We start from the raw sequence: 144,179 nt of genomic DNA, 5'->3' as shown, positions 1-144,179 counted from the left end.
AAGCACATGAAAAGATGTTCAACATCACCAGCTATTAGGGAAATGCAAATCAAAACCACAGTGAGATACCGCCCACTAGGATAGCTATAATTAAACAATGGAAAATAACAGGTGTTGGGGAGGATGTGGAGAAATTGGAAACCTCATGCAATGCTGTTGGGAATATAAAATGGTACAGCCACTGTAGAAAGTAATATGATGGTTCCTCAAAAAGTTAAACATAAAATTACCTTATGACCCAGCAATCCCACTTCTAGGTAAATATCCAAAAGAACTTAAAATAAGGACTCAAACAGATATTTGTACACCAATGTTCATAGCAGCATTATTCACAATAGCCTAAAGGTAGAAACAACCCAAGTGCCCAAGAGTAGATAAATGGATAAACAAAATGTGATAGATAGATAGATAGATAGATAGATGATAGATAGATAGATGATATAAGTATACATACAATAGAATGTTTTTCAGTTTTAAAAAGAAATGAAGTCCTGATGAATGCTACAACGTGGATGAAACTGGAAGACATGTTGAGTGAAATAAGTCAGCCACAAAAGGACAAATGCTGTATGTTCCACTTAAATGAAGTATCTAGAATAAGCAAATTCATAGTGAGAGAAAGTAGATTACAGGTTACCAGGGTTACAGGGGGAGGAAGGGAAAAAGGAGAGTTATTGCTTAGTGGGTACAGAGTTTCTGTTTGGGGTGATGAAAAAGTTTTGATAATAGATAGTGGTACTGACAGAACAACTTCATAAATGTAATTAATGCCATTGAATTGTACACTTAAACTTGATTAAAATGGCAACATTATACACACACACACACACATATATATATAAAATTAAGAAAAAAATTCCTGTTCACCTGAACCCAGAGAGGGATTTACTATGAGCTGATATATTTAAACTTCAGCACCCCTCACTTGTGAGGGCCCATTCCAAGGCCTAGTACCTAATTTTATATTTGTAATTTTGTATTCTTTCTCTCAAATTGTAAAAGAGTCAGTCTCCACAAAACCTGGATCTACTCACTGTGTGACCCCACTGATCAGTCTTAAGATCACAAAAAGAGAGACAACTGAACATTATATGCCTCCTGATAGGATAAAATAGGAATAGCGCCGTCCGTGTCATATTTTTGACAAATGTTTCAACTCAAATTGATTAAGCCTCTAGATAAAATCACTACTATAAATAAACACTGGAGATATAGGAACACACTAAAGACTCTGTGAGGATGCAATAGCCAGATCCAAACTATGGGAAATGTTTTAGGATAAATTATTCAGCTTTTTTTTTTTCCCTCAATAAATAAATGGCAAATAAAAAAAAAATAAGCCAGAAGCAGGGGGACTGTTGTATAGATTTTAAAAGACTTAATAGATATCACCAAAAGACAGGTGTGGGCCCTGTTTAGATCCTGAGTCAGATAAAATAACCATTTATGAGATAATCAGGGAATTTTTATGCTGACTTGATATTAGATGGTCTCAAGGAATTATTGTTACTTTCTTTTAGCTGTGATAATGGTGTTGTGGACATATTTTTAAAGCGTTCTTATCTCTTAGATATGTGTGTGTTTGGGACTGTTTTAAAAATAATCTAGTAAAGGGTGGGGGAATAGAGCTTATAGATAAAGTGAGATCGGCCTTTTGTTGATAAATGGTGGAGCTGGGTGATGAGTATGTGGGGCTTCAGTATATACATATTCATTATATTCAAATATACTTTAGCATATGTTTGAAAATGTCATCATAAAAAGTTTAATAAAATAAAATAAAAGCTACCACAGGTGAGCATATTACCTGCATATTAATAATAACAGATAATAAATGAAATAAATTTCATATGGTATACTGTAGTTTACAGAGCACTTTTCATGCATAATGTAATGTAATCCTTACCTCAGGCCTACTGGGAGGTTTTAGCATCGTCATTTCACAGGGAACAACTTCAGAGTGGTTCCATCTATGGCCCAGGGACACAGAGCCAGTCAGAAGCAGGAATGGGACTCAGATCCAAGTCCTTGATTTCAGATCCCATGCCTTACCTGATGAGTGGAAGGAAAGCTGACTAGCGTTCAGAATACTGGTGTTTTCATCCTGGCTACACGTCCTACCTTGGAAAACTCGGAATAATAAAACTTAGCCTGCCATCTTCTTAGTTGTTGGGAAATTCAAGACTAGTAATTTTTAGAAAAACGCCTTAAAAATTGTAAAATGCCTTATAAATTTACATCAACATATACAGACTAGTTTTCTAGCAGGAACTCCTACAAAAATGAAGAGGATGGAGGGTCCCTGGGGGCTGATCTTGGGTGAAACGAAGTTTGTTCTTGTAACCCTCATATCTCTTTTCTGTAGACCTCCTCACATTCCAAAATTCATCCTTTACTATCAATATTAACTGATAATGCTAAAGATGCTTTTCCTTGTGGTGTATTTGAATGCCTGCCACTGTCCCTGGGGTTCTGTGTTGTTATGTAGCTGCTGGGAACAAAGTCTCCACAACAGCTGTTGTTAACTGAAAGTTTTATGGCTTGTTTTTCAGATAGTAAAATGAGTATGAAACTGCATGGCACTTTCTGCTGCTGTCCAGAATCCTCTATTAGATCATTTACACTAAGTCAGTCAGTCCCCATGAATTTTCATCAAGCAACAGTGGAAAACAAATGAGAAACTTTTGATTTTCCATGGGACAGAAATGGAGCAGTACAGTCAAAATGGCTGACATTAAACAACAATAACAAAAATACCTTTAGGAATTGGATACAGATATTTAGACAGTCATATCAAAATGGCAGCATCCAAACAATCATGTCAAAACAACTTGCTCTGAAACACACATCTGGTGATTGCAGAGTAATGTCTTATTTAAATACTAAAAAGAGCACTTAAATATAACTATATATTTTACATTTTTAAATAAAACAATTATTTTGTGTTTGTATAATTTTTTTTCTGCAATTAAATTTTATTGAGATATATTCACTACCCTACAATTATCCACAGTGTACAATCAATTGTTCACAGTACCATCATATAGTTGTGCATTCATCACCAAAATCAATTTTTGAACATTTTCCTTACTCCAAAAAGAAGAAAAATACAAGTAAAGAAAAACACCCAAAACATCCCATCCCCCCTCTCCCCCTGTTATTCATTTAATTTTTTTCCCATTTTTCTCCTCATCTGTCCATACACTGGGTAAAGGCAGTGTGAGTCACAAGGTTTTCACAATCACACAGTCACACTGTATAAGATACATAGTTATACCATCATCTTCAAGAATCAAGGCTTCTGGATTGCAGTTCAACAGTTTCAGGTATTTCCTTCTAGCTATTCCAATATACTAAAAACTAAAAAGGGATATCTATATAACGTGTAAGAATAAACTCCAGAATGAACTCTTGACTCCATTTTGAAATCTCTCAGCCACTGAAATTCTATTTTGTTTCATTTCTCTTCCCTCTTTTGGTCCTGAAGGCTTTCTCAGTCCCACAATGCTGGGTTCAGACTCATCCCCGGGAGTCCTAGTCCATGTTCCCAGGGAGATTTATACCCCTGGGAGTCATGTCCCCTGTAGTGGGGAGGGCAGTGGGTTCACCTGCAGAATCAGCAGTAACAAGTTTTATAAGGGCAAGCCCCAGGATCGAGGTAGTCCCTAATGCTTGTGAGACTATCAGTAATTCCACAGGTGGGGAAGTTTAATATTTCTGCATTTTCCCCCAGTGTATACTTTTTTTAAACTTTAAAAAAGGCAAGTCTCTTTACCTCTCTGGGTCTCGATACACTTATCTAGAAGTTAGGAACAATAATATCTAATATCTATCTCCTTGGATAAGAGTTAAATAAGATCACGTGTATAAAAATGCCTTGCTCAGGGCCTGGCACAAAACAAGTATTAAATATGAGTGCCCTCTGAATATAAGTAATTATTGGATTGTGCACTTAAATCTGTAATTGCCAGAGAAGCTCAGAGAAGGAAGAGATCATTGCAGGCCGAGGAGGGAAGGAGTTTTGTGGACACAGCAGGACCAGGGTGTGGGTGCCGAGCATCAGTGGTTCTGAAAACGGGAGGCCTGAAAGCTGGGCCCTGGACAGGTGATAAAAACAATAGAGTGAAATTTCAATTTTAGAATATTGGCAGTGAGATATATTTGGGTGTTCACCGTACAATTTTTCAACTTTTCTGAATGTTTGAAAATTGTTTTAAGAAATGTTGGGAAATTTAAAAAAAAAAAAAAATCTGGTGGTCCTCTGAGCACCGTGGCCTGATTATCCTCAACCGAGCAGACCAATAAGCCCATAAAATGGGCACCAGGGAGGGGAGAGTTAAGGAGGGGGGTCCTGGGAGGGGGCAAAGGAAGCAGCTCTTTCCTGATGGGGTGAATGCAGCACTGTCACCCCACTCACAGAAAGACTTGCTCAAGCAGCCAGGAAAGTTTGCATCACTGGGAACATCTGTGCAGGATTTCTTCTTGCCAGACAAGCCGTGATCATTTCCAGTTCTGCTTCCAGCCTGCCTAGGGGAGCAGCATTACAAACAATTACACTGCTTTCAAAATGGAAAATTTTTAGTCCCCGAATTTCAACAGGAACTTCTGGAGTCTGCGAAAGGTATCCCACTCCTCGAGAGCCGAATGAATGGTAAAATTGCAGAATTGCTGTGTAAGTCTCACATCTCCTGAAAATAATGCATCTGTAATGATTAAGTATTGTGTGGGCAATTCACTTGGACTCTAATTTCTTCTTTCAGTTTAATAGATTGCACAGGACATTGGTTAGAAGAGTATGGCGCAGTATTTATGCCAAACTCAGAGGAGGGGATTGCTATGAATAGTAGCAGTTCACAATTAATTAAGTTATGGTTCTCTTAAAAATTCAGCCCAATGAGAGTATATGTGTATCTCTTAACTTTGGACAAAGGTCTAAATTTTCAAATATTAATGAAGTCAATAAACATTTGCTGAGCTCCTATTATGTACAGTATGAATACATACAAAGTACAGTATATAGTAATTTTTCTATAATGTGTGAATTTTTGTAATTCCAGAAATGTGCCATATCCAGACCCCTTGCAAACACAGTCTCTTCACCTGGACTTCTCTGTGAGAACCATTATAGCCTTCACAGTCACTGGAGTATCAAATCAGTGCAAGTTTCTCTGTCTGATTGAGACTCATCATTACTCTCTATTTATATTATTTGAGTGCTATCCGAGAAGAAAAGTTTTTAAAGTGAAAAGTTTTAAAGTGAAAAATTAAGATGGTTTGAAAGGATATAAACCAAATATTAAAAGTCTACTTCCACCCAGTGCCCCAACTGACCCCCCTAGAAGTTACTCTGGTAACAGATTTTTGTAAGCACTTCAAGAAAATTTTTACACATACACAAGCTATATGTGACCCAGATGTTGGCTGTCCTCCTCATCTATAGGGCCGGCTCTCTTTTGGCCTCGTGCCATCCTTAACACACAACTCAGTCCCTTGATGAGCATTCACAAGAAATCCAATCACACCAAACATAGCCTGATTTTTAAAGTATAATTAAAGATTGATGGGGCCAGGGAGAAGGGTCACATTGCACAGTATCAGCATTCCTCTTTTTCTCTCTTTCCCCCTCTCGAACAAAACAAAGCAAAACCCTGTTTGACATGCCTCTCCTGGAAAGTCTTGCCAGCCCAAACCACCAAAGTGGCATGCTCCTCTCTGGTCCCTGTTCACCTCATCCTGCCAATGCACACATGCACACACACACACACACACACACACACACACACATATCTGCAGCCTGTTGCAAGTCCTCTACATCCCCTTCCCAATCCCTGCCCCCTCCTACTCACCGCAGTTAAAAGGATGCACTACATTTTATTTAGCCAATCCCTTTTTGGTGGGCATTTAGGTTGTTTCAAGTTTTCTTCTGTTGTTCTGCACAATGGTATAACGAATATCTTTAAAAATACATCTTTGCACATTTGTGAGTTTGTTATAGGGTAAATTCTTAGAAGTATAATGACTGGGTCAAGGATGTACATATTCTCTGTTTGGCTATATTTGACAAACTCCTCTTTAAAAAATAACATGACTGTACATTTCACATTGGGTATGGTAGCGTCTGCACCTTGGCCGACACTAGATATTAGTAATCTTTTCCATCTTTACCAATCTAATGGTGAAAAGTAGTACCTCATTATTATTTGAATTTGCACATCATTAATGATGGAATGAAATTAAACATATTTTCATGTTTATTTGCCACTTGTATTTCTTTTCTGTAAACTGCTCGTTCTTCATCTAAGTGTTAATGCCAGCAAAGACCATCTTCTTGAAAGGATCTTTCCCTTTCCTTGCAGGACACTACCATCTTCTGATTCTCTGGCTCCTCTTTCTTTGTCCCTTTGCTGGTTTCTTTTTCTCTGCCTTCCTCTTGAAATGTTGCTGTTCTCCAGGGTTCTAACTCCATCTTGCTTCCTTTCCACTGCACCTTCTCTTCTCCTGTGATCTATTCCACTCACTCAATAATAGTTACCTTTTATTGACCACTTATTAAGTTCTAGACATTCTACTAGGCATTCTAAATGCTTACTACTACAAACCCTATGAGGTTAGTATTGTCATCCCAGATTGTACAAATGAGGAAACTGAGGTCATAGAATAATTTGCTTAAGGTTGTACCATAAGGGTGTGGCAGATAGAACTGGAATTCAATGCCAGGCATTTCCTTTCCAATGCCCGAGCTCTTTCTAAGACTCACCCTGCCACTTTTTTATTTATAGGGAGATAATCCTAAATCTATATTGCCACTCCAGGCTTCTCTCCTATTCCACACACCCAATTCCTCAATAGAAATCTCTCTCTGGACCATCTGCAGGAGTCTCAGATCAATGTATTCACATTGAACCTGCTCTTCCAGGGATGCCTTTCATGGCTAATGGGGTCTCCCAGCTTTCTAGCCTCAACCATTCACTCACCAAGTCCTGCAGAAATAGCGCAGGCATCCAAACCCTCCTCTCCCTCTGTTGCCCCTTAGCTCAGGGCCTCAAGGTTTCTTGTCTGGAATATCCCACACTCTCTAAACTGTTCTCCCTACCTTCAGGCTCACCACGTTCTGGTTATTCCCCACTCTGCCGCCAGAGGTAGCTTCTCTAATAAACATAACCATCTATAAACAAAGATAATGGTCTTTACCTTATAAGGCTCTTACAAGGAATAAATGAAATAATCTATATAAATATACAGTGCATGCTAGTGCCTCAGGAAATGTTAGGCATTTTAACTTCCTCCTAAAAAGAAATCTGATAAAAATAAGTGTCTAAAGCTGCACCATAAAGTCTAGGGGCCCAAAGGTTTGCTAGGACCTTACCTACCTCCCCCACTCTTGCCTCACAGCTGTAGTTCTAGTCACACCAAATTCCTCACTTTCCAAGCCTCTGTGCCTTTGCATGGACTGCTCCTGCTACCTGGAATTCCTCTCCCCCGACTTACTCCACCAGCGAGCACCTTATTCTTTAAGATTTCGCTCAAATGCCACTTTTGCCAGAACGACAGCCCTGAATTTCTCAGGTCAGGTACCTGGCCCCCTTCTCTGTGCCCCTTTATTTATTCTTACAGGTTATTGTTTACCTATCTCTTTCTCATTTGCTGTCCTATCCTTTAAGACACAGGAGGAGCCTTAAAAGTGTGTGGAATTTTAACAGGTTCTAACTGCTAAGAAGCGCCCCACCCCCCTTCCAGAATGGTCACTTTGGAGGACAGGAACACCAGCAGGCAGCCCTGGGAGAGCGTGCTGCAGGCAAGAGGCCAGTCCCCAGCTTCCGCACCCCTGACCTCCCGGGTGAAGTCAGCCAAGTCTCTTAAACTCTCTGAAACCTCACTTTTAGATCTGTAAAGTTGGCCTCATCTGTCTCCTGGACAAGTAAGAAGATCAAAGGGCAGAACATATGTGAGAAGCCAAAATGCTGTCCAAGTGCAAGTAGATGTCAGAGTTGCCAGCCAAAGAAAGCCATGGGAGGATTCATCATTTTTAGGAGATGGAGTGAGATCTGGAAAGAAGGCAGGCACTGGAGTCAGACGAATTTAAATTCAAATCCCCCTTGTCAGTCAGGATACACTGCACTCTTCTGTGGTAACAAATTAATCCTGAAATATCACTGACTTTATACAACAAAGGTTGAGTTTTCACTCACAGTTCATATCCAACATGGGGGATGGGGTCTGTGTTGACGGAGTGTGGTGAGTCGAGGTCCTTGGAGAGCAGACTTTCAGAGGAAATTGGCATGCAGGATGTTTATGAGGGCGTACCCTCAGACCAACGCCTGTGGAAAAGCGGGGAAGGGGACAGGACTGGGCAGGGGGCAAAGTTGAGCTGCAATACAGGCCTAACAACAGCCTTGGCAGCCTCCACAGGGAGCCCTGGAGCTTGAAGAGCCCCTTAGAGATGACCCAAGTTGGGCCAAGATGCCTGGACCCTTGTACCTTCACGTCAGTCAGGGGGTAAACCGTGTGGAGGTGGCTCTCTGAGACAGTATAGAACATGCATCACGGCTGTCCCACTCAAAGGGAGTATTTATCACCAGATAAGGTGTGCCGTTACTCCCGGGGTAGTCACTCCCTGGACGATCCATCCTGTTTTGCCCACTTGAGCAAAGGATCACAGGTAACTGTAGTAAGAAGCTATTGGTGTGAACAAGCGCAAGGAGATGTGGGTTAAACACTAGTGTCTGCTACACCAACAAGGAGAGAGGCTGTACAATCTCTCAGGAAAGCTACGTTGCCTCAGCCCAGAAACAGCACGCTGGCTCGTCCTTGGCTACAGACAGTTGCATCGCCTGCCTCACTGTTCTAGGCTAAGACAAGGTGTCTCCTTTGCCCCCGGTTGTAAGGAGCAATGAATATTGCCGAGTCCTGATAACATCTACCACCCTACCACCCCTCCTACCTATAGGCTGTGTGAGATTGAGATGTTGCTTTATCTTTCTGAGCCTCAGTTTACTAATCCATAAAATGGGGAGAACAACACCTATCTCATAGGAGCGTGAGTAATGTAACTAATGCACATGAAAAGAAGCTACCACAATGCCACAGTACCTGGTGACGTTCTGGTTCTAATATTGAATCCGGTGATAGGTTAATGAGTATTCTTTTCATTATTATGCATTATATCAAAAATGCTACCCATATTCTTTTTATGTATCAAAAATAACATCAAGACAATAAATAAGGGATACTCATTTGACAGTATGCATTGTTGAAATCCTAAGACTGATTTCAAATAAAAAGAAATCAAAGCTAAGAAGTTTTAAAAAATAATCTATCCTAGTTCATAGAACCTAGTGAGCACTGGCAACTATTATTATTACTTGGGACTCATGGACAATCAATCTCATTAATCATGCTCCCCAAATGGATTTGGAATGTGAGTTAGCCAGAGAAATAATCACCTTAAAGGTCTGCTTGGAGAGAGGGAAAGCTGACCTGTGTCTGTTGACTCACCATGTAAACACAAGTCATGGTAATTTACTAACAACAAGACCTATTTCCTGCTGAGCTCTTGCAGTCCAGGCTCCAGAGTTAAACACAGAGGAAGAGGTCAAATATGTTCACGTGGAACCTGTTTTCCTTTCCACCAACTTCTGGACGATTAGAAGCTCACTGGTTACGATGTCATCAAAATGAGGCATGGAGATTCCTGACCTGCCATAAACTAAGCAGAGCTTTCGAGATGTAAACCATATACATTCTCAGAGGAGAGGACTGAAACAGAAGACAGAAGCCACTTTCAAAAAATCATCCCCCGTCTTCCCCCTTCTATCCACATGCTAAGCACACAGAGTTTTTGCAATCTGCTGCTAAAACAGAATTTTAAAATAAATCCTAGCCTACTCTCTCAAGGCAGAATTTAGAAGAAAATGGATTTCAGGAGGGTAAATTTATTCTCCCAAATTAGTATTCACTCACACACATGCACACACACCCCCACACATACATACATGCAAAACGCAGCATTCACTAATAGACCAAATATGGAACTAGCAAGCTCACCCCCAGTAAGAGAGAGACGTTCGATAATTACAAGGACAGGACTTGAAGCTGCATAAAAATAAAACTCACAGAAACCAGCAGATGGCACTTAATCATAATTTTTCCTATGATTTCTATTAATTGTTCAATATTCTTCATTCTGTCTTCCCAATAAGATGAACGATATGCTAATTTGGCATAGTAAGTAATGTTTTCCCTTAGAGATATAAAATAGGCTTGTTACATAAAATTTCCCCACCTACATAACCAGCCTAAGACCCATTTTTCTCGTGCATATATTTATCATATCACAGTATGCATAGGCATGGCCATATATCTGTGTGCTTCCAAGCACGCAGCACAATTGATAAATGTATAAAATAAAAGCTAACACTTTCATTTATCTCTAGAAGTGAATCCAAATCAAGGAACTGTTGTTCCTGAAACAGTCACATAAAACCATTGTCTGACAGAAATAGAAATGCAGAAATTCCTCGGGGAGGCCACTTTGGCAATTTCCTTGAAGGCTCCTATTACAAGCATTAACAAGGTGAATGACCCCTTCCAGCCAGTTCTGCCTCACCTGCCAATGCCTTCACTCCCGGACCCTCCACTGGAATTCCTCTCCTCCCTTCTTCCCCACACTTCCTTTTCTGCTTTCTAATTTCCTTTCTTTATTCTACTTCTACTGTCTTCTTTAATGTCTCCTCCTCCCTTTTAAGCACTGAACTTGGTGTCCTGCGTCTTGGAGGGACAGATGCTGTACCAGTCAGGGTTCTTGGTTTCTGACACTAGAAATTGACTCTGTTAAGGAAAAAAAAATTTCCTGGAAAGCCACCAAGTGCTTCACAGAATCGGCAGGAAGCCTGGAGAAGCTGGCTCAGAGAACAGCCAAGAACCGAAGGAGGCTGGCACCGGAGAAAACAGGCAAGGTCACGCCACAGAAAACACTGGGTTTGGGCCGTGCCCTAGTGCCACCGCCACCAGCCACTGATGGCAGCCGCTGCCAGTGGACTCTACAGCTCTGCATTCCCTCAGATTCCCAGTCCCGGCAGGCATACCCAATGCCCAGGCATCCTAAGGAGCTCTCCAAGAGCTGAGCAGTTGTTCTGACGCAGGCCCAAGGGTGCAGAGCACAAAGCAAAGCCACCGAGTAGGCCTAGTAGGGAAACAGGAGAAAGTATATCCGCTGATACATGAGCACTTGAGATTAGGAAACTCCAGGTGTCAGAGATACCCGGTCATTTTAACCCGGATGCGGGGGAGGTCTGCACTTCCCAGCTAAGCAGGAATCACTTTGGGAACAGAAAAGGTAGTGGGCAGAATACAAATCAATTCTACCATTTCTGGAAAGACAAACTACAAAGTGAAACCTGGCTGCTGATGTGGCCCTGAACAGTAGATTCAGTTATTTCCCACATCCTTTGTCCTAGACAGAGCGGGGAGCTGCAGTGTCTGATGCGGACACCCCCTGTTTTCAGGTACTATTTAGCCAATTTAAATTCCAGCTCCTAAGCACGATTCCTTTGACCGCCCACATCTTAACCCTTAATAGAGCAAAACTAGACTCTTTCTAGAGATGAAATTTGTAACATGAGTCCCAGCTCAGTGCAGAGGCCTGGTTCTCTCATCCTACCAGCTGGTCCCAATTATGGGCTGGTTTGGGTAATTTGAGAGTGTGGAGGGTGTCTGGCCAGAGGAGGGGTGTTTTCCAAGCACTCAGCTTCCCTTTGGATTCCAAGCCCAAGTGGAACTAATGGATCCTTTAATATTCTGAATTATGAGGTGACTTTTTGCTGGTTTTCCCAAAAAAGGAAATAAAATATATAAATAAAATTACTCTGTGGCATGCCTGATGCTCACTGCCAAAGCGGGGCAAAAAGTGAAGGCGGCTGTCTGTATCATTCCAGCAAAGCTCCAACTTCGCCTACGTTACTTGGGTGATTGCTTCAATTCTCCTCTGTGTTTTAACAGCGTGGGCCTGTGTTCCCCGCTGCAAAGTTCTTTCCTGGTAGGTGACATCAAGGCAAGTCTTTGGAGAGCCTCAGCACAGATTGTAGACGGTCACACTAACATCTGAGTTCAATTTTATGTTTTTTCAACTTAATGTTTACTGAACATCTCTCATATTCAAGGCACTGCAGATTCTGGGAATCCAAAAGTGGATAGAGCTCGCAATCTAGTAAGAAGCAAGCCTCCCAACCAGTAGCATCCTAATGGCCTGGAGGGGGGTGGGAGAGTCAGCCTCTGGCTGGGAACAGCATTTTATCACTGACATTGCTTAGAATTACCATGGCTCGTGGTAATAATACAAACCAGATGGCTTTTAGCTGGTTTTACTATTATTTCTAAACTCTCTGCAGAGTAATACGCCTCCTTATTGTCTGTACCTGGACTGACTTCCCCCACTGCCCACCTCTCCATGAGCCACTGCTTCCAACCCTCGCTGTTTATGCCATCACCCAGATTCTGAGTAGGTGCAGGAGCAAAAAGAAGATATTTGAAGACATAAATGTCATGGGAAGCCAAGTGCCCAAAGCTAAGTGGGCATGCTTTCCACTGGTGGGTTAATGCCAATCTAAGTGGCTTAGATTTGATCTTTTGGGGGGCCTGTCTGGGGCGCCCCTCCCCAAGGCTGCTCCTGTTAAGAGTAGGTTTACACTTCGAGGGGAATTATGGTGTCCTGGCCACACTCACAGGTGCTCAAGTCCCATTATCAGTGTTCATCACCCACTTTTTCTCTCTAAATTATTTCATGTCCTGGGGCCTAAGTTTCCTCATCTGTAAAGTGTGGATAAGAATACTCCTTCCTGGAAGGATTGTTGTAAGGATTAAATGGAATAATATGCATAAAGCACTCACACAGGGTAAGCCCTCAATAAATCCTAGCTGCTATTATTTCATTAATGCCGTTAGATCATTATATAATGATATATCACTATTCCATTAGAAAATGTTACAATTCTGTGCTTAACTCCAGAAGCAACTTTTAAAATCTTTCCATAAAATTCTGTTCAAGCTCACACATTAGAGAGATCGTGAGAAATAAAGAAAGAAGCAGAGCCTGGGAGATGACAGAGGTCTGGACCCAGGGCAGCCACGTCAACACAGGTGTGATGCTGAAGGACAGCTACGTGGGCACCACAAGCACTGCTGCCCCCACTCACCCAGGAATGCCTGAGAGATGTGGCAGGTGTACCTTAGACCCCCTGAGCTATATGATCCACGATCAGCATCTAACAACCTGTGTGCGTGACCCAGACAGAACTCCTGTCTCTGGGCCTCTGTCTTCATATCTTCTGCCAGAAATAGTTCCCTAAAATTCAAACATGATACTGTTATTCCCCTACACACAGAATGTGGCCCACGCCCCGCAGCATCTGCACCACCTGGGAGCTTGTTAGAAATTGGGCATCTCAAACTATGTTCCTCTCACATCTGAATCCGAATCTGCATTTTAACCAGCTGCCCAAGTGATTCATCTACTCTTTCTAGTTTCAGAAGCCCTGCAAGGAGCCTGAAGTGTCTCTCTCAAAGTGAGTCCACGACCCTCCTGCAGTGGGACAGGGGTGGGGGCGCTGGTGGGGGTGGGGAAGCAGTGCTGGTTGCAAATGCATATTTCTGGGTCCAGACTGCCTGAACCAGAATCTGGGGGTGGCTGGGGAATTCCCGCTTTGTGATCAATGCATATTTTGTGGGGATACATTAATTTAAGGTTTTGCAAAATCCCATTCCTCACCCCACTTTTACCTGTGTTCATCAACATCCATTAACATTTCTTGCCTGAGTTAATTATTACATTGATGAATGTCAACTGGTGATTTTCTAATACCATCATTTCTTCTACATTTATTAGACTTCCTACTGTAAGAAGTAATTTTCTTCTTATTTGTTCATTTACATAACCATGTCTGTGTGGATTCATGGACTCCTATTTTGTTCTATGCTTTATCATTATTTTGATGCTCAAATTGCCCCAGACCTGGTCAGTGGAACGCCCTTCAAGCTGGTTTCTGTGTCCTTTTGGTATGTTTTCATCATTCTTGGAGAAATTCCTTACCTTCTGGTACCATAAGATGTTTTAGGCCCATCTTGTCCTTTACCTGACCCAGCTCTGGAATCAGTCGTTTGTCCAAGGAACCCTGGCTCCTTGTAGTGGAGATGGGTGTTGGAAAGGAAGACCTGAGCACTAGGTGTACTCATTGCTACTGAGTTTTCAGTCCTCTTAGGTTCTTTCAGTGGACAGAGCTAGAAAATGCATGCATGTGTGTACACACGTATACATTTACATTCCTTTTCATGTCTATATCTATCAAATATATTTAAACCATAGTTTACACTAACTCCAGTTTCAACCCAACACCACGGGGTTTACTCCTGCTTCCCCCCTTGCCATATTTGTCCTTTCTTCTCCAGCTGTGGCTCCCACTATCTCAATCAGCCTGTGCGTAGCCAATCTCCCAGCACCACAGGGCGAGGCCCGCTGGCTCACCCCAGCTGGAGCTGGCTACCTGGTTCAGTTTTTTTGATGAAGGAAAAAAGCCGGGAAGCCAATAAATATTTTCTAAAGACACAAAGTGAAAGAAAGACAAGGGAAGGCAAGGAAAGGGAAGAGGGAAGGGGATCACATATTGATTTGCATTTTTAAGAGATCACTGTGGCAGATTTGTGGAGACAGAATTGAAGGGATACAGGTGAGCATTCTCCTCTTATTCATCTTGGCATTCCTAGCACTTGGGAACATGCTTTAAGGAAGGCACTTATAAATGTTTAGGGAAGGAAGGAAGAGGGCAGGAGCAGGGTTGAGAGAAGATAAGACAAGGGAAGGAGGGGACCAGAGGCCTCCTAGAAGGCTGCATGGTAGAGATTAAACCGGTGTTTTTCTTTTCTATAATGGGAGTTGCTTCTCTCTATAGTCAAGGACAGAAAATCACTTTTAAGTCTATCTTCCTTGTTCTATGAAGAATCTCTTAAGTGGCTTCCTGTAGTTGCTTACATAAATGCAATAATGTTAGTCGGTACCATTTTCCTGCAGAAGAGTAAATCATCCTGAAGCAGATATTCCTTGCTCACTGACAAGTCACTCGCAGTATCTTGCAGTTATATGATGTAGGGCAAGTAGGCCCTTTGTCCTGGAGAAGCTGTAATGATTTTTTTTTCTTCTGCTCTCTCTCCTCACACACACACTCACTCTCTTCCCCGTAAAAAAAACAAAAAACACACAAAAAAACAAAAAAAACAAAAAAAGCAAAAACAAAACAAACAAACAAAAAAACCTGTTTTTCCCTTAATATGCAAAACTGAAAATCTGAAAATCCCGGAAATGTAGAACCAGTCTGCATAACAGCTCAGTTCCTCATGGGGAAGCATCAATTAAGTTTCCAGTCCCTGCTCCATGAGATTCAAAGTTAGGAGCAATCCGGCAAGGTGGCATGACTCAAGAGGCTGGGAAATAAAATTCCCATGAGGCTAGAGAGTAACTAGACCAGTGGGCTGGCTCCTCATCAAGTCAGATGGGCCCACCAGGTGGCAAATGCTGGCACCAGTCCTGAACCCACCACGTTTGGCCAGCCTGAGACTAGGGAAGCGGCTCTGCATGTGGATGAAAGAGTTGGCTAATAGGAGCTGTGGTGTTCTGGAGCTGGCTCATACTGGCTTGCAAGAACGGATTGTTAAAAAAAATCCATGGAACTGCACAACGCAAACAATGAACCCTAAATTAAGCCATGGATTACAGTTGATAGTACAATTATACAAATGTGCTTTCATCAATTGTAGCAAATGTACCAGGCCAATGCAAGGTGTTAATAATAGGGTGGTATAAGAAACCCTGTATTTTATGATTTTCTGCATGATTTTTCTGTAAACCCACAATTTCTCTAAAAAAAAATAAAAGGAACTGATTGTTAAAGTCCCAGGAATTTTGCAAGCTGTTGTTAAACAGAGCCATTATTACATATTAAATTACATATAAACTTCTAATTAAATAAACTATATTAAAAATGAAGGTAAAAATACTTCAAACTCATTACTTACTAATTATTTTACTACACTTTACTGTTATCTATGCTCTTGGGGTGATTTACATCTATTGTATCTGTATGGTAAAGATTCTATATATAATAATGCGTTCCTGTACATTTCCAACTCTGCATTCAGTGATATTACATTGGTACTTGAAATTAGCCATTATGGGAATATTTACACCATGGAAATTGGAAAATGCCGCCTGTCAGAGCCATTTGCCCTGGAGAGCCAGTGTTTTTTTTTTTAAACACTTGGCAGCTTTCCACTGACTGTAACCCTCAAGACTTATTAATTCATTCAGTACTGGCTGAGACTATCTAGGGTAGGAGGTGCTTAAGACTGAGTGTATTGAGAAAGCACAACACTGGAGGACTGCCCTTCCTCAAAGAATCACCTTGAAGTAGCTGGAGCAGGGGACTCAGCCACTGCTCCTCTTCTCCAGGCTTGAATGATTCTGAAATTGCTTGGACTTCCTAAAATTCTTGCCTTCTACCAGAGAGGCTCGTCTGCTAAGAAGTTTTGGAAAAGCCTTTACTTCCACTGAGTTTCTAACTCACCTGCTGACAATATTTCTCCTTTGCTCAAATCTCTGCTTTCATATGCCCATGAAATACTTAACATATGCCCTGGAGGAGCCTAGAATCTAAGAAAGCCACAGAATGAGGTAACCCAGGAATGTTTCTCCTGAGTAGTCCTGGTAGATTGGTTGGAGGTGCCCATCACTGAGCATAATTCTAGAGTCCTGCCTTCAGAAAGATGCTGCCACCAAGGCAACGTACACTATTCTAGTACCAGTGGCTGTTACAAGAGAGGGGACTTTGCCCAGCTTCCAGGTTTTGAACATGGCCCATGTTGGCCAACTGCTATTCAGCAGCTGGCCTCTCTCTCTGTGCCCAGTCAGCAGACCTCGCTGGACTGGACACTGCACTCTGGGATCCCTAGATATAAAATGGAGAGTTAGCTATAGATTTGCAGGGAGGAAAATTGACCTTTTGTACTCCCTGCTGTTACCAACATGCGGGGTCCCGAGTGATGCTTTCAAGGCACTGACTGGGCACATTATTTGCATTTCAAACTGGGTAGAGAGACATCCCTGTTGGAAGGAAGGAAGGAAGGAAGGAAGGAAGGAAGGAAGGAGGGAAGGAGAAAATGAATTAGAAAACTAGGAAGAAGCACCATATATTCTCTCTCAGACTGTTCCTTCTAACGTATTTTCCATCTCAACTAATGACCTCTTCATTCTGCCAGCTACTCAGATATTGGTTACATCCTTGACTCATCTCTTTCTCTTCCAGCCCAAATATGGCCCGTCATCAACTACACTTCCAAAATAAACCCAGGGTTTAACCTCTTTCTCACCACTACCCACTGCTACCACCTCAATCCAAGCCAGCATCATCTTTCTCCTGCACTAACAGACTATTTCTGCCTTGCTTTCCCTTAGTCTTCTCAACATAGCAACCAGAGTGATCTTGCAAAATCATAAGCCATATGAAATCATTCCTCTGCTCAAAGTCTTCCAGTGGCTCCCATCTAACCCAGCATGACGACTAAAGTTCTTCCTCCGACCTACAAGATTCTACTGATCTGTAGCCCCCAACCTCTTTAACTTCATCACCAACCACTTCCCCCAGCTTCACTCTGCCCCAGCTACACTAGCCTCTTTGTTGTTCCTTGAATATGCCAGGTACACTCCCACTTCACAGCCTTTGCAGTTGCAATTTGCGCTCCCCAGAACACTCTTCCCCCAGAAATCCACGTGACTAACTCTTTCACTTCTCTTAGTTCTCTCCTCAAAAATCACCTTTTCAGTCACCCTTTCTCTGGCCACCCTAGCCAAAATTTCACCATCCCCACCATACTTCATATTCCCCTTCTATTTTGTTTTCTGTCCTTGGCTTTTATAACTATTGTTTATCATTTTTATTGACTGCCTCTCCCAGTGGCATGAGACTTCATGAAGGCAGCTGTTCCGGTTTGCTAATGCTGCTATTATGCAAAATACCAGAAATGGATTGGCTTTTATAAAGGGGGGCTATTTGGTTACAATGTTACAGTCTTAAGGCCATAGAAGTGTCCAAGGTAAGGCATCAACAATAGGGTACCTTCACTGGAGAAAGGCCATTGGCATCCAGAAAACCTCTGTTAGCTCTGAAGGTGCATGGCTGGCGTCTGCTGATCCTGGGTTACATTTCAAAATGGCATTCTCCAAAATGTCAGCATCAGCTTTCAACGGCCTTCTTCAAAATGACTCTCAGCTAAAGCTGCTCTGGGCCTGTGTCGCTCTTTTTAAAGTACTCCAGTAATTAAATTCAGACCCACACTGAATGGGCGGGGCCACACCTCCATAGAAATAATCCAATCAAAGGTATTACCCACAGTTGGGCAGGTCACATCTCCATGGAAACATCCAATCAAGAGGTCACACCCTAATAAAAAAAAATGGCTTTTTCTGGGGGATATAATGTATACAAACCAGCACAGCAGCTTTTTATTTGTTTTGTTCATGCTCCAGATTCTAGAACAGTGCCTGACACATGTTAAGTGCTTATTTTAATTATCTGTTGCTGCGTCATAAACTATCTCCAAACACAGTGGCTTAAAACAGTTATAATCCCTCACAATCCCATGCGTTGACTGGGTACAGCTGGGTTGTTCTTCCTTGGGGGTCTCTCATGTGGTTGGAGGCAAATGGTAGCTGAGGCCTGAATCATCCAAGGGGCATGGCACTGACTGTGGGCTAGGAATTCAGCTGGAGTTGTTGTCTGGAGCACCCACACGTGGCCTCTCCATGCTCATTGGGAGCCCTGTCTTTGAAGATTAACTACTACAAAGCTCAATAAGTATCTGTGGGAGGAAAGCAGGTAAGGAGAGAGGGGGTAGGGAATGAGGGTATTGGAGAATTTAGGAAGAAGTCATTGAGGAAGGGAAGGAGGGAGGAAGTAAGAAGGTAAAGAGGGCGAAATGGAGCTCAGCTTCCATTTCTAGTATGATGGCAGCATGGTAGCCCTGGAATAAAACCCATCCTTTTTCTGCCCAGCCCTCCTTTCCAGTCTCCCTCAAGTTTCATAATGACCTGGCTTGGAAGCAGAAACTCATCCAACACTGCACATCAGAAGTGGAGTAGTCTTGGCAAAATCTTTTACAGTTTATATCCCAAGTTCAAATTTGAGCCAAGGCATCTTTCCAAGGGAAGAACAACGCAGCACTTTATCTTGATGTAGCTCCTTCCCCTTGGTAATTTCAAAGCAATTTTATAAACAATCTGTATCATTGTACAAGAAAGGAACTGGAAAGGAACTAGTAATATTTAGTTCACCAATAACAAAATCATTGAATCAATATTATACTGAGTTGGTTGAATAATTATGTAGAATCAGAGGCAAGCTACAACTGCAGTGAATTAATGAAATATAATTTGGAAGAAATAAAATGGAAAAAGTTCCACATAAAAACTGAAATCAACGAGGATATAGGGAGCTAAAAAGTAAAGACTAGATTCATACCAAATGAGGTGGAACAAAATTTAAACAGTTGTTGGGATATGAAGATTGGATTTACTTTTAAAATAGTTTGGAATAGTTTAGTCATTTTCCAGAGCCGCAGATACCCTGAGCCAGTGGGCAGTTTTTTCTAAACCACCCTGGCAGATGATTGTCTAATAAGGAGGCTTTGCAGACCAGCTCTTTGGCTAAGACCCAGAGATGTAAATGAATTTTGGTTTCTGAATATCCAGTGTCTCAATACATACGGGGGTAGGTATTACAGTTTCGTAGAGAAATTGATGATGATATAAATTGTGATATAACAATGCAAAGTCACTGAGCATGGGGTTTTCCTCTAATGGATGTATCAGAGGACGAGTTGGCATTGCTTTAATTATGTCTCTCTGAACCATATTTGGTCTTCAGCCCCCCAAATCTGTTTACTTTGGGGAAACCAGGGTAACTTAAAAAAGCAACTTCTCATGTATTGGTTAGGATTAGGTTTGACAGCAGTTGACTGAACTTTCCTCAATCACTCTGCCCCAACTCCTACACAGTCTCTGCACAGCCTCTGTTTCCCAAATGATCTCATGGTCAAAAATGGCTGTTTTAACTCCAGCCCTTACAAATTAATTCCAGCCAAGAAAAAGAATGAAAAGGCAAAGAGAAAGGCATATCTCCTCTCTCAAAGAATGTTTGTTAGTGGTTCATACTGCTTCTACTTACATCCAATTTTCCAGACTTTAGTCATGTGACCTTACCTGACTGCAGGGAGATTGGGAAATGGAGTCCACCAGCAGCCATATGCCTGGATAAAAAGTAAGGGTCCTGTGCCAGTTTGGATTATTATGGCCCCCAAAATGCCATTATCTTTGATGCAATCTTGTGGGGCAGACATATTAATGTTGATCAGGTTGGAACCTTTGGATTAGGTTGTTTCCATGGAGATGTGATCCACCCAACTATAGATGATAACTCTGATTAGATAATTTCCATGGAGGTGTGGCCCTGCCATTCAGCGTGGGCCTTGATTAGTTTCCTAGAGCGCTATATAAGAGCTCAGTCAGAAGGAGCTTAGAGCTGCAGCTTACAGAGACATTTTTGGAAGACGGCCATTGAAAACTGACATTTCGGAGAACGCCATTTTGAAACGCAGCCTGGGAGCAAGTAGATGACAGCCACATGCCTTCCCAGCTAGCAGAGGTTTTTCAGACACCATTGGTCTTTCTCCAGTGAAGGTACCCTATTGTTGATGCCTTACCTTGGACACTTGATGGCCTTAAGACTGTAACTTTGTAACCAGATAAACCCCCTTTATAAAAGCCAATCCATTTCTGGTGTTTTTAGAAGCTGCAGGATTAGCAAACCAGAACAGGTCCTAATACTATATAATAAAGGAAAACAAATCTTTGGGGATAATTATGCAATCTCTGCCACAATTTGCCCCTGTAGCCTTCCAAATACATTTGTGTACCCTTCTTCCCTTATCTAGAGCATACTCCCTCCGCTGGGAAAAAGTCTTATCAAGGGACTACATCCAGTTCAAAATCAGGATCTTTGGGTGATCTTAAAGACAAGCTATGTTGTTCCATAGTCTTCAAACCACAAATTAAAATAAGAGTTATCTGTTCTCCATTATGCTACATATACAGTGATGGAGAAACAATAGGAAATCACAATAAAAACTACCATTCAAAAAATGGAAAATCCCCAGAAGTTGCAGTCTACTACAGATGTCAAATCTTGCTGGGCAAGAATAGATTCCTTTCTTGAACAAAAGGGGTCTTTCAACTGCCCTCTGAGAGGTTCTTCTGTATCCATTATCCTTTATGGCCATGTCCGAGGTAGGACTCAGCAAGTATAACCTTGTGGAAGGCTGCACAGATTTCATAGTCTGCTTCCTGCTGATGCAGATTTGTAGGCACAAGGATTACTTTAAAATTGAATAGTCACAGGCTTTTGCAGGTTAGAGTTGTGGTTTCTTTGGTAAAATTCAGTAGACATTTGTTCGATTTGTCTTCTGTTGGTCCCAGGCACAAGTAACCACAACAAAGATTTTATTTAAATATAGTTTTTAAACTTGAAGGCTCTGGTCTTACAGATCTTTATCCTCTGTCCATCCCTACTTCCAATTTAATGGCAGCTATTTGAGGTCATCAGAAACAATAAATTTTGGAGGGAAAGCAACATCTTTAATTAGATTCTAACAGCTAAGCTGTCACTCATTGTCTAGAACAGAGCTTTTAATGGAACTTGGTTGGGACCACAGTTTTATTTGACTGTTTCTTTTGAGAGTCAGAATATTTGTCTTTTTTACCTTTAAGTTCCCAAAACACTGCTGGTCCATTTAGATGGCAGGCCAAAGGCAGAGAGCATGTCCCTTACCACTTCCGTAATGTCTTGAAGATCAGGTAGCTCTAGCTTGAATTTCTACTCTGCTGCCACGCATGGATTTTAGGGTTTTGTATTGATAGTCCCCACTCCTGGTACCAACTTATGTTTTACCTAGAAAAGAATAAATAAATCACTACCAAAAATAGATCTAAGAATTTAGTTACTCTAATACAAAAGAAATGTATTTCTCTTTCATGTAACCCTCTAGAGATTCAGGGATCCAATCTCTTTCCATTCTTTGAGTCTTATGAATCCACCATCCTTTGAATCTTGTCATTGTTTGGGGGGTTGAAGACAAAGATTATACCAATATACAATTATGAAAAGAAACAGAAGAAATATTTGGATGATGCCTGAAACAACTCTTGTACATCACCCAGCTAAAAGGAGTATCAGAAGCTATCATGAAAAAGAAGGGAAAACTTATTTTAAGATTTTGGAATCAGGTCAATACATCCAATCTAGATATATGTTGTAACTAATTGAAGAGTCACCAACCCTGTTAAGAGGCAGGGTTGGATAGTTATAGTCACTGTTGGCCTGAGAGCTTGAAAATCTTACTGGAGAGTCAGGTGGACACTCCCTGAGGCTATGTATGTCTTCATAAGCAAAGCACCCACACCAGCAAACAGTCTGACTGAGGGCCTCCTGTCCTAGACTTTTGCCTGTTAAGAGACTTTGCTAGAGCCATTCTGGGATCTACACAGCAGGAAAATAAATTTTACTAGATAGTCACAACTCAAAATTTTTAACTAATAGAATTTTGTGTGTATGGCAATGGGGCATCTTTTAAATAGAATACCCTTTTAAGGCTTCTCTCAACCCCCTGAGGTGAACCCTCAGCCCTGGGGAGATACCATGAGCTTTATACCAACCTGGATTCAGATATCCCCCATTTCCATATTGTGACTTTGGATAAATTACTTAATCTTTCTGACCTCAGGTTTGGTTTTGGTTGTTGTTTTTTATTTCAACTGCAGAATTAAGAGTAAAAACAAAACAAACAAACAAATGAAAAGCAAGCAAACAAAAAAAAAAACCCGCAACTAGCTCTTGTGAGGATTTGATATAATATCAAAAATGGCAGCTACAGGTATTTGAGGAGACTATGGTTAGGATGTCAGAACTTGGGTTAGAATTCAGACAGATCTGTATTTGGATCCTCATTCTACCGTTTGCTAGTTGCATGACTTCAGGCAAACTCTCTCCTTGACAGTTTCCTCATCTGTCGAATGGAGCTCTTAATATCTATCTCAGAGTGAGGTTGTGAACATTATACACAAAATGTTCCTAGCATTGCAATTGACACATAGTAGCCATTCAATCCAAGACTTTTGTTTTTGCTTTTGTTTTTCATTACCTTCATTTCTGATCAAGAATGCAACGTGTGCTCAACTGAAGTTTGTAAAATACAAGAAGTTATAAAGAAGAAGAGTTCTCACTATCTGGGATGAAACTGTCGGTATTATTTATCTTGATGCCTTTCATTCCAATCTTTCTTTTCTATTAGGCTATTAAATTTAAAAGCTGCAAAACATGGGGCACCCTTTGTCTCCACACAGACTGTTCCCCACTCTGTGTTATGAAAGGGAAGCCGGATATCTCTGCCAGGGTAAAAATAACTCTCCCACCAGAATCAAAGGGTCCAGTATAATAAATACTGAGTGTCAAGAGAAAAGAAGGTAGGCTTTCCTAAATTAGTCTGGATTTGCTGCCATCTTGTGAAGAGGAACCAAACCCTGAGGGAGTAGGGGGCACTGGGCAGATGGGCAGGGAGTGTCTGGGACTGTTGAAGAGGCTTTGGCCAATTTACAATCTCGCCTTGGGCTAGTTCTGTTGGAGGGAACATCTAGTGCTGATTCCAGTCAATAGGGTTTTCTAGTCCCAGAAAGATTGGGAGCTTTGGCAGAGATCACAAAGCAAGTGATGCAGGCAGAAACACTTACAAATTGCAACTTGGAAAGATGCAGAAATAAAACCCCAAACTCTGGATTCATGTAGTCTGACATTCCCAGTCAATCTACAACAAAGATAAAAAAATTTAAATCAGGCAGCTACCAGTCGGGATTTATTTCTTTCCCAATGGGTCATGTAGCATCGGCACTCAAGGAATATTTTTATAATAATCACTAATAATCTGATAACAGAATAACAGACAAATTTGTCATTTTTAATTTCTATACCTCCTCTAACGATTATCACTGCCTAGACATTTTGCATTAGTCTTTAAAATGTGAATTCACCTACAGCTATTCATTCTGCCTATTCTAATGCCTGTCAAACAAAGATGAAAGAAAGCTGTACCAAGACAAGTCTGAGATCTTCGCCTCAATCAGTAAAATCTTCTGTGGAACCTTGCAGCACTCAAGCAAGACAGATCTGAGCTTTTGATATGGTTAGAAAATGTGACCTACTTTAAAACCCAGCAGTACGTGTGTGAGGAAATGAAAGTGAATTGTTTTGCTGAAATCTGACACTAAAAATAGGGCACCGGATCCTTCCTCTGCTGGAAAAAAAAGGGGGGGGCATTAAAATGAGTGTGTGTCTGTATGTCTGGGAATATGTCTCCATAGCAACCATTGTCCCATCTCCCCTACCAACAGCATTACCCCTCTCCACAGAAAGAGGTCATCTGAAAGCCTTTGCCAGCACCCCTCCCAATCCCTTACTCCATGAAATCTAATTAAAGAGTGAAATGGATTTTAGCGATGGTTCTAGAGGCTAGGAGAAGTCCAAGATTGGGGATGGGGGCAGGGGGTGGCAGGACAGAGTGGGGAGCACTGGAGGGTGAGGCAGGGAGACCTGCCCTTCCACACTGGAGCAGCAGCACGCAACTCTTCTCATTTTTAAAAAGAGCCACAGCTCCCACACTGAGGAGCTGCAAGGGAGTGATAAACCTACCATGCAACGTTATTACTTTAATGGCTATAGGACTGGTTGAGCACTTTATTTCCACCAGGGCATTTTATTTTACATCTTCTTCCCTCTGCACAACATCCAGCTCTCCTCAGACACACCCCCCTGTATTAATGAACGTTGTCCCCATTTTCCTCCCCGTTCCTGCGAGGGGGAAAGAAAGCATTACTTTAGGTAATAGGTCTGTCCCTAGAGTAAGGTTCCCAGAGTCAGTCACACTTGTGAAGACCAACCCCTACCCTCTAAACCTCAAACACCCTTTTTTGTGTAGATTAGAAACCAGCAAAGGAGGGGAGGTGGGGGTAGAAGGGATGGAAAATGACACTGGGGGATGCTGAAGCTGATTTGCTCAAAAGGAGCTGCAGGTCTTTTTTTAGCATCTGCTGGAGACCTCCCTTCTTCCCTTCCAGCAGCCGCCTTCCCTCTGACCTCCTTCCTCCTTCCTTCCACCTTCCGTGTCCAGTCAGCAGCCGCCTCAAGCACCTCCCTCTCTCCCCCGCTCTCCTCATCCCTGCCCTTGGCTGTCTGGGCATCTGTTCCTCCTTCCTGCACTCAAGTGTCCTTTAGTCCAGGTTGGATGTCAGTCTGGCTTTGTGTTGCGTGGCGTCCCAGCTGGAGCAGAGCCGTCCTCACATGAGGATTCAGTCAGGTCTGGGCTTATCCTACTGACGAGAGGGAGGCGGGTGGCAGAAAGGCCTGTGGGGCCTCCTGGGGGAGTCGGTTACACCCGATCTTCAACCAGCTCAATGTTTCAGCAGCGGCAAGAGTGGCTGTATGGAGAGCGTGTGTCACTCAGAGTTGCCATCTGTCCCGATGGACTCCTGTCTTAGTGTGAGTGCAGGAGAAGGCGGCAAACACATAAAAAGCGAAAGGCATGCTTTCCCCCAGGAGAGGATGGCAGGACACAGTCGATTGGCTTGGGGCATCAGGGGGCTGCTTGGTGGGACTCGGCATCTGCAGGAGACGGTGCCACTGGGGCATCAGCAGAAGCTTCCACCTGCTGAAGCTGCAGGGGCCTCCGCATCCTTGGAAGAGACGACCCACCTCTCTGGCCAGCCAGCAGAGGCAGTGTCCACCCTTGATTATTGTCAGATATCCCTGCAGCCTCTTGGAAACAATCAGAGAAGACCCACAAGAAGGGGTTGCAATCAAGCCAGAGAAATTCTTTATGAATTTATTTATTTTTTGCCCATACCCAGGTGGTTTAGGGCACATAGCTTACCCACAGTATAATTACGAAAACTGATACTTGCTTAGTGCTTGCCCTGTGCTAGGAATTTTCCTAAGCATCATACATATACTAATTCATTTAGTCTTACAGTAGCCGATGGTGAGATATGAATATGTTCAAGTTCATAGAGCTAGAAAGTGGCAAAGCTGCGGTCTAATCCAGAGCCCACAGTCCTGCCTCTCGAAATGGGACCTGTTCATTCACTGAACAATACAAATCTCCAGTCTTCATCAAATCATCTTTAATTCTTTCTAAAGTGCTTAGGAATTTTTTTAATTGTATAAGGAATAACTGTTATGAAAGTAATACATGAACTTGGTTAGAAAATGCAAAAGGTACACAATGGTATTAAATGGAAAAGCAAAAAGTTTCCTGCTTCATTCTCCAAACCTCTCTTCTTCTCCCATATCTTACCATCCAAGGGCAACCATCTTCAAGAATTTAATTTTAATTCTTTTCACAGATAACATTATAATTATAAAGGCTATGCCTACATCACTTTCTTGATTTAACTACTTTATTCCATGTCTATTAACCCTTGCTGTGAATGATGAGAAATATAGCTCATTTAGACTATCTCACCATTTCCTGTCCTCTTCACATATTTTGCTAATTATATTGTTTTCCATTCTTCTGGTTCTTTTTGGTTATCATTATAAATTTAAATACTGTTCTTAAACTTTGAATTCTTGATCCTTCAATGTGGGTAGTAACTTGATTCCCTACCAAGTAGAGTGAAAAAAATAGCACCCCATTTTACTCTTCACCTCTCTTTGCCCCTCCCCCCCACTCCAACCTCCACTCCACCTCCCAATTTCTGTTTTCTGTCTTTATCTTCACAATGCTTAGGAATTTTTTAAAAATATCACTATAATTAAATAAATAACATCATTGCAGGCATGTTTAAATGAGAAAAAAAGCACCACTAAACTCAAACCATCCCAACATAACCCATTTTATTTATGTACAGTTTTCCAGTCCTTGTCCGTGTAAGCTCATATATCACATAGTGAGCATATAATTCCGTATTTTGCCTTTTTTTCTTAGTAAAACATTATACTATAAACATATTTTTTCTTAAAGTTATTTTCTTAATTAATTACTGCATAACATTCCTTCAAGTTGATTTTCCATAACTGACTTAGCCAGTCCCCTATTTGGACATTTAGATTGCTTCCAGCTTGCCACCGTTTACAAGGAAAAAAAATCTTTATTTCCATTTTTTCCTTTTATCAAATGCTTTGACTGTGTCCAGGCAGAGGAAAGCTGCTTAACCTGCAACTGGAACTATTCTGATAACCTTTGACCTACGCTCAAGATTTACTTAAAGGGTAGAAGTATATGAACTGGAAGAGTTTCATTAAGTCCTATTTTTTTCTGAAGGACTCAGAAGGAATGAAAGGGTGAATGAAATACCACTAACAATATCACTGCCATTGAGGTAGAAATGGTATAGGTAAAAGACTCAGCTGAGCAGCAGTCTTGCAGAGGCATTTTTAACTTGGTAACAGATGGTCTGTTGGTCAGAGCTCACAAAGGCGAGGGCTTCCTAACTGACAGACACAGGCTATGACCAAGGGTCACAATGACATGTGGATGTGGATGGGATGCGAATGATTCCATCTCCCCCAGCCTCTGCTATTTCATTTCCTTAGCCTTGGAGACAGGAGTTTAAAACTCTGAATCATCACAGACTGCATTTCCAACTCCATCTGGGCTCAGACCCTCTGGACTAGTGGGAAAACCTCAGAATCAGGTGTATGCTCAAACCAGTTGGGGTTCAGCTGAATCCTGGTGGATATGATCCTTCTCCCCAAATCCTAAAAGCTCGATCCCTAAGCCAGTCTAGAGAGGGAAGTGGGTCCCTAAAGCAAGGACAGGACTAGGGTGAGGCAAGCGAGGTTGCCTTTGGCCACAAAATTTAAGGAGGCACTCATACACAAAGTGCTGAACCTGCCTTGCACGACCATGAGGAATCACTGGATAATCAGATCCATATTATGGAAGTGGGTGGCCTGGTAAGTGAAATAGTGGGAGAAGAGATCAAATAGGTAAATTGTGAATTGAAAATATGACTTGGGGGTTCATCTTCTTGCTTAGATCTGTGGCTTCCAAACATCTTGATCAGTCTATCGGTATGAAAATTTTGAGCACTTCCTGTCAAAATGACTGTTAGTCACTGCTGCACTAGTATATTCTGTATATTAAAAACATATTCAAGGAAAGAAATTGAAGCAGATGAGGTAAAAAAGGAGTTCCATCCTGGAGTCACAAGCAAGGCTTGATCTCTGCCGCCCTTATCAAGCACCCTCCTTCAGACTGAATAACTAGTTGCACCTGGGTTCCCAACGTTGGCAGGTGACACAAATGGGCCACATGCACTCTAAAAGGAAGCAGTATTGGCAGGGGATTGCACCCCATGACCAGTTTGAAAGTGTGCTCCAATCAACTGCCACGGAGGGCTTGATCAACAAACAAAAAGGCAGGACAGCCACACCAAAACTTCAGCATGGACTGACACTTGTGTTTTTAAGCCTGCCGAGAGAAGTAACTGTCAACAGCTGTGCGTATTCACACTGCTGAGTGCATATTACACAATATTATCAGACATTCTCCTACACAGACCAGCAGTATTGGTCCATCAGGTGACTCACGAGGTTCCAACACAAGCCGCCAAAGAAAGGGAGCTATCAAGATTTGGATGATGAGAGAAATTGCAGCACTTGGTAACCGAGGACGACAGACGGGATATCTTTTCAGGCTGGATCAAGAAAAAGCTTTGACAGAATGAGACGTGATTTTCTTTTCTCTGAAGTGTTGCAGGTCTACAGATCTTGGTGCAATGTGTTCAGTATATGATACAATGCAATCCGTATTCCAAACATGAACAGCTGGGAAAGGAGTAAGAGGTGAAAAACGAGGAGGGAGCCAGGTTAAGTTCACACTTGAATAATAGATTCTCTTGGTAACAGAACTACAGAGAGAGCTAGGGCCTGCCCAGTTCTGGAGGTACTAAGGAACCCTTTCTTCAGCCTCTACCAGCTTCATTTTCCTCATTTGCTACCTTGAGTTTGCATCTCCCAGGATTAAGATCCTTCAAAGCTTTCTTGTTGTCTGAGAAGTGGCCTACAACATGGGTTATGTGCACACTGATCTATGGGGGTACAGAAAAAATTATTAGAATTTTCTTTAAAAATTATTTTACCTCATCTGCTTCAATTTATTTCCTTGAATATGTTTTTAATATACGGAATATACTAGTGCAGCAGTGACTAACAGTCATTTTGACAGGAAGTGCTCAAAATTTTCATACCGATAGACCAATCAAAATGTTTGGAAGCCACAGATCTAAGCAAGAAGATGAACTCCCAAGTCATATTTTCAATTCACAATTTACCTATTTGATCTCTTCTCCCACTATTTCACTTACCAGGCCACCCATTTCCATGATATGGATCTGATTATCCAGTGATTCCTCTTTTTTCATACTTGCTTACTTCTGAGTCTTTGGTGGAACACCAGCAAATGACGTCAACCTTTAGCTGAATATATTTAGCCTCCAACCACTTTACTAGCAGAAATTCCAGTCCTCTCCAGGATACCCCTTCCTTAATAAGCTTTTCAGGGGTAACCACCATGTTTGTAATTCTCAGTGAAACACAGCCTACTACTGCTGTCTGCCAGGGAAAGATGGTGACTCAGATGCAATCAGCTCTCATGGACAAACACTACAACTATTGCCTCCCCCACTCACAGTCAGGCATCTACCACTGCAGCTGTCCCCATCCCCCACTCCACCCCCACCCCCAGCTGCCACCACTGCTTGGTAAACTAGAGTCCATCAACATCATTAGAATTATTACTAGCTGCACACCCAGCCACATCACCCTTGGTGCCATGACCTTAGCAAAGCAAGGCAAAAATGACTCCCAGGAGGTACACTATGGTAGTCCAGGAGCACTCTCTGTTTCCCAAAGCAAAACTTCTGAAATCAAGGGTGCTGCATGCCTTCCCACAGCTTGTGCACTACCCAAAGGTGCCCAGGCAGGCAGTGAATCAAGCTTTCCATCTACTGACCTTTTTCCAAGGTTATCCCAAGGCAGATTGCATTTTCCAAAGATGGCAGCCATAATATCTCCTAACCTGCATGTTCTTCTGACAATATGATGTTGACATTCTTCTCATTGAGTGATGAGGTTTCTTGTCTCTTTAAACTTGGTTGGATCTTTGACTATTTCAATCAATAGACAATGGCAGAAATTATGGTATGTGACTTCTGAGGCTAGGTCATTAAAATGTCACGCATGTCTACGAGGATCTCCCCAGAAATATCTTCCTCATCCACAGCACCCAGCACAGTATGCACCATATACCAGCTTCGTGACTATGGGCAAGCTGCCCAAACTCTCAGAGCCTCAATTTCCTCATCCAGAGAATGGGGATAATATTGATGCCTACTTCATAGAACTATGGTGAGGATTGAGTAAGGTAAGTGCTTAGTGCAATGCCTGGCACATAGTAAGCACTCAATAAATGTTAGCTACTATAATCACTACCTGTCATTGGTGGCCAATAAATATTTGCCTATTGATTAATCAAATTGTGCTTCACACAGGCTGAAAAGTAGATGAACATCCAATGTGTATCAAACTGCATAGAAATTTCTTCATATCCTGTCTCTGTAATGTCTCCAGCCTCCAGTCTTGTTTGTATCAGTTGCCCTGCACACACCGCCACGCCACCTTCCCCCACCTGCCCCCTGCCCACTGCTGCAGTCTCCTCTGAAGCTTTCCTCACATTCTGTATTGCCTCTTGACCTTTCCTTTTGCAGTTCCCTCTACCTGGAAGAGTCCCTTCAATTCTTCATTCCCCCTTTAAGTTGACTGTTACTTGTTTTTCAGTTCTTGGCCTGGAGGCCATCCCTTTGGAAGCCTTTCCTGACCTCAGGACTAGATCAAGTGTCCCTCTCTGCTTACCCTTTTATGGCAGCAGCTCCCCACAAGGCACATTGCACGCTCAATTCTCTGGAAGCTCCTGGAGAGCAGGATTTATGTACAGCTCACCATTGTATTTCTAGAGGTTACAGGTCCAACCAAAAATAATCCCCCAATAACCACTTGTCGAACAAATGATTGCAAATGAATAGTAACCCTAAAACACTAAAGAAAGTTTACAAAATGTTCAGTACCACCACTTTAAGAAAACGGAGACCTGCAAAATGCATTTTGCAAAGATTTCCGTCAAAACAGATTCCAGTAAAATCTTGGCATTCGATAGCATAAGCTTCAGTTATCTGGAAAAATAGTTCGCTTGTAATGCTTTGCAGAAGATGGTAAGCGAAGAAGAGTGTTGCTCTCTATTTTTGTCATTGGCTTCTCAAATAGATAAGCTCTTGGGGAGTGGGGGAGGGAAGGAAGAAACCATGGAACTTCCACAGTGCCAGGGATAGCGCCTTGAAATACTTAGTTGCTCAATGAATATTTGATGACTTACAGAAATTTGGAGCTGAAAGGGACCTGATGACTGACTGAAGACTGCTTGATTGAAAACGGAGCCACTGGGGACCCTGGGGAGTGGCTCACAAAGCAGCTGCCACTGGGATCCAGAAGCAGGGAATACCTCTGCTGCTGCCTGAAGGGTCTGGCCCCAGGTGTCTGCCCTGAATGGCTTTCCAGAAACCCCAGGCAGTCCCTGCCAAGAATGCACTTTCTGATTTAACTGCTAAGGATTTCTTTATGGAACAAGGAAATAGCTGCAATAGTTTTTTCCAATTGTGATTAGTACAGCATCCTATAGTATTCCTTTCTAAGGAACGCACACCCCATTTAGGCTGAGAAAACACCCCAAATTTCCATTTTGATAAGATCCACCAGGGTGAGGCTAACAGCAATTTCTAACATAAACGGGGCCGCTCTAGATTCCAACAGAAGGGTTTCTGGCACCCAAGGCTCCACCTCGATTTGCGTGGCCAGAACCTGTTGGAGCACCACATTCCATAACCTGTGCTTCTCCATGTGTTGCCTGCCTGTTATCGGAAACCCCAAGACTATGACATAATGACAATAACTTTCATAATGGTGAGTGGGTCTCCTCCCTGCCTGGGAAAGCCTTCTAGACAGGATATGACATGCTGGTCTGGGAGACTTTGGGTTAAACTTTTTATGCCACCACTCAGGGTAATGTGGAGGTTAAGGTATTTCCACTCACAGACTATGCCATAGTTTGCAAACCTTCCTTAGCCCCCTGTACCGCCCATGAGTTCCCCCATTTACAGTCCTGACCATTGCAGTCTAGTACAGGTGATTCAAACCCACAATCAAGTTTTAGCACAATATTAAGAAATTTGGACCTACAAAAAACCAGAGTTGTCATGTTGCACAACTGCAGGGGGCACCATTCACACACAGCCCTTCTAGAGGCAACTTACAGTTGGCTGTCTCACATCGTTTCTTAGCTCTTTTGCCACAGATGTAAAATCTTTAATATTAGGTTCCTAGTTATCTCTCTCCTTCTATTCTACAACCCCTTCTCCTAGGCTCTGACCTTGGGAGTTGACATTTCTCCCTTTTAATAATAATACCTTACTCTCACTTATAGTTCACAAAGCACTACCAAGTATTTTATATCACATGAAACAATACTCTCATGAGGGGGGTAGGCAGTTATTATTGCCTTGTTTTACACATGAGGAAACCAAGTCTCAGAGAGGTTTGCTGACTTGCCAAGGGTCACTCAACTTGGAAAAAGCAGAGGTCCTTCCTTGCAGTTTATTGTTCATTCCATCAGAACAAACGAGCTTTAGGATATAAACAGAATTACCCAAGTAGTGCTACTGCTGGTTCTCAGTCAGCCTCGAAGTCTCCTACGTATTTTTGGTAGCTTAGGAAGAAGATTCATGTGTACCCATGAGCAAGCTCTTTCATCTGCCACATGACATCCTTCATTCTATTCCTCTCCTTCTCTGGTCCCAGCCCTGTTCCCTGCTGCCCACTCATGTATCTAAAAAGCCTCCCTGCTGTTCTGTGGCTGGTAACTCAGGCAGTGTCAGTGGAGCTTTCCCTCACTGCCAGAGATGCTGTTCTGGGTCACGTCAGCCGTTCTATGCACAGTGAGAAGGGCCCCTCCAGCCTCACTGGGTCTTGGTTTGTTCTGTGAAATGAAGGAATTGAAGTGGAAGCTTAGCAAATATTTGTTAACTGGGTAACTTTAAAATCATATGACTCTTTGAGATTCTTCTTTAAAAGAAGTAGGCAGTAGGAATTTAGAAATCTTTGCTATGCAAAGGGATTTTGCAATAACAGTTTTGCTGTGCTGATAAGATTTGATCTGAGGAGGGAGTAATGTCCTCGATCACACCCAAGCCAGGTGGAATCCCCTCTTTTTTGCAACTCATTTTCCTCTACTTCTTACTTAAGCCCAGTTCAGCCACCATTTTGGAGGAAAGTTGTGGGTGAGACCAGAGCCACAATGAGAGTTCAGAAAGGATGTTTCCAGAGGTTGTCATTTAGACCCTCCTTTTGGGGGGTGCTCAGACTCCGTAAAATGTGCGTGTAAACATGCACCCAATCATGTATTCACCATTCATTTATGTGGGTCTCTAACCCAGGGATTCTCAAATTTAAATGTGCATGAAATCACCTGGGGATCCTGAAAGAATGCAGATTCTGATTAAATAGGTCTGGGAGGGGCCTGAGGGTCTGCACTGCTAATAAGCTCCCAGGTGATGCTGGTGCCACTGCTCCTCCTACCATTTGAGGGCGAGGCTCCATCCCACATCCTCTGCCTGGCACCCAAACATAGCATCCACTGCCATGAGATCTAGGGATAACAGTGATTCAGGGAGCTCAGAATCTAGAGGAGGAGATAAATATACACACCAGTGGTTACATTACAAGTTCATGTTAATAAAGGTACATATAAATGTCTAAAGGCACAGGAGGGAAACAGGACTAAGTAGAGGAGCTAAAGAATTAAAAAAAAAAAAAAAAGGTTAGGCAAAAATTGGTGGATTTCTATCTAGGAAGCAAATGATACTGGCTTGGTTAGATTGTGTTTAGCACTTAGAGGGGTGATCTGCCTGGAAACAGTAGTAATTTTTACTCACCTTTGTCTTCTACCTAATGTAGTGTTGGCATATAAATTCTCCATAAATGCTATTGACTGAATTAATCAATTACTTATGTTTCATTTCATTCAAAACTTTAAAAACTTAATACATACAGGAGGTAAATAATTGATGCATCTAGATTCTCCTTGTTGGGAGGAAGGGAGAGCAACCTTCCAATCTGGTGAAGTATGGAATGGTTCATCTTTTCTTTGTTCGTCCCTGCCCCAAAACAGGATATGGTAAGGGTGAAGCTGGAGGGGGCCTCTGGGTCACATCATTTCATCCACCCCAAATGGAAAATTCGGCCAGGGGACTGTTAGGTCTTCCCGTTTCTCAGCAAAGTCTCTCTGCTGACCTTGCAACTGCAGAGAAGAAAGATGGCCTCAAGCCAGTGCTGCTTGGGTTCCTCCCCACGGATGAACTCGGGTAAAGCAAAGTCAGCCAGACCCCTCATGCCAAAGGAAGGAAGGGTTTCTGCGATGGCAATGCCAGCAGTAACATTTCCCAGAGGGCCAATCTAACTCAGAGGAAGCCAAACCTCAGGAGCACAGGCAGCCCCAAAGCTGAGCGTTCGGAGGGTGTGGCTAAGGCCAGGGAGGGACTGGTCCGGCAGCTGGAGGCCATTAAAATGTGGCAAAGCCTTGCTTCTTTGTTCTCAGGATCAATTTAAAGTGCTACCAGCCCATCGGGCATGGAGTTAAATTCCAGGAAATGGCAGGACTCTATAGAATAGCAAGACAGAATCCTGACTTTCTGTGGGGAGCCGCTTTCCGGGTTAAGGCCTAGTGGACACGCCGCGACCTGCTCCAGAGTAGCCCCCGCCCATCGTTTGAGCCAGGATGGCGCCCGTATCCTGCTTCCGCATATGACGCATGAGGCAGCGGTTGCTGCTAGCCTATTGTACACGCTTGCGTACTGCCAGCACATTGGTTGTAACTATTGTATATAAGAAATTACCCGGGCTAGCCTCGGGGAGACAGCCCACAGGGAGCCGTGCCTGACGGCCGCATAGAGGTTGTTCTCCCACGGGGTATAGGGCCTCGTGTGGAATATGTAACAGAGAAAATTTTCTTCCTGGCTCCAGTAAAAGGCTTGCATTCACTGCCATTGCGTACCTCAAGTGTCAGTTTGTCTGCGTCTCTCCCTCTTTCCCTCTGTTCTCCTTGCCGGCCGAGGACAGGACGCGCGGGACCGAGCGAGAAGGCGCCGGACAACTTTCAACAACAAGATGTCATTTTAAAAGCTATTTATCAAAATAACAGACCTTTAAAATTCATCCATAATCCCACCACCCTACCAAAGTCACTGTTTTCATTTTTTCATGTTCTCATCCATATCTAATACAATTTGTGTTGCTCTTTTTACTCCATCAGTCATGCCTGGATTTCTGTCTCCTTCCCACTTCTGAAGCTGGTTCTACCCAAGTTATTGCCAGTTTTAGTTTCTGGGGTTGGTGGAGAGAAGGGTGATTCTCCTTCCCACCTTGTCTCTTTGCTCACCACAACCCCAACACATACCTGAACTCCTTCCTGGTGTCCTCTTCTTTGTTGGTGATGGGCTTTCAGTCACGCACTCACTTTTCACTTGCTCACTCACTCCAGGTTTCTTGTCCACATCCACTGGAAAGAGAGCAACCAGGAGCAGAAATACCATTTTTTAGCCTTATGCCTCCTCCTATCTTGCTCTGACTGGAGGTGATCATTGCAAAAAGGTGAATAGGTGAAGTTTACCTTCTAGAACAGGAGCGCTACACATTTTGCTTTACCTTAACATGCCCTTCTTCTTTCCCTTCTTCTGCACTCTCTCTTCTCCCTTCCACTGATAACAGGTCTCAGAAACTTCACTTTAAACCAACTGACTAAGGTAAGGGTTTGAAGGATTTATAGTGTTTGTATACCAGCATAACACATTTCCCTTTTTTACATCTCTTAAAGTCTTAACACTATGACTGTGGCTTTCCAAGCAGAGACGTATGATTTCAGGAATTGGGAGCTCTTTCCAGCACCCTTTAAAATAGCAAGACCATGACGTGGGTCTTGGAGGCTTTTCTTTAGCTCCTTTTGTTTCTCAGCCTCTGTGGCACTAACTCAGATTTGGGAACTTCTTTCAGTTCAGGTGGCCTTGGTGATGCTTCTTGGCTGCTGTTTCCACCTTGCCCCACATCGGGATCTCTTCGTTCTGGGGACCTAATTCCCAGTTGCTCACTTGCTTAGGTTTTTGGTGGAGTTATTCTTTATAATGATCAAGCTGGTGTGATGACTTAGCAGAAAGTGTGCAAACCTTTTCCCTCTGAAAGAGGGAGGGGAAGTAAGGATTCAGCACTCAGATTAGTATTTTCCCTCCTCCCAGAGACTGGGCTAACATTATGATGTCCTGAATTCCCATCTTGTCAAACCCCTCCCCTGCTTTTTTTAAATTCCTTTTAAGTGGAAAGAACTATGTTCTAGATTAAGTCCAGAGACTTGAAAACCAATATTAGGAAGGTTAAATAACAGTTTATCTTTGAAGTTAGATAGGCCTAGGATTGAATTCGCAGCGAGAATAAATTTTAGATAAAGTAGAGTAAATTTTATAGATTAAGAATACAGTAAATTTTAGTAAACTTGGAAAATGTGCTGTTCTCTCAGCCTCTAGTTCTGCAACTGTAAAATGGGGTTAATACTTGCTACCTCCTAAGTTTGCTATGATAGTAAATGAGATAATATATACAAAACTCTTAGCATGCTTTCTATGTGGCACATATGCTCTAAAATTGTGTTTTTAAATTATGAACAATTACCGAGTTACTGAAAAATTGCTAACAATTAGTATTGTTTTGGTAGACTAATTTGTATTAATTATGATGTTTTTTACTGCAAATAACAAAAATCCCCAATTCAACTGCCTTAAAAATTATATATATTATTTTCTCATAGCAATAAATTCCCAAAGAAAGGTGGCTTCGGGGTTGATTGATTCAGTGAATTAATGGTGTCCCAAAGGACCCAGCTTATTCCTTTGTTCCCTGCCATTCTGGTCATTTTAGCTTTGTCTGCAGGTCAGTTTCCCTCATGTCTATAAAATGACTCACAGACAAACAATACCACAACCGGTCACAACAGTTTAGGAGACAGAGATCAGAGTTCAGGGAGGTGGAGGTTGGAATTTGTGGAGCAGAGTACAGGAGAGGAGAAAGCAACATGGGGAAAGAACCCTCAGCAATCTGTATAAGGGGAACTTTTAAGTCTTGGAATACTAAAGTGTGTAGGCTCAGAGTAAAACTCCACAAGGCCAAGCAATAAAACAACTCTTGAAGATCTGTAAGCTGAAAAATACCCAGCATTCGCACAGGGATGAAGGTTGTTTGTGTTCCAACCAGTGAGAGTAGAGAGTCTTTAATGAATACCTGAGCCTTCAATCGTGTTTTGTTTCCTGGCTGCTAAAGCAAATACCATGCAATGTTTGGCTTAAACAAAAGGAATTTATTGGCTTATGGTTTTGAGTCTAGGAGATGTCCAAAATCAAGGTAATGCTTTCCTCCCAGAAGACCGCGGTGTTCTGGGGCTGGCTGCCGGTGACCCTTGGCCCTCGGCTCCTCTGTCACGTGGCAGTGCACATGGCAGCCTCCCTTCGCTTCTCCCTTCTCTTCCAGGGTTCAGCTTCCGGAGCTCCCTCTGGCTTTCTCTCTCTCTGTGACTGTCCCTATAAGGCCTGCAGTAACAGGATTAAGATATATCCTGATTCAGCTGGGCCACATTTTAAATGAAGTAGCCTCATCAAAAGGTCCTAATTACAAGAGTTCACACCCACAGGAATGAATTAAGTTTAAGAAGATATTTTCTGGAATAAATAGCTCCAAACCACCATAAATAGAGACCCTGGAAAGATTATGAATTAGAAGTAAGGTTAAACTAACTCTAAAGACTACCTGCTTTAACAGACTTAAAGACAATCACACACACACACACACACACACACACACACACACACAAAAACATATAAACAAAATCAAGCTTATCTGTAGGTAACTTAACTGCCTCCCATACAAAATTCATCATTCTTTAAAGAAAGATAACAAAATCCAGATACTCAACAAGGTAACATTCATAATCCCTAGAATCCAATAAAAAAAGTTATTGGACATGCAAAACAGGGAAATGTGACCCATAACCAGGAGGAGAAAAATCAGTCAATAGAAATAGTCCAAAGAGTCACCGTCATGGAGGAATTAACAAAGAGGGAACTTTAGCAGTTATTATAAATATGTTCAAGAATTTAAGGTAAAACATTTATAGATAAATGTAAACTATAAAAAATAATGAAATGGAACTTTCAGAGTTTGAAGTGAAAATTTCACTGGATGGGCTTAACAGCAGAAAACAGTATCGGTGAACTTGAAGACATAGCAATAGAAATTATCCAAATTAAAGCATATAGAAAAAAGAAGACTGAAAAACCATGAACAGAGGTGCAGTGACCTATGGGATAATATCAAGTGGACTAACATATATGTAATTAGAGTCCCAGAAAGAGAGAAAGGGTAGTTGGAGCAGAAAAATATTGATGCAATAATAGCCAAAAAGTTTCAAACTTTGATTAAAACTATATATCCTCAAGATCCATTCATCTAGTTGCATGTCTCGCAACTTCATTCTTTCTTGCAGCTGCTCAATATTCTTTTTTTTTTTTGAGTTTTTTTAAATTATAGAATATAACATATATACATAGAAGTGATAACTTTCCAAGTGAAATTTAACAAGTAGTAAGAGAACAAATTTCAAAGAATAGTATAGGTTATGGTTCCACAATTTCAGTTATTTCCTTATTGTAAAATATAACATATATACAAAAAAGGTAATACCTTTCAAAGTATGCTTTAACAAGTAGTTATAAAGGAAATTTCCAAGGTTATGAGTTACAGTACCATAGCTTCAGTTATTTCCTTATTGTGAAATACAATATATTTACAAAAAAGGTGATAGCTTTCAAATTACAATTTAACAAGTAGCTATAGAACAAATTTCAAAGGATACAATATTCTCTTGTTTGCATACACTGTTCACAATTCTATTCATCAGTGAATGCACCCTTAGGCCACCTCTATCCATTGCAAATCATGAATGCTGTCACCATAAACACCAGTGTGCAGATGTCCATTTGTGTCCCTGCTCTCAGATCTTCCACGTATATACCCAATAATGAAGTTGGAGGACCTTATGGCACCCACATACTTAGCTTCTTGTGGAACCACCCCATGTCCTCCAGATGGGCTATAACATTCTACTTCCCCACCAACAGTGATTAGGTACATCCCTCTCTCCACGTTTTCTCCAGCACTTGTATCTCTCTGTTTATTTTTTTCCCCTGCAATTTTATAGAGATATATTCACACACTATACAATCATCCATGGTGTACAATCAGCTGTTCACAGTATCATCATATAGTTGTGCATTCATCACCATAAACAACACTTGGACATATTCATTACTCCAAAATACATATATATATATATATATAAATATTAAAAAATTTAAAAAGAATAGTAAAAAAGATAAAAGAAAAAATAAAACACAACACAATACAATACAATAATAAGGTCAGACAACAATATCACTACGAAGAATCCCATACCCGTCCCTTATATCCCCTTCTCATAGACATTTAGCTTTAGTATATTGCCTTTATTGCATTTATGGAAGCATATTACAATGTTACTGTTAACCATAGAGTCTAGTTTGCATTGATTATATTTTTCCCCAATACCATCCCTTTTTCAACACCTTGCAAAGTTGACATTTATTTGTTCTCCCACATGTAAAAACATTTTTATATTTGTACATTTGGTCAACATCATTGACCACCCTAGGTTTCAGTAAGTTAAACAGTCCCAGTCTTTATCATCTATCTTTCCTTCTGGTGTCATACATGCCCCAGCCCACCTCTTTCAGCTTTACTCACGGACATCTTTGTTCAGTGTAGTTACAATATTGTACTACCATCACACAGTATTGTGCTATCCATTTCTAGATCTATACAATCAATCCTGTTGAACATTCTATACTCCTTCAGCATCAAATGCCTGATTTCTACCCTCTTTCTCTCTCCAGATAAACTGTGTTCTCAGCTTTAACTCTCAAAGTTTGCTCATTAATGTTAGTTCATATTAGTGAGACCATACAGTATTTGTCTTTTGTTTCTGGCTAACTTCGCTCAACATAACATCCTCAAGGTTCATCCATGTTGTTATATGTCCCATGACTTTGTTCTGTCTTACAGCTGTGTACTATTCCATCATAAGTATATGTCACAGTTTTTTAATCCACTCGTCCATTGGTGGACATTTGGGCTGTTTCCATCTCTTGGCAATCATGCATAATGCCTCTATAAACATCGGTTTACAAATGTCTGTTTGTGTCTTAGCTTTCAGTTCCTCTGAGTATATACCTAGTAATGGAATTGCTGGATCATATGGCAATTCTATATTTAACTTCCTGAGGAACTGCCATACTGCCTTCCAGAGTGATGGCACCACTCTACATTTCCACCAAGAGTGAATAAGTGTGCCTCTTTCTCCACATCCTCTCCAGCACTTATAATTTTGTTTGTTTGTTTGTTTTTATAATGGCAATTCTAGTAGGTGTGAGATGATATATCTTTGTGGATTTGATTTGCATTTCCCTAATGGCCAGTGAAGTTGAGCATCTTTTCATATGCTTTTGTGCCATTTATATTTCCTCTTCAGAAAAGTATCTGTCCATGTCTTTTGCCCATTTTTAAATTAGGTTGTTGGTCTTTCTGTTGTTGAGTTGTAGGATCTTTTTGTATATTAAACCCTTATCTGATCTTAAACCCTTATCTGAGATATGGTTTCCAAATATTATCTCCCATTGCATAGGCTGCCTTTTTACTTTTCTGACAAAGTCCTTTGATGCACAAAACTGTTTAATTTTGAATGAAGTATGCCAGAAAAGAAAAGACAAACATTATAATGCCTCACTAATAAGGACTAACTATAATGTGTAAACTCTGAGAATGGAATCTTAGAGCACAGGTTATCGGGGAAGGCTTATTGTAAAGGTCCCTAGATTGTAAGCTTTTATGGCAGTCACATCTATTTCTGAGTTGTAATGGTTATCTCTAAATTCTGAGATGCTGAGCTCTTTGTGTATAACCTGGTTGGTCTCTGGAACTTTGGGTATCTGGTATATAAATGTCAGTATTACCTCATACAGCAACTGTTAAAAAAGCTGAAAAAGAGTTCAGACTTCAATTAGAGATATGAATGAAGCGGATCCAATTAGGTCTAAGGCAAATCAGGCCAAAGGGTAAAGGACGATATTGTTTTAAAGCTAAAATTTCTGTGTAAGACCAAGAGAAGAGATGTTTATTTGGGGCAGGATCTATATTTTCTGTATCACACTAAAGAATTTAACTTGTACAGTCAGTTTATTCAAACACCATAATTACATGGACCTTGAAATAAGAAGTGAGATCTGGTAGGTTTGTACAGGTTAGTGTGAAATTCTGATACATCCCAAAGTAATGTGGGCAGAGAATAAAAATGTATTTGCGGCCCCCCACCCCACCCCGAGGAACTAAGGGAAAATGTAGAAATATTAAACTTCCCCACCTGGGATATTACTGATATTCTTGCAAGCATTGAGGACTGCCAGTTTGGTGAGCCGAGCCCTTGATCTTAGGGCTTCCCCTTATGAAGTCTGTCACTGCAAAGGAGAGGCCACGTTTACTTATCATTGTATCTAAGAGTCTCCCCAGAGAACCTCTTTTGTTGCTCAGATGTGGCCTCTCTCTCTAAGCTAACTTGGCAGGTAAACCCACTGCCCTCCCCTCTATGTGGGACCTGACTCCCAGGGATGAGCCTGGACCCACATCATGAGATTGAGAAAATCTTCTTGACAAAAAGGGGGAAGCAAAATGAAATGAAATAAAGCTTCAGTGGCTGAGAGATTTCAAATGGGGTTGAGAGTTCACCCTGGAGGGCATTCTTATGTGCTATATAGATATCCCTCTTTAGTTTTTAGTGTATTGGAATAGCTAGAAGGAAATACCTGAAACTGTTGAACTGCAACCACAGTAGCCTTGATTGTTGAATTTGATTGCATGACTATGTAGCCCACATTGTATGACTTTGTGATTATGAAAACCTTGTGCCTCACACTCTCGTTATCCAATGTATGGAAAAATAAGTAGAAAATTGGGGGCAAAAATTAAGTGAAAAATAGGGTGGGATGGGGGATGGAATGTTTTGGGTGTTCTTTTTTTTTTTTTAATCTTCATTTTATTGAGATATATTCACATACCACGCAGTCATACAAAACAAATCGTACATTCGATTGTTCACAGTACCATTACATAGTTGTACATTCATCACCTAAATCAATCCCTGACACCTTCATTAGCACACACACAAAAATAACAAGAATAACAATTAAAGTGAAAAAGAGCAATTGAAGTAAAAAAGATTTGGGTGTTCTTTTATACTTTTATTTTTATTCTTATTTTTATCTTTTTTTGGAGCAATGAAAATGTTTAGAAATTGGTTGTGATGCCAAATGCACAGCTATATGATGGTACTGTGAACAATTAACTGTACACTGGGGATGACTGTATGGCATGTGAATATATCTCAATAAAACTGAATTGTTTAAAAAGAAAAAAACAGAAGCTGTAGCTAAGCCTGTACAGGTTATTCTTTGACTTTCAGCCCTTCCTATTCTGATAAGTTTTCTTTATAAGTTAAATAAAAATGTTGTTTTGCTCCTGTGGGGTGGGGGGAACTATATATCCAGAGATTTAAAAATCTTACTAAATCTCAGACAAGATAAACACAGGGAAAATCACAGTAAAGCACACCATAATAAAATTGCTAAACACCTGTAATAAAGAGGATATCTTAAAAGCAGCCAGAGAAAGACACACATTGCATATAAGGCTGACAACTCATCAAAAACAATGTATGCCAAAAAATAATGAAATGATATCTTTAAAGTGCTTAAAGAAAGAATGAAAGAAAAAAACAACCTCAGAACATAGAATCTATATCTAAGGTGAATAACATCCTTCAAAAGTGAAGGCAAAATAAAGATGTTTTTAGGCAAACAAAAGCTGACATAATTTATTACCAGCAGACCTACACTATGAGAAATGTTAAAGAAATTCTTCAAGTGGAAGGAAAATAATACCAGTTGGAAATTGGGATCTAGATACACAAAAAATAAACTGTGCCAGAAATGGTAAGCATGTAGGTAAATAGAAAAGACATTTTATCTTATGTTAAAATTTCTTTAAAAGATAAGTGATTGTTTAAAGCAAAAATAACAATAATGTGTTGAGATTAATAATATACGTACAGCAAAAAATGTATGAAAACAATAGCACAAAGGAAGGGAAGGGGAAATGGAATTAGAGTGTTATAAAGCTCTTACACATGATCTGGTATAATAGGACATGAAGTAAACCATGACAAGTTAAAGATGCAGATTGTTAATACAGAGAAACCACTAAAAAAAAAGAATAGCAAAGAGGTAAAACTAAATGTCAAAAGAGGAGATAAAATGGAATAATAAAAAACAAAATAAAACAAAACTTACTTAATTAAAAAAAAAAAAAGCCAGAAAAATAACAGATGAAACAAAAGAAAAATAGGACGGTAGACTTAAATTCAATCAGATTGAAATTAAATTAAATGTAAATGTTTCCAACACCCCCAATTATGTCAGAGATAGTCAGAATGTATATTCTATAATGCTGTCTACTAAACTATATGTTGTCTACTAAAATATAAAGTTACCATTGGTAAAAGTAAAAATATGAAAAAAAATCATACAAACATTAATCATAAGGCTGGAAAAATATCTGCAAAAGATGTATCTGATAAAGGACTTGTTTTCTAAATACAAAATTGATTTTCCAATTCATTAATAAGAAGATATAGTCCAATTTAAAAATGAACAAAATATTTGAATGGAAACTTCATAAAAAAATACATATATTAATAAGGACATAAAAATATGCTCTGCATCATTAGTCATTAGGGAAATGAAAATTAAAAATACAAGATACCACTACACACCCACCAGAATGCTAAAATTTAGAAGTCTGACAACACCAAGTGTTGTCAAGGATGCAGAGGAACTAAATTCTCATGTATTTTTTGGTGGGAATACAAAATAATATATCCCAAAATATTACTTTGGAAAACAATTTGGCAGGTTCTTATAAATTTAAACATAAACCTACTATAAGATCCAACAATTCCACTCCCATGTATTTTCCCAAGAGAAATGAAAACATATGTCCATTCCAAAAAATTGATTGTTAGTGTTCATAGTTGCTTTATTCATACTAGACAACACCTGGCCATCATCTGATGAATGGGCAAACTGTGGTATACAATGGAATACGACTCAGCAATAAGAAGGAACCAACTGCTTATACACATAGCAACATGGAAGAATCTTAAAAGCATTATACTAACTGAAAGAAGCCAGATATAAAAAGTTATATGTGTATGATTCCATTTATACAAAATCTTATAAAAGATAAAATTTTCATGATAGAAAGCAGATCAGTGGTTGACAGGTATGGGTGTAGAGAGAGGGGATTGACTGCAAAGAAGCACAAGGAAATTTTGGGGGGAGACGGACATATTCTATATTTTGATTGTGCTGGTGGTTACATGACTGTATACATTTGTCAAAACTCATCAAACTGTACACTTAAAATAGGTGAATTTTATTACATGTAAATTATACTGCAAAAAAAGCTTTAAAAATTCCAAAAAATATATAAACAAACAAAAAAACACAACCACCCCACAAAACACAAAAACCAAAACCCACCATTAGTCATAAGGAAACTGTGGTAGTTATGGCAATGTAAGAAAGAGGAAACTTTTCCCAAAACTCCTCCTGGCAGACTTTCCCTCACATCTCATTGGTCAGAATGTTCTCACCTGCTCATGCTTAAAGAATCGCTGAGAAGGGAATGAAACTTGTACCGGCTGAGTTTACAGCTTTAGAGAGCTCATGCTTAAAGCAATGAGAAATCGCCCACTGGGGCTGGCTGCAGCCAGCTCCCTTGAAGCATATGGCCCTATTTCTCCCTCTCAGAACAGAATAGTGCAGATATTCCTGATCCGGCAGCTGTCCTCCACGTGGAGATTCGGGGACTCCCATTTCTTCCCTATCTTGCGGCTCTATCATCTCAGGCTTCGCCTCCAATGAGCAGATGGAGGAAGAGAGTATGAAGAACTCACACTTCTACTTAACACACACTACTTCCGGACCCATTCTCTCTCAAAGTTATGCTTGTCATTTCTGCTCACACTCACCAGCAAGAACTAGTCGTGTGGTCACATCTAGTTGGAAAGGGAGCTGAAAATACAGTGCCTGGCAGGAGAGCTGACTCCCAGCAGTAACTGCACACCATGCAATGGAAGACTCATTTTGGCTGGCCACTGACTGTGTACCATGGATGGGATGGAAGCAGGAGCATGAAATGTTGAGTGACAAAGCTTCAGCTTCCACCACATAAATGCTTTTATAATCTTTCTCAATTATCCTCAAACAATGATTTTCCCTAAATATTATTATCGTCTCCATTTTATAGAGGTGGAAACTGAGACCCAGAGAGATGAAATAATTTGCCCAAGTTCAGGTAGGTTGCAAGTTGCAGAGCTGGGATGCTCACCCTGGCAGTGTGGCTCCACATCTGGCTCTCTTAACCTTTATTCTAAACTACCTGAGGTAAAACTTGAGCCCTTCCTCATCATTTGACTTTTGAGCTTCTGGCTCAAGCGAACATCAGTGGGACAACTTTTGTGAAAGGGGCCATACTGAGGAGAAGCAGGTGTCTGCCTTACACTCACCAAGCATTGTTGTTGTTATTGTTTTTTAAAATCACTGTATCATGGTCCATGTAGATGCTATACCAGCCCCTCTTCTCCAGAGTAATGTTGACCCATGTCTGGGCAAATAAGAAAAGTTTAGTATGTCTGTTCAAATAAATCCCAACTCTCTCGTTTGGCAGGAACAACTATTTCCCACGACTCACATGACAACCCCGTCCCTCCAAAAATATAAGGTGTTTCTCTGGTTTTTCATCCTAGTATGCAGTGACGTGGGAAACTTCTTTTAGTTAGTTATTTATTTTGTTTTTGTTTTCATCATATATCTTTGACTGTCCTGGCATTCTGTGTATCAAAACTGTGCCAAAGGCTGCAGCAGGAGGATAGCATAGAGGTAGGAAGGGAGCCCAGGAAAAGGGGAGGGCTGGGAGAGGGCTTTAACAGTTTTTTAAGACAGTGGTATAATCTAGACCTCCTTTTTAAAATTAAATGCAAAAATGTCACTCTCCCTTATAGCTGCCATTATAAGCTGAACAGGTTGGGGGAAGAGGATGCCAAATGAGTTCATTCTGATTCAAAGTCCTTGGTATATTATCTGAAAATGTGTTTACAGAGGGTGAATTTCTTCCCCTAGAAGAGATAGCCTCGCCCAAGCCATTCACCTCTTTAATCAGAGCTCAGGAACTTTCCAAGTTAATTTATTTTAAGCAATTTCCTGCTGAAATCCAGCACAGAGGTGGTCATACTCTCCATTTGAAGTGCTAATAATTCACATTGTAACTCCAGTCTGCTCCCTTGCCTGCATTTGGCATGCTTTGTGGAATCATTTTAATATTCCACAATCATTTTAATATTCTGTGTCATCTTGGCCAAGTTGCTTAGGCTCTCTGGGCCTCAGAAGCCTCATCTGCAAAACGAGGGGCTTGGACTAGTGGTTTGGGATTATTTTTTCCCCAAATAAAATCTTATGAGGCACTCCAATGTATAAAACAGATAAAAGCATAAGTGCTGTATCTGTTGCTGAAACATTTACTGCACAGACCTACTATGTGCTGGGTACTGTGCTGGGTGCTGGAAATACAAAGCTGAGTAGGACACAGCCTCTGCTCATACTCTAGTGGGGGGGACAGATACATAGATATAAGACAGCTGCATAACTGTGATACACGTACATTAGATGCAGAGTTGGGAAAAGCATGGGGCATGGTGGGAGGCCAGCATGGGGAGAACAGGGGAGGCTCTGGAGGAGAGGTGAGTCCTTGGGTCCCTTGGGTCCTCTGGAGTTTCTGCACAGCCGTGGTGGACAGTTGGGTGCACGCTGCCAGTGACCCACCTCGAGCACACCTGTGTGTCTCTGCTCATCTGCATCGGGGCTCTAGGCTCAGGCAAGTACAGACCAGAGGTGTGGGGACCAACCTCAAATGTTCAGGCAGGAGAATCAGAGGTAAATGCCTGAGCATCCTGTCCCCTGAGGGACTATTCTAATGCAGATTCTAGAGTTTGCCCACTGTGGTGCCCATCTCGATCATATACCAATTACTGGTTGTCTCTCATTCCCTGACTTGCTCTCTCCAGCTCCCCCATTGCTACTTCTTCAGATCACTTCCCAATTAAATGACTCATTCCCAAGTTTGCTTTCAAGAGAACCTAAACTAAGAGAGTGGCTGTGCCAGTTTGAATGTATTATGTCCCCCCAAATGCCATTATCTTTGATGTAATCTTGTGTGGGTGGACCTATCAGTGTTAATTAGATTGTAATTCTTTGAGTGTTTCCATGGAGATGTACCCCACCCAACTGTGGGTGATGACTCTGATTGGATAATTTCCATGGAGGTGTTGGCCTGCCCATTCAGGCTGGGTCTGAATTAAATCACAGGAGCACGATATAAGATCAGACAGAAGGAGCAAGCAGCTACAGCCAAGAGGGACACTTGAAGAAAGCACAGGAGCTGCAGATGAGAGACAGTTTGAAGATGGCTGTTGAAAGCAGACTCTTACTCTGGAGAAGCTAAGAGAGGACAAATACCCCAAGAGCAACTAAGAGTGACATTTTTGAGGAACTGCAGTCTAGAGAGGAACGTCCTGGGAGAAAGCCATTTTGAAACCAGAACTTTGGAGCAGATGCCAGCCACGTGCCTTCCCAGCTAACAGAGGTTTTCCAGACACCACTGGCCATCCTCCAGTGAAGGTACCTGATTGTTGATGACTTACCTTGGACACTTTATATCCTTAAGACTGTAACTTTGTAACCAAATAAACCCCCTTTATAAAAGCCGATCCATTTCTGGTGTTTTGCTTTCCGGCAGCATTAACAAACTAGAACAGTGGCCATGTATGGGGCAGTGTGAGAGGCATTTCAGAGGACGGGGATAGCAAGAGCAAATGCCCAAAAATGAGAGGCAACATAGAGTACATGGGAGTGCTGAGCATTCAGTGCTGGCTGGACTATAAAATGTGAGCTTGTTGACCGTGGAGAGTCTGGGCCAAATGACCATCCATCTCAGATTTCCAAACTGCCCAGGACACTCCAGACCACTCCAACCCTTCAACCATTGTGTGCTCAGAGAAAGCAAACTCATTCTAATATTTGCTAATCCAGTGCAGACTGATGAAGAGTGCACTTTCCTAGGGGTAGGGGAGGGAAGCCACCCACTGCTCTTGGGCACGACGTCTTTTTTCGGGAGCTCATGTGACTGGTGGGTCACAGTGCCCTTTCCCATCACACTAGGCCTGGAGTTCTAGGGCAGCTGACACAGCCTAATCACACTCCAGCCTTTCCCTGGAAATAGAGTTCATTGTGATTATTACCTCACTGTATTTAATCTGCAAATAACGAGTTAGAATTTAAAATGCCTCTTGAAGGGCAGGAGGTACAAACTAGAATTTTACAGTGGGGAATGCAGGAAAAATGGTTCCAACATTGTGAAACTGATGAACATAATAAAAGAGATGAAAATGAAAAAAAAGCAAAATGAGGAAAAGAGAAAATAATGGTGGCAAGGTACGAAGGAGCTGGCAGTGAGGTTGCACAAAATTCATGCTATAAGTATGATTCATTTGCTTGAGGGAGGCCACAGATTTGACTATAAGCTTTGCAACCTCTAAGAAGAAAAGGAAAGCACTGTCAGTCACAGTATTTACAGAATCAATAGGTAAATGCAAACCAGTTGCTAAGGAAATGCACAGCTATCTGCGGTACTGACACCAGAGTAAAACTGCTTCGCAGGTCTTAAATGGAGAGGAGGCTGCCTGATGTAATGAACAATATCTGTAAACCTGTCCTTCCCATAAACACAATGACAAAGTGAATATGGTTGTTTTTAGGACATTCTCCAATATAGGCTGATGGCATCATGACAAAATGCAATTCAATAAAAGCGACTTTATGGGGACACCGATATGATATATTCTAGGAATCAAGCTCACTCATGGTTTACTTAATTCATAATTCAGGGGTAGATCTTAGGGTACCTAGAAGAATATACAGAGTGCATTTACTTCAGGTAATCTTCCATAAATATTGTTTCCATAAATATTGTTTCCCTTGGCTAAGCTTTTAAAAAATATTGAGGGGCAGTAAGTTTGAAATTATTATCTGGAGGGTGCCTGTTTGAGGTGGCTGGTTAAGCACAAAACCACTTGCTCTAGCAATCAATCAGCCCAACTGGGGCAGGTCTGACATCCTCTAGTGAAGATGCTGGAACTACACTAAAACAGCCCACGGCTGCTCAGAAACGGGACTCCAGTGTTTTCATGGGCAGGGGGCACACCATTCTCCTCAACAACTGTGGTATCAAGATGGTGTAGGGAGAAGCTTCAGGGCTCCATGCCCCAACAGAAGCTTTGAGCAACCAGCAACAACTGGCAGAAACATCTTTCTCAAAGCTCCAGAAAACAATTAAGAGATTGCAGTAACAGGGCAAGCACTGAATCAAGAAAAAGGCTACTCAAAAGCCATAGGATCTTGTGGCACTCTGGCTGGCCCCTTCCTCACCCTTCACTAGCTCTGCATGTTCCCAATGCAGATCCCTGGTTCTGGTACTGGAGGGAGCAGAGTAACCCTTGTGCATGCACTAGGAGCATGAATGTTTGGTCCAATCTGTCTACTTGTGGCCTAAGGGACTTGCTGTCCCAGAACTTGCCCTGTGTGTAGAAGGCATCTCACAGAGATATATTAGAGAGCACTGTGGTAGAATAGTCAAGTGGTTGTCTAGGGTAAGGGATTGCTCACTGTAGGACACAAAGTACAGTGCTGCAACTGTGCTGAAACTGTTTCCTAGCATAGAGGGGACAATCGAAACTGTGTAAATAATGGATTCCTAGGTCTAAACATGCATGTTTAAGTCACAAATGTGCATGCCTAAGAAAAGACACATGCACAGAAAAGACCAGGGAGGACCCTATGCTTTGGCCTGGAGCTATTCTCCAAACTCATTGTATGGAGAGCATGCTCACAGATCAATCTGCAAAGCCTGGGAAAAGCTCTGTCATAACACTAACAGGATACAAGTTTAAGGAAAGTCACCTAGGAGTCTAAATTCCAGGAATAACACATTAAAATATCAAAATATACAGATTTTAACAAAAGATTTTAAAACATACAAATAAATAGGAGGCAATGGCCCAGGCAAGGGAGAAAATTAAAACTTTAGAAGCCATCAGTGAGGAGGATAAAGCCTGGGAAATCCTAGACAAATAATTTTTTTAAAAAGATGTTCCTAAATCTGTTCAAAGAGCTAAAGGAAAACATGGCCAAGGAACTAAAGGAAATCAGGAAAACAATAGATGAACATAAAGAAAAACCAACAGAGAGACTGAAATTTTAAAAGGAACAATTCGGAGCTGAAGACCACAGCAATAGAAATCAAAAATCCCCTAGAAGAGTTCCACAGCAGATTAGAGCTGGCAGAAGAAAGAATCACTGAACTTGTAGGTAAGACAACTGAAATCATCCAGTCTGAGAAGCGGAAAGAAAAACAATGAAGAAAAGTGAACAAAGCCTGAGGAATCTGTGGGACACCAGCAAGCTTACCAATATATGCACCATGGGAGTCCCAGAAGGATAAGAAAGAGATAAAGGGGCAGCAAACAACTAATGGCTGCAAACTTCCCAAATTTAACAAAAGACTTGAATAGAAACATATAAGATGCTCAATGAATTCCAAACTGGATAAACCCTAAAAGACCCAAATCTGCCATGTTATAATCCAACTGTTGAATGCCAAAGACAAAGAGAGAATTCTGAAGGCTGCAAAAGAAAAGCAATGTGTCACATATGCAAGGGCACCTCAAAAGTGTTGTTTCTCACTGGAAACCATGAAGGCAAGAAGGCAGTGGGAAGACACATTTAAAGGGCTGAGAGCAAAAAAAAATCTCCAACCAAGATTCTGAATCTGGCAAAACTGTCTTTCAAAACTAAGAGAGGGGGAGGTGGGGCAAGATGGCAGCATAGAGGGGTATGGAATTTAGTTAGCCCTCTAGAGCAACTAGCAAATACAACCTGTAAATCATCTGGAACAACTCTTGGGGGACATCCGTGACTGGACACACATCATACACCAGCCTGGAATGGGTGGAATGGCTGAGATCACAGCATAGAACTGTAAATAAAACTCCCCAAACTGCAGAGCTGACTTCTCTCCCCCACTGGTATGGCAGGCTGAGTTGGAACACTTCCCTGTGGAAAAAAGAAGCAGGTCACCTGGAGAGAAGGGAAAGTAATTCAACAAAGCTCCAATTGCAGTTTTAATTAACAAATTTGGACTACTGAATACAAGCTGGCAGCACAGATAAACCCAGAGCAAGCAGGAAAGGAACCCTGAGGTCTCTCCTGGCAGGGAGGAGGCAGGGCTGATGGGGGCAAAAAAAAGAACAAAAAACAGAAGCTTTTGTAGACAGCTGAGCTCAGAATACTGGAAAATGGCTGTGTCCCAAAAAAGGGGCACAGATAACTGGGTACCAACACTGGCTGACCTGCAAAACTGAGTGACTGGGGACTGCTCTGAAAAGGGGCTTTTTCCTTTTTTCTTTTTCTCTCTTTCCAAGTATCTCATTAGAGAAAGCCTCAGGCATTTTCAATTTTCAGCACTGACCCAGGCAAGGGTAGAGTTAAGAGAGTCAAAGAGACAAAGGAGGACTTCAGGTGTAGGAGATAACTCTGTAAAGGGTGTATCTTCCCTAAGAAAAGGGGTGCAGGGCTCAGCTCAAGTGTCTCCCCTCCCCCAGAGAATTCAGATCCCAGGGCCTAGGGTGGGGAGAACCAGAAAAAACTTAAACTTGCCTTCTGACATCCTTGGACCCTGGCCAGGACAGGGTCTGCTGAGATTTAAAGGGACTGCACCTCTTTACACTAGTGGGGAGCTCTGGGCTGACAAGCACTACCTGCTGGACAGGATAGAAAAAGCACAGAGTCTAGAGGCCTCACAGAAAAGTCTGACAACCTGCTGGATCTCACCCTCAGGGAAATGTGATACTGATTACAACCTCCTGGGACCAGGGCCTGTCTGGTCTGGGAAAATCTGATTGGGGTAATCAAGGAAACCAGAATGCTAAACAACAAAAAATTATGAGTTACATTAGGAAAAACAAAGATATGGCCCAGTCAAAGGAACAAACTTACACTTCAAATGAGATACAGGAGTTGAAACAACTAATTAAAGATCTTCAAACAAATATGCTAAATCAATTCAAAAATCAAATCAACAAGTTGAGGGAAGATATGGCAAAAGACATGAAGGATATAAAGAAGACAGTGGGCGAACATAAGGAAGAACTTGAAAGTTTGAAAAAACAACTGGCAGAGCTTATGGGAAGAAAGGCACAATACAAGAGATGAGAAAGACAACAGAGACAGACAACAGCAGATCTGAAGAGACAGAAGAAAGGATTCGTGAACTGGAGGACAGGACATCTGAAATCCTACATACAAAAGAATAGATAGGGAAAAGAATGGGAAAATATGAGCAGTGGCTCAAGGAATTGAATGACAACATGAAGTACATGAATATATGTGTCATGGATGTCCCAGAATGAGAAAAGAAGGGAAACGGGGCAGAAACAATATGGAGGAAATTATCACTGAAAATTTCCCATCTCTTATGAAAGACATAAAATTACAGATCCAAGAAGTACAGTGTACCCCAAACAGAATAGATCTGAATAGACTTATGCCAAGACACTTACTAATCAGATTATCAAATGTCAAAGACAAAGAGAGAATTCTGAAAGCAGCAAGAGAAAAGCAATCCATCACATACAAGGGAAGTTCAATAAGACTATGTGCTAATTTCTCAGTAGAAACCATGGAAGCAAGAAGGCAGTGGCATGATATATTTAAGATACTGAAAGAGAGAAACTGCCAACCAAGAATTCTATATCTGGCAAAACTATCCTTCAAGAATGAGTGAGAGTTTAAAATATTCTCAGACAGACACTGAGTTTGTGAACAACATACCTGTTCTACAAGAAATACTAAAGGAAGCACTACAGGCAGGTAGGAAAATACAGGAGAGATTAGTTTGGAGCACAATGTTGGGTGATGGCAACACAATAATGGTCAAAGATGACTGTGAATATGGTTGAAAGAGGAAGATAAGGTGCATGTAGGACACCAGAAGGAAAGATAGAATAAAGACTGGGACTGTAAAACTTAGTGAAACCTAGAGCGGTCAATGATTGTGATTAAAGGTACAAATATAAGTGTGTTTTTACATGAGGGAGAAAAAATGAATGTCAACTTTGCAAGGTGTTAAAAATGAGGTGGTATTGGGGAAAAATATAATCAATGCAAATTAGAGTCCATAGTTAACAGAAACATAATATGCTTACATTAAATGTAACAAAGGCAATATACCAAAGCTAAATGCCTTTAATAGGGGGATATAAGGCAGGAGTATGGGATTCTTGGCATTGGAGTTGTTGTCTGACTTTTTATTGTGTTTAATTTTAATTTTATTTTTTCTTTTGTGCTTTTTAGTTGTCTTTTTTTCTTTCTTTTTCTTTTTTCTTTTTCTTTTTTCACATCTTCCTCTTTCTTTGTGGAAGTAATGGAAATGTCCTCATATAGATAGTGGTGGCGAATGCATAACTATGTGATTATACAGGGAACCATTGATATTTACTTAGGACGGAATGTATAGTGTGTGAATAAAACCATCTAAAAAATAAACAGAGGCATACAAGTGCTGTAGAAAATGTGGAGAAAGGGATGCACCCAATCACTGTTGGTGAGGAAGTAGAATGGTGCAGCCCATCTGGAGGACAGTGTGGTGGTTCCACAGGAAGCTAAGCATGGGGTTGCCATATGGTCCTGCATCTCAATTACTGGATACATACTTGCAAGAACTGAAAAGAGGAACATGAGTGGACATTTGCACAATGGGATTTATGGTGTCAGTATTCATGATTTGCAGTGGATGGAGGTGGCCTAAGGGTATATCAACTGATGAATGGAATGGCTGTGGGGGATACATGCAATGGAATATTGAACTGCTACAAGAAGGAGTGAAGTTGTGAGGTGAATGGACATTGAGGACACTATATGGAGGGAAATAAAGCAGAAATGAAAAGAAAAACATTATAATGACTCACTAATATGGACTAACTATAATGTGCAAACTCTAAGAATTGAATCTGAGAGCATAGGTTATCAGGGGAAGACTTGTTGTAAAGTTTCCTAGGTTGTAAGCTCTTATAGAAGTTACATCTGTTCCTGAGTTGTAACAGCTATTTCTAGATTCTGAGATGCTGAGCTCTTTGTGTATAACCTGGTCGGTGCTTGGAACTTTGGTATCTTTGTGACACCTAAATCTCAGGGCCAGCATCTGGCAGCTATGAATGTCAGCATTACACCATACAACAAAAGATAAAGAGTCTGAAAAAAGAGATCAGACTTCAATTAGAGATATAAACAAATTGGACTTGGTTAGGATTAAGGTAAATCAAACTAAAGGGAAAAGGATGACATTGATGGTGTTTTTAAAACCTAAACTTCCGTATGAGACCAAAGAAAGAGCTGTTTCTTAGGTGCAAAATCTATATTTTCTGTAGCATGCTGTATAATTTGACTGCTGTGGTCAGTTTATTCAAATACCATAATTACATGGAACCTTAAACAGGAGGTGAGATCTGGTTGGTTTGTACAGGTTGGCATGAAACCCAGATTCATCCCAGAGTAATTTGGGTAGAGAACAAAAAGTATTTGCAAAGCCCCCTTGAGGGCCTGGTGAAAAATGAGGAAACATTAAACTTCCCCACCTGGGGAAATGCTGATATTCTAGCAAGCATTGGAGACTACCATTGCAGTAAGCCAAGTTCTTGATCTTGGGGTGTGCCCTTTTGAATCTTGTTATCGCAAAGGAGAGGCTAAGAGTCTCCCAGAGAACTACTTTTGTTGCTCAGATGTGGCCTCTCTCTCTCTCTCTCTAAGCCAACTCTGCAGGTAACTCACTGCCCTCCCCCCTATATGGGACAGGACTCCCAGGGGTGTAAATCTCCCTGGCAACGTGGGACGTGACTCCCAGGGATGAGCCTGGACCCAGCATTGTGGGATTGAGAAAGTCTTCCTGACCAAAAGGGGGAAGAGAAATTAAATAAAGTAAAGTTTCAGTGGTTGAGAGATCTCAAATGGAGTTGAGGTCATTCTGGAGGTTATTCTTTTGCATTATACAGATATCCCTCTTTAGTTTTTAGGGTATTGGAATAGCTAGAAGGAAATACCTGAAACTGTTGAACAACAATCCAGTATCCTTGATTCTTGGGTATGATCATATAGCTATATAGCTTACATGGTGTGACTGTCTGATTGTGAAAACCTTGGGGCTCCCACTCCCTTTATCCATTGCATGTTCAGATGAGTAGAAAAAAGGTATACAAAAAGTAAATGAGTAATAATGGGGAAAAAGGAATATGAGATGTTTTGCATATATATTTCCACAACTGAAATAAAAAGAAAGAGAAATTCAAGAAACAATGACAATTAAATGCAATACATCATATTGGATGAGATCTAAGAATGGAGGAGAAAAGGCTCAGATGGACATTATTGGGACATAAGAAAAAATTGGAATATAAAATGTAAGCTTTAGGTCAATGTTAAATTTCTTGAACTTGACAACTGCATTTATGGTGTCTACATAAGCGAATATCTCTGATTGTAGGAAATGTACAAGTATTATGTTCACAGAGTATAATAGATGCAACCTGCTCTCAAAAGCTCAGAACATCGATAGATGGATAGACAGACTGATATGACAAAAGGGGCAAATTGTTAAATTGGTGGATTTGGGTTATCTGTGGGTAGGCTGGGGGTATGTTACAGTTCTCTGTATGGGATTTGTGTTATTTTTGCAACTGTCCTGTAAATTTGAAATTATTAAAAAAAAAAAAAGGTAATTCTTTCTAACTCTGGTAAATGGGTGATCAAGGCCCCGTGAGCTTTGTGTCATAAAGTGTGGACACAATAATTTTAGCCTGGAAAAAAAAAATTAAAGCAGGTGTGACAACCCTGCTTGTGTCACTCCCTGTGCACCATCCAACAAACATGAAGTTGCAAAACATAGCTCTTTGCTATGTGGCTTGCTCAGGGTGATTATGAGGTACAAAGTGATTAAAAATTGGGGGATGTTTACCAAAAATGATGACTTTCATTTTAGAAAAATTGATCCTTCAGTCCCTGCCTTCAGTAGATACTGTGAGTAGGTAGATACAGTAGAGTAGGTAGATAGCAAGAAAGTCCTAGGTTTCTACAATAAAACCATGTCATCTGGACATGAAAGCACTCTGTTCTCTAATGGGGCAGGGCACACACATCCAGCCAGCCCAAAGGGGTATCCATTCACTGAACAGAAAAGGGAGGAGCAGCAGGGACAAAGAGAACTTGGGAAAAGGGACTAGCCAAGAGAGTTGTCTGCACTTAGATAAATCACCTGCTCTTGAGGTTGGAAAGGGCTTCCTGCAGATGTCAGCTTGTCCAGGCCCCACCTGATAGAGTAAACAGGTAGACATCTAGCCTCTGACGGAATGCTTCTTAGAGAGGAGCGGTACCACCCTGTAATGGAGCTCCCCTCATCACTGAGCTAACACTGTTTATTACAAACGAAGCCAGTCTGTCTCTTGGCAATTTTTATCCAGTGGACCAAAGTAATACCCCAAAGCAAGTCTATTCTTGTTTAAAATGCAAAACTTCCAAAATAATCTGAAGATAACTACTCAGATATCCCTGTTGTCTTCCAGAAGAAACTATTTTCAGATAAGCAAACCCCTCTCTGGATGAGGGTTGCCAGATTTAGCAAATAAAAATACAAGATGCCTAGTCAACTTTTAATTTCAGATAAACTGTGAATAATTTTTTTAGTAAAAAAAAAAAAAATATATATATATATATATATATATACACACACACATGTGTGTGTGTATATATATATATATATATATACACACACACACACACACACACGTGTGTGTGTGTGTGTGTGTGATATTTGGGACACTCTTATCCTAAAAAATTACTCACTGTCTATCTGAAATTCAAACTTAAATGGGCATCTTGTATCTTAGCTAGCCAACTTACTCAGAATGCATTTAAATAAGTAATGCCTAGAACTTAAGACAATATTATTGTTGAACCCAGAAGAAGGGTGAGAAAGGCTGATGGGGAAATGGTAGGGGGAAAGGGAGGAGGAGACCAGGCACTTACATGTGTGAAGATGGGGATAAAGCGCCTTCCTGTGAAGAGCCAGAGCCCCAACCCGCTGGTACACACAGCTCACGCAGCTCTATGCCGGGCAGAAGGCTGGGTGAGGGCAGGTCAGTCCACAGGGGCATCGGTGGGTGTCACCACCCTCGGTGGTCCTGGCCCTCCGTAAAGAACCTGCTCCAACAGCCTGCAGTTCCCTCCGGCTATTTCACAATCAACTCTGCTGTCTCCATTCATTTTAGGAGATATTTTCAGCCCAGATGATAGCATATTTGCAGAATACTACATATAATGGCTTGTACTTCTCTTATCTACTTACCTTCCTTTTGATTTCCTTTGCTCTTTTGGCATCAATCTTCTCCCCATCCTTTGCAGCATTTGAGGTCTTTTGATACATTGAATTAGATTATAAGCTCCTCCGGGAAAAAGGACCTGTAGACTCTTAGCAAAATAATAATGCCTCGCTGTTGTGGAGAGCTTTTACCACAAAAGCCCTGTCTCATTCCATTTTCTTCTCTTCTCCTCTCACCCCTCCACCCAGGTGTCCTCTGTAGGAGTAAACGTTCCATGGGGTGGGTGCCAGGAGACACTGATGGGCTGGTGGAAGTGGAGTCAGGGGCAGTTCTAAGTCATCTGAGAACACGTTCTCCACTATGACCTGTTTCAGTCTTCTAGGACAGAAAGATCATTGGAAGGTCATGGAGCATGAACCATGTTTAACCTGTTCCAGACAGATGAGGCTCCTTGCTGTTTTTGAAGGCTGTCAGGCAGGCTTTCCACAACTTCCCTGTGGGCCCTACCATGATTGAATGACTCCCACTTATCAAGAAATAAAGGCCCCCTCTCTCCCCCTTTTAACTCTTAATTCCATTCTCCGATACTATTATTAAATCTTAAGTTTCTTTTTGATTAATAACCCCTTGTTTACCTTCAATAGGGGAAATAAATATCTGAAAACAAAATAGGGAATATTTTGAATGAAAATGATTAGTTGAATGAAATTTGCCGTTGAACACACTCTTCCCCTGTGACTCCACTGAAGTAGGGGTCAAGGTCAGTTTTTGTCTCTGAGTTTTTGTGTATGGGGTGGTGTCAGTGTCAGAACTAGCACAGCAAGCCTGGGTGAACATTAGGACAATTAGCATGTTCATTCATTGGGAGCCTTTTTAACATTTTCATTCTCAATGTTAAATAATAGGTGTCTTTGCCTAACCTCAGCAGGAAAACCTGTTTGGAGTGAGGGGCCGTGAAGACCCTTACTGAGTTTTCAGGGGCAGTGCCTCTAAACACTAATCAAGAGACAATAGCGGCTGGCTGCTATGACCGGTGCTCTGGAGGGTCATGGTGATGAGGAAAAGAAAACCCACAGAAGGACTGGCTCTCCTTGGGGGTGGGTGTGGGTTAGAATTGCTAGAGAGTGAGTCTTCCTGCCCTAGGCAGGCAACACAGATTAACCAAAGGGAGGGCAATTGTTTCAGGGCAAAAGCCTTACCGAATAGGGGGTTACTCACTCTGGCAAATAAATATCTTTCGTAATAAAAGCATCATCAGATTCCAGCGTCACGAATGAACAAATTATGACAGTCTGCTGGGGGTTGCCATAGAAAAATATTTTATCCTTTGGTAGCCAGGCCCATGTAAAGGGAGTGGTGGTTATGACCAACTGTCTGGAATTCTTAATTTTCTGCTATATAATGGCTATCTCTGGTTGACGTTCATGACCCAACTGACTGCCCACCACCAACAGGCTCCCTGCTCCAATCCTCTTTCTACTTGTCTTCCCTGGACAATTTTATTTATCCTTATCATTTCAACTACTAGCTGTTATTTCCAAGACTGTAAGATGCACACTTAATTTAATAATACCCGGGGGAGGGAGGAACCCTATCACATTAAGTACACACATCTCCTTAGTCGATGATGTAAGGCTCATTTCTACATCTCACAGACATAGACCTACTGATTTTTCAAGGCTCACTTTAAAGTCATCCCCTCCTTGAACCTTTTTCTGACAACCTTCCTGGAAACTCACCACTCCCTTGTTTTGTCACTGCTGTACCTTGCACATGTCACACTTACTAAGTTGTGATGCACTTATTTATTCATTTTACACACTTCCCTCCCTCCTCCCCCCAGACTGTAAGTAACTCGAGGGCAGGGGCTGTCTTTGTCATTTCTCTAGGCCCAGGGTCTAGCCTGAGGCCCGGCATCAACTCACTCTATAAATACTTATTGAAGACCTACTATGTGCCAAACATGTTCCTAGCCTTGCACAAGTTTGTTAAACAAGAATTTTTAGCAAGTATTAGATGCTGCAGGAACATGGGGGATACAAGATGCCCGGGATAATCTCTAAGGCACTTCCATTACTAGATAGAGATGGGCGCACACAGTGACCACGTGCTGCTAAAGTGAACACGATCAAGGGTCAAAATGTATGGTTCAGACTTGAAGCCGGTGTGGGTGGATAAGGTAGAGAAAGAATGGGGATGAGCTGAAATCTGAGCTTCTATAGGAGCCAGGCCTTGTTCTGCTCTGTAGCTCCAGCACCTTGCAACATCTGCATTAGGTTTGCATTCAAAGTTGGTTGAGTTAACATGTGTATGAGGGATCTGATGGGGGTGGGGTGGGGTGGAGTGGAGTGAAAATATTCTAAAATAGATTTATGTTGTTTGGACCACTCAGTAAAGTTACTAAAAACCATTGACTTATACATTTGATATGGAAGGATTTATGATATGTAAAATATACCTCAATTAAAAACTGTTTTAAAAGTCAAAAAAAAAAAAAAAGTTGGTTGAGTTAAATTGAAAAACTTCCCAGAGAAATTCTAGGGAAGGATTAGGTTGGGAAGCAGAAGGCAATTGCAGGGTGGGTGAATAGCATGAGCAAAGACTGGGAGGCAGGATTGAGTTTAAGTTTCTTTCAGAGGGGTTCCTACCCGACTAACTCACATATTTGTTAGTGAGAATAAACATTTGTTACTGGAAAAGTGATGCATCAGGGTAAAAGCAGTGTGGCTCTCCCGTCATTTGGGCAGTTTCCCCAGTAACATCTGTGATATGTTTTGCATGTATTAATGAAAAGTTGTGGTGAGGGGTGGGGGGCAGTGGGCATGAGTGCAGCTCCCTGTAAGTTTGAATCATCCTTGTGAAGTTTCAAACAATGAACACTAAGTATTTTCCCAACACTAAGACTGTCGGGTCTTTTGTATTCAAAGCAAAAGCACTAAACCCTATTGCGGGGGAAAACAGTCTTTATTGGCAACCAGTTGTGTCCACTTGAAGCAATAAATATAAAATCTTAAGAGTACATTCCATATGTAGTACTGTAGCTATTAATACACTTGGGGCTTTAAAAAAATGAGTGCATTTGTAAGAAGCTGCTCTAATCAGTTCCACAGCCCCCAAGAGAGGGAGGGAGGTGGGTAAGGAGGGAGGTGAGACCCACCCAAGTACAGGATAATGAAAAGTGTCAGTGAGATCTGGGTTTGATCCTGTACTTTGCGGGGAATCACTGGGGAGTCACCTCAACACTTTAGGCCTCTTTAGGTTAAGGAAGTTGGAATCAAGGGCCTTGAAAGTATTTTCCTTTCAGTACTGTCTAAGTAATTCTTAGTAAAGGTCAGATGGCTGGATGGTGGGATGATTAGCTCGGGCAGGAGTGTGTAGCCTGTGGGGAGTTAGCTGCGGGCTTTCTCGACAGTCAGGGATGACTCCAGAGTGCTGGCACGAGGGGTGTCCCGGGATAGGACTAAGGGGATGGAATTTCCAGACAAGACTTTCTAAGGCCAACTTCTAAAGGTCGGAGGAAAGTTTACCGTGGGGTGGGGGCCCCCGAAGGGAGAGCGGGGTGGGAACCGACGCCTCCTCCCCTTTAAGCGGGTGGCCCGGCGCTTCCTCCGTTACCTGGAGCGGGGAGGGGCTTGGGAAAGTTTGTGTTTGTTGCTGGCAAAGCGCCGGATGGGAGGCGCGGGCGGGCGCTGCGGTTCTTCCCTTTTGCTTTCGGGAAGCGGTCGGGGCTGCACGCTTGGATCCGCTGGGCCGGCTCCCGAGCCCGGATCCCCGTCCCCGGCCGGCAGGAGGGAGGGAAGGAGGAGGGAGGGAGGAAACGGAGAAAGGGGCGCACGTACGCCCCAGCGCTGGGATTTATCGGCTCAAGAAGAGAGCGGAGCAGGCGCGCGGCCCAGGCGGAGGAGCGCTGACTCTGGAGCAGCCGGAGCTGGAGGAGGAGGAGGAGGAGAGGCGGCGGGGAAGGAGGAGGAGGGAGAGAGTCGCGCCCGCCCGGCGAGCATGGGGCGCCTGGCGCCGAGGCCGCTGCTGCTGGCGCTCCTGTCGCTGGGTGAGTGCGCGAGGGGATCGGCGGGTCGCAGGGGAATCCGCGGGGCTCCGGGGGTTGGGGGGGGGATCGGCGGGGTGCGGCTGCAGCGCGCGGCCTGGAATGCCGAGGGTGCGCGGGCCGCTCCCGGGGGACCCGGCCCGGGTTGGGCGGGCAGAGCGGCCGGGTGGGTACGGCCGCGAGGCTGTCCTGAGCGGGGCGCGAATCCACCGCGACCCCGCGCGCGGTGTGCAGGTCGCCGCTCCGCAAGGCCGAGCCTCGCTCCCCGCATGTACCTGGGGGGAGTGGCCCGTGGCTGGCTTCCCCCCAGCCCTCCCTACCTGTTGGCCGCCGGGAGCCCGGCTCACCTTGAACTCCCGGCCCAGAAGGTGCCTGCGGTTCTCGGTCCGCATCCCCCGCTCGAGAGCGGAAACATGAGCCTTTGATACGCCCCGCCATAACCGCCACCGGCCAAACCTCTCTTCCTACACACAAACCCACGCTGAGTTGTTTTTCCAGGGAACCGAGAGAATCCACCAACTTCCGTCTCCAAAGGTCATGGAGTGGCCCAGAGCGGTACAATAAAAATCGGGGTGCCAGTCCTCCCACAATCAAGCTGTGGCTGGATCTTTTGCTATGAGAATAGCTTTGCTTGAAGCAGCCTGGCTGCATATTTACACACAAAGAACTAAGAGCCTTTCCTTCTCCAACTTTTTCTACCTGTTACTTTTCTTCCCTTATTGTCCCTTATTTTCCACACTCTTGAAACCGTGGTGTCCACTTGATAATCCAGCCCAGTGTCCTCCGCCAACCCAAGGAATCTTTCATGTCTTTTCTTTCCAGTTCACACTCACTCCATGCAGACACCATCTTCACATAGATGCACATGGTTATCTTAATCAGCTGCAGAAATGCTTCCATTTATTAAGTGCCAGCATGGTGTCTAAGGGTTGACCCTTAATTGCTTTAACACTCATGGATCCTTTTGGCCATTGTCAACCAGGACAAAATGAATCCTGGTTGAACTGACTACAGGTTCTCTTTCAAGCCCCAGGGAAGGCAGATCTGAATCCTTTACAGATTGCATGGTGTGTGGTATCCGCCCCAGTCAGGCCCCAGCTGGGCCCGGGGTAAATGACTATTTCCACTTATGGCTATAGGGTCCCAGTGGAGGCCTTCCATAGCCACTCCCCTCCTGCTGGCACCAGGGCCCACAGAGTCCCAACCCCTGTGACTCCTGCTGCTGATGAACCAGCCTTTCTAGCTGCAACTGTGTTTTTTTCCTTTACTTCTGACGATATTTCTTGAACTCAATCCTTAGAGATCATCTAGCCACATTTCTTCAGCTGCAACCTGTGTGCAGAAAGCATCCAGATCTTTCACTTAATTTTATACTATCTCTTCTATGGTCTCTGATACTAGTGCTTTTAATCTTTCCCCTTCACCCCAAGCCCCTTGTAAGTTTTGTTTGTTGCACACTGGTGGAGATAATCCACGTCCATTAATTGACTTAGCTGCCTCAGTCAATCAGGGCCATAGCCTGTGGTTGTACAGGTTGTGCACTACACTAATCTTGGAGCGGCTATTCATTTCATAGCCCATGTAAATGACTCCCATAGAGTTGTGCAGTTCACAACGTGTGTAAGGTGGGGTGAGGTAGAAGTTTGAAAAGAATACCCTTGAGTAACTATGGTAAGGAAGAAAAGAGAACGGGGGCAAAGAACAACTGGAAAAAGCAAAACAGAAGTGAGCAAAGCACAGCATGGGGAGGTCTTGGTTATACACCATTGTATCCTGCCCTGGCTGGACGTCTCATGTGAACTACACATAGGGCATTTTTGTAATGTCACCTTTTCCTCCAACGGTTGTCTGAATTGAATATTCCATGTAATAACTGCCCCCATAGAATCTCACTCAGAATGACTCCATGCTGACCTCTAGGAAACCCTTCCTGTTTTTTATCACTCTAGCTCTGTACTGAATCCTGAAACTTAATATGTTGATAAGCAAGATCATCTTTCCTCCTGTATTGCAACTTGGCACAATCTTGGTGTCACTGCTTTCTTTGACTGCCACGATCACACAGTTCCTCAGTTTTGTGGGTTTTCTCATAGCAGTGGCTCATGCTTCTACCCTTCCTTTCCATTTCCCCAGCTACTGCCAGGATCATTTTTTGGGGATCCAGCCTTTGCTCATTGGTTCCTTATATTTTTCTTCCAAGGGATGCTGCCCCTTGTGTTCTCTCGCCACCCCCAACCTTCTCCCTGGTGCAGACACTTCATTTTAGGTAACCTGTGTGCTATCCTTTACATACAATATATTTGAACCCTCTGACCTTTCCATTTCCTGTGGCCTTGGAATGCTCCGTCCTGCTTCTCTCTTCTTGCCTGTGTATTTCCTTTATTACCTAAAATTCACTTCTTCCATGAAGCTTTCTTAAGTCTACCTACTAAAATCACTGTAGTACCCACTCAGCTTCATGGAGCAAGTTTTCACTTCCGTTTCCTGTGCCTGCCCTACCTAGTCCATCCGTCCATCCCACTTATTTTCCAAGCGCTTACTCTGTCCATCAGAGTGTGTTCAGTTCTGTGAATCCTGGACAAATGACCAAGACAAATGAGCAGGTGGATAATAAAACAGTTAACTATGAGGCAGAATTAAATACCTGACAGAGAGACCAAGTTCTGGCAGGAAGTAAAGAAGATGACTCATTTTGACTTGAAGGTTGGGATTGGTTTTGCTGAAGAGGTGACATCTGAGCTGGGCCTTGAGAATAATTAAAGTTTTGAAAGGAAGAATAAGAAAGTATTCCAGGCTCTGGGGAAAGACATAAAGTGTGGATGAGTGAAAGTATATGATTCATTCAGACATGGTACGTATGTTTCTGTAACGAAGTGGCTCTGAATACAATGAGAGCAAACTGGAAAGGCGGTTTTTGGGTAGATCCTGGAGTCTCTGTGTGCTGTGCTAAGTCTGCACCATAAGAGCTGGGTTCATTGGCTCTGTGAGTGTTGCAGGCAGCCTGGACTTCTCCCGTCATAGAGCTTATTTATCTCAATATATTATAATTGTTTGTTCCCTCATTTAAATCCCCACCCATATTATATCCCCTTGGGGCAGGGACCATGTTGGTCTTGCTTTGTATAGTCTCCCCATTACTAATAGGATGCTTGGCATATAGTAGGTGTTTGATAAACATTGGCTAACTGACTGATTAAATAAAAATATGTGAGCAATAGGTAGCCACTGAAAGTTTGCAGGGCGGGGTGGAGGTTAACATGACGTGGTGACACGTGTTTGAGGAGGACAGCTTTGGTGTTAGTGTAAAACATGAATTGGAGAGTAGATGCTATGGAGATTGCAGAGAGCTAGATGTTCTTATAATTTGTGTCTCTTTATTTTTGCAAATCCATCAACATAGCTTTTAAATTACCAAAGTATTGCATCTTTATTTAAAAATTATGATAATATAAAAGGGTATTGTATTAATTAGGTAGGCTAAACTGCTTCAGTAGACTCAAAGTATAGTGATTCAGACAATAGACGTGTCTTGCACAACAGTCCCGAGGGATTATTTCAGATGAAGGTTGGCGTGGGAACCCTGCTTCACATTGTCATCAGGTTCTCAGGCTCAGCTCCGCTGTCTTCAACTCATGTCTTCCAAGACTGTTTGGTTGTCATTAGCACCACTGCAGGCCCAAGAAGGGAGAAAGAGCATGGGGGAGATCATGTGGCAGCCTTTGTGGACCATTCTTGGAAGTGACACACATCATGTTCTGTTGGAGGGAATTTAGTCCCATGCCACACTGGCCGCGAGGGAAGCGGGGGAATGCAGAGGAGCCAGGCGGCCATGCGCCAGCTCCTCTGGAAGAAGGGAAGATGTGGGTGGACAGCCAGCAGTCTCTGTGTCAGTTATTGAGGATATAGGGTAAAAAGAAAAGTGTCCCCACCCTCCCACTTCCCAGGAATCGCCACTCATATACATGTGTGTATCTGTATACTGAATGTTTTGTTTGTTCTTTTCTTATAACTTCTACATGGGGTTTTATGCTTCATAGGCACAGAGTAATAATAGCTACTATTTCTAGAGTGCATCTCGAATGGCAGGCTCTTACATACATTCTCTTATTTAATCCGTACATCAACACTTGAGAAAGGCACTTTTAGTTTCTCCTTATTACAGAGGAGGAAACTGATGCCCAGAAAAGTCAAATGACTTATCCAGAGTCATATAGCTAATCATATAGCAGAGCCAGGAGTCAATTCCAGGATTCCATTCAGCTTCTACTGAGGAAATATTGAATGATTTTTTGCCATAACCTTATGCTATGTGCTGCCTGAGATTGGTTAGGAGAAAAAGGATGACAGTGGTTTGAAGGCAAAAACACAGTTAAAATTAGGAGGGCCTCAGGCGACCACTGCCCAGGCACAGCTCCTGAAGGGAGGGGCAGTGCTAGATGCTCCTCGGAGAACCAGCAACTCCATACCACCTAGCAGGTCACCACATCAGCCCTGAGCAAAAGGGCGGAATACAGCCTTCTCCAGAAAGCAAGGAAGGAGGAGGTGAGCAGGCAGGAGGAACCCTTGTGAATCCATCCAGCTTAACGGGTCTTTGAAGTGCTTGGCCTTCAGAGATTCCTTGGCACTCATTTTAGCCTTGTTAACAGAATTCCTGTATCTGCCAAGCTGATTAATGCCTGCCCTGGCTATAATTATTCTTATTAGTCTGCTGAATAGGAACTCTAGTCGTCAGTGATCATTCCTTACAAGGCAGTTAGGGCTGGTCGGCATTTATATGGCTATTTTGTTTCAGTGACGAGCTACTGAGCTGATGTTTCCCCCATAGACTGCACATTTTCATATTGGTGCTGTGTCTGGCAGTTAAATAAGGTGTTTGCTTGCAGTCTGTCTATGTGTGTCTGTCTCACTTTTTCAAATGAAGTTGGGGGGAAGCTGTCAGCACATTTCAGAGCTATTCAATTTAATTGCATTGGTTTCTCAAAGGCAGGGCAGCAAGGCCATTCGACTCTCTGCTTTGGGAAAATATCTTGGACCGGCAAAAATTCTTCGTAATTTATCTTACGGAAAAGGTGAAGTGCTGCAGTTGGCACTCTCAGGGGTTTTTAGATCTTGGAATATTTTTCCTTACACCAACTGTAGTCTTTGGGAAGTCACAGCATTATACCCAGTAGTTAATGCTGTTGTGCAGCAGCAGTGTGACATCCAGTAGACTAGAGATAATGGAATGTGTATACATTTGTGTTCTTTGAATGCTGATTTTTCCACAATACATCCTAAGTGTTTGTGCTAGATTATGGAGTCTCTAAGTAGCATGATTCAAGTTTAAGTATGATGTTCTGGGACTCTAATTGCATCCTGTTTCATACCTTGATAAGCAGCTGGAACGTGAAAGCATTTACATCACTCAGGATATTTCAGGGGAGTGGAGAAATACCGAGTGTGGCTAGTGTTACTACCTCTAGGATGAATTTGGCTTAGAACCGTGAAGAACAGAATTGTGCTTAAGGGTTCAGGGCACATTTCAGAATGGGTGCTACCTGTGAATCCTAATGAACTAGAGGCAGTGTGGTCAGATGGGTTACTTCTGAGACCTTAAAAGTGAAACCAAGCCAAGAATGTCTTGCCAATGGCTCTTCCTTGTTGTTATTTAGAGCTGGACCAGGCTAGAACTTCCCAGCAGTGGGCCATGGCCAGGGACCCACTGGCTCATCCCTGCCTTGGATTGAGCTATTTAGAGATGGAGGCTGAGAAGCTCATTCATTCATTCAGCAAATACTGAGCCAGTGCCCACTATTACATGCCAGGCATTGCTTGGAGTACTGGTGATGCAGCAGTGAATAAAGCCAACTCAGCTCTGCCCTCAAAGACTGGGACAGGGTGCATTAGATGTCGTGGATGGGGTTATCTTTCCGAAAGTTTAGCCCCACTCACATGATTGAGACAAGAATCAGGAGCTGGTTCTTGGAAATGCCTGCGGTTAGGAGACAGGACACAGGAGGGAGAGTTCTGGAAGGAGTGGCCAGACAGGTGGGGGGAGAACCAGGAGGGTGCTCTGTCGGAAGCCAAGCAGGGATGGATGTGAGTGGAGCTGTTAAAAAAAAAAAAAGGGTTGGTCAAATACTGCTGAAAACCCAGAAAGAGAAGGACTGAGAGATGCCCTTGGATCGGGAGACTGAATTCTGACCAGATAGTGAAGGAAGAAGCCACATCTGGGAAGTGCAGGAGTGCGTGGGATGGGGAAGAACTCTGAGCAGTGAGCGTGGGCCGCTCCTCCAGGTCATGCAGAGTGGAAGACCACCGGGGGGGCGGTAGCTTGGGGGCGCAGCAGGGCCTAACCCACTTGAACAGGAGTCAGGGGACTTCAGAGGCCCTCAGGTTGGCTGGGAGACTGCAGTGGAGAGAGGCAGCTCCAGAGGGGCGAGCAGGGGTGACTGCTGGGCAGGTGTGACAGTGTAGTTGGGGCTCAAATGGAGGCCCTGGCCTTGGAGAGCAAGAGTGTTGAGCCTTCTCCCGAGAGAGGAGAGAGGGGAAAGGTGGGGAGGATGCGCAGGGAGGCCTGTGGGGCAGAAGAAGCTGTCAGTCACTGCAGGATTCTCAAGCTTCTTCAGTCCCAAGGGTGGCCCCGGAGTCCCCAGACACGCCAGTTAGAGGTCACCCGTGTGTCCCCTCTCATTCTCTGCACACATTTAGAATTTCCCCCGTGATCTTCTGGGTATCTTCTCCACATTGGTGGGTGGAATTAACCTGCTCCCTGAGAGCTGTTTCTGAGTCATTAGCTGTTTGGTGGAGTCTCCAGCACGTAGGGATTTTGTGGCCTTTTTAGAGCCCACATTTTTCCGGTCCCCATCAGCTAAGATTTCATTAGTTTGAATTACCAATAAACCATTACGTGCATGTACATGTGTGTTTTAAAGCTATCTGTGCTCTTCATACCTTCCCCATACCTAACCTGTAATCAGAACTTCATTCCTTTTTGCAGCCAAATACTTTTCCACTGTATGTATATACCACATTTTGTTTGGACACATTTCTTAACTTCTCTGTACTTTAGTTTCTACATCTGTAAAATTGAAATGATGTCTTTTTTGTGGGTTTGTCATGAAGATTAAAAATATTATATCTAGAAACACACAAATGTTAAAAATAATGTATGGAAGTTCCTGGAACTTTGCTTTTCTATGTGTGGTCTGGCAACCAGCAGCGTTGGCAGCACTGGGAGAATTTCATGGCCCAGTCTAACCTGCATTTTGACAAAATCCCCTGAGGATTTGAATGCATACTGAAGTGTGAGAAGCCCTCATCTGGAAGGGTGCTTGGCACAGAGGTTATTTGGCATCCTGGGCTTTCTCAGTGAACTCTGAGGCAAGGGCCATGAACAGAGTTAGAGCTAAAGGAGAGCAGGTTAGGGCTGAGCTCCATGGGAATATGGCAAGTATTCAGTTAGAGACAAAGCACTGGGGATAGCATGGGTCCATAGTGGAGCCAATCGGCCTGATCTCATGACTTTATCCTACCAAGTTGGACAGCCTGGGAGCGGGAGGGGGGGACCTGGTGTGGTCTCTCCATGGGACGAGAGTAGGAGAATGAGAGACAAAGGAATTTAGGTGAGAACATGAACAAGAAGGTTGGCCAAGAAGTCCAGGTAGGATAGGCAGGTGAGTGAGGGTGAGTGATGCTGCAAGGGCTGATGGAACTATGGAAAGGTTGAGAAACTAGAGGATGTGAAGAGGGTAAAAAAGCAGATTCAGAGGGGCATGGGAGTGGGTAGGCTAGAAAATAGTAAGTGGTCAGGGTCAAAAGAGATAACTTCTGACTTTGAGGTCTTGGAAGCTGAACTCTGGGTGGAGTAGGGTGGGGAGGTGGGGGTGGTAGGCAAAATAAAAACTTACCCAGAGTTTTCTTTGGTCTCTTAAGCTGTTTGGTGAATTTAGCTATAATATCTGATTAGGATGGGCCTGCATGGATTAGGAGACAATAGTGAGACTTTTTAGAAGCATTAATCCAAGTGTCTTAGGAAATGGCTAGTAACCTGTAACTAAGATGAATTGAGATTCAGGGGATGAGTATGCTAGGAAGGAACCAATCTGGGGATTATTTCCTTCCTCAGTAATAGCAACCTCTTACACAGCACTTACTTTGTGCCTTGCACTCCACTTTCCATACACTGACCCATTTAGTAGGCCTCAACCCCATGATATAGGTACTCTTATTACCCCCACTTAATAGATGAGGAAACTGAGTCACAGAATGGTTAATAACTTGCTCAAGGTCACATAGTAAGGGACAGAGCTGCTCCAGAGTCTGGGCTCATAACCACGCTACACTGTTCTGCCTCTGTTGGTTCAGATCATTCATTGTCAAAATGTATCTTTGAAAACATGGAAGGAAATTGATACAATTAGCAAAAATGTGGTAACCTTGGTTTCCTTGTCTTTTAAGACAGGAGGAGGCTTGGCTTCTAGCTCTAATTACTCCACTCACTAGTTTTGTGACCTTGAACAAGTTGCTGAGTAGCTCCTAGCTCCTGTGAAAAAGGGGGTTGGATTAGCTGATCCCAGAGGCCCCCTTCCAGCTCCAGAATTCTTTGAGTCCGCACTGACCCCCTGCTGTCGGCCATATGGGCTACCTGGTCCAGCCCTGGCTTTCCTGGATCCTTGCCCACTTCCCAAGAACTCCGCCTGTCTGCAGCCCCCGCTCTGCTCTCTTTCACCTGCCTGGCACGCCGGTACCACATAGTGGTTGGTGCCACGGACGCTCTAGGAATTGTTTGTTCTGTCACTGTATCAACAACTACTTCCTCGTTCAGCTCATTTCCTGAGCTGGAAAATGGGGCGTTTCCCCCACAGTTCTCCAGGTTATGGAGGTGTCCTGGGTTAGTTTCCTAGAGGTGCTCCAACAAAGTACCTCAAAATATGTGGCTTAAGACAGCAGAAATGTATTCTCTCGCAGTTCTCGGAAGCTAGAAGTGAAGTCAAAGTGTCAGCAGAGCAGTGCTCCCTCTGAAGGCTCGAGGGAAGAATCCTTCCTTGCTCCTTTCTGGCTGCTGGTGGCTCCCAGCAACCCTTGGCGGCCCTTGGCTTGTGGCTGCATCCTCCGATTCCTGCCTGTCTCCTGGCCTTTCCCTTCTATGTGTGTCTCTGTGTGTCCTCTTCTCCCCTTATAAGGACATTTGTCATTGGATTAGGGCCTAAATCCAGGATGATCTCATCTTAACTAATTGTCTCTGTAAAGACGCTGTTTCCAAATAAATTTACAGGTTCTGGGAATAACATGAATTTTGGGAGTGTGCTTGAATCCAGAACATGTCCTCACTACAGTTTAACTGGGCTTTCAGACAGCTTTTTGGGAAAAATTGGGGTCCCACAGAAACAGTAAAGCCAGTAAAGCATTTCTAGTTGGCAGAGTGTTTTTGACTACTTTGACTGACGATGTCAGCCTTGAGTAAGCTGGGGTTGAGAAACCAAGTCTCAACCTGCAGAAGTGTGGCTCCTGCTTTCTTCTGCATTTAGCCTTCAGCTGGGGAGGAGTCTGGGAGATGGCTGTGCTCCACAGGTTCTCCTTTTCCTAAATCACTCCAGAGCACAGCAAGAAGAGACACAGGCATCTTTAGATGTGTCCAAATATTGACACTACTTTGGATTTTACACCATTCCTGAAGGCTGGGAGAGTTGAAATTCAGACATCACCAATCAATAGCCTTAATTGACTAAGAAATGCGATCCCAGTGTTTGGGATCATTCCTTTTAGTCTGAAGGGGGAAGTTCGAACTGATGTTGGATACAATACCAACTAAAAGGACACACTGGAAAACCGACACATGGTTGGTAGACATCTGTATTGACAACCTCAGTCCTCCCTGCGTGTTGGCTGCTGCCCAGCCCTCCATGGCTTCCTTGAGGTGCTGCTGCTAATGCTTCTGCTAAGCTCAGTAATGCTGTCTCACTCCTCTTGGATGCCAGTATCTTTGAGGCTTAACCAAAAACCCTCTAGGAGTGAATTCTGGTCTGTGTTTGAAAGAGCTTGCTGTCTTGTGCTATTCTGGAGGTAAAGGGGTGATATAAATGCCTTAAAAATGCATTGCCTCTCTAGGATGTACTAAGGACAGAATGTTAGCTCATTTGGTGTCTGTCCAGTATCTGCCACTGCCGCTTTACTTATATTGCAGTGGGGAGTGAAAAAAACAGAACAAAAAACAAAACAAAAAACACAACTTTTGGCATAGATATTCATTTTTCCATTTACCGAAGATTGGCACATACAAACGTTTTCTTATTTATTAGGAGACATTATAGTCCATCATCTTTGATTGAGAAATCCATACAGTAATTTCCAAGTTAAGAACACAGAGCCAAACATTGTCCTCTCAGTGAGCAGGGATTAAAACACTGAAATTATGAAAAAGAAATTATAATCTGGTGCCCTACTCTGGTCCACAATAGTCAGTACTTACATAGTTAAAAAAAAAAACAAACCATAAAACTCTTGATTGGCTTTATAATCAATCTATGGATGACTTAATTACACTTACAGATGAAATGTAAATTTGGAACAAAAGGGGTATAGCTTCTGGACTTCAGAGGGGGATGAGAGAGAGGAGAGACAGAGGGAAGGATGCAAGTATTATCATCTTACATAGTATTGAGTCAAGAGATGTATGTAAAGTTGAGGGAACAAGAAATAGAATGTACTATTCTTGCAGACATAGAAAAGTCACAACAGGAAAAACAAAACAAAACAAAAACTGAACGCCCAGCATCGCTTCTGGCACATGGTGGGTGCTTTGTAATGTTAGTCAAAGTGAACATGGTTGGGACCTTGAAGGAGAAAATAATTTGTGCCCAACTATTACCCTACCCTGCAAGGCAAGACATTCCTGCTTTTCCTTGTGGTCTCATCTTTTGTTAACTCAGCATCAGCATCTAGGGAATATATACCATGTTCCTGGCACTCTGGCAGGTCACAGAGGAATTAAAAAATAGAGTCCAAAATGGAAACAGAACCACTGTAACCGAACAGCAGAATGGACTGTAGGTGCTTTTCAAAGGTCTGAGTGGATGAATTATGAGATAGCTGTTCACATGGGGACTGTTGCAGTCATACGGATGAAATCGAGGCCAGGAACTGTTGAGCTGGAGAAGCTCCGTGGAGCAGGTGGGAGAGGAGAGTGTCTTAGCCAGGAGCAGGGAAGGCATTTGAGGTATGAAAATGACTGGCACAGTTTCTCAGAGGTGGGGAAGATGAATGGATATGGGTTGTTGCCCCATTTGGGGATTAGCTAGCTCGAGCTGGAAAAGAAAGAGGGACCTCAGGGAGACATGGATATTAACCTCTGGGGAGGGGAGGTTGGTGGAGAGGAGGAGCAGGAACAAAGCCACCCTGAGTGGCGTCCTCGGCAGCATCCACAGATCCCACAGAGCGGCTAAGAGCCTGCAGCCCCGAGTGGCATCCTCTGCAGCATCCACAGATCCCACAGAGCGGCTAAGAGCCTGCAGACCGCACTGGTGAGGTCTGCCGGGGCTCACAGGAAGCCAGCCTGCTAAATTAGGGGATACATCAGGCCATCATCCTATTTTTGGTTATTCTTTTCAAAGGAAAACAGCCCACAAAACAATTACTGATGTTCCCCTTAGGTAGTTTATCAGAGCATTTCTTCCAAGGACTATCACCTGATAGGACCCGCAGATCAGTTTTAGGGTAAGGATGGGGATTTTTAGTTGGTTTCCTATGGAAACAAGGTTTTATGCCATCATGTGGTCTGTTCATCGGAGTCCCGATTTAACAGCAATTTATCCCACAAACAAGTTTCATCTGAAACATGAGTATGAGTCCCAGGAAGCTTAGTGCGTACCAGGCTTGTGAGTAGCTGGGAGAAGGTACTGCCGTTACCTGCATCTCTGGAGTGCCACAGATGTAGCAAGGTGATATCTGCTGCCGCTTGTATCCTCAGCACTCCCATGTGCTGAGTTAACTTACCCCATGGACCTAAGGGCAGCAATCACACGATCACATGGCAGGATGTGAATTTGGGCAGGATGTGAATTTGGGCCTCGGAATGGCAATCACAGTGCAAGCTCTGTGTTCTGTTAAATGTGTTTGTTGAAGGCTTCGGGCCTCAGAACACTTGGTGAAGGTATGTGAAAACCGAGCCCCTCATCAAGCTTGGATGACTCCTCTTTCGTGAAGTTTTCCCCAGCATCCCTCACATATCCCTTAGATATGACGTGTATAATCCGTACACACATCGCCTCACTTTTGCTTCTGTTTTGCCATGGAATCATTCCCAACCGTTCAGTCATTTTGCTCTCAAGTCAAGCTCCACTTCCCCATAGAGGTGAGGATGCACTGGCCCAGAGGTGCTGCCACTACAGCCCGGCGGGCTGGGGTCAGTTCCTTTGTTGTCAGCTCTCATGGAGCCACATTCCTTTCCTTTAGAGCACAGCCATCCATTTACCTGATCAGTTAGTTAGGATGCGTGTCTGATGGTCTGTCTCATCCCAGACTGGAAGCACCATGAGCACGTACCCTGTCTCATGCACCCCGGGGTGTATGAACTCAAGTCTGCAAATGATGAACTTATGTGTTTGGAAAACCTGTGTGTGCACGCACACACATATACAATATAGCTATAAAATACATGTATAGAATCTCTATTGTGAGCCTTAAGTCAGAAAAGGGGCAGAGGTTATCTGTGTGCTCTCTGACCCCGGACAGTACGTGTGCTTACTGTCTTTTCTTTTTGTTACCATCACAGCATGTCAAAAAGAGTCACTTGTAACTTCATTCCTAGGAACAGAGGTGGGGGGGGTAAATTAGGAGAGAATTGAGTCTGCACATGAAAAAGAAGGGATGAGAAAGTTTCCATCCTTCCTTATGCAGATTGTCTTAGTTTTTTTTTTTTTGCTTGGCAGCTTATGTGGAAAATAAACGATTCATGGGTTCTCATTATTGTCTCTCTAATCCCTCCACCCCTTCCTCCCTTGGTGGGGTTGACACAACCTCTCTCATCCCAAACTGGCATCCTCTCCCTTCCTGGGAGTCATCCCAGTCGTCCACATTATAGAAAAGCAGACTTCCTCAGTTCCAATGCATGCTTTGGGCGTCTTGTGGTGGCTGGTTTAGCCCAAACCCAGGATGTCAGCTTGTCATTGCTGTTCCAGCAAGCAGCCAGCTCTGACCCACATCTGGAAGGGGCAGTGGTGCTGCTGCCTGTGGCATGTGCCTCCTCGCTCTGTCTGCTAGTTCAGAGCTATTATTTATATGCTTCCCTGGGCCAGGCATTAGTTTAGAACTCTGGGCACATAAAGATGTTGACACAGTCCCCTGACTCCTGTAGCTTGCATTCTAGATGTTAGGCATGTCATACACACAGGGAGAGCGGTAGCATCAGAGAAGTGCCCAATGATTTTTAGAGACCAAAAGAAAAAAAAAAAGTGCTGAAGGTTTAAAGCAAAGGGAGAGCATTCTGGGCTAGTTTAAAAGAGATGCATTTGCAGAAAAGATAAGACAACTGGCATGCTCCTCTATACCTGTTTGGATCTCCTCTCTACTTGTTTAAAAATTTTTAAAGATTTGGTGCTATGTCTGGATTAGATACCTTTTGTAAGGTCCCCAAAACACCCTGATAGTTGGCTTTCTCTAACTGCAAAGCAAAATGTTAATAAAAATTGGTGTGGCAAAATTCAGAGTTGGCACTATTGAGATAGTGTCGCTTCCTGAGGTGTGGGGAACTTGATGAGGGGTCTTTTCTGAAATAAATGAGATTAAGTGACTCTTGTTAACCCACCTAGATGATGATCCAAAGATCAGTTCTGGCTCTGAAATTCCAGTTTGCAGAAGCCCATTGAGACAGCGATGAGTGCAGTCATCAAATCACCAGTGCACTGAGTGAGGGATGTGGGGTGAGCAGGCAGCACTCTACCCCTGCAAGGGGTTCACAGCCCAGCAAGGGAGACAGGCAAGCAGGACAGCTCAGGGTGATCGTGGCAGTGACCTGGAGCCTTGGCAGGCACACTCTGAACCGGGGTTGCGGGCTGAGTCTGGGGGAAGGGTCAGGAAATGCTTCAGCATCAAGGACTTGCTTTGAGCCCATTGTGTCTTGACAAGCAGTATGAGTACGTTTTTGTCTAACAGAGAAGGAATGGGTAATTTGTTTCGGAAGAGAGCACAGCATGGCTAAAGAAGTAACACACATTTATAAAAATATGATGGTCTTTAAGGAATGAAGAGAACTCTTTTTGGCTGGGGTGGAGGGTTGAGTTGTTCAGTCTTCAGGGGGAAAGGATTGAGACTAAAGAGAAAATTGTAAGACCATGAAGGGCCTTGAGTATCATCTGAGGAGTTGAAGCTTCATGTGGTACGTAAATTTGTGTATTTTTTTTTTCCTGGTCTACCTTCCCTGGAATACTCTTAAGTCCCTTACTTTCTTTATTTACTTGATATTTTAGAAGACTCTTCCAAATCATTTCTTTCCAGCTTTTCAATGAAGTGGCCATGCTGTTCCCTTCCCATCAGTCTGGCACTTAGCTAGGTGTTAGCTTATCACCTTTACCTGATGGTGTGGTTCTGCACACAGTAGGTGTCCAGTAAAGACTTGCTGAATGAAGGAATGAAATGTCAGGTTGATATAAATTTTTTTCCTCAAAGAGCAGGTAGACCCAGAGCTTTTATCTGTTCAGTTCTTTGCAAGTCAAATTGAATTGTATTACATGGTGCTCTTTACTGAGTACAAGTGAGCCCCATTGGGAAAGCTGGACACAGACTGTATACCACCCATGGTACCTGGCAACGTCTGCAGATGTCAAGGGCAAGCTTAATGCACCATTGGGAAAGAAGGATGGATGAGGAAAAGGAACAGCAGAAAATGGGTCTAGGAGACAGGAAAATAAGGGGGGAGTTGACAAAGCTGTCCAAGCTTGGGGGTGGGGGAGAATTTCACCAACAATTATCTCAGGTACCCATCATGCCCATATGTGACTTTAAATCCAATTTGAATCTATTTACCAAGTTGGTTCTCCCGCACATCCCCCATTCTCTTTAAACTAGAGGCTTAAAGGAACCAGGTGTTCACACAGAACTTGGCAGACTATGTTGGCCAATATAACATGGAGAGGATTGAAAACGGCTAAGTAGCAAGGGATGCTGGGCAGTCCTTGGGCCTCTAGCAGCTGTTAATTTTACAGATTGCTCTAAAATAATCCTTGTAGATAGATCTTGCCTCAGCTTTTTCTGTCGCTGTTACTTGGACAGAGAATTATTTGAATCATTTCATGGTTATTGAGTTATTTTGGCTACTCATCAGTACAGATTGCCTCAAAGTGGTTTTTGCATCTCTTTTTTGTTGTTGTTTGGTCATAGCACTTCTCGGAACCTCTATTTCTTTATTTAACCCTCTCAGGGTTGTGTATTAAATCATGTAAACATGATTTGCAAAGCATAAAGCAAAACTGTAAATGTAAAGGTGGTTTTTGTCAATTACTGAGTCATTATGGGTATAGCTGTCTGCTCAATACTTAGTTTACTGTGTCAGTTAGGGTTCCATCAGAGAATTAGAGCCACTATAAATATTATGGAATAAGGCATTTCTTAAAGGAATTAGACTTTGCACAATTATGAGAGGAGCTGGGGAACTGAAGGTCTGCAAGGGGGAGTTGGAGGATCAGGGATAGGCCACTCATCGGCCCCCCTGAGGATGGTGAGGGTGGACAGTCTGAGCTTGGAGAGGAATCTGGAAGTCGGGCAGAGACAGACTGCAAAGGGGGGCTGGTGTAGGTTCTCTGGAAGGGTATCCGCCTCTTCATAGCTACCATCTCTGAGTTTGCAGCCAAGCGTCTGGGGTCTTGGGGTCATGTTGGTCACTAAGGAGGAAAACAGAAACACAAAGAAGAGTGAGGAAAAACTGATACCCACTGGCACTTCTGCATCTGTCTTTCATCACCTTTGATTTTGATGCCTCCAGAGTGGACTAGCTGCTGCTTCACTTCCACCTCCCACATCTCATATGACTCTGTTTCATCCAAGTCTAATCCAAAACTGCAAAGGGAACAAGATTCTGGGGAATGTAGTTCTGCTTAGCCAAGTTGACACAGAACAAAACCCCACAATTTCATAATGTGGAATTAAAGATTTGGCATGACTCTGGCCTCCCAGGGCCTCTCAAAGGCCACAGAAATGGAAGCAATGTCATGGTTATATGACCTAGCATTTCAGTAGTAAGAAGGCCTGCAGTTAGGTAATGACCCAGCCTTTAAGAAGTGACTTGCACTTGTAGTGCTCAGTTGCTGGTGGCACTGCATCTCCTCCTGTCATCTTGCCATTTCTGCCTAGAGTGTGGGAGGTGATGGTTATCCTGGCAGCAAAAGCTAAATAAAGTTGCATTCATCATGACGAGACTGTCAGTTCCACCGGAGTGCAAAGTCTCCTTTCTATCCAGCTTTTCAATGAAGTGGCCACGCTGTTCCCTTCTTGTTTGACTCAGGGTACATAGATACTTACTCTTCCTTCTCACCCTGTGTGACAGCTGAAAGAAAATTACTGGGCATAAATGACTCCAGATGACATTAGAGCTAGAAACTGTCATTTAAGTGTTAATTGAGAACATAGTTTAAATCACCTGACCCACCCTTCTTCAACCCTGTGGCCTTTCCTCATGGTTTAGTCATCTTGCCACTCCTAAGTGTTTCTGTAGCCAGCCATTGGCCAGCGGGGACATGGGAAGAGCCTTCTATGATGATCTTTGCCCCTGGGAAATGTAACAGATTTTGTGAGATATAACGTCCACACCCAGGACTTTGTCATCACTCTGAATTCTTTCAACTTTTTGATTGTCAGCTCTGATATTTCCCTCTGTGACCATAGCCTCTTCCCTTTACTCCTTTCACAATCCCTCATCTCTGTTGAACCTACTCTTCATCCTCATTGGGATCCCCTTGATCTTTCTCTCTCTTTTTCCATTCTCCCAGGCCAACCTCCCTTTACTTGGTCTGATTTCAGCAGTGAGCTTGTTGACATCCGAGGACCCTTTACAGGTTTGCTTTGCCAGTCCTCAGAGTATATGTGACTAATCCACACCAACTGTGGTCTCTGAGCCTTCCAATCTTGCTGGAGGAAATCTCAAAACCTGCCCACCTGAGTCTCCAACAAAGCCATGATGTCCTCAGTGCAACTCATCACTGTTTGTGTTCATTTTGTGATGGTTTCTGGTTATATTCTCCCTTGTGCTTATCCAACCTTTTCCACAATCTTCAGGATCCTCTCTGCCACTTTACTAAGACAGTGGAGATGAGTTTACATGAGGGTCTTCCAGCTTTTTACCTCAAACCTTTTCTATATTTTTACCCATCATTTTCTCCTTCTAACCTCTGAGAAAAGTGAAGTGTAGGGCTCTGTCTTGGGCTCTTTCCTCTCTCTTTGCATACTCTCCGCCTTTGTGGCCCCATGCAGCCCATGGCTTTAAATACCGTGATTTTTAAAAATTTTTAAATTTTTATTGTGGTGACATACATGTAACATGAAATTTCCCATTTTAACCGTTTTTAAGTGTCCAATTCAGTGGTGTTAATTACATTCACAGTGTTGTGTCACATTACCACCATCCATTACCAAACTTTTTTGTCATCCCAAACAGAAACCCTGTAACCTTTAAACTATGACTCCCTATTCCCCACTCTCCCTTGTTCCTGGTAGCCACTTATCTATTTTCTGTCTCTTTGCATTTGTTTATTTGAGATATTTCATATAAGTGGAATCATACAAAATTTGTTCTTTTGTGTGTACTGATGACTCCAGTAAATATCTCCAGCTTGGACCTCTCTCCTTGTGGTCCAGACTTATGTCTCCAACTCCCTACTCTGTCTTACCCCCACTTAGGAGTCCAATAGGCATCTCAAGCTTAAAATGTCCAGAAGAGAATTCTAGCTTTGCCCAATACAAATTTGCTTCCCTCCAGTTACTTTCCTAGCTCAGTAGATGGTATCACCATGCACCCAGATATTCAAACCAGAAGCCTGGGTCATCCTAGATTTCTCTCTGCCTTACTCTCCACCTTAAAAATGGCAGTGAGCCCTTCCTTTTAGGTACAAGACATATCGTGACTCGGACTACTTCTGAGAATCACCACCACTGCGATCCGAGGCCAGGGCTCCATCACCTTTTGCTTGGTCTGCTGTAACTTTCCTCCATACTTGTGTTCTTGTCTCCAAAACCGGCTCCACGATAGTCCATCTTCCACGTAGCAACCAGGCTGAACTTTCTTAAAAGAAATCAGGCTCCATCATTCCATAGTTTTATGTGCTTCCCACTTCAACCAGAATCCATGGGCCCGGCATGTCTCTCCAACCTGTCCCTCCATTCTCCCCCTTGTTCATCATGACCTAAACACTCTAACCATTTTTTCTGTCCCTTGAACACACCGAGCCTGCTCCATCTTTGTGCCCTTACCTTTGCTGTTCTCTCTGCCTGGAACAGTCTTGCCCCCGAGCGTCATACCACTGCCTCCTCCTCATTCTGATTCTGAACTCGAACATGAGAGGCCTTTCTTCCTGACCACGCTGGCTAAAGCAGCCTTACCCCCACCGCAGTCACTATCATAGTGTCATATTTTATCTTGAGAGCATTGATCAGTGCTCACTCTCTCCTTACTAAAAAGCAAGTTCTTTGTGAGCAGGGACTCTTGGCCACATGTCCCCAGTGCCTAGAAGGTGCTCAGAGGGAGTGACCAGCTGACTTTCCAGGATAAACCTCTGCTTGTGCCCTTCCATCTCCTCTTGTCTGCTCTGGGATCTTTTCTGTGGTTATGCCCTCTTTTCCTCACATCTTTGGTTGCTCCCTTTTCCTGGCTCTTCCTCTCCATTTGACTGAAAATGCTCTTCCGTGACGGTTCCTGGTGCACACTTTGCCATTAATTCATTAGTCTTTTCTCAGCACCTGTCTTCCTTGACTTTTCTGCAGGTTTGACACCTCCTGATTCCTTTTATTGGACCAGAAACATATAAATGTGTGGGGACCCAGGACCTGGGCCCCCTCCCCTCCATAGTGATTTCACGTCACCGCATACTTGACTGGGACAGTCACCATGTATGTGACTGGGGCAGAGGTTAAAAGTCATCAGACCTCCCCGGGGGAGGAAAAAATGTATTATAAACAAAGCATTGAAACCCCCCTCCCTTGATCACTGTTGATAACAAATCTCCACACCCTTCTGTCACCAGACCCTGCCAAACTCCTTTCTCACACCCTCCTTGTCCTAACCCTTATAAACCACCCCCTGGTACCCCCTGCTTTTGCAGAACGAGAACTTCCATCTTTCCCAGCCCACTGCTGCCGTGGAACAGATCATCTCCTATAAGTCAGTTCTGTTAAACTCATGTCTCACTCTGTGCCTGGCGTGTTCTTCAGCCTGGGGGCTAAGCTGGATTGTAACAAATGCTAGTCTGCTCTAGGTGTTGTGTAAGGTGCAGATATGAGTAGGAAACAGGACTTGCCTCAAAGGAGCTTGCAGTCCACCAGGAGCAAGCTGATGTCTTTAAGCAGACCCATGGGGGTTACTCTCACCCTTTCCTTCTCGTATCCCATTGCTGCTAGGACATAAGAAATTTCTGGTTTTCTTTCTAACTGGCTACTATTCTTTTCCTCTTGTGCTTGCTGACCTTTTTTCTTCAGCTTGCATCTTAAAGTCAGGAATTCTATGGTTTTATTCCCCATCCCTCTTTTCTTTACTCTGTCCCTTGGTGACCTCTTCAACTCCCACATCTTCACCTTCAGGCAGATCTCTTCATCTGCTTCCTCCCACCCGGGTGAGTCCACATTCATTTTGGGCCCCCATATCTTTTGGGGGCTTCCATTCTGACTGCCTAGTAGACATGTCAACTTGTCTGAATCTTACAGACTATTTTTCCGCCACCAAGTTCCCCTATCAGCTGTCAGCCTTCCTTTGACTTCTCTCTCACCTCACCTCACAGGTCTATCCTTTTTCAAGCAGGACTTTCACAGCTGCTGCTGCCTTCCCATTCCTGACACTGCACTTGTTTCAATTCTCACTTCCTCTCCTTTCACCTCGTAGAGGGTTCCACAACTGGTCCCTGGGCCGCCATGTCTCCGCTCCAGTCTGTTCTTGACACTCTGCTTCAGTCACCCAACTTTTCACCACTTTCCACCTCTGTTCTCCACATGTCCCCTCCATGGCTTAAATCACCTTCTGCCTCAGCATCCCCTCTCCAACCTCTCTGTCTCCACCATCTTTCAAAGGCTCAGTGCAAATTTTGAAACTTCAGGAAGCTTTTACCTAATCCCTTTGGATGGAAACACCGTCACTTTCTTTTTTCTTTTGCTTCCAAATTTTTATTTTAATTTAAATTACAGGGCCAGCCAGATTTTCTGATAAGAAATTCACTTTTCCTCAAGAGAAATGAAATGCTTTCATGGCATTGTTAACAATTGAATACATCTCCACCTTTTTTTTTTTAAGGGTTAAAGATCACATCAAATAACTGCATATGTAAAATTAAACCTTTATAATGAGAAAAGAAACCACTTCCAGTTTAATTGTTTTGGTACTATGAATATATTAAATACTCATAACCTCAAATGTAATACTTTGAACATATTCACATTGTTTAAAACTCAAAAGTCTTAACTATCTCCAGATGCCAATATGATAGAAACAAATCAGTGTTTTGACACAGTGTACCCTCTCACTGTCTTCCCTATAAAAGGCTCTAGTGCCACAACATCATTGCTGAAGTGGAAGCTGTTTTGTTGTTTAAAGTTCTAAGAACTAGCTTGCGAAGGAAACATTTCTTCCACTTGGTGTAATTGATGTTCTCACACTAAATCCAAATACACAGCACTAGACCACAAGAACTAGAAACTCACTTTCTTCTGACACTCTCTTTGGTTACTTATATCCTTCCTTATATGACAATTTTCATGTACACCTGTGACTGTTAAGCCATAAATGCCTTAAAAGAGGATCCAGAGGCTGATTCACTTTTCTTGCATATGGCTTAGCACAGGGGCATCGTGCCCAATGCCTGTTTGTTGTGTGAGTAATACTGTCTTACATTTGTCTAGTGTATCTTCAGGGAGGTCATAGCTGAACATTTTTTTTTTTTTAATGACGATGAGGGCTGCTCTGGTAGAACCTTACTCGCTTTCAGATGGGATTGCAGTGGTGCCATATGTGACTTCATTACACATTCTCTGCTGGCTGTAACTTGTTTCATGTGTACATTGCTGCATTTTTGTCACTTAGGGACTGTCTAGATGAAAGCGTGATTTCCTTCATGCCAGATCTCTCAGTGGCAGACTTGAGGAGACAAAGGGTTTTCGTTTGTTGAGTCAGGCACTCCAGTAAAGGCTCTGTAAGTGTTTACACGTTTGAGCGTCTGTGTGTTGGATTCTTTCATTGTAGAGCAAGCTCACATGTGGGTTGTGAATTCCATGGGGAAATCCATAGCGCCCTGCCCCCTCCCCCCCAGGCTTTCTTGAAGGCCTTGTAAGGAATCAGAAAGGGGATTTGGGCATCCATTTAGAAGGCAAACTGAAACACCATAAGCTTTTTAGTTTCAGTATTTCAGCTCTGCCTGTACCACCGGGCTCAATAACTGCTGATACCTGTCTTACAAATGGTTCAGATTGGAAAGTCAGGTTATTTGCTTCTAGGCAGCTTGTGAGATAACATTTGAGCAATAATAGAAACAATTACAAAAATCCTTTGCTGATATGCTGTACTCTGCAGGTCTTGGTTTAGAATAATGGTGATGATAAACTGAGACATAAAATCGCTTTCCCGTGGATATCATGAGGAGGTGGAAGAGGGTAGATAAGTAAAGTTTAGTCTTCATTGGTGTGTCTCTCTGTTTACCTTGAAAAGTTTGCCTGACTTTTCCTGCCTCTCATTCATTTCTCATGATAGAAGAAAAATGAACTTTCTTTGAGTACTCCAAGGGTAGAGGAAATAGTAATCTGGAAATAATCAACTCTTGGTTGTTAATTGTCTGTCCTACAGAGAAGTTGGGCAAAGGGCTTCCAAAGTCCTTCCCATATAATTTTAGAATAATTTTCATCTCGCCTTTTTTGAGTATGAAATGTGTGGTTAGAGTTGATATCACTTAAAATAATGAAGGTAGTATGTCAGAAAAAATTTTTGAAGAGACCAGAAATTTAGTTTGACAACCATTTCTTCTATTTCTCTCTTCAGTCTACTTCATAATTGAGAAAATATAATATTCCTTCTCTAAGCGAACTCCTCTCTATGTTACTTTGCTCCTTATCTGCTTTGGGCTGTCCTTGGAGGATTTGAAATAGTTTGTAGAGAATTTCAAGCTGTCTCTTCTTCCTACTCAGAATAAAGGGGAAAAAACAAAGAACAGAAGGTGGTAATATCAACAAAGGAATTGAAGGCAAACCGAACTAGCCCCTCCTTGGCTCAACAGTGCAGTATGTAGGCCAGATACACTGGGGTTTGAGTCCTTCACATAATAGCTGGAATGACCTTCAGCTGGTTATTTCACCTTCCTGAATCTTAGTTTTCTCATATCTACGTAGTATATTTTGTGTGTGTGTACATGTGTGTTTTGTTGTCATTGTGGTTTTATTAGAGAAGTTGTAGGTTTACAAAATTATGCAGGAAGTCCAGAGTATCGATGATAAAATTGATCTTATGGTTCTGTTCTGTGGATCAAGATGAGTTTTGAATTGTGCCTAGCTCAGTGTGCGCCTTATAGCAGATACACAGCACATTATTATTTCTACTCTTACTCTGTCTCAATCTTGTTGTTGGGAGAAATTTGAAGATCTGCTAATTAAGCAAAGTGAGTATGTTACAGAACAAATATTTGAGAAATGCTTACACAGTTTTAGCTAAAATTATGGTTTCTTTGATTTATCAAGTATTTTTTTATTATTTCACATCCCCATTAGTTGTTAGTAATACATTCTTTCATTTTTGTGGTCTCTCTAGTGATTAGAACATACATTGTTGACTTATTAATGTTTACCCTAAGTTAGTACTTTTTCTGCTTCCTGGATAATGCAAGACCTTAGAACATGGATGCTCCATTGATCCCACCCTACTCTCACGTTTTGCCCTGTTGATTGCTGTCTTCTTGGTTCCATGAGCTGCTGGACGCTCTGAGCTACTAATTTCTACTTAGTCTCTGGCCTATGCCACTTAAAAATTGGCAAATATCTCGAGAGAAAAAGCAATGGACAGTGTAGGACCCACATCAGTATGTTTCTGTGATCTTGTCCCCCTGAGCCTGGCTGCCTTGATTGCTCCTCAAGGCCTTCATTTAGCTCTTTCTTGCATTTTATCCATCTTTTGTAGTTGTTCTGGGTGGGGTTAAGCAGAAAGCATAAGTCTTCCAGGACTGGAAGTCTCGATTATTGGTCTTCTGCAATGTGAACCCTACTCATTCCCCACCCCACCCCCCACAAAGTATTTCAGGCAGTTGACAATGAAATACACATCCACATGCAATAAAAACCTTAAAATAAGGGAGAAAGATCAAAAGTACAAGGGCAGCAGGAAAGGCAGAGGAAGGTGAAGAAGTAGAGAGAGGAGATAATTATTGGAAACTTAAACTATGGATGGGTGCCATAGTTGACCATCATGTTTAGTACTGAACTTTCCTGAAGCCAAGGCACAAAAGGAAACATGAGTTTTATTTATGTTAAGGAGAGAAGGTCTCAAAAGCTGGGATAGGAGAAAAGAAAGGTGAAGTTAGCAGTAACGATTGTATTAGATTTTTTTTTCTTTGTAGGCGTAGGTAAAATTTTTAAAAAAATGGGAGTTTGGAGGTGTATTAGGGTTCTCCAGAGAAACAGAACTGACAGGATGAGATTTATTATAGCGGTTGGCTCATGTGACCATTGGGGATTGGCAAGTCTGAATTCCATAGGACAGGCTGAAAGTTGGAAACTCAAAGAAGGCGAAGTTGAATTCCTTAGGAGAAGCCACAAGTTGGAAACATCAATGGAGGTAATGTTGAAATCCCCGGGAGAGGCTGGTTGGCTGAAATAGATACAGAAATTCTTCTTTCTGACTGCTGGAATCTTCAATTTTGCCTTTAAGACCTCCAACTGATTGGTCGAGGAGACTCATCTTCACATTGCTGAGGGCACTGTCCTTTGTTGATTGTAGATGCAATCAGCGATAGATGCAGTCAACTGAGTCATGATTAAAATCCATGATATATTCTCACAGTAACAGTCAGTAACAATGAGTTGCTGTACACTATAACCTAGCCAAGTTGATACATGAAATTAACCACTAAAGGAGGCAACATGAGTAGAGGGTAGAGGGTTGTGAAACTTATCTAAGAAGGACTCTAATCTAATCATGGCATTGCAACATGATGCTGGAACAATTAGTAATTGGGATTACTAGTGGTTTGGCATAGAAGCCTTAATACCACTCCACAAAGATGAAATTAAAGTACATTTTGTCTAGAGTGTCCATGGTATTCTGTGGCTATGGTTACTGGTTTGAGAGGTAAGAGATATCTATATAGTTCTTGTTTTCTGGGGAAAGAACACACAATTATCCATCAACAGCCATTTTTTTTTCTGGTTCTAAATTTTAAGGGAATTTTATCATATAGCTTCTTGTGCCACTGAACAACACAATAGTGTCCTTAATAGTACTTTTAAGGCTGATAAGGAAATGTTTTTCATATGAAGGTTTCTCATATTGATCCCTGAAAAAGAATGAAGCCATAATTTTAAGGTATAATTTAGTAAAGACATTTTTATGGAACACTAAACTAATACAGTTCAGGCACAGAAGGGTTTGAGAATCTAATTTGAAACACTTAGAAACTTGGAAAACCAGAGGAAAATTTTGTTCTTTTTATCCTCAGTTATCAACTATTACAGCGACAGTTTGTGACAAAAAATTGGCAGTGTGGCTATGTAGATATTCTTTTTTATTTGAAAAGTGCCATATGCTTTACTTTTTACAAGTTATACTTATTTTTAAATATCATTAGCTGTTATTTATCAATATTAAAGGAAATCTTTGCTAAATACCAGATTGTTGGTGACAAGCTGAAATTCTGTAACCAAATTTTGAAATCTTGATTTGCATGGATGAGGGGACATCCCAGTTCTGCATGCAAGACTCTGCTTGGTTTTATATCTTTTCAAATTAGAATTTGATCTTTCAGGCATCTGTTCATATCTGCTTTACTTTTCCCAGCGGAAATGTAACATAGCCGATGTTGAAGGTACTCTTGTGGGTTGAGTTGGAACATGGAAGAAGGCGTGCCTAAGTGATCACAGGGGAAAGGGGGAAGGCTACACAGAGGAGCTGGTGCTGGAGCTGTCTCCTGCTAGAGTTGTTCACATTGGAGATTGCTGGGAGGGCATTCCAGGTGAAGGAACCATGTAGCAGAGGCAGTGGAACACAAGAGAGCCAGGCATTTTCAGAAAGCTAAGGGTTGTTTCTTTTGTTGGAGTATAAACATTGGGGGGTGGGAGAATGGCAGGAGATGAAGTTGAACTGATAGACCTGGACAGATCACAAAGACTTTGTCATTTATTCAGCAACTATTTATTGAACAACTACTGTGTACCAGGCCCTATTCCAGGCACTGGCAATTCAGCATTGAGCAAAACAGACAAAAATGACTGTTTAGTAGGTACTCCCAATTTGATAAGCCAAGCCCTCGATCTTGAGGCTTGCCCTTATGAAACTTATCTCTCCAATGGTGAAGTTGAGCCTACTTATAACTATGCCTAAGAGTAACCCCCAGAGAACCTCTTTTGTTGCTCAGATGTGGCCTATATCTCTAAGCCAACTGCAAATTAACCCACTACCCTCCCCACTATGTGGGACATGACTCCCAGAGGTGTAGGTCTCCATGGCAACATGGTACATGACTCCCAGCGATGAGCCTGACCCTGGCATTGTGAGATTGAGAATGCCTTCTTGACCAAAAGGGGGAAAAGAAATGAAACAAAATAAAGTTTCAGTAGCTAAGAGATTTCAAATAGAGTCTAGAGGTCATTCTGGAGGTTACTCTTATGCATCATTTAGATATTCCTGTAATTTTCTAGTGTATTAGAATAGTTAGAAGGGAATACCTGAAACTGTTGAACTGTAATCCAGTAGCCTTAATTCTTAATGATGATTGAATAACTATATAGTTTATATCATATGAGCGGGTGATTGTGAAAACCTTGTGACTGACACTCCCTGGATCCAGTGTATAAACAGATGAGTAATAAAATAACCGCAATATATATATAATAGGGAGGTAATGGGTATGGGATGTCTTGGGTGTTATTTTTTATTTTTAAATTTTTATTATTTTTTTGGAGTAATCAAAATGTTCTAAAATTGTGTTGATGAACACACAACTATATGATGATACTGTGAGCCATTGATTGTTTACTTTGGATGAATTATATGTTGTGTGAACATTTCTCAATAAAATTGCATTTAATTAAAAAAAATCACAGCTTATATGGAACTTTACACTGTAGTAGGAAGAGACAGACAATAAAAAAATATTAAAAATATGAATACACACACACAGAGTATATTAGTGAGAAGTCATAAGAAGAAAACTTGGCAGGAGTAAGGATGAGTCTGCAGATTTAGGGTGGTCAGGGAGGCTTCACTGAGAAGGTAACCTTGGAATAAAGATGGGAAGCTGGTGAAGGAGCCAGCAATGTGGATAACTGAGAGTGCTCCGGGCTGAGGACACGTGCAAAGTCCCTGAGGATGGAAGGGGTCTGCTTTGTCCAAGGGAGCATCAGGAGGAGAACATGGCTGGAGTAAAGTAGAGGGAGACAGAGGGAGAGGAGATGGGGTCCCAGAAGTAAAAAGGGCAGATCCTGTGAAGCCTGATGCCATTGTAAGGATTTCAACTTTTATCTGAGCGAGATGGAGGTGATTGCAGAGTTTTGAGCAGAGTAATCCAATATAAGTTTTTAAAAGATCACTTTGGCTGCTGCACTGAGAATAGGAGGCAGGAGAACAGTTAGAAGGTTGTTGAGAAGGGATGGTGGCTTGGACCTGGGTGATACCATTGGGGATTACTGGAGGATAGATTTTATCCTGTGGTGATAAGGAGTCAGTAAAGATTTTTCATCAGTGAAGTCGCATGATTTGTGTGTTAAAAAGATCATTGTGGCAGTCATAGGAAAAAAAGGCTTGGAGAGACAAGACAAGAAGTGGGAGCAGTTTCCAAAGCCCTGATCACTAAGAATAAAGATAGAGGAGGCTTTCCAGGGGATGTGGTCTCATTCCCAAAGATCCCATTGGGCAGGTTGTCAATCCTGGCCAACAAGGGATAGGTATCGTAAAGATTCACAGATTTGGAAATTCCTTTGTACACTTTGCAAGGAAGCAAGGGAGTGGGAATGACCCAGTTCATTCAGGAGGCAGCCTGCATAGCTCAGTACATCCTTACCCTGTGCCGGGCGCTGTCACAAGTGCTGTAGGTGCATCAGTTCATTTAATCCTTACCTCAACCCTAAGAGGGGGCAGCGACTCTCATCTCCATTTCATAGATGAGGACATTTGGGCACAAAGAGGTTAAGCCCTTGGCTGGGTTGCCTCTCGAGGCTCCCTTCACCTGATGCTTCCTTCTGAAAAGTCTCCTCGGGAGAGTCAGAGTTATCTCGTTTGTCTCTAAAATTAAATGTGAAAAAGTGACCACCTATTTCCTTTTTCAAACTGTGGTGATGATGGCTTCAGAGAGTTGGTTACTGCTGGGGAGTTATGCTATGATGCCAATGCCTGTGAATCACCAGTTATAGAAATTAGCTTAAGAAACATAAGTGGGGGTGAGTGGAATGGCAAGGGAGTGAAATGTCCAGGGGAAGGAGTGTATGTGTGTCTGTGTGTGTGTGTATGGGTGCCTACGGAATGACTTCAAAGGTGAGGCTGGATCCAGAGGCTCAGGTGATGCCATCAGGTCACTAAGGCATGTTTTCTCCACCTCTCTGTCCTGGCAGTATTTCTCCATCTGTCCCACTGCTGATGACTTACATGATCAGGAGGGTCGCCCACATGCAGCTTCAGAGTAAATCATCTTTATGGCAACCTAATGCCAAAGAACGAGAAAGCACCTTTCTTAGAAGTTTCTGTTAACGGAGCCCAGGAGGATTCTGATTTACCTGATTTGGGCCCTGGTGCCCTTCTCTGGGCCTGGGGAGGAGGGTGGATGTGCAGAGTCAGCCCAGCTGAGGGGGCAGTTACTGGGAAAGAAAGGAATGCTGGGCAGCAGCCACAGGTCTGCTGCAAGTTTGCCGGAAGTAGTGGGAAGTAGTGGGATGTTACCCTGCAGGCACTGAGTTGCCTCAGAAAGAAGGTTATAGCAGTCCTCCTTAAGGATTTGGGTCTGGTTCTTCTATGCTACCCAGGAAGAAATGTGACCCTTAGTTCTTCTGAGTTACCAGCTTCGGTAACTTCATTTTATTTTAAAGAAGAGTGACTTAGGGTCCAGAAGCATTTCTTAGACTGGAGATCAGTTCTGATCTCACCTCCAGCTGTGAGGGGAAGGCAGTTAGCCCTCTGCTCAGATCCCACACCATCACAATATCTCTTATTTGGTTGCATCTTTTTTCCCTTGTAAATGATAAAGAGTGGAGAAAGCAAGAGATGGCTTTGAAAAAATGTTTCTCAACTTTTTTTGACCATGACAAAGATATGCCTTTCATCATAACCTGAAATGATAGTACCTTTAATTTCATTAAAAACAAAAATAAAAACAAAAACAAAAAACCACACTCATCATAAGCACTCTAAATTCATTTCCCAATCCACTAATGGGTGGCAACCCAAAAATTGAAAAACATGAACTGAACCAGTGAAAAAAACGAGCAACAATGTTAAGAATACAAAATGGAAAATAGATAATAGAAATTCCCATTTTATTCAGCCCTTACTACCTGGCAGAGTCTCAACGAGGCATTTTATTTCATTAACTCATTGAATCCCTCCTGCCCTGTTTTAAAGATGGGGAAACCAAAGCTAAGGGAAGTCTCTTGGATTTAAGCAGTGATCTCCTTGGTTTCAGGGTCCATGCCTTTTCAACTGTCATGCCTTATTGCTTTTATTCCTAGAACATCAAAAACAAGCCATCCAAGTTCATTTGGCCTGAACTAAAATGCTGAGCACAGGTGGTAAATGCATTCTATAAACTTGTGCTGAGGTTTATTGCAGTGCAGACTTCTTAAGGGGGGAAATTCGCAGGTGAGGGTCCCGGAGGGCCCTCCCCAGAGGCCAGTGAGTTGCAGCCCTGCGGGGAGGGAATGTCAGCGGGCTTTCTCCTGGGCCCTTCCCAGCAGCTAGCAGCTGCATTCCTAACAACGCCCAGCAACCAGCCAGATAAAGCACTTTCTCCCTTTGTGCTTCTCCATCCTCATTCTGAATTTAGATCAGGGCAAAGAGTAGAGAAGAAAATAAGCCAGAAAATAGAAAATTAATACTTGGTAGAGTCGTCATATTTTAAAATTAATTTATAGGCAATGTCAGATAACCAGAGTTAAATCATTTTATCAGCAGGCTGCTCTAAGATTTAAAAATTGGCATCCATCATTGTAAATCAGGTCTCAGGAGCCCCAGGGAATGGTCTCTTGGGATGAGGGGAATGGGCAGAAATGTAAATACTTGATTAGCTGCAGTCCTTTTGTATCATGGGAAACCTAAAGTATTTCTGCATCACATTGGGTGATAATGGTATGTTAAATAGTAACACATTGAAAGAAGCTATGCAGGTTTATGGTTAGCCTACTTTTAATACTTTCCTTTCTCCCTGTCAATCCTGGGAAACTGGTTGTGTAACAGGCAGTCATTTCAGTGGTTCAGTGGAGTAGTCTCAGCTGATGGTTCTGCGAATGAGCTTGACCTTCTTCTGCAGAGACTTAGGTAGGACGTCATTTTCCCCTGCAGTTCAGATGTTATCGTTTCTGCCTGGTCCCTGTGGGCTGGTGCAAACACAGACTTGCCTCATTTATACTGGAAAGACCGTCTTTAATTAATGACCCACCTTGCATGTCTTCTTGTTGCAGCTCTTTGTCGAGGGCGTGTGGTGAGAGTCCCTGCTGGGAGCCTGGTCCGGGTGGTGGGCACCGAGCTGGTCATCCCTTGCAACGTCAGTGACTACGATGGCCCCAGTGAGCAGAACTTTGACTGGAGCTTCTCATCCTCGGGGAGCAGCTTTGTGGAGCTCGCCAGCACCTGGGAGGCAGGCTTCGCAGCCCAGCTGTACTGGGAGCGGCTGCGGAAGGGCGAGATCCTGTTGAGGCGGACTGCCAACGATGCCGTGGAGCTCCACATCAAGAACGTCCAGCCCTCGGACCAAGGCCACTACAAATGTTCAACCCCCAGCACTGATGCCACCGTCCAGGGCAACTATGAAGATACAGTGCAGGTTAAAGGTATGGTCCTCACATGGGGTCGTTATCCCAGGAGGCCAGACCTTCCTCTGCCACTCGGCTGTGCATGATCTTGTCAAGCAACTTAACTCCTCTGAGGCTCTGTCCCCTCATCTGTCCAAGGGGGTGGTAGTATCTTACCTGATTAAAGACAGAGGTTGGGCCAGGTGCCTCTGGGGGGCCCTCCCTGTTCACTCCAGTGTAATCATGAGCCATTCTGGGGCCTGTGATTTGGAGGCAGCATGGTGTGGTGGTAGAGAGCCCAGCTCTGGAGCAAGTTGCCTGAGCTCAGCTAGTCCAGTCCCTGGCTCTACTCTACCGCTTGTCAATTCTGAGGCCTTGGGCATGTTATATAGCTGCTCCATGCCTCAGCCTCCTCACCCGTAAAATAGTACCTACCATAAAGGTTGTGAGTCGTATGTGTAAAGCCTCAGGACACTGAATGAAGGTTAGTGGTGAGAAGGTGATGGACATGACGATAATGTTCAGGTGTATGGGAAGAAGAGATACTTTAAAACGCGTATCTTTTTTTGTGTCCTTCATGATTTAAGTGTCTGTATGAGAAGTTGTTATGGGTTATATGTAGAAAAAGAATAATTTGGTCACTCCTAGCTTATGATGGAACACAAAATTGACCCAGCTGTGCAAATATGTCTGGAACGTTCTGTTTTTTTTGTTTTTCCAGTACTTTTAGATTTATTCACCCATTCCATTATCTGAACCCAATGAAGTAGATAGAGCAAGAAATTTCCCTAATTGACACATGAAGAAATGGAAGAGCATAGGTTAATTACTTGCCTAAAAAAAGTTAATTAGTAAGAGAGAAGGAACAAACTAGTTTGGGGTTAACAAAATAGAAACATTATTATTGCTATAATTATTATTACTTAATTATACATTTATTTGTATCATGCCCTGTTTCCCAAAAGGATTTAAGTCAGAGTAGGAATGGCTTTAAAGATGTGCATGATGATGTACATGAGTAGAGGTAGATACCACATGTCAGATACATCTTCCCTCGTTAGAGTCATGAGGGGAGAAGAGTCATGTCCATTATGTAGATATTAAAACATCAAATTTCTACTTTTTCCATTACCTCTTCCTTACTCATATAGAGGATCTCAAATAGGTTTTTTAAAGAAAGTCCTGTAAGATAGCATTACATTTGAGTTGAATAATGTGATGCATTTTGTATTCATCGCACACAAATTAGATCAGATGCACCCTTGTCTCCCTTACAATTCTTGTTTTGAGGAGTTATTTCCCCCCAGTGTCTTTTTGTTTCTCCTCCGGACTTGGGGAGGCTTTCCTTGGGTCAAGGAAGCCGATGGATGACCAAGAAAGCGAGAGACTGGCTGGCTGCTCAGGCGGACCCTCCGGTGGGTTCCCTGCGTGGTCCAGGTCCCCCTGGCCTTCACCTTCATGGTCGTGAAACTGTTTGTCTGTGCCCTGAGGGATGAACTGGCCTTGAGAATTGAGTTGTGTTAGTCAAACTCACAGACTGAAATATAGATATCCTAGAGTGGCCTTATATTCACTTTGCAGTAGAAATGTGTCTTGTGTCCTTCTAAAGACGTAGACTGTCTTTTCTGTTATCCAGAGTAATCCCTCCTCAAGGATACCAACTTAGTTTCTGGGAGTGAAATTGTAGGGAAAACCAAAGAGATGATGCATAGTGGTGCTTGAGGATTCTCTTATCCAGCCCATAGAAAAGCCTGATGGGTTTTCCCCACCTGCTGGCAGAGGCCCCCTCTCAGGTAACCAGAGTGCCAGGGCTCGTTGCTTATAGCTTCTCTTCATAAGTAACACTCACTGCAGAAGCCCCTTTTCCTCAACTTTGCAGAAGCCCCCAGCCGTCTTCTGGTGGGCCCGAAGAGAGCTTCAGCATTCAGCTTTCTCTGGCCACATTTCCATCCTGCAGATTCAGTCTGGTGATTGTAGTCATTTTTGGGCATTTCCAGGTCTAGACCACAAGCAGCTCATGCCGTCCTTTCCCTGTGGATCTTGCTGGCTTCACTCCCCAGTTCTGTATCCTAATCAAATGAGTGTTGGATAATAGACGACAATCATTTTATAGAGATTGCCAAGTGCCAGGCACTGTTTTGGGCACTTTCCTGTTTTAAGTTGTTTAACCCTTTCCGGAACCCTGTGAGGTAGGTCCATTTGGCACTCCCTTTTAAGAGATGAGGAAACTGAGGCAGAGAGGGGTAGAGTAACTTGTCTAAGGATGGCAGGGGCACATCCCCAAGGCACTGGTAACAAAGTCTTCCTCACGCTTCTAGCGGGGGTTTTACATGCCTCTACTTTTATTTTCTAAGTCAGAAAGTCAACTGCAATTATAGATGGGTCAAAATGAGAAAAGGTGCCCAAGGAGGCATAGGATAGGGAAACAGAGGAGGAAATTGCCTCTGGTCACAGCAGCAGTGGAGGCTCAAGGTCAGAAAGTCCTAGAAAGTGGCCGAATCGGTGTGGCCGCAGGCAGTGTGGTTGAAGCAGCCTTGTTTTCTCTCCACAGTGCTGGCCGACGCTCTGCACGTGAGCTCCAGCTCGCAGCCCTCCGCGACCCTGAGCCTGCGGGAGGGGGAGCCGTTTGAGCTGCGCTGCTCGGCGTCCACGGCCTCGCCGCTGCACACGCACCTCTCCGTGCTGTGGGAGGTCGCCCGCGGCCCCATCCGGCGGAGCGTCCTTTCCCTGACCCACGAGAGCAGGTTCCGCGCGGGCCCGGGGTACGAGGCGCGCTACCGCAGCGGAGACGTGCGCCTGGACACCGTGGGCAGCGACGTGTACCGCCTCGCCGTGTCCCGAGCTCTCTCCGCGGACCAGGGCTCCTACAAGTGTGTGGTCAGTGAGTGGATCGGGGATCAGGGCACCTGGCAGGAAATTCAAGAAAAAACGGTGGATGTTGCCACCGTGGTGATCCAACCAACTGGTGAGTTTCTGGAAAGCACACGTTTTTAGACTGTATCTTATTTTTCAACCACTGATCGTAGAAAGAGCCAGAGTCCCTATCCTTTTCTGACAATTATTTCTGTCCGGCGTGTGAAGTCTAACCATTGAGTGTGAGGGTGAAAGCTGGCATTGATAGTTTGTGGAGGGGTGCCTACAGTTTTGCCTTGCTGCTGCTTTTTATCTGAATTTGTGCCCGTGGGAGCTGCAGCATACATATAATGCTAAGGCAGTAAGTGCGGCAGTCCCTTGGCTGGAATGAGGTTGGGTCTGGTGTTCAGAGGGGCTTTGGGGTACAGCTGCCCACGGCCTGCTCCCTTAGCTTTAGCTTGGGAAGTGTTTGCTGAATCCCTGGCCCTGCCTTCCCCCACCCCATGGCTGTTGCAGATGTCTGTCAGGCTCACCCCACAGCCTCATGTGTAACGTGGATCCTCTAGGCCTGCCTTTCAGCTCCCCTCAGATCCACCATCCCCTGTTAGGTGAGTTCTCTAGGGCTCAGCATTCCCTTGCTTTCCTTTATGAAATGTACGCCAGGAACACCCAGCCCTGGGGTCTACTCAGGAAGCTCTTCATCCTGTTGTGTATGAATCAGGGGTAAAAACAAAACAAAACTGTTCCAGTTATACAGGTAATTAAGAAAATACAACATGCATTTTAGAAAACCCATAAAAAATAAAAGACAAATAAGAAAGACAACCAAGCCATTGTTGACTCACTGCTCAGCAAGCATTGATAGAGAACATACCGGATGATCAGCTCTGTGCTGGGCCCTGGGGTCTGGGAGGTGTGAGAGTCTTTCCTGGGCCCCGTGGAGTTTCCAGCTTCAGCAGAAACAGTGTAGACACCGTTTCAGGGTAATGGTATTGCTGTGGATAGATGGATAGATGGTATTGCTGTGGGTAGTCTAATATCATCCTCTGAATACTTTGCTGCCCTTGCCACTACCTCTTGTTTTCCAAACTGGGAAGACCTTGGCTGGACATATTTCCTGAGCCTAAATGTGAGTACATGGCTGCTCTGTTGCTCAGATTGGAAGGAAAGCAGGAAACAATACACGTGGGGGAGTATTTTGCCTCTGCAAGCTGCCTTGTCCTGAGTACTTTTCTCTGCATTTATACTGCCACGGAGGTGCTGCATTTGGTTGAAGTAGGTGGTGACAAGCAGGGCTGAGGTTCTGAGCAACTGTGACCATCGATGAGTTGGGAGCTGCTCTTGCAGCAGAGGGGCTGACCCCTCCTAGTCAGTCTTGGTTCTGTGGAACCCAGAAATCGCTTTCTGGATAAACTCAGGTTACCTTCTTTATCAGAAGTGAGCTGCCTAGAATTTGTCCTAAGAAACCCCCAGATATTCAACTTGCATCAAACAATATTCTAATGGAGCAGAAGAATTAAGAGTTTTAGATTTGCAGAAAGTTACCTTTGTCTTTAGTATTTTCAAATGTAAAGTATTTTTTATGTCAAACAAGCCACGAAACCCATAATGTCTAGTTATAAGACCTGAGCACTCTAAGCCTAATAGGCAGGCAATTTTATATCAGGCTCTCACTCTACTGAAGGTTCATGACCTTTTTTGTGTCTTTGATGGTCTCTTTTTTGTCTCTTTGATAGTCTGGTAAGACCCACAGACCCTTTCTCAGAATTAACAGGTTTTAATGCATAAAATACAATACATAGAATGAAAATGAAAACAATCATACTGAAGTTATCAAAGTATTTTTAAAACATTTGTTGTGCCATGATATTGGGCTTCTTTTTTAATGCATTAAATAATAACCTCTAGTGGCAGCTCTAACAACTACTGTAATTTCTAAGTGGCGATGAATGTACATGCTATTTCAAGATAACTGCAACAACCATAATGTGATGTGAAATATCTGTGATTTCTATTGGGGGCAAAGTCCTAAGTAGTACTACCCAGATTTGTCGCTTACTTTCATAATGGAGGGAGGTACTAAATTTCAGGTAGAGATTTTCTTTTTCTTCTTGTCAACACCTGCACTATCCATAGCTGGCTTCTTATATATTCTTATCACATTGTTATGGTAAATGGCATAAAGCTACTTAAACAATGCAGCTATATTACTTATAAGAATTATTCTTCCAGTATGATAGGAATGGTCTGGTCATTATAAATCTTGGTGTCTAATTTATGAATTCAGTTACATACAGTAGGAGAAAACCTGCACCACCAAAGGCTTTGTCTGAGGCCTCCTCTTGCATTACGCATCCTTAGAACTGGTTCTTTTTTTCCCTTCATCCTGCTCTATCCTGTTGCCCCGTGTGACGCCTCCCCAAAGTCCAGAACTGTAGCAGAAGAGGAGTTTGGCCATATGGGACGTGGGGTTAGTGATGTGACAAGGTATTGATACACTTGCAGAGAGAAAAATTGCAAAGTGAGCTATACAATTGAAGAAGCAACACTACCAATATTTCTACTTCCTAGCAATCCACGTTCTCCATAAGGATAGTCCATGGCTCTATATTGACCACTTCTTCACTGATCTGGCTACCTCTAGAACCTTCTTTATATGTCCAATAGATGGCTGGCTGGTAGAGAATGGTGCCCTGGGGTCTCTGACTGAGAACTCAACCTCAGAACCAGGCTAAGGGTGACAGTTTCCATATTGAATCCTCCCCAAAGATACCCTCAATTAGTTTTGGCCCTTCCAAAAGGGTGAGAGAGGAGGAGGAATTTGGAGGGTGGGTGGAGTTGAGAAATTGGGCTTTTAAATTCTTTTTTCTAGTACTGTGTGCACCTCATTTTCTGTCTTCTGTAAAGGTGGATCTTGAACTTGGTCTGAAATGCTTGTTTCAAATGTTGCCAGGCTTTGAAAATTTTCATATGAAAGTAGTTTACTGTAAAGGGTGTGGGCTTTTGGTTTGGGTGTTTTCTGAACTAGGCACCAACCTGTGCTGCTGAGCTTACTGTGGGCAGCGGTTGATGCTGAGCGACTCCTGCTAGAAGAACCCCCCCTGAATCCCCTGGGAGATGTTGGTTATTTTATCACCCAAGTTATTGTGCCCAGAGCATTACCATGAGTTGGAACGCTTCTCTACTCTGATTTCAGATGTAGAAATCCCCTGAATAAACTATTTCTGTGTAGAAAACCTTGACAGGAGAATGCTGAAACTAGATCCATCTTCAGACTGTGACACAAAATATTTCAATGCTGCATCTAAATATAGGCAACACTTCATTACCCACACTAACAAGACAGGGCAGTACTTGGATAATCCAAAAATTATTGTGTTTGATTTTAGAGTATACGTTTTACCCTAGATTTTAAGGTGGGTATGTCTTATGGAATAAGTGATGCTCTGAGTACATTATATTTTGGAGACATGACTCATTAAGAAAATTATCTGGTTTCACTTTCCTGGTCCTTCTGATTGGGATTTTCCCCTCTTTTACCCTGGAGATAGTTTCACTCACACCTCCTAGCCCCCAGCTGACAATATTTACCATTCAGAATTGAGCTGTCCTTTCTCTGTAAAATCTCCCAAGTCTATCATACACATGAAGAAAGTATAATTTTAGTTTTGGGATGTTCAGCAGACTTCCTATTAAAATATAAGGTGGCAGTTAAAAAATAGCTTGGATTTGAATCCCTGCTCTGCCACCTATTAACTGTGTGAGCTTGGGTAAGTTTCTTAACTTCTCTGTGCTTCGGTTTCCTTGTTAGTAAAATGGGGATATTAATAGTACCTACCTTGTAGGGTTGGTTTTGTGTGGGGCACTCAGAACAGTTCTTGGCCTATACTAAGTGTATATAAGTATTTGCTGCTCTTATTATTTTTGTGAAATAAAAAGAAGGGTGGTATGCTTCGTTACTTTATCCAATAAATGTTTCTCACACACTTACAGCTGTCCACAGGTTTCTAAGTTTATTTCCAATAAGAACTGAAAAGGAGGTGATCTAAAGGGAGGGATGTGGAAGGACCAAACAGGATCCAGACTCCCTAAATTGTATTTGTTTTTCATTTTCAAGTTCTGAGAGCAGCTGTGGTCAGGAACGTGTCTGTGGCGGAAGGGAAGGAACTGGACCTGACCTGCAACATCACAACAGACCGAGCGGATGACGCCCGGCCCGAGGTGACGTGGTACTTCAGCAGGACGCCCGACAGCACTTCACCTGGCCTCCACGTGTTGGCACGGCTGGACAGGGACTCTCTAGTGCACAGTTCTCCTCACGTTGCTCTGAGTCACGTCAATGCACGCTCCTACCATTTACTGGTTCGAGACGTTAGCAGAGAGAACTCCGGCTACTATTTCTGCCACGTGGCGCTCTGGGTGCCCGGGCACAACAGGAGCTGGCACAAGGTGGCGGAGGTCACGTCTGCCCCTGCCGGTGTGGACGTAACCTGGCAGGGTGAGTGGTTGGGGGCGTTGACTCTTGGCCCCTCCAGTTTCATCTGTCCTCCAGAATATCTGTGTATTTTGCATTATTTTAGCATTCTTTATATCAGTGCAAACACAATTTAGCCTGGATAGATCCCAAGCTGGGGATGCAAGGAAAACAGGCTGAAATAGAATCTGGCAGGCAAGGGAAGTGTTTAGATAATGTGGCCTCAGTTGTCTCAGTGCCCTCATTTGAAGGAATATGGTTTCCTTTCGTTAAGGTTTGCAGTGGAGGAGCACTGCTGAATGGCTCTTTGAAATGGATCTTTGTTGAAGGAAGAAGCTGCCATTCTTCCTTTCTTCTTCCTAGCTTCCTAGGTGTTCTCTAGCAGGAGCTGGTGCTTTTTCCAAAGCCTGTCTCAGAGAGAATTCGGAAATCATTATTTTTCAGTGAATGCCCTGGAATCCCAAAGTGATTTTATTTGCAGATACCAGTTACCTGTAGGAGCTTCCACTTGCCCAGTCTCTTTTGGTGGGTACAATTCCACGGGTGGAGGAGCAAATGGCTCTCAAATGTTGACAAACATTTAAATGGCAACTTGTCACATGGGTGAAAGTCATCATCATGTCCTGTGCTTTTCTACTCATCTTCCCCTATCTCTCTTTTTTTTTCCCCTCTGAGAAAAAGTGTCCCTAACTTTTCGTAATTTTTGTCACTATCTTGAAATTGCAAGAAAAACTCAGGCAGGATGAGGTCAAGTGGGGTGCGGGATGCTTTGCTTCCCACCCCTATTATCACAAAGATGGGATGGGCCTACCGGTCAAATTCTTCTGTTTTGAGCTTCATCTCTGTACTGTCCCATGAGTTTTTTGAGCACCGAGGATGGCATTGTGATTATGAGGAGGTAAAACAAATCGTTAAAGGCCAGGAAATAATTTCCTCCTTTGATGCTAAACATCCTCCTGCCCTGAGCCTCAACTCCTTCTCCCCCTCTCTTGGGTTAGTGGATATTCACTGTCTCTTCCTAACTAGCCTTTCTTTGGCAAGGATGGGGAGTTGGCAAGTGGGGAGATAGGGGGCAGGGAGAAGAAGAGTAATAAGAGAGTAAGCAGAAGGTACAGTCCAATTCTGATCGAGACCAGGCAGGGTGGTCGTCATCCCTGTTAGCAAAGTGATTCTTTGATATCTGAAAGTAAAAGAATCGGGGTTTATCTGGAGAGCTTTTATTCCTGCCGTCCGAACCCGTACAAGAGGCTCACTATGAAGTAAAGCACTGGGACAATGTTGGCCCAGCTAGAACTCTCCTTAGCAACCTTCAAAATAAAACAGATGTTGTCAACACCAAAAGATTTTTCATTTCTGGAGCTGAATTTGTTTCCCAGCTCTGATCCGAGTGCATTGTGTGGTGCTGTCAAATTCCAGCCCTGACTCTGGGTATCCCCTGCCCCCAGCTTCTGAATCACAGCTTGAGCATTTTTTTTAGAAAGTGCTGCCTGCACTCCAATTTGAGGCTTCTTTGAAGTACTAATGCATTGATCCTGGCATACCCTGGAGAAGATGGAGGGACTGTCAGAAAGCGGAAGGGGAGGTCCTGGGAGGGAGTGGGCTCTTTTAACTGGTTGGGATTCATTGGTGGCCGTGTTCTCCAGAGACTAAGAATAAATAAATAGACTAAATTGCAGAGAAGTCTTGGCCATTATCCTAAGGATCCTATCGTTTGTTTTCCTTTGGAATACCAGAACTATTGCCACGAAAGTCATCACTGCTCTTTTCTGAGTGATGAGAAGGTACATGTAACTGCACCTTGCACAGTGCTTTGCACGAAATAGGCACTCAATAAATATTGGTTGAATGGATAAACAAACCAGTAGCAAAACGTGAATTATGTTAAAATATGTGCATGGCAAAATGGGAACTGCAAAGAAAGCAGTAATGTTCAGCTCAGGATATTCGCAGATATTCTCACACGAATAAACCTGCCAGGAGTATAAGAAGAATAAAAACAACTGCATTCTTCTCCTTTCTTCCTCTTCAGTCTTCGCCTTCCCTGTGCCTATGACTCACACAGTTACAGCTGCTTGGACAGTTGTCAGGAAGCGAATTGGGCACAACTGCAGCACCAGATTTCTCCAGGACCTCCCCAATTGGGTTCTCTGCCCAGAAATCTTGTGTCTTGCCTGACACTATATGGGTGTCTCTAGATGTGTTTATGCATATTTGGATACCCTACCAAGTACAGCTTGGGGCTGGACCTTGAACTAACCAAGAAGTGGCCAAAAAAGACTAGAAGACGGGACGTGCCAAGAACTGTATCTATATAGGTCATCTTATTTTGTGTGAGTGTGGAATGTTGTCACAGAGGAGTTTTTATTTGGCTTATGATTCTGTGGGTTAGGAATTAGAGAAGGACTCAACTGGAGTCCGTCTCTGATCCACATGGCAGTTGCTGGGGTGGCGTGGCCTGGAGACTCGCTTCCCAGAAGCCTTCCTCACACATCTTGGTGTTCCTGGGCCTCTCTCTCACCGCATGGCCTCTTGTCCTCCAGGGCCTCTCCACGTGGCTTGGGCTTCCCACAGCACAGTCTTCTCACACTTCTTAAAAGGCTGGGACTGCCAGGAGTTAGGAAGTGGAAGTTGCCAGGCCTGGAACTGGTACACTCACATCTGCTGTTTATCATTGATCAGAGTCATCACAGAGTCTGCCCAAATTTGAGGGAGTGAGAAATAGACCCCATCTCTTAATATGAGAGTAGCAAGGTCACATTGCAGAAGGTCATGTGGAATAGGAAATATGCAGTGGTCATCTTGGGAAAACAGAATCTCTCACAGCAGTTAATGCTCATTTCTTTCATATCGGTTTTCAAAAGAGATGTTTCAGGGAGAATTATGGTCTGGAGTTGAGTTTGTCCCAAGTAGTTTCATCTTCTTACATGGAAGCGTTTTGGCCTTGGGAATAAACTTCCCTCTTGAAACTCTAGAATCCTCAAAGTTATCCTTCTTTGCTAGGGGTGGGGGCACCGAGGTAGTTGAATGGGTTGATGCTGATTGGGGTCTCCTCGTGCTCCACTCTGTTAACCAGACAGAGGTCAGAACAAGGATGTGTTGGCTCTGTCAGGTCCAGGAGCTCTCGCAGCAGCCGGGAGGACCACGTTCATTTTTTAGAGGGTGAGGAAAAGCCTCTTTTACTTAGGATTTATGTCCTGTTTTGAAGGGGGTAAAAAACAGATTTACATTAGCTTGCAAAATGAAGCCCAATTTAAAGCAGGAGACAGAAAAATAAAATCAAGACCAAAAGGGGCAAAAAGAAAACAATCTGAGAATACCTGTTACAAGGTAGTTGGGATGAGTTAATTCCTGTATTTGAAGAATTGAGGCAAAAAGATTTGATTATACAGTTCTCATCTGATGAAAGAAAACGTATAAACTCTTTCAGAGAGACAAACTTTTTCTTGACACTGGATTCATCATGTGCTTTTTTATTTAAGGGGCTTCGGATAACATAATGGACAGCGCTTTCCACTGTTCTTTTACAAAAGGCCCTACGTGATTGTTTAAATGGATGTTTCTTATATCCACCCGCTATAAAAGCTGAGGGCATAAATCTTAAGTATGTGAAGGAGTTTCTCTAAGAAGCTGAATTACTGTGGGGGACAAATGGTGCTTTGTGTTGATCCAATTTAGTATATGGCTAAAACTTACGGAATCTGGAGGAATGGCTAGTTAATCTGCCCATTAAGCCATCTCTCTCCACTATCAGATGTCTTAAATGAGCCTTTGGCAAGAGCTGGATAGTAATCAGTTCATGGTTGAGCTCTCTGCCTGAAGTACCAGATTTCTGTGGTGTTAATTGGAGTGGGTTCCAGGGGCTTCGAGGGGTGGGAGGCAGGAGGGGAGGTAGAGCTGAGCTCTGCCCTTAGGGCTTCAGAACCTGATTTGCATTCTTTCCCAACACAGGAAGGTCCCCTCTTCCAGCAGCGGGTCTGTGAGTAAGCTAATTCTTTTTCTTTAAAAGGAGTTGTTAACCTGCTAAGTATTTGGTAGGAACTTCAGAGTTCTGTGCCATCTATAGGAGATAAGATTTAGATCTGTAGAATTTTAAGGGCAGTCTTGGGAGCAGTCTTCCCAGGATTATTTCTGAAGGTGGAAAGAGGAGCATGTGGTTAAGAGCACAAGTCTTGGAGGCCTGCTCCACCCCCACTTTCTAGGGATGTGATCTTGGCTCTGTCAGTGGACATTTTGAAGCTTTGCTTTCCTTGGGATATTGCATATAGTGTGCTTAGCGTAGTGCCTGGCACCTAAGTACTTGTTATATTTTTGTGGTAGTGATGTTGATGATTTAGTGGTGTTTGAGGGGGTGAATATATAACATCCTCCTCCCACCAAGTTCTTAACCAACCAAGACCACGGAGTCTGTCTTAGGGCCCAGAGGAGCCCAGCATGGAGGGACTAGGAATATGTGTGTCCTTGTAGCAGCTGCCCCCAAGGAGAGCCAGGAAAAGGGGTTGAATGGAGCACCCAGTCCTTTTCCTGCCCTTGCCCCCAAATCTGGTAATTCACTCTTCCTTCTCTGTGGAAGGGTGAGTGTGGATGAAGCCATGAGGATTACTTTGGGTGTGGATTGTAGGTGTTCCATTCTAATGATATTATTTTTATTGCTCTGAATCAGCTATTGCTGAATACAACCTCCTAATGATGGTTCCATTAAGGGGTTGGGATAGAGTGCCCCCCAAAACAATAGCCCTTTATTTATTGCCTTCTCTCTTTTTAAAATTTTATTTTTAGAGAAGTTGTAGGATTATAGAAAAATCATGCAGAAAGTACAGAGTTCCCATATACCCCCTCACACACACAGTTTTCCCTATTATTGACACTTTGCATTAGTTTGGTACTTTTGTTACAAATGATGAAATATTATTAATATAATTGTACCATTAGCTATAGTGCATACTTTTAAATTAGGGTTCACTATTTGTATCGTATAGCCCTAGCTTGTTTTTTTAAAAAACTTTTATTCTAATGACATATATACAGCCTAAAATTTCCCCCTTTTAACCACATTCAAATATATAATTCATAATGTTGTCCTACTGTCATCATCCATTACCAAAACTTCTCCAACATCCAAAACAGAAATTCTGTACCAATTAAGCATTAACTCCCCATTCCCTTCTCCCACCTCTGTCCCTGGTAACCTGTATTCTAGTTTCTGACCCTCTGAATCTGCATATTCTAATGTCATATCAGTGAGATCATACAATATCTGTCCTTTAATGTGTGACTTATTTCATTCAACATGAGGTCTTCAATATAGCGTTCTCTTTTCAAATGTGAGAAAATGTTATACAGATGATGAAAGTGGCAAGTCTTTTTGACAATTAGTTAACACGTTCTGGTGCCTCTAAAGTCTGTGCTCAATTCACGATAATGAAACCACATCCTCAGCAGGGAAGGGTCACTCATCCTCTGGCTTCCTCCAACTTGCACACACAGCCCATTCAGCTAATTAGCTGGACCAAGTTAACTAAGTTTCCAAGGGGGTATTAGAACATGGCCCTGTGGTACACAGTTGAGGATTCGTGCCCTCAGCTGTCAACTTCACTCTCGTCTTCTGGAATGTAGCAGGCTTTCAGAAAGCATTAATAACCTGGGTGTGTAATGAGGTTGTGCAATTTGGTCTGTAGTGGGGGCCAGGCCTTGAAGCCAAAGCCTCTTGTGCAATTCTGCTCACACACACTGTGCAAGGCCTTGGTCTCCTAACTTAACTCCTGGGCTTCACCTTTCTTCATTTGGGAAACATACATGAAAATAGTAGCTACCTCATAAGGTTGTTTTGAAGATTCAGCCAGAAGACAAGGAAAGTGAGTAGCATGATGCCTGGCACATAGAAAGCCCTCAATAAATTCCGGTTGTTATTATTCATCTTTGTAGATTGGGGATAATAATACCTTCCTTATAGAATTGTGAGCATAAAAGGAAGTAAACAGTGTAAAGACCTTCTGTTCAGGTCCCTGCATGCAGTAGGTACAAATATTTGTATTTTAAAAATTAGCCAATGATTCTGAAAGCTTTTCATGGTTTTGAAAGTTGTAACAAAGGAGTCTAATAACTCATATTCAAAGAACAAAGTCTTTTTATTGGAGTCTGTAGCTTAGGAAGTGGTATTCACATGAGCAAACACCAGCCCGGGAGCCAGATTAAGGAGTGGCTCCTGCTCATCAGAATTTGGCCACGCTGTGCTTGGGCTGGCCTCAGGATTCTGTGAAAGGGCTTATATTGTGGGCTGTTGGTTTTGTTTTGTTTTGTTTTTAACTTTCTGAATGGGAATGTTCAAACGTGCACAAAAGTAGAAAGAACCATCTTATTTCAATAATTATTGAAATTTTACCAATCTTGTTTTATATCTCTTCCCCCCCGACACACACACATAAATACACACACACACACACACACACTTATTTTTTTCTTTTGGAGGAGTTTAAAGCATATCTCAGACATCATTTCATCTCACTGTTAAGTACTTTAGTATGCATCTTTAACTATAAGCATTTTTAGAACATAACTGCCGTTGCAGTTTTAGCTGATTTCTTGATGAGATCAAACAAAATGTAGCAGTAATCAGTAGTGGAATGCTTATGTCAAAAATGAGCATTTTTTATGCAAAACAGTAAATTTAGTTCAATTCAGCAAGTCTGTTAGTATCTTTGATGTACAAGGCACTGCATGCATAGCACACACAGGTGAATAGGGTCAGTAGTTCCTGACCCTGGGAAGAGTCCAAGTTCAAGGCAGTGTTTAAATAAAATCCTTAGAGAGCAGTGAGCCTGGCAGTGGTAGGAGCCCTGTGAACATTTGTTGAATGAGAAGCTGAGTGAGTACAAAGTAGGAGAAGCTACACAGAAAGGTATGTGCATGATAGGCCTTGAGGAACAATCTCTGTAAACAACTTTTTTAAATTGTAAAACAACATTAAAGGAAAATGTCTACACATGCACCAAAAACAAAAAAGGAATAAGAACCCACCCATACTCCTCCATTCTAGCATAGTGGAATTGTATCATCTCTGGGAGTTTGAATGTAGAGTGGACCTACAAAGCTGGTGGATATTTCCCCTGACCCTGAGCAGTCTTTAAATCATGAGAACATGGTCCTTGTGAGCCCACACTAAGTTCTGTTTGCCATAGCATTTCGGCTGATACGGCCTTTTCCGAAGCCTAAGGTTTAGATTTGAGAGAGAATGAGGAGACCAAGAAGGTCAGTGAAGGGACTTTTCTCTCATGTCAACCTGGAATTCCTACAAGTAGATCACACATGCTGCAACTCCGCTCATTCCTCTGTAGTTAATACGTAGGATTTAAGGGTGGGGAGTGGTGTAGAATGGGAGAATCCATTTAGTCATTTATTCAGTAACTCATCAGAAATGCTGAGGCAGAGGGAACAGCAGAAAGAAGGGGCACGAAACTAGAAGCGTGGGCAGCATTTAGGGAATGGCGAGTGCTGCCGTCGGAATGGAGTGTAGACTACATACAAGAAGGCCGTGGTGGGCCAGGCTGCACACATGCTCGGACTCGGACTCTGGTGAGGCCAGGCTGGAGAGTGTGTTCTTAATTCAGTCACTGAGAGGAAAAGCTGATGACTGTTTCTTGAACAGATGACCTGAGGGTCGTGACAGCCTGGAAGTGGGATTAGGAGGTTATTCCAATAGCCTTGGCTGGAGGCAATGAGAGCCAGGAGAGGGTGCTATAGTCCCAAGGTTTTCACTTTTATTCAGCCTCAAATATGTGTAGAGCACCTGTGTGCCAGGCCTGTGAATGGGGAAAAGAAGACACACGAAGGAGGTAGAAGGAAAGAGGGAGAGTTGGAGATGGCACACATTTCAAGCCAACGTGATGGGGGAATGAGTGGTGGGAGTGTGGATGGATGGGAGGAGCTGGTTGCGTTTGTCTGGAGTGGGGTTTTTGTAGCTGAGTGAATATATGTATATAAGTATGTGCCGGCACAGGGGGTTGGGGGGTGAGGTGAGTTAGGTTGGGATGCTGTAGAGACATCCAGATATGATGCCCAGAACGCAGCCCTGTGCTGGTGTTTGGGGCCAGACCAGGGGAGTAGCTGGGATCTGATGTCCAGGTGGGTGAGCTTTGGGTGTGGTGTCCGGGACACGGGGTAGGAGGAGAGGGAGGGGGCTGCTGGTGGTTGGTACAGGAGCTAGTTCTCACCACCTTTTCCAGGTGCCCCATGGGTCTGACCACAACTGCTTCCATTGGGTAACTGCTTCTCAAACATCTTTTGTCTAACAGTCTTTGAAATGGTACCACTTTGGAAGAATATGCTGAAGGGCTGGACATAAACCGTGAAGGAATGAAGGGTTTATTTTTAAAGGGTCAGTAAGCAGTCAGGAGACAGGACAGTCCCCACAGGTAGCTTCGTACCCTTTTAGGTCGCGCCGGTCAGTCAAGTTGAAGCAATGGCCCGTTAGGGAACCGTCTTCCTGGGTCTCGTCCCCTGTGGCAGGGTCTTGGCGATGCTGTCGCCAGTCTTGGCGTTCGGTTTTCCTGGGAATCATTGTGTCAGCCAGTGGTGCTTGGAAAACACAAAGTTTAGAAGATAGTAAGAGACAAATATGTACAATAAAAGGTGGTAGGTAGAAAGCATACAGCTCCAGGTTCCCATCTGCCACTTTTGAGCTATGTGGGCAAGTTATTAACCTCTTTAACCCTCCGTCTCTTCAGATAGGGAATGGGAGTTAGGAATAGTAGTTCACAAATACTTACACATATGTCCATACACATATATGTGTATATATGTGTGTATACATATATATGGACATACATACACACACACATGGTGATAACATGTACCAGGCATCAGTCTAAAACCCGTATGTGCCTTTTAACTCTTAATACTCATGATAACATTCTGAGATAGTTAGCATTAATATCCCCATTTTTATAAATGAGACACCAGAGAGGTTAAGTAATCTGCCCAAGATTACACAGCAAGCAAATGGCGGAGCCAGGATTCGAACCCTATCAGTCTGGCTCCAGACCCCTGGCTCTTTACCACTGCTTTTACTGCCCCCCAGTTTGTTGTTCAGGTTAATGTGATAACACAGGTGAAGGGTCTTCCACATTGTGCTGGAAATGGAGTTAGGGCTGCTTGGGGAGGGACTGTTGAGCATGTGGTGTTCCAGGTCAGTGTTGACAGGAGAGAAAGGAGTGAGATCTTGTTATATGCACAACTCATTTCCAATCTGCCCTTCCCACATTAAATGAACTTTGTTGTCCTTGTGTGCACACAGTTGCTATACCAAAAATTGACACGAGAAAAAGTCTGAAGCCTTGGATGTGGGGTAATTTGTGACTTATTTTTCTCAGGCATATTATGCTATTAATACATTTTGATTGTATTTGTTCCACAGTCTGTTGATAAAAAGGGAGTGTGGTATGTTAGCCTTCTGCCCGGGAGCCAGGAGCTCTTAGCTGTGTGACCCTCACACAGTAGGATGTTAATGAGCCGGATCGTCCTTTCCAGCTCTTGACGTTCCACCAGTCTGTGACATTCTTCCAAAGAGTCCATGGTACAGTAACATGTGCTCCCACAGAGCAGGCGGGATCCACGTTGGTTTAACTTTAAACAGCCTAGAGCCCATCCTCACTTGCAATTAAATGCTTATGAAGAAGATGACATTTAAGGGAATTAGGATTTTGTGTTCTTTCCATTTCCTGGCCCACTGAATCATTCTTGGAGAAGTCATGATGTTATAAATTTCATTAGAAGTGTAAATCACAAAAGAACAGTTCCTTGACCTCAGCAGTTTACAATCTGTGTGAGTCATAAATAAAAGCATCGTTAAATAAAGCTAAACTATTTCATCAGGTGGTGTGGATAGTGTTGGCTAATGGAAAGTTCTGTTGAGATGGAATTGCTTTTCTCCTATTAGCCAAAGTTCTGCAGAAGAAAAATGTAGCCTTATCTAAAAGCCTTAGCATCAATGTGGCACCCATTTATTGCATGCCTGTTGCATCCAAGGCAGTGTGTTTGGCACTTGGAGATTAGACCCTCAAACAAGGAGTAATAGTGCTATAACTGCTATGTAGAAGAACATACAAGGCTTATGGAAGCTCGGAGAAAAGAGTGCTGCACCCTGGGGATCCAGGAAGACTGAACAGAGGAGGTGGTGTTGAAGAATGAGTGCAAAATGGACAGCAGGCCACAACCCTGTAGAAAGATCACACTCTGAGACTTAGGGAGATTTGGCTTCTGGTCTTGGAAGGTTTACTTGGGGAGTGCAGGGAGTACTGTTTGACAAGTTTGGCAAAACAAACTCTTACAGGATCCTTTCCATCCAATACAAAGACTCATCTCTCTCACTGTGGTCAGTAGGATAGGCATTTAACTGTCAGAACGAGAGTAGTAGTTCTCTCCTTTTTGCTAACTCTTGATATGTTCAGTCTGATTTTTTTTTCTCACTTCTCTCTCTCGTTCAGAACCAAATTATCAGGTGTATCTGAATGCTTTGAAGGTCCCTGAGTTTCCAGACGATCCCACGGAGCTGGAATGCCAAATCCTGGACATGAAGAGCGCTGAAGCGAACGTCCGCTTTACGGTGTCATGGTACTACAGGATGAACAGGCGCAACGACGATGTGGCCACCAGCGAGCTCCTTGCCGTCATGAACGGGGACTGGATGGTGAAATACGGCGAGAGGAGCAAGCAGCGGGCCCAGGATGGAGAGCTCATTTTTTCTAAGGAGCATAGGGACACATTCAGTTTTCGGATCCAAAGGACTATGGAGGAAGACAGAGGCAATTATTACTGTGCTGTGTCTGCCTGGACCAAACAGCGGAACAACAGCTGGGTGAAGAGCAAAGATGTCTTCTCCAAACCTGTCACCATTTTTTGGTCATCAGAAGGTAGGACTTTATTCTCGTTCACTACCTGTTTTTCATTTTGTTTTGCTTCTGTCATCCTGCACCATCACCCTGCAGGTTGCCACTTAACTATGAGTCTGAGAAATGCATTCCCAAGAGTGGGTGCTAATGACTATACTTTTATCTATATTAGGAGCCCCTTTAAAATGGTGATGCTGGGAGAAAGGTAAGCGGGAGAGTTTCTTCCATTCCAGGGAGAGAGCTAGGATGTGATCAGTGGTAGAGGGTTGTCTTCTTTTAGGCATGCACAGTGTTTACGGCCTTGGCACTGAGCAGGCTGAGCCACTGATGCTTGATTGCCTGGCTGGGAGGTTTTAGGCAAAGCCTTGCGCATGCCTTTTGTTGTGTGTCAAGACCCGTGAGTTCCCCCTGGATGCAGGCCCTCTTGAGCCACGGAATGAGTGAGCAGCCCCAGGATGTTGCGCTTGACCTGAAGGGCCAGCCGTCCATTTGGAGAGATTGTTTCTAGGTGACATGACAAGAACTTAAGAGAAACAACTGCCTTAGGAGTCAGGCTGGTCTCATCAAGGCTTTTATTTCTGTTCGGCCGACACCATAGTTAAGCCCAAGGACTCCCCGGTTCTCCTTCATGCCCTGACCACTAATCACCACATGGCCCTCTGCCTACCTCCTCTGACTCACTGCCACCCCTTCTACATCCCAACCCCCCTAAACAGGGCCCTCTAGAACTCAAGGTCATCAGGAAAATCTGCATCCTGAACCTCACATCTGAATATGCCTTTCTCTGTCTGGCATTAGATATGCCCGGCGTCACTCTCCCTTGGAGCCCTCCTAAGTGGTGGCATTTTCCTTCCCACACCCTCCATATAACTGGGCCTAGAGGTAGTCCTTGTTCCATCCTGCAGCTTCCAGATCTATTCCCTTCTCCCTACAAGTGCCCAGCTCAAATCTCACGCCACCAGGCCCTCCACCTCTTTCTATTGCTGTCAGCTGTCGACTCCTCGGTTCTCCCCTTCACTCCTGGAAGATGTTAGCTTTAGTTTCATGGCCACTCTCCCCATTTCCACTCTTGTTGCTTACTTCATTTTCTGTGTACAGCAATGGTTCTTACCATGGCTGCACACTGGAGCCACCTGAGGAGCTTTAAAAAAGTGCTGATGCTCAGGTCTCACTAGGTGATTCAGTTTTCATTGGTTTAAGGTATATGCAGTCTGGGCACTGGAATTTTTATTTTTTATTTATTTATTTTTAAATATTTTATTTATCAAATAAAAAAAGCATTTCCAAACAAAACAAAGCAAAGCAATGGGAAAAACAAATATCCTGAAATAACTTCATTCCTTCCAATATACTCCTCCTATACCAAAAGAAAATTAACAAACCATAGAAACACCTGAGCATTCCCATATCATTAAGCTCAGTCTCAATATCTTGTCTGTTCTTATTAGATTATCATTCCCACTTCACTAGCTGCTGTCTCTAGGTCCCCTATATTCTACAATATAAGACACTTATTTTACATTTTTCACAGAGTTCACATTAGTGGTAACAAACAATTTCTCTCAATTTGTGTCTGGCTTATTTCACTCAGCATTATGTCTTCAAGGTTCATCCATGTTGTCATATGTTTCACAACCTCATTCCTTCTTACTGCTGCATGGTATTCCATCATGTGTATATACCACATTTTGTTTATCCACTCATCTAATGAAGGACATTTAGGTTGTTTCCATCTCTTGGCAATTGTGAAACATGCTGCTGTGAACATCAGTGTACAAACATCTGTTCGTGTCACTGCTTTCAGATCCTCTGGGTAAATACCGAGAAGTGAGGGTAACTCAATATCTAGTTTTCTGAGGAACTGCCAGACTGTCTTCTAGAGTGGCTGAACCATTACACAGTCCCACCAACAATGAATAAGAGTTCCAGTTTCTCCACATCCTCTCCAGCATTTGTAGTTTCCTGTTTGTTTAATGGCAGCCACTCTAATCGGTGTTAGATGGTATCTCACTGTAGTCTTGACTTGCATCTCCCTAATAGCTAGCGACAAATGAACATTTTTTCATGTGTTTTTTAGCCATATGTATTTCCTCTTCAGAGAAATGTCCTTTCATATCTGTTGCCCATTTTATAATTGGACTGTTTGTGCTATTGTCATTGAGTTGTAAGATTTCTTTATATATATAAGCTATCAGTCTCTTATCAGATACATGGTTTCCAAATATTTTCTCCCATTGAGTTGGCTGCTTCTACCTTTTTGACAAATTTGTTTGAGGTACAGAAGCTTTTAATTCTGAGGAGTTTCCATTTATCTATTTTTTCTTTCGTTGCTTGTGCGTTAGGTGTAAGGTCTAAGAAGTGACCTAATACTATGTCTTGAAGATGTTTCCCTACATTATCTTCTGGGAGTTTCATGGTACTGTCTCTTATATTGAGGTCTTTGATCCATGTTGAGTTAATTTTGTATAGGTTGTAAGGTAGGGGACCTCTTTCATTCTTTTGAATATAGATATCTAGTTCTCCCAGACCCAATTGTAGAAGAGGCTATTTTGTGCCAGTTCAGTGGATTTTGGGGCCTTATCAAAAATCATTTGGCCATAGATCTGGGGGTCTATCTCTGAATTCTCAATTCAACTCCGTTGATCGATATATCTATCTTTGTGCCAGTACTGTGCTGTTTTGACTACTGTGGCTTTATAACAGTCTTCAAAGTCAGGCAGTGTAAGTCCTCCCACCTTGCTTTTCTTTTTTAGAGTGTTTTTCAACAATTTGAGGCATCTTCCCTTCCAAATAAATTTGATGACTAGCTTTTCTAAGTCTGCAAAGTAGGTTGTTAGAATTTTGATGGGAATTGCATTGAATCTATAGATCAGTTTGGGTAGAATTGACATCTCAACAATGGTTAACCTTTCTATCCATGAATACGGAATATCTTTCCATCTCTTTATAGCCCCTTTTATTTTTTTAGTAGAGTTATGTAATTTTCTGTGTGGTGGTCTTTTACATCCTTGGTTGAGTTTATTCCTAGGTACTTAATTTTTTTAGTTGCTATTGAGAATGGAATCTTTTTTTTGAGTGTCTCTTCAATTATGTCATTTCTAGTGTATAAGAACATGACTGACTTATGTGCATTAGTCTTATATCCTGCCACTTTGCTGAATTTGTTTATTAGCTCTAGTAGGTGTGTTGTCAATACCTCAGGGTCTTCCAAGTATAAGATCATATCATCTGCAAATAATGAGAGTTTTGCTTCTTCCTTTCCAATTTGGATGCCTTTTATTTCTTTGTCTTGCTGAATTGCTCTGGCTAGAACTTCTAGCACAATATTTAATAATGGTGACAGCAGGCATCCTTGTCTCATTCCTAACCTTAGGGGGAAGGCTTTCAATCTCTCAATGTTTGGTACTATCCTGGCTGTGGGTTTTTTATATATGCCCTTTATCATATAGAGGAAGTTTCCTTCCATTCCTAGATTCTGAAGTGTTTTTATCAAAAAAGTATGCTGGATTTTGTTGAATGCTTTTTCAGCATCTGTTGAAATGATCATTTGATTTTTCCTTTCTGATTTGTTAAAGTGTTGTAATACGTTGATTGATTTTCTTATGTTGAACCACCTTTGCATGCCTGGGATGAACCCCACATTGTCAGGGTGTATAATTTTTTAATGTGTCCTTGAATTTGATTTGCAAGTATTTTGTTGAGAATTTTTGCATCTATATTCATAGGAAGATTGGCCTGTAGTTTTCCTTTCTTGTAGCATCTTTATCTGGTTTTGGTATTAGAATGATGTTGGCTCTAATTGTCTCATTTCTGATCACCGAAACCCCTCCATAATCTCAATTTCAAGCATCCAATTCTATCTTTCATGATTACTCCCTCTAGGACTCCAATAACAACCCTTCAACCCTATCAGGACCTGCCTACCACCTTACATGTCAAAAACTCAACATCTCCTCCTCTCTTGAACCAGAGGACCAGGAAAGGGTCCTTGCTATGTCTCCATAACAAGACAGAACACTTTTAGACAGTGACTACTCTACACAGCCAAATTCACAGAAAAAACTGTGGCCCCCATCTCCACCCACAACAGCAAAGGCCAAGTAAGCCCCCCCCCCCCCCGCCATGGGGCTGTAGCAAAGTCCCCCAAAACCCTGTGGCCTACCCTCCTATTGTATCTTCGGTTTTCTCCTTAGAGTGACCAGCTGCCCAAGATAGTCTGTTTGCATTTGCTGTCCAGGTGTGAATTATTAATAGCACGCTCTCACTCTCAGATATGTCCGGAGGGGGATGGGGATAAATTATGTGATCACCCTCCTGTAGCCTAGCCTATGTTGTGAGTGAGTCATAAATCACTCCCTTGCTTGCACCCTAAATTCCCTTGCCTTTCCTTTGTTTTTGTTTTGGTTTTTTTAATACTCATTAACTAAATCACAAATCGTTTCAAATCCAACTCTCTGCTCCCTCCCTATCTGCATCTACCGAGCTAACTGTGGTTGGAGAAAAGCATTCAAACTTGTTGACTGGTCTCACTTTACATCCATGGTCACTAACCTCCAGTGGACGCTCAGGACTGCTTGGGAATCACTCTGCATCTCCTGAATCTGTTTACTTCCCAATTCCCCTAAATGATGATTTCCTACCTTCCTCTCTTTCTGCAAATCTCTTAACACCTCTTTCCCCAGCCTCCTGCTCTGCTGTTGGTCCTACCTCCTTTTTCCCTGAGAAAATAGAAACAATCAGAGGAGAAGTCTCACATACTCTACCCCACCACTGAGCTCACGTTAATCCACCTTATCATCTATCAAAGGCCAGCCGTTCTCACTACTCAGGCACAGGGCTCCAGCCAGTCTCTCTTCTCTCTTACATCATCAGTATTTCATCGGTATTTCTTACATCATCAGTATTTCTCTCTCCACTGGATCTTTCCCCTCAGCATATAAACATGCTGTTAGATCTCCTGTATTAAACTAATAATAATAAAAACTAAACTTATCTTGCTCTTGCTTCCCCTACCCCCTGTTTATCTGTTCTCCACACTTCCCTTGTCTACCTAATTTCTCCTTCTTTCCTTCTATAGCCTAAGTGCTTTCTAAATTTATCTATACTTGATGTCTCTACTTTCTCTCCTTCCATTCTCCCTGGTACCCACTCTTGTCAGGCTTTTGTGCCCAGTGCTTATGTTAAGATTACAAATAGTCAACACATTGCCAAATCCAGCTGGCGGATCTCTTACTTGACATAGCAGGATTTAACACGGTTGGTCATTCCCACTTCCGAAGCGTTTTTGTTACTTGGCTTCTGGGACCCCACCCTCTCGGGGATTTCCTCCAACCCCACTAGCTATTCCTTCTCAGCCTCCTTTGCTAATTCCTCTTCATTTTCCAGACATGCAAACATGAGACTTCCCCAAGACTTAGTCCTTGGACTTCTTTTTTTTATTTAGCCTCACTCCCTTGGTGATGATCTCTTCTATTCCCTAGTGAATTTAGCTACCATATATATGCCAGTGATCCCAAGTTTACGTTTCCTGCCCGGACCTCTTTCTTGAACTCCTGACTCAATATCCTCTTGCCTCCTTGACATTTCTCTGTGTCTATGGACATCCCTAACTTCTTTTCGAAATGGACCTTCTGGTCTTCTTTGCCAAACCTTTCCTTTCTCTGGCTTCTCTGGCACAATTAATGGCTCCTTTGTTTAGTTGCTCAGATGAAAAATCTTCAAGTCATCCTTCAAAATCCTCATGCTTCAAACTTTATTTAGCATCTAGCCATTGCTCACATGCACCTGTTTCCAAGCCACCACCATCTCTTATCTGGATTTCATTACTTGCCTCCCCACTTTGCCCTTGAACACAGCAGCTAGGAAAATCGTGTTAAAATGTACATCAGATCATGAAACTCTCTGCTCTAAACTTACAGAGCCTCCCCATCTCACTCATCGGAAACCAGAGTCCTTTCAGTTGACTAAGATGCCCTGTACCAAGTGACCTGTTACCCTCTGACCTCTTCTACAACCCTCCCGGAGCCCACTCCACTTCAGCCGCTTGGCCCTTCCCACGGTTCCTCAAACACCCCAGCATCTTCTACCTTAGGGCCTTCCACTCGCTGTTCCCTCTGCCTGGAATGCTTTAGCCCCAATGGAATGCAGGGCTCACTCCTCATCTCCTTCAGGTCTTTATTCCAATATTACCTTCTCACTGAGACTGTCCCTGGACCCTGTGTATAAAATTGTTACACACACACCCCCCATCTCTGTTCCTTCCCTGCTTTACTTTCTCTTAAGATGCCGTATATTTTACTTATTTTTTTTCTTTTGTCTTCCTCCACTAACACATAAAGGCAGGGATTGCTGTGTGTTTTGTTCGCCATTATATTCTCCGTGCCTGAAATGTGGAAGGTTCTCAATAAGTACTTGTTTAAATAATTTAAATAATGAATGGATGACCAAACACATAGGAGAATCACCAAACACATGGGTAGCTCAGTGGAACCTCAGGAATAAGTGATTCTGGAGAGGTGGTCTAACCAACTTCGTGGTCGGATAATAGGTTTGGTGGAACGAGTGTTCAAGAAAACCCAGCATAAAAATCCAGTTTTTTAACTGAGCAGATTATAGGGTTAATCATCTTATTAAAGGATGGAAAGAATGTATCTAATTCATATCTTTGTCCATTCAACAAATATTTAAGTACCTTACAAGTGCCCAACATTGTGCTTTTATGATATAGCTGAATCTTACTGTGTATATGCTTAGGGATTATTTTTTTGATAAGAGGAATAGGGAGTAACACACTTAAACCTAAAGTTGGTGTAGCCATAGTGTTAAAATAGCATCTCTGAAATTAAAGTGTAAACCAAATGGAAAGGAGCAGATCTACAAATGCATATGTTTCGATCATTTCAGTAATAAACCTGACCTGTAATGTTACCATCATATGATTAAACAGAGAGAACCCATTTCTCCCTCACACTGCTCCTCCAGGCCGGCTAGTGTAGCTAGGATTACCTTCCTTGTGCCCAGCAGAACCACCGAAGAGGAGAGGCAAGTGGGGTGCCCCAGAACCTGACGTCAGTCACTTCAGCCGTGTCTTCCCCAGCTCACTAAAAGTAGGCTCAGCTTGCATCCTCAGGGGGCACCAGTAGTTTCCCAGGTGTTCACCCATCAATTCCCTCCTCCCTCGCACCTATTAATCATTTCAGACTACTATGCTTTGTCCGATGTGGTGGCTTTCAGCCTGCTTACAAATACAAGTGCTTTTCTTTCTGTGCTTCCAGATTTTGTTAAGTGCTATCCTGTGGCAATTTGCAGATAAATTAGTCTTTCCTTGACATTTTGCTTTTAGATGTGTATGCATTTTAACTAATCCTGCCAGAAATCACCTCCTTCTGGTACTTCATTCCAGATTCCGTGCTTGTGGTGAAGGCGAGGCAGCCAAAGCCTTTCTTTGCTGCGGGAAATACATTTGAGATGACTTGCAAAGTGTCTTCCAAGAACATAAAGTCACCGCGCTACTCTGTTCTCATCATGGCCGAGAAGCCTGTTGGGAGCGTCTCTAGTCCCAACGAGACCAAGTACATCATCTCCTTGGACCAGGATTCTGTGGTGAGGCTGGAGAATTGGACTGATGCATCGCGAGTGGATGGCGTGGTATTAGAGAAAGTGCAGGAAGATGAATTTCGCTATCGGATGTACCAGACTCAGGTCTCGGACGCTGGGCTGTACCGCTGCATGGTGACAGCCTGGTCACCTGTCAGGGGCAGCTTATGGCAAGAAGCGGCAACCAATCTCTCCAACCCTATTGAGATAGACTTCCAAACCTCAGGTGAGCAGGGAGCCACAACCAATCATGGATTGGGCTGGAAGAGACCTTGGGGTTTTTATCCACTGTCCTCCTGTTTTTTTTTAGAAGCTTTATTGAATATAATTCACATACCATGCAATTTATCCAATTAAGGTGTGTAATTCAGTGACTTTTAGTATATTCACAGAGTTGTGGGGCCATCATCACAGTCAATTTTAGAACATTTTCATTACCCGCAAAAGAAACTTTGTATCCCTTTAGCTATCACTCCAATCACTCCCTTCCCATACCCTACCCCCTTACCCCTACCCCTCAAGCTCCTGGCGACCACTATTCTGCTGTCTGTCTCTATAGATTTGCCTACTCTGGAATGATACAACATATGGTCCTTGGGACTGGCTTCTTTCACTTAGCATAATGTTTTCAAAGGTCATGCATTGTTGTAGCATCTATCAGTACTTAATTCGTTTTTATGGCTAAATAATATTCCATTGTACATATATATCACATTTTGTTTATCCATTCGTCTGCTAATGGACGTTTGAGTATTCCAACTTTCTGGCTATTATGAATAATGGCCCTGTGAATATGGTTCAAGTTTTTGTGTGAAAATGTGTTTTCACTTTTGCCCTCATTTTTTTTTTTAATAGATAAACTGAGATTCAGATACTTCAGCTCCTTTAGGGAACATGGTGGAGTATAAATAAATAAATGAAGAGGGAGGTCATCAAGCCTCTGGAGGGGTTAAATGACTTGCCGAAGGTAGAAGATGAAGAGTTAGAACTTAAGTTTTTCTAGCCCTGTGACTTTTCACTCTGAACGGAATCCAGGACTGAAGGTGACGGCTACTATTCTTAGCCCAATTTATCAGAGCGGTGTTTCCACACAGGGGATGAAGATTCCATCCTTATTCCTCTCCTTGCTTTTGGATTGGGAAAAAGATTTCTTATAAATTAGTCTAGTTCCCAGAGCTGCTGTGGTATGGATGAAAACATCTGCCTGTTCTGTGTTTGTCAGATAGTTACTGGCAGTGTTTATCTATGGAAAAGTTCATTAAAACAAGGACATTTTTGTACATATTTTGAATTTATCTTTTATAGCTATTTATCTTTGGTAAGCAGATATTTTTATGCTGTAAGGAAGAAAGAGCCACTTTTTTTTTAATGGAGTGGGAACAAGTATTTCTTATTTATCCGTGTAATTCATTAAGATCCTTTGATAAAGTTGTGTGTGTGTGTGTGTCAGTGTTTGTATGTTTCCCCAACAAGATGATTAAAAAAATTTAGGATCCTTGATCTTACTTAGAATATCAGTGTGAAATATTATTATTGTAAGTTTAATACCAAATGTTGACATTAACTCTGTTCTGGGTTCCAGCTAGAAATTTCTGAATGTGAAAATTCATACTCAACAGTAAAAATTTAGGAATCAATTGAATCAGTATAATGAATGCAAAATATTTGTTGAATTAGATTGTTAGCATTTCTAGTAGTGTCAACCTAGACCCTAATAAAGTTTGTTTCCCATTAATAGTATTTTGAATTATTATAACCTTTCTATAGTATATAGTACAATAATCTTCCAGCATCTTTTAACCTTAAAATTAATAAAGGGTAGATACCGACTTAAACCCTTAGATTTAGAAAAAGCAGAGAAAGTACAGACCTTTTTTTTTCTGTATATCTGGGTTTTTAAAAAATTTAATATACAACTTTATTGAGATATAATTCACATGCCATAAAATTCACCCTTACAAAGTGTACAATCCATTGTTTTTTAAATATGTTCACACAATCATTACCACTGTCTCATTCCAGAAAGTTTTCATCTCCCCCAAAAGGAACCCCATACCTATTCATAGTTGCTCCCACTTCCCCCTCATCCCCTTTTGTATCTGGCTTCTTTCACTTAGCAAAATGTTTTCAGGGTTCATAAATGTTTTAGCAGGTGTCAGTACTTCATTCATTTTTATGGCTTTATAATATTCCATTGTAAGAATATACCACATTTGATTTATCCACCAATGAACTGAGAGACATTTGGGTACCTCCACTTTTTTGGCTATTATGGATAATCATGCTATGAACATTTGTGTACCAGTTTTTGCATGGACATATGTTTTCAGCTCTCTTGGATATATACCTGGAAGAGGAATTGCTGGATATGGGTTTGTCATAGGTATAACATTTTCAGGAACTGCCAGACTGCTTTCCACAGTGGATGCACCATTTTACTATTCCCTCTACCAATGTATAAGGATCCGATTTCTCCACATCCTGGCCAACACCTGTTACTGTCTGTCTTTTTATTATAGATCTTATATCCTGCTTAATAGTTCTAATAGTTTTTTCATGGATTCCTTGGGATTTTTTAAATAGAAGATCATGCCATCTGTGGAAAGAGATAGTTTTACTTCTTCCTTTCCAAACTGAATACCTTTTATTTCTTTTTCTTGCCTAATTACCCAGGCTAGAAGCCTCCAGTACAATGCTGAATAGAAGGGGGACAAACAGGCATCCTTGTCTGGTTCCTGACCTTAGGGGAAAAGCTTTCACCATTAAGTATGATGTCAGCTATGGGTTTTTCATATGTGCCTTTGGTCAGGTTGAGTTTATTGAGTGTTTTTTATCATGAAGAGGTGTTAACTTTTGTCAAATGCCTTTTCAGTCTATTGAGGTAAGATTACCATGTGGTTTTTATCCTTTATTTGGGTATCTGTTTTCTGCCTGTAGGAGTTAATTCCATCTTACTTTACGTTTGTTATTTGAGTTCTCTTTAAAACTATGTGGAAGAGGGGAAGCATAAAATCTTTTATATGTATTTCTGGGTGAGGAATAGGTTGAATAGAAGGTCTGAAGTTTCAATTTTATTTTACCAACAGAGATGTCACGGCCAGTTCACAATTAATTAGGAGAAGCTGTCACTGAATCTAGTACTCGGCACAATGCTGTATCTCTTGAGTAGCACCCAGTCAACACTGACTTGAAATTTTTTTTTTGGGGGGGGGGTGGTTTATCTCAGTAATGCAAATTTAGTTTAATATTAGACAATTTAATGGCATAATTCATCATGTACATCAATAAAAGGAGAAAATTATGTAACTACCTCAATGGTATAATTGTTGGAAATGAGTTCAATAAAATTCAATACCAATTTATGATTTTTTAAAACTTTGGTTAACTGGAAACAGAAGTTCCTTAACCTGATAAAGAGTTTTTTGTCTTTAACATTTTATTATGATTTTTTTTTCATTTTATTTTAAAATTTTCAGAAACACTTGAAATTGAAGGACCTTCCCTTCTAAAAACCAGCTACAGATCTCAAGACACATATTATAAAGAGGTCCTTGCTGGTGTCCACTTTCCTGTCCTATGATTTCACGTACTTTCTTTTTGGTTCTGAGGACAGTGTTCCCAGGGGGCCCACTGAGTCTTGGTTTTTACTGACTCAAAAGTGTCAGGGAAAAAGATGGTTTAAAATGTAATGTGTGGTTTTTCAGCCTTTTAAAAGAATAATAATAAATTTTTTTTCTCCTTAATATGGAAATTTGAAAATAGACCAAAGTTAAAAGAAAGAAAAGAGATTCGCTCATAATCTTACCAGCCAGACTGTTAATTTGTGTTGTTTGCCTTCCTAGAATTTTTCCATTGTGTGTTTTCTTCCTGACATTGAGATCAGGCTGTGTATACAATTTTCTTACTTGGTTTTTTTTCCCCCCTTAAAATTATTTGATAAGCATTTTCAATGTTATAACAAATTTGAAGTAAATACCAACTTTCATGATGATATGTACTAGACTAGTTTACCACTAACCATATTAATGGACATGGAAATGGTCTGCAATTTTTTTGTTCTCAAAGACACTGCAGTTAACGGCCCTTTTTTAGGGATTGGGGCTGGAGCATGGCTTGCATTAGTGTTTTTATTTAAAAGCTAAATGGTCCATGTACTCTTTCAGACTAGGAATCAGGAGATCCCTAGCGACTTTGGTTGTTCACTTAAATCCTCTGTAGCATGGTCTGTCATCTGTGATGTTAACCAGATAAATCCCCTCACAATAACAGCATTACCACAGAAACTGATTGTAATGAAAATATTTCTCAGTCTGGGATAATGGCCCAAATTAACAGTGCGCTGTTGATTTCATTAGCAGGAAACCCACTTCTGTGGATAGTTGACCACAAGGAACGTCTTTATCCCCAGGCCTTGTCCTCACTGTGAGCCATAGCACAAATGCTCTGTTGAAATCCCACAGCCATGGCCAATAGGGGAAAGGAGAAATGTAATGTGACTTGGGAGGCGTTTGGGCTCTCCTTTGGAAATAGAAAAGACAGCGAATTTTATCCAGAGCAGTTAAGTCTTTCTTTGCCATTTCATGTTAAGTAAAAGGAAACACAAATCCATTATGAGGATTTCTTACTGTTTTGCCATTTTGTTTTCTCTTAGAAGGGGCCTGAGCACTTTTTAAGAAAGCCTCTAGTCTGCTTTTATTTATTGAGATTCCTAATCAGAAAAAAAGCATGTTCTCCATTCCTCACCATGGCTGCTGTAACCTGTACTCACAGATGACCTTGGAAGGCACAGAGTACCCTTCCGTCAGCACCACAGAGCTGTCTGGGAGCTCCTGGTTCTGTCCTTTCCCTCCTCACTGCTTCAGGGCTGTCAGAACTTGAGGGAACTGTGGCTGAGAGCTGAGTTCATTGAAGGGAGTGCTGTCTAGAAGGACGTAACGTTTCCTTGTCCTCTGCTTTCGTTCCTGTCCCTATTTCATGAGACTGCCTTTCCGCAACTTCTCTACCCCCCAAAGTTCAGTGCCTCCTGCTGCTCTGACTAATCAGAACCAATCACCACCCTGCCTCCCTAACCCCTCTGAAATTCCATACTCTAGAACTGTCCTTCACTTTCTCCAGCACCTTTCTCCCAGCAAAACACAGATCATTCGTATACTTGGTGCTAGGGAAGCAAGCGGATGTATTCCTCTTATTCCTCACCATGTTGAAATGAAAATATAGCTATCTTATTTTGCCAGGGTTGCTATGACAAAGACCACAGAATGGGTTGGCTTAAACAACAGGAATTTATTGTCTCACAGTTTTGGAGCCTAGAAGTCCAAAATTAAGGTATTGGCAAGCCGTGTTTCCTCCAGAGTCTGTAGCATTGCAGTGGTGGCTCAATCTCTGCATGTCACATGTGAGCCGTCTCTTTCTGTCCCCGTCTCTGGCTTCCACTGACTGACTGCATCCACATTTCCTCTTCTCATAAGGACTCCAGTTATGTGGACGAAGGCCCACCCTGATACATCTGGCCTCATCTAAATAGGATCTTCAAAGATCTTATTCACAAACGAGTCCACAGCCACAGGCCCAGGGGTTAGGATTTGAACAGGTCTTTGTGGGAGACTTGATTCAATCTGTAGTAGCCATTTCAATTCTTTTTCTCATTTGTTGCATGACTTTTTACTACTTCTCATGGTCATTTCTTCTGGATGCTTTTCAGAAAAAAAAGCCTTTGGGGTATTTTCTGACAACCTAATTAAGAAGGTAGTAACACTTCTGTTCTTACCCTCTAATGAGTTTCAGCATCCGTGTCCAGAGCCAACTATCTTTGCTTCCTGGGAAAACCAAGGGGAATCCCATAGCACTGGTATTCTGGAAACTTTTTTCAGGTTTGCTGTTTCCTAGATATAAGGCGCTGGGAGAGGTAAACATTGAGCCCCTAGGATCGGCTTGGCCTGATTCTATGTAACACTCTCACCTAAAAGGGAGTCATAGGAGCTTTAAAAAAAAAAAATGCAGTATTTAGACCGTCCTCTCCATAGGAAGGAGATAGGAGCCTCAGGTGCCTTTCATGTAAGACACTTTTTTTTTCTTTTTTAATTTAACAAGTCACTTATTTGTGCCTAATGATCAAATAGCACAATGGTAATTATGCTTATGGTCAAATGCATAAGATTGGCTCTGTGGTAAATGTTATGAAATTCTGACCCTAAATTTTCTATGTGCTCAAATCTTCATGCCTCCTGTTTTGTTGCTTACGTGTGTGCTCATTACCTTACAACTCAAAAACTCAGAGGGAGCCCCTCTACTGTGCAGTGAGTTTAGACGGTACTGTGATGACTGGATAGAAACATCATCTGGCCTTTGGAAAAAGGAAAGAGGTATTTTATAGAAGTAAACTAGATATCGAGGAGGGTGTTCTCAGGGAGTTGTGCAGGACAAATCCTGCTGGATAGTTTTTGTTTTGTTTTTGTTTTTAATTAGAGAAGTTGTGGGTTACAGAAAAATCATAAAATGTAGGGTTCCCAGATATCATCCTATTATTAACACCTTGCCCTGGTGTGTACATTTGTTACAATTGATGAAAGTATATTTTCATAATTATACTATTAACTATAGTTCAATGTTTAACTTAGGACTCACTATGTTGTGCAGTTCCATGGATTTTTTTTAAACTTTTATTCTAATAATACGTATTCAACCAAAAACTCCCCTTTTAACCACAATCAAATATATAATTCAGTGCTGTTAATTACATTCACAATGTTGTGCTACCATCACCACCATCCATTACCAAAACTTTTGCATTATCCCAAATAGAAACTCTGCACAATTTAAGCAAAACTCCCTGTTTCCTACCCCCGCTTCCATCCTCTGGTAACTTATATTCTGGATTCTGATTCTATGAGTTTGCTTATTCTAATTATTTCATATCAGTGAGATCATACAATGTCCATTTGTGTCTGGCAGTAGCTGAACATGATGTCTTCAAGGTTCATCTATGTCATCGCATGTATCAGAACTTTATTCCTTTTTATGGCTGAATAATATTCCATTATGTGTATATACCACATTTTTCTTATCCATTGATCTGTTGATGGACACTTGGGTTGCTTCTATGTTTTGGCAATTGTGAATAATGCCTCTATGAACACTGGTATGTTCAGGTCCCTGCTTTCAATTCTTTGGGGTTTTTACCTAGTAGTAGGATTGCTGGATCATATGGTAATTCTATACTTAACTTTCTGAGGAACTGCTAAACTGTCTTCCACAGTGGCTGCACCATTTTACCTTCCTGCTGACAACAAATGAATGTTCCTATTTCTGCACATCCTCTCCAGCATGTGTAATTTTCCATATTTTAATAATAGCCATTCTCCTGGGTGTTAAATGGTGTCTCATTGTGATTTTGATTTGCTTTTCCCTAATGGCTAATGATGTTGAGCATCTTTTCATTTGCTTTTTTTGGGTTTTCTTCTTCAGAGAAATGTCTACTCAAAGGTTTTGCCCATTTTTTAAATGGGTTGTTCATCTTTTTATTGTTGAGTTGTAGGATTTCTCTATATAGTCTGGATATTCAACCCTTATCAGATATGTTGTTTCCAAATATTTTCTCCATTGTGTATGTTGTAGTTTTACTTTTATGATATAGTTCTTTGACACACAAAAGTTTTTAAATTTTTGATGAGGCCTCATTTATCTCCGTTTTCTCTTATTGCTTGCTTTGGATGTAAAGTTAAATAAACCTTTGCCTAACACAAGGTCTTGAAGATGCCTGCTGGGTAGTTTTTTTAAGGGAATATCCAGGCTGTTTCAGTCTTCCCCTGGCATACTGGGGCCAAGCCTTCAGTGCTTCCACCACACTTTGGGGAAGAGCTGTTCTTTTGGCGTGTCTGCTTCCTTATTGGATTTCAGCTCCTTGACAGCAGAGACCCTGCGGCCAGCACCCACCACAGCACACTGAGGCACTCACTCTGTTGGGTCCCAAGACATCCTTGGTTCCATTCCGAACCCTCTGATCTCCTAGTGAACCACCCTGAACTCGAAGCCACCTAAGCTGTATGGCCAGAGTCGGGGGGTGTCTTCACAAGAGACTGTGGTTGTCATCAGAGCAGGGAAAGGAAATACAGAAGCAAAAACAACTCTTTTGGAAGAGTTCTATTTTGGTTGTAATTTTAAGATGAACCTCATTTGGATGTTCCTAATGTGCATGTCTCTCCAAACAAGAAAACGAAACCTTAGAAGACCTTCTATTTTGTGAGTTTCCAGATCAGTTTTGAGGAAAGGGAGCCTCATGTGCCTGACTACTAGAGCACCAAGAATGGGATATTGAACAAAATCGTGAAAGAGAATAATGAAGCTGGCATTACTTTCTTCCAGGTCCTATATTTAATGCCTCTGTGCATTCGGACACATCATCGGTCATCCGGGGAGAGCAGATCAAACTCTTCTGTATCATCACTGTTGAAGGAGCAGCACTGGATCCAGGTACTTTTCTCCATCCTTTTTCTTTCACATATTGCTTTTTGTAAATGTTTCTCTTATCATCCCCACTGTGTTCCACAGATGTAGAGGACAGGCTTGGATTGTCTGTTTATCCCCAAACTGCCTAGCTCCGTGCTTTCTACTCAGTAGGTGTTTAATACTTGCCGAATGGATGCATCTCTCTGTTCGGTGACTTGGAAACATGTCCAAACATTTGACTCCTAGTTGTCAAGGTGATCAGTGAACTAACTCCGGGGCTGATTAAACCTGGTTTGGAACCTACCGTCAGAGTCCAGCTCCCTTACTTGTGTCTTTCATTCAGTCTTTATTCATTCAAATATTTATTGAGCCAGGAGTAGAGGAGTGAACTAAACACTTAAAATGGCTGTCAGTGTGGAGCTTGCAGCATAGTTAGTAAGACAGAAGAGAAACAAATCACTATATAATACAATGTCTTATAGTGATAAATGCTATGAAGAAATACAGAGGAGAGTAAAAGAGTAGCAAGTGACCAGGGGCATTGCTGTTGTAATAAGAATTCTTAGAAAGTCTTTGTAAATCTTTTCTTTGCAGAAAATATTAGTATGACCAGTGGTATGCCAGGAGTTTGGGGTCATTGGTCTTATGCCCTTCCTGCTTCAGTGACCACTTGATGATGTCTGTCTGTCTCTTACTGTTAGACCCTAAGGGCTTAAAGGCCATTAAATGCACTTAGTGTGTCTCCTTTGCTGAGCAGGACTGTGTTCCACCTCTGCCTTTTCCTAGAGACCCCGTGAAAAATCTAACTCGTTCTCTAGGGGCTGCCCTTCTCTCCTCTGTATGCTTTGACCCTGGGCTCTCTTCTTACTGCCCCACCCTATAACAAGCATAACTGTGGTTCTCATGGATTTAGAGCTTGAAAAGGCCAAATTGGGCAGGGTTTGCAAGATTCTGTGTGGAGATAAGGGGAAGCAGTTCAGATGGTGACTGGTTAGGAGGTGGGGGTGGGCAAATGTTTCCAGGTAGGAAATATTTTTGGCCTTACCAGCCACACAGTCTCTGTGGCAACTAAACTCTGCAGTTGTAGTGTAAAAACAGCTGTCGATAAATATGTCGATGAGTGGGTGTGGCTAGCTCCCGGTAAAACTTTGTTTACAGAAATGGACAGTGAGGCCTTAGTTTGCCGATTGCCAAACGAGTTGATTGATTCCAAATTTGGATGAGCTTTAGAGGTAGGAAAAAATAGAAGAGTGTGGAAAGTCTGAAGAAAAGGAAACGAAAGACATCCAAACCCTTGGCTGGTCGGCTCCATTCACAGGGTAAGGAAAGAGGTCCCCGGGTCTTGAATGAGCTGCCACTGCCGTACCTGAAATGTGGAGGATTTAGGACAGAAAGCAGGTTTCAGAAGTGGAGTTGAAGGGAAAGGGAGAGGAGACTGCCAGGGAAAGCAGTGGGAAATTCCTTTAAAAATTGGGAATAATAGCATTTTTACCCTTAAAGTTCATTTACAATATAAACAAAAATAAACACTTTAAATGTTCTTTCTCAGTAAATTAATGGGTCACCAATTGTGCCTTTAATATAAAAGTCTTTTCCTCCAGTCTAATTGCAAAAGCTATAGGTAGCTTTTACCTTGGGACTCACAGTTTTCCAGAACTTTGCACTCTTGGACTGCGTGGTTGGACGATTCTAAATAATTAAAAACAAATTGTAAGTTAGTTTTTCCTCAAGCATCCTATGGGCTGTGAGGGAATTCTCTTTTTGAAAGGACATATTGCATGAGAGAGCTGAGTGCCAGGCTGTGGAAGGGGTGGGGGGAGACCATGGCCCTTTTCAGGAGGTGTTTCAGGTTGAATTCTCTAGAAGCAAAGCCTGAGACAGGCAGGCATGTGATTAATTGAGGGTGTGCTCTCCAGAGAAAATTACGAGGGAGTGAGAGAATCAGAAGAAGGCAAAGGAAGAAGCCAGGTAAAGGTGTGAGTTCAAAGCAAGTCTCACTCCCACAGCAAGCTTTAGAGGGTGAATTGTACCATGAAGTATGTCCCACCTTGAGGCAAGAGGACTGAGTTTTAAATCCCCACATTCCTCAGCCATTTGCCACAGGCTGAATGGCCGGGGAGTGAGGGTGTTCCATAACCTCCAGGAGTGACAGCTGAGGCAGGCCTCTGGAGAAGGGTGCAGGGGTGAGAACACGAGCATCCTTCGCTTGCCGCAGCCGGGGGCTCAGCACCCCAGCTGATCTGGGCTTGGGGCACCAAGAGCATCTGCTCCAGGAGCTCATTGCCATCCTGTTAGCAGCATCTATTTGCAGAGGGAAGGTAGGTTGAACTGTGGATAATAATGATGTTCATGGCAACCAACATTCATTGTGCATCTCCTACATTCCAGGTGCTATTCTAAGGATTTTATAAATATAATTAACTTAATCTGGCTACTATTATTTCCCTTTTACAGATGAGAAAATTAAGTTCCTGTGAACTTGTGTGACTCACCCAGGTCACACAGCCAATAAGTGGTGGCACTGGGCTTCTAGCCAGGCTGTCTGGCCCTGGATTTTGGCCTCCGCACCGTACAGCGCAGTGGGGATTGGGGGTTAGAGTCTGGTCACAAGTAACAAGGAGCAGAGTTGTGACTTTTTACCTTCATTAACCACCGGGCACGTGCAGGTGCACGTTAGGATTATCGCTGAGTATACAAGAGTGGTCAGGTGCCTGCCCTGCCCTGGCTCTGTGAGTACACAAAGACGTTTACAGCATGCCCTCTGCCCCTGGGAGTTTGTCTTCTTGGAGAAAGAGCACTTACACTCTGGGGACAATAAAATTTTATGCTCAAGTGCCATAGTGGGACAAATCAAATGCTGCCTGCTGGGGGGCAACGGGGAGAGAAATAAGGTATCTTGTTTTGAACATCTGGGTAGAGAGTGGGCATCTCATACGTGGTGCTGGAATTTGTGGCCCTTAATGTTTTTAGAGTAAGTTGAAAGGGAATCACTTAGGTGATTTTGCTTAAAATTCTTGCTGTTACTATTACAAACATTCTTTTTTAATATTTAAACATCTGAAGGTAATTTATTGGCCTTATAATGTGCTTTTGAGGTTATTCGTGTATTTGTACTAAATGAGTAAATGTTATTTTTTGTTTAATAAAGATTCCATTGGTTATCATTCACATAAAAAGCCCTGTCAAGTGAATTTCAGATAAAACAGTGTTTGGGACCCTGTGGTCCTTCGTTGACTGCTGGCTGTATCTCAGGCCTGACACAGCTGCTATCAGTTGGTACCAGCAAAGAAAAGAGGTCAAGAAGCTTATGATGTATTTTTACATTCGGTGGAAATTACCACTTGTGCCAAAGCCTTCTTTCTCTCATGCCCATATTAATTTATTTGAGGCTGTTAGAACCTTAATTTTGCAGAGTACTTTACGATTCAGCAGCATTGCTCTCTGGGACTGTTAAACTGTGTTCAATTTTCTCAGCTTGATGTTGTTTTCCTCTTGTTTTGAACTTAAGCACTTCTGCAAGGAGGGAAGAAAACACAGTGAACAATAAAACGTAAACTATTTACGACTCCTGAAATTCTGTGCAATTCATTTTATTTCCGTTTTGTTCTTGAGGACTTCAGTGTCCTTTTAGTCTTGGGTTCTCCTGACTGAAATGTCAAAGGACTCTGCTTTCTTTGAGAAGCAGGGTGTACAATGCCACCACCTGCCAGCTCGACGCTTCATGTTATCTGTAGGAAGCACTTCTTGGCTCTGAGTCTTCTCTCTGTGGTTCCTCGAGCTAGGTGGTGGTAGAGCAGTGGTTAGGAGAGCGAGCTCTGGGGCTGGACTCCCTGGGATTGGATAAGCTCCACACTCGGGCACCTCCTGGCTATGTGACCTTGAGCAAGACATTTAGTCTCACCCTGGAGCAGGGATTCTAATAGTCTGCTCCCCATGGCACTTGTGAGGACGACATGAGACCTAAGTAAGGCATAAGGAATAGCACTGTCCCATCCTAAGAATTCTGTACATGTCAGCCATATATATTGTTCCTGTCTGTGGCACTGACCCCAGGGTTTTGGTTTGGGTGTCCTCTGCAGATGACATGGCCTTCGATGTGTCCTGGTTTGCTGTGCACTCCTTTGGCTTGGACAAGGCTCCTGTCTTCCTGTCTTCCCTGGATCGGAAGGGGATTGTGAACACAGCCCAGAGGGACCGGAAGAGTGACCTCAGCCTGGAGCGGGTGGGCGTGCTGGAGTTCCTGCTGCGAGTCCATGGCTCCGAGGACCAGGACTTTGGCAACTACTACTGCTCCGTGACTCCGTGGGTGAAGTCACCAACAGGTTCCTGGCAGGAGGAGACAGAGATCCACTCCAAGCCCATCTTTATAACTGTGAAGATGGATGGTAAGAGTCACACGCAAATATTTTTCTCTGTGTTTGGGAAATGTCTTCCCTCTGTGCTACACTGCAACTAATAGAATCCAGGTTTCCACAGTTTGAGGAATTTGCCACAACATGTCGTGCTTTCTTTCTAAACCTGGCCTGGACCTCGTCCCAGAAAGAGCACATGCATCCTTTGCTTTGGCATCGTGTTCCTCTGGCATCATCAGGAAATGATTTTTCAAGCCTTACTGGAAAGCTTTCCGATGCCTTGCCTCTTCTATAAATCCTATCAAGCCCACTGTGCTGTGTCCTAGGGTTAGCATGGATTCGGCCAGGCAGAGGCGGAGAGAAGGTTGAGGGAGGGGTTCAGGCCTCCAGATGAGGCTGTGGAATGAGTGCTGACCCCTCTTGCACTCCTACTGGCTTTGCTTCTTAGAAGAGGGAGGCTCGTCCCTTAGTGACCATCACAGAGCCCTGTGACGGCTGGTGGAACAGTGGTTCCTTGGTTAACAGGAAACATTTCTCCTCTGCAAAAAGCTTCAGAAAATAAATGTTAATTGAAATAACTGCATGGAGAGAATTAAACTCCAGATGCCAACAAAGATTAGTCGAATTTTGAGTTTGTTTTCCTCATGATACAACAGTTTAGAGGAGACCTGAGTTGGAACCTTGGCTCTTCCACAGATCCCATAGCATTTCTGAGCCTTAGATCATCTCTTGTAAAACAGGGATAATAATCTCTCAGGGGCTGTTGTGAAAATTAAACAGCACCTATCAGAGTGCCCAGCATCAAGCCAAGGAGTGTTGGTATTGACAGGGAATGGGAGATGGGTTGGGGGTTGTGAGATCTAAATGGTGGTGGCGGGTTTCCAATACTTATTCATATCTTAGAAATTCCTCGCTTGAAGTAACTCCTTAAGAAAATCCAGATTTACCAAACAAGTAAGCGAGTGATTATTCACTTTGCTAGCTAATTTACTATAGTGTTCCTTAAAATAGCTCCCCTAGTACACTTCAGTTGTTTGATGCATAGAATTGATTTTTTTAAGGATGCATCTGCCGCTGAATGTGCTGTGCCCTTATACTGACTTTTAAAAATTGTTCTCCTGCCAAAACCCTAAAAAGCAAGTTGGCACTCAAAAGCATCAAATGAAATCTTTTTTCTGTTTGTTTTTTTTCTTCTCCACCCACAACTGGGTGGAGAGATATTTGCTCATTTTTCCAGCAGATACGGATGAGCTGCTCCTGTCTCAAGCACTGTGCTAGAGTCTGAATACAGGATGAATGAGACCTGATCCTTCAGGGAGATCCCACCCAGTGGGGCCGGGAGGCAAGGGTCTGCCCCGAGGCCATCACTTGGCATCACTAACCGGACATACCCTTTGCTCTCTCCTTCCCAGTGCTGACCGCCTTCAAGTATCCACTGCTGATTGGCATCGGTCTGTCCACAGTCATCGGGCTCCTGTCCTGCCTCATAGGATACTGCAGCTCCCACTGGTGCTGCAAGAAGGAGGTGCAGGAGACGAGGCGCGAGCGCCGTCGGCTCATGTCAATGGAAATGGACTAGGCTGGTGCCCGAGGAAAGGCACGGCAAGGGGACGCTCTAGGAGCGATTTGGGTGAGAAGAGGACAGTGCTATTTTAAAGCGAAGTGTGACACACTAAACCCAGTCCTCTCTAATCTCAGGTGGGACTTGGCGCTCTCTCTTTTCTGCATGTCAAGTACTGAGCGCGGACATGTTTACCAGCACACGGCTCTTCTTCCCACGGCACTTTCTTATATAACAATCGAGTGTGTGTTTTCCCAACTGCAGCTTTTTAATGGTTAACCTTGGTCTAATTTTTTTCTCCTACTGGTTTATAGATCCTCTGACTCCTGTGTGTTTGTATCTTTCTGTTTCGAGGGGTTGTGGTGAGGAAAGGGTGATGGCATTCGGAGTTCTTTGTCTTGGGTGAGCCTGTGACTGCCTGCTCCAAAGCTGGCTTTTCTAAGAGAGCTGCTAAGCGCGACCCTCTACCCCGGCCTAGAGACAAGACAGGCCTATGCCGAAGGCTAATTTGTGGCTTTGACTACCCTACTCCACCCCTATTTTCAGGGGTTTAGGCTACATTTAAAATCTAAACTTGCAGTACGTAACTTCTTACTGAGCCCAAATGCTTTTTTTTTTATTTTTTGCTCTGCCCCCTTTCCATTTCTTCTTTATTTGTTTGATGTGAGAGTGCTGAAATGGCAGCCCTGGAATCTAAAAGTTGGCTCTCCACCGAGCACCTTATCTTGCCACCTTAGCCTTAAGAATGAATACGAAGAAAACTGCACAGCCACCTCTGTCCAGGGCAGGAAGAAGGTCTGCAAGGAAGAGGAGGTTGAGGACAAGGAGAGGAACAAGGAGATGTTCACTCTGATAGTCCTGAGGCTCCTGTGCCTCAAGGGACCCCAGGAAGGGCAGAAGAGCAATTCTGGAAAGATTGATTTATGCAGCTCATGGCAGGTGGGTCAGTGGTGTTTGGGGCACTGTTGGTGTGAAGAAACCACCTCCATTTCCCTCTCTTGTCCTTTCTGGAAGGCAAAGGCATTGGCGACCAAGGGACCTCCAGGAGGACCCATGGGTACCCCACTTCCTTCATGTGCTGCTTGGGCTCCTTAATGTGAAGGCAAATTGCTGCTTGCAAGACTGACTTAACTTCAAGGGGTCAGAAATTGCATAGAAGAACCACACATTTCCTATGACCTTTTCAGTCCTTCACGTCTTTTTAAGATGCCCTGCAGGGGTTAGTGAGAAAGGGTACATTTTGTGGTGTGTTTGCTTTCTTCTTAGGAACGTCAATGAAACCTAGCAATTTATTGTTGTGTGAGCAGCCTACCAAGTAGACTTGAGAGCAGTCTGTTTTACCCTGCTGCTCCCATCAGGAAATAGGACAGTGGGCAGAGATCTTCCCCGTCCCTGCTCCCTGAAGTGCCCCGAAGCCCTGCACAGCTCTGGCCTTCCGGGAGCATCCCCATGGAGCTTCCTGAGGCTCACTGTTGACTCACGCCCTCCACTGCAGCTGTCTGTGCTTCTGTCCTGGCTCTGAAGGATCTAACACTGCTCTGTCTTCCAAAGGGGGAAAAGATTCTTTTGTTTTGAGCAATAAAGTAATTCAAAATGATGGCCATTCATGTGCAACTCTTTGTCACGACTGGCCGGATGAGCCCTGCTCCTGGCTCATTTTCCTCCCCTCCGCCTTCCTCCCTCTGCTGCCCACGATTGGTCCTGCACATGTCGCCAAGTCGCCCCCAGGAGGCAGATTTGCACCGAGTTTCCCCTTTTCATTTAGCCCACTGAGGGGGACCACTCATGTGATAGGAACCCTGGATTCTGTGCTAACAGTAGCAGTGCAGAAGAAATCCAGGCCTGGGGTCTGTGACTGACCCACCAGACAATGCATGGCTAAAGAAAGAGGAAGACGTTCTAACAGCACTAGATTTTGATATTTTCCATGTCATTTCCCAGGTGCACTATTTCAGAGAAGGTGGGTCAGAGATGATTGTACAAACGGGAATTAAATTAAAGAGAAAACAAATATAAACAGGTGCTGTATTAATAAAAGCCAGTGCCCTTTGAACTCTCGCAGTTATCACATTTTATTAAAAGAAGATTCTGGATTGTTGTGGTACAGGCCCTTCGTAGTAGGAGAAAAGTTACTTAATTTTGGACATGAACAGGTGGCCCAGCTGGATGTGAAAGCATGAACTAGGTCACACCACACCTTCAATGGTGATAAAGGTGACTTGTGCTCACATGCTGCATCTTGTCCTTTCAAACTGAGTCTGCTGTTCATGCCTGGAATTGTTAGGATATTGCCATCCAGTACCTCCCTGCCTCCATTCTAGGTCCACTGGCCGGGCCAAACTGCAGGTTACCTGGGGGCTAGGAGGAAGGTGGCAGCAAGCCCAGGGCATTGAACCAAGGGTCTGGTTCCTTCCAGGGAAATAAACTTGTCTGGAATTTGCATCTTTTTAAAGTATCAGATCCACTCTTTCATTGTTCCAAATAGGGCTCCCCGCAAAGTGCTCTTCTGGAAGATGTTCCTTGCCAGAGGCACTAGCATGAATGAAAGGAGGACCTATCCCCAGTTCACACGGGAGAAATTGCACTTCTTAGCAAAAGGAAACTTTATAAATGTTTGGATTTTTTCCTAATCATAAACATAGCCCCAGAAAGAGCCGACGCTATGTTGAGATAGCAGCCTCGAAATTGCTTTCAGTTGTTTACTTTATGATGTTTACATACACTTTTCACGTTTTTTAAAAAAGAAGAAAAATGCAAACTCTGTTTTTAACACCTTTTCAGATTTTTCATGGGACAGTGGAACTCGGACTTGCCAACTGGATTTAAATCTTAATTTAGAAATGTATTTATTTCTGTGTTTTTCTCCCTCCTTTATGATCCTGGTAAAGGGGGCCGCTCCTGCCCAGCCCCTTGTCTGTTTTCCCTGGTGGCTCTTGCTTCTTGCTTTGCAGACTGCCTGCAGCCATGATTTCTGTCACTGACATCTGTGAGCCAAAGACTGAGCCTTTTAGGCAAGAATAATAAGCAATACTACACGACTTGCTATTTTCAGAACACTTTTTTTTAGCTTCACCGATGACAAAAGAGGAAGAAGGAAACTGGGATTTGGGTAAGTTATCCTCTTCTGTTTGACCACATTCTCAGTGATAAATATTGCGTGCAGGTCACTAGGAAAAAAAAGTTGACTTTCTTCCTTTTTTCAGTGTGGCACACATGGATCTGCAGAATTTTACGTAGACAAAGAAAGGGTCTTGTGTATTTTTGTCCATATCCAATGTTATATGAACTAATTGTATTGTTTTATACTGTGACCACCAATATTATGCAATGCACCATTTGTTTTTTTATTTCATTAAAGGAAGTTTAATTTAAATTGAAGTTGTGTGAGGAACTTGGTATTGGCTTCCATTATTGCCCTTTTATCTTTTCTGCATGAAGGACTGTGGCCCAACATTCACTCGCAGCTTTAGCACCTTTTGATCTCTTTGAATCCTATAAATGCATTGCAGATTTTCACTACAAATAAAAGAAGAAGTGGATTTCGTGGGTATCACTGTTGGGGTTCCCACTAAGCGGAAAGGTGAGGTCTGGGAACCTTTTGCGTATGGAAGTTCTCTTGGTCTTTCCATGAATTCTCATGACCTTACAGGTGTCATGTCAGGAAAGAGAGAAGTTACATATTGTTCCTCTCTGTGGAAGAGGAAACACACACCAAAGTTCTGTGACCAGATCTTGACTGGAACAGAACAGCTTTTCTGACTCATGACCTAGTCTGGAGCCAAACCAGACCAGAAGGTGCCAGCCACTGTGGTGTAAAAACAAGTTCCCCTGAACAAGAGGGAGTGCTGGAGAGTCATAGAGCATCTGCTGGCCTCTCCTCTTTGCTTCTTTGGTGCTCTTTGTGTCTTTTGGGTCCTGAGCAGGGCAAAAGAGCATGTGAGTTCTTCCAGGGCTGGGGCTGTGTACTGGTCACTAACATTGCCCAGTGATTGGCTCTGTCACTGCAAGGAGAGAGTGCTTGGAGTTGATGAATGCACAGTTAGTGCTGTACTGTGGGGATGACCCATCCTTGCATGCTTCTCAGTGAATCCGGAGGATTTTCCTCACATCTAGATGCTGGTGTAGTCATAGTTGGACTTTAGCAATCCTCTGTCTACTACTGACCACTATCCTGCTTCAATTTAAATTAAAATCAAAACAAAAACCTGCTTGCACACCTACTGGGTGCCCTAGGCATTGTGCTCAGCACACAGAAACCTGCCTCTTTGACTGTAGGCCTTCACACATACTGTTTGTTTGCCTAGAAACTTCTTTCCACTATCTACCTCCTACTTATCCTTTAGGTTGTTCTAGGCTAGGACCAGGCAAAGATCCCCTGAGAGACGCTCTGAAGGTCTGAAAATGATGTGAGGGGAGGACCGTAAACCCAGTGCCTAATTGTGATGATAACTAACATTGGGCTCACTGTGAGTGCCTTATTCATGTTTTCACAATCTTTAAATCACACCAAGGTAGCTACTGCAGAGGCTCTGTTAACCGTTCACCAGGTACTTGGCTCTTCCGAATAACAGCCACACCATTTCTTCTAACCCAAAGATTAATGTGCATGTCATGCTCACTGTTCAGAGCTTGTAGATTGCTCTGATATACCTGGGCAGCTCTGCTCCTTTCCCCCTGCCCCCTCCCCAAGGAGGTAATGCTCTCCCCAGTCCCCCCCCCCCCATTCTGTTTACTCTCTAACCTATTTATGCTGACAGTACTTGTTACTATGAGGACATACATTAATTGAATAGTGTGTAAAACAGTGAGATATGCGCACCAAAGAAAGACATGTCGATAAAAACTAAGGCGAATTCTCTGGGAGGACTCAATACAGGCAGATTGCTTTTTTTTATAAAAAAGATGCTATCAATTTAGTACAGGCAAGACAACCATGAAAGATTGAGGGGGAAAAGAATAACAAAAACATGGAAGGATTCTGCCCTCAGTTGGCCCCACAAATATTTTTTAAGCTCTTATTCCATTCTAAAGAAGTCAGACCTGGAAGATGTAGAGAAGACATTATAAATACGTTTGATTTATGCAAGAAAAGTGTCAGGCGATTCCGGGACCTGTTCTCAAAGGAAAGCCCTGGGCCTGTATCAAAAGATTGGTGAATAAATGGACATGGTTTAAGTGAGAATAAAGTGTTTAAGATCCATGTGAGTCTTTTTATGATTGCCTACTTTACCTGACATTTTCTATTAACTGATAAACTAACAGCCCTAATAGTGCCAGATAAGAGGGTTTCTACTGTTATTGTTTTCATTCCTACAGATGAAGAAAATGAGACTTAAAGAAATCAAGTACTCTACTCAGGATTTGAACCCAGATCTTTCTGACTCCAAAGCCCATGCATGTTCTGAATCACTACACTAGCCACAGTGCCTGGATTGTTTGGACCTTTGATAAGTATTTACTGAACAGATAGAAAGCTGAGTTAGAACTGGACCCTGCCCTTATGAAATTAATGGTCCTGTAGGAGAGACAGCGATTTGAACAATTCGTTTTGTTACCATATAATAAGTAAAATCATAGAAGTAAGTAAGTTCAAGGGCACTGACATAGCACAGAGAAGGGACTGATGAACTCTATCCAAGGTGTCAGGTACGAGATGCAAACCTAGATTTTAAAGCTTTAAGATGAGTAGGCATTTAGCAGGTAGAGGTGAGCAAGACTCTAAACAGAGGGGACATAATTTGCAAAGTTAAAGAAGGAAATGATAGTAAGACATGTTCAGAGAAATGCAAGTGGTTCTGTATTCCTGAAGGATAAAAATCAAAGGGGAGGGTGATGGGAGAGTTCACAAGAGCCAGCTCTTAAAGATCATGGCAGAGAATTTGGACTTGATCCTCTAGAAATATTTGGGGGAGCCCTTTAAAAATTTTAATCAAGAATGTATATGGATGTATTTGCATTTTAGATTACTCTGGAGGTGGGGAGGGGCATTTTAGATTACTTGGGAGGATCGATTGAACTGCATTAGTCCAGGTGAAAGACTGAAGGTCTCAGTTGTAACAGCAACAGATAGAATGAAAAAGATTTTAGGAAGAACTGACAGGACTTTATGACTAGAAGTGGAACATGGAGGCCAGCTGTGGAACTGTGGTGGATATTGGTGCTGTTCAACCACAAAGGACAATACCAGTGACAAAAAATACAGTGGTTTCAGTTTTCAACTTGAGTTTAGGTATCCTGAGGGACAACCAAGAGATGTTCAACACCAGCTACATCAGTGGTTCGGAACTGGACTTAAGAGTGAAGTTGGAGTTGGAGGTTGTGCTGGTTTGGATTTATGATGTCCCCCAAAACGCCATGTTCTTTGATGTAATCTTGTGGGGGAAGATGTTATGTGTTAATTAGATTGTAAGTCTTTGATTGAATGTTTCCATGGAGATGTGACCCACCCAGCCGTAGTTGATAACGCTGATTAGATAATTTCCATGGAGGTGTGGACCCGCCCATTCAGCATGGGCCTTGATTAGTTCACTGGAGCACTATATAAGCTCAGACATAAGGAGCAAGCTTACTACAGCCAAGAGGAACACTTTGAAGAATGCACAGGAGCTGGGAGAGGAACTGCAGTTTACAGAGACATTTTGGAGACGGACTTTGAAAGCAGATTTTGCTCTGGAGAAGCTAAGAGAGGACAAACACCCCAAGAGCAGCTGAGTGACATTTTTGAGGAACTGCAGCCTAGAGAGAAACATCCTGGGAGAAAGCCATTTTGAAACCAGAACTTTGGAGCAGATGCCAGCCACGTGCCTTCCCAGCTAACAGAGGTTTTCCAGACACCATTGGCCATCCCCCAGTGAAGGTACCTGATTACTGATGTACCTTAGACACTGTATGGCCTTACGACTGTAACTGTGTAACCAAATAAACCCCCTTTTATTAAAGCCAATTCATTTCTGGTATTTTACATCCTGGCAGCATTAGCAAACTAGAACAGAAGTACACCTGTGATTCTTGGTATATAGATGGAGGATGAGAGGCAGGAGTGTGGGGAGAGAAGGGCCAAAGACCATGACGTAAGGGGTAGCCTCGCAAAGAGGCTCCAGTAAGGAGATTGAGAAGGAACTTCTGAAGGGGTGAGGAAAATACTGGAGTGGCATCAGAGGAGGGAGGAAAGAATTCCAAGCAGATTTACAAATAGCCAGTCATAACCCGATGCCACAGCAAGGCCGGGTCGAGAGGACCAAGCCTTGTCCACTGTTGTGACCGTGGAAGTATGAGTGGAGCCAAACTCAGATTTGGGAGAACCAGCATGCCAGGGATATAGCTTTCAATCAAAGAGAATACAGAATACCAGGTGACGCTGACAAAAACTTGCAAAGCAAAGGGAAGGGAAGGTGGTTTGGAACTACCGTAAAAAGGCGGCTATTTAGTAGGATAGGAGACACTTGGGTCTCTCTATGGGCCAAATGAACAATGAATGGGTGCCTGTCTCTAAGGGGTAAGAGGGACCTCGAGCCCAGGAAAAGGGAGCTTTCTGTTCCCATGCCTTCTTTCTCTCCCTCTTCAGGGCCTAGTCTGTGCCTTTTTTTTTTTTTTTTCCAAATCAGTGCTGGTTTTCAGTTAATCTCTGATAGGAAGTTTAATGAATAGACCTCCCCCAGGAGTATTCACTTAAAAGCCTAGGAATCTTGTCTGCTGCTCTTTCTCTTCTATTACCAGGAAACACACCTCCTCCTCCCTGACCCCTAATCCCAGGCCTCCCCGTTGCCCCTGCCCTGGTCTTTGGCTCTGCCCATGGAAATGCAGGTGATGCTTTTCCCCACGGATGAAAGGAGTTGCCACCCACCTTGAAAACCCTCTAGCCTTGGTTTACTGTTAGCTCCTGAAGATCGCCAGCTCTGGGTGAAGCTGGGCCAGTGGGAAGGAAGGGCCTAGAGGCTGTGAGTTGAGACCTCAGCATCGTTCTCCGTCCCCAGGCCAACGTGCTTCCCGGCGTGAGGCCTCAGCTTCCTCCCCCGTAGGATGAAGGAGTTGACTGAGAGGACCCAGTCCCCTCCTCCAGTACGACTCCCTGGTGTTCTTGACATACAGGTGTGAGTCTCAGAGAGATCAGTCAGGTTGACCTAAATTGTAAGAGCCCAAGTGGGAAAAAAGCAAAAATAATGATTTGCTTCCTTTTGACCCCTTGGGGTTTTTTTTCCCCTCCTTTCCCCAACCGCTCATGATTCCACACACACATTGCCTTCTGCAAATCATGAGTGACAAGCAAGAAGGTGTAATAGAAAGAGTACTGAACCAAAAGTAAGAAGGCCGGCTTAGAATGCAGCCACTTTTCTACCCATATAATCTTGAATAGGTTAGTTAATAACACCGAACCTCAGTTTTCTCATCTGTAAAATGGGATTAGTAATAACTACCACTCAGCAATGTGATTCATTCTATTAAGCTGTATGTGGAGGTGCCATACACAGGTCCTGATTTGTATAAGCTCCCTGGTTAAATATTTTTCAGGCCTGAATGTTTATGCTAGAAGACTACAGTATCTGCAGTTCTTTTGACTCTGTGGAACTATTTGAGCATGTCAGACCTGGAAAAAAATAAAATCTCTTTTCATTAATCTTCCAGGAATTAGGACAGAATTTTTCCTTTAGTACATTCCTTTGTTGCTTTGCCCAGTATGGACCCTCTACTTCCAAATGCATCACGAACTACGTTTTTACATTCCTTTCAACTGATACAATTGCGATGCAGTGATTCCCAGGGTAATAGAATAAACTGTCTCTATTGTTGGCTCTGTTTTTTCTTTCTTTTTTCCTTGACAACAGAAAGCTTCTTTTTTTATCCTCCAGAAAGGAAGAAACATCCCCCACCCCACCCCCCATCAATGCTGAATTCTGGCAGAAATGGAGCCACTAAAATGGAAAGAGAAAAAAATATATTTTGATAACAGCCAGGAATGAGAAGTTGCATAGCATTTACTTGGTTGTCTGTGTTTCATGGATACTGGGTATTACTCTGTATTACTGGAAATGATTGTCAGTGCTTATTTCGAAAAATAATTCTCTTTTTAGTGCATGAGGTAGATTGATTGTATTGATGTCCCAGTTCTTTACGTCTCCCATTGCCCTTACTTTGCTGTTTCCCCTGGTGAAAGAGGTGGAATCTATTTCCCCATCTCTTGAATTTGGACTTGGCCATGTGACTTGCTTTGGCCTGTGGGATGTTAGCAATCATGATGCAAGTGGAAGCTTTAAAAAGTGCTAGTGTGTTTCTGCTAGTTCTTCTGGACCCCTGATATCACCATGAAAATGTGCTTGTGCTAGCCTGGTAGAGATGTGAGGGACATGTGGGCGAGAGCCAAGTCGTCCGAGCTAAAGCCACTCTTGACCATCCTGCTCCTTCCAGCTGACCACGGATAAATGAGCAAACCCCACTCAGAATAACAGAAGTGCCCAGCTGACCCACAGGCTCATGAACAAAAATAAATGTCTATTGTTGTAAGTCATGGAAGTTTTGTGGTTGTTTATTACACAGCAATAACTAACTGATGCAGTGCATTTGCCTACAATGTTGGGTGCCTGGAGGTGAGCCATAATTTCTCCATCTGAAATGGTGAACAAATTCCTTTACTTCAGATTCCACTGGTATTACAGTTAACAGCCTGGGGAGGTAGTTTGAAGACTCCATTCAAGTCAAACTGCACTTTTATTATTCCCTAAATACAACCTGCATGTCCTTCCCTCTCCTCTCTGCCTATTTGAATCATACCAAGATCTCTTAACGACTTACTTAAAACCAGCTTCTTCTGAATGACCATCCCTGGCTGCTCCCTGACACAGTGGCCTCTCTAGCCTATCAATTCTTAGACTATTTCTATCCTAAGCCATGAATTGGACACCCGACACATGCTGCCTTATATGGCTACTGTTTCTTGCTCTGTTGTTTATTAAAGTAGATTCCAAGTTCCTGGACGGGAGGGCCCATTTACACTACTTTTATCCTTCAGATTTTGCACAGCACCTTGAAAAGGGAAATGCAGGGCCTTTCACTAAAAGCATTAATGTTGGTGGGTTGACTGACCTTGGGGGCCAATGATCAAGTGTAGTTGCTAATGAATAAAACCATAGAAGAAGTAACACAAATTTTAAAGGACAGAAGTTAGAGGCTTCCAGATCTGAGTTTGTAAAATGTAACCCCACTCCACTACAATTCCCACCAGGAAAATAAATCCTATGTTAAAATGCCAACTTTTCCCTGAAGATTCTCCCAAAGTCCTGTTCTCCCTAAATTAGGTATGCTCTCTCCTTCCTTCAAATATCTATCTCCCTTGACAGAACTTGTATTTCTGTTAGAGGACCTCACCTATTTCACCTTGTGTGATACTCAAGCATATTCTTGTTTGTTCCCTGCTCATCTCCACCATGCTCCACTATCATAAACAAGTTCCTTAAGATCAGAGACTGTACTTCAGTTGTGTATGGATCTCTAGCACCTGGCAGGGTACCTGTCGTAAAGGGGTGCTTAGTAAATACTTTGTTATTTCTTCACCTATCCCTCCTAATTCAGGATCTCATCATTGCTCACACAGACAACTGCAAAAATTGTAACTGGCCTTATTGTTTCTAGCTCTGTCTCTCATATCCACCTTTCAGCCAGTAAGCTATGTGTAAGTATGCAATTCAATTTAAAAGAAAAATCCGACTAGGCCATGCTCTTTTCATCTTAAGATCTCTTCTTTTAATGGGGTAAATGCTGAGACTTTAGGCCTGGCATGCATGGCACACTAAGATCTGCCCAAAGCTACATCTACAGACCCTTCTCTCACACCAGCCTCACACTTTTGTCTTCTTCCAGTGGGAAAGGACTGTCTCGTGCATCATTCTCCATGCTAGACTGTACCTGGGCCACCTTTCTCCTTCGTTGTCTCATTTGGCCCAGTCTAAGAGTCTGATCTTCTCTCCTGCCCCCAACTTCTCCCATCCCCTTCAGAGGCCACACTGACTGCTGGACTTGCCACATTGCATTGTGATTATTTGATCAAGTGGAAGCTTCCTGAGAACAAAGGCCAGGTTATGAACATCTTTTTACATGGGCAGGACCTACCACAACACCCAGCACATAGAAGTACTAATAGTTGGATGGATGGATGGATGAATGAATGACTCAGGGACCCGCCTGTAACCTGCCTAAAGCAGACCCGTTTGTTACTGACCTATCTAGATCTAGGTTTGACCTAAAGAACTGCTGTCCTTAGTGAGCTCATCCGTCCTATGGTTTTTCCTTCTAGGAATACAGTAGCATTCGGTTGGCCTAGATTTCAGTGCCAACTGTTGCATTTAAGTACCATCCCCTCCCCAATCCTTGGTGCCCCAGGCCCGTTCTGTGCAGATGAAGAGTCAGTTAAATGTTCCGTGATGGTGATGGTGGTAGCTAATATTCAGTTGAGCACTTCTTGTGTGCCAGATATTGTTCTCGGTGCTTTAAATGAATTATTTCATTCATCCATCAGCAATCTTCTGGGGTACATACTATTAGTATCTTCATTTATAGTTGAGGGCTAGTAAAGGTTGATTAACTTTTCTAGGGTCACACAGAGACTAAA

The 144,179-nt window shown here is 42.8% G+C and overlaps 1 protein-coding gene and 1 long non-coding RNA gene across 3 annotated transcripts; one reads left to right on the top strand and one right to left on the bottom strand.

Moving 5' to 3' along the window:
• Nucleotides 1-21,837: 21,837 nt before the first annotated feature.
• On the bottom strand, nt 21,838-35,993 carry LOC119521059. 2 transcript variants are annotated; one of them, XR_005214293.1, is made up of 4 exons: nt 35,949-35,993; nt 35,701-35,802; nt 23,876-23,949; nt 21,838-22,040 (listed from the first exon to the last, which is right to left on the bottom strand). It is a non-coding gene; the product is annotated as an uncharacterized LOC119521059 (long non-coding RNA). The 2 variants fall into 2 exon arrangements; XR_005214292.1 differs by having other exon boundaries at nt 35,914-35,991.
• Nucleotides 35,994-61,947: 25,954 nt separating this feature from the next.
• PTGFRN (prostaglandin F2 receptor inhibitor) lies at nt 61,948-135,958 on the top strand. Its single transcript, XM_037826275.1, has 9 exons — nt 61,948-62,068; nt 92,087-92,455; nt 94,968-95,381; nt 99,387-99,767; nt 110,222-110,647; nt 118,029-118,448; nt 126,584-126,691; nt 130,747-131,052; nt 132,432-135,958. Exons 1-9 carry the CDS (start codon nt 62,020-62,022, stop codon nt 132,596-132,598), a joined length of 2,640 nt encoding a protein of 879 aa, XP_037682203.1. The 5' UTR covers nt 61,948-62,019; the 3' UTR covers nt 132,599-135,958.
• The last annotated feature ends 8,221 nt before the right edge of the window (nt 135,959-144,179 follow it).

The sequence above is a fragment of the Choloepus didactylus genome, chromosome 2 (assembly GCF_015220235.1).
Source record: "Choloepus didactylus isolate mChoDid1 chromosome 2, mChoDid1.pri, whole genome shotgun sequence".
Classification (NCBI taxonomy): domain Eukaryota; kingdom Metazoa; phylum Chordata; class Mammalia; order Pilosa; family Megalonychidae; genus Choloepus; species Choloepus didactylus.
This window is presented reverse-complemented; position numbering and strand designations above follow the sequence as displayed.

Coding starts and splice junctions, on each gene's coding strand:
- PTGFRN (XM_037826275.1), top strand. CDS start 62,020: ATGGGGCGCCTGGCGCCGAGGCCGCTGCTGCTGGCGCTCCTGTCGCTG. Junction 95,382..99,386: donor CGTGGTGATCCAACCAACTG/GTGAGTTTCTGG, acceptor TTCATTTTCAAG/TTCTGAGAGCAGCTGTGGTC. Junction 126,692..130,746: donor AGGAGCAGCACTGGATCCAG/GTACTTTTCTCC, acceptor TGTCCTCTGCAG/ATGACATGGCCTTCGATGTG.